The sequence below is a fragment of the Pristis pectinata genome, chromosome 10 (assembly GCF_009764475.1).
Source record: "Pristis pectinata isolate sPriPec2 chromosome 10, sPriPec2.1.pri, whole genome shotgun sequence".
In the NCBI taxonomy this organism is placed as follows: Eukaryota; Metazoa; Chordata; class Chondrichthyes; order Rhinopristiformes; family Pristidae; genus Pristis; species Pristis pectinata.
In genome coordinates, this window is record NC_067414.1 from 39,952,490 (window position 1) to 40,096,668 (window position 144,179).

The 144,179-nt window shown below is 39.6% G+C and overlaps 1 protein-coding gene across 4 annotated transcripts; it reads left to right on the plus strand.

Moving 5' to 3' along the window:
- The first annotated feature begins 13,072 nt into the window (after nucleotides 1-13,072).
- map3k7 (mitogen-activated protein kinase kinase kinase 7) lies at nucleotides 13,073-110,828 on the plus strand. Of its 4 annotated transcripts, none has more exons than XM_052024553.1 (17): nucleotides 13,073-13,437; nucleotides 37,244-37,354; nucleotides 40,012-40,077; nucleotides 42,280-42,325; nucleotides 47,327-47,465; nucleotides 52,867-52,991; nucleotides 54,668-54,796; nucleotides 67,112-67,242; nucleotides 67,723-67,804; nucleotides 69,489-69,640; nucleotides 75,018-75,183; nucleotides 75,832-75,912; nucleotides 92,878-92,945; nucleotides 95,365-95,479; nucleotides 105,485-105,546; nucleotides 106,254-106,369; nucleotides 108,752-110,828. In XM_052024553.1, exons 1-17 carry the CDS (start codon nucleotides 13,360-13,362, stop codon nucleotides 108,930-108,932), a joined length of 1,848 nt encoding a protein of 615 aa, XP_051880513.1. In that variant the 5' UTR covers nucleotides 13,073-13,359; the 3' UTR covers nucleotides 108,933-110,828. The 4 variants fall into 4 exon arrangements, with proteins under 4 accessions (XP_051880513.1, XP_051880514.1, XP_051880515.1 ...); XM_052024554.1 differs by having other exon boundaries at nucleotides 92,881-92,945; XM_052024555.1 differs by lacking the exon at nucleotides 75,832-75,912.
- Nucleotides 110,829-144,179: the final 33,351 nt, after the last annotated feature.

The window sequence follows — 144,179 nt, forward strand, 5'->3', positions numbered from 1 at the left end:
CTCTCCACAGATGCTACCTGACATGCAGAGTATTTCCAGCATTCACTATTTTATATTAGAGGGAAGCAGGAATTAATCTGACGCAGAAATCACTAGGCAAATAATACAAAAACATTTAGATCAAATAAGAGCTGGCAGTCTGACTGATTCTCAAAGCTGCACATGATTTACACTATCAATTACAAACCCCCTGTTGAATTCTGTTTCATAAGTCTGTTGAAATCATGTGCTTGCTGAGCAGCTTCAATTCTCAACAGAAAAACATCTCTGATCCAGGGATCATATTTTACTGACTTGGGGCCAATTCAACAATTCTCTGTTCAGCTCCTGAGCCCAATGAAAATTTCTGGTAGAGATAAAATTGGTTTTGTGACTCATTTGGTCCACGTCAGTGTACTGTGTAAACAACTGGACAATATATTGAATCCATAATGCTTTGCTACCTCTTGGCAAACTACTTGGATCTGTCCTTCTGACCTCTTGTTTCATGTAGACTATGCATAGCATTTCAATCATTGTTTTAATAAGTATAGTAATATCACCTAACTGCCAGCTGCTTCTATAACATTCATAATTGTTACTGCAGTTAACCCATATCAGCATGAACATTCAATTTGCTCAGAACTGATATTGTTACAAGTGACAACATTCTCAACAATCAAAAAGGAGCCAATGTTCATTTTTTAAAGACCTCTCCTATTCTAGCAGAACACCAATGCAACTGTCCTATTTTCAGTTGCATCCTTGCATGGCTACAATCTCTAAGCGCTAGGATATTTTGTTCTGTATTGAAGGCCTTTGATGTTTCCAATTTTTTACATATTTAATATCTCCTTTTCTCTTTTATTTTCCTATCTGATGCCTTTTTCCCCCCAGTCTGCTGCAGAAACCCAATTTGCACCTGCAAATGGGGATTTTGTTAAAGGATATAGTGGAGCAATGGAAGCTCTCACAGAAGAGCTTCCACTGCTCCACTATATTATTGTATGTCTAATATTGCTATATTAGACATACAATATAACCTCAATATTGTATGTCTAATACCTTCAAACGTTTACCAAAATCACAGATACAAATTCATATAGCATCCTTTCACAACATCTGAGGAATCAGGGAAAAAGAGGATAGACCAGTGAGCAAGACATCACTGATCTAGAATAAGTCTGGATCCAGTATTAGTATTTTAAGAAGACGGGAGAGCATTCTTGGCATCCCATCTCACTCTGCCAGATAATCAGATAACAGTCCTGGTACACAGCTATCTGGTATCAGCCTGCACTGGGAAAGCCCGCGAAGGATATCCAAAGCCCTAGGAATAGGCTAAAATAAAAGAGGGAAAAAAAATTTCTGGAGTTGAATAGTAACAAAAAACAAAGATGGATTCCAATATGCAAGTGCTTCTTATCTTATACTTACACAGGAGGCTATTCCACCCATCGGGTCTATTCTGGTTCCCACTAATGAGAGCAATCTCATTAGTCCCACTCTCCTTTCAACTTACTTTCTCTCGCACGTCGATCATCTCCTTCATGATAATTTTTACCATTAACTTTATGCTTAGGCTAATTTACAGCAGCTAATTAACCTATTAATTAAAATTGATATACAGAGTAGCATGATCAACATTATACACATCATTAAATCTCAAACTTTAATGGAAGAGATAATCAGGCAAATTACAAAAGAGGCTGCTAATTTGTTACCCACTTGCCACTGCCAAGACAAATGCCCATCCCAATTTTTCCGTGAAAGAAGCCATAAAAATTTAAAATCATGAGTGTGGAATGCCCTTGCCTTTTCATTTAAATGACAAAATTATCTTTCAACTAAGTAGAGTTCATTAGTTTGCTGCCACAAGTTACCCTTTTTTGAGTGGGTGCAGATACAGCCAAAGTAATCTTACTATTTTATGTGGTGGATACTGCAGATCAATCTATTCCCTGTAAGTTTAGGCCGACAAGCACCCCTGCACCTGCATGAGTGCATGGCCAATACATAGATAATGGATAACGATACAATGGGAAGCTACACTTGGAGGTTATCCAACAGTCGACCCAAATCCTAAACAAACTGGTGAAATCTTTCAAATTTTTTTTTGTTTATGTAAAGCCAGTCATGCATTTTTGGAAAGACAGTCCAGTGTATTAAAAAAGGCTACACCATTCGAGATTCTGTTGTCAAGTGGCAATACCGCTTGTTTCTCAGCACAATTTTCTGCTGGGATGGACAATTAAAAGGCAGATATCTTTTGTTAAGATCATTAGAGGATCACAGAAACATAGGAGAGAATCAGCTTATCTATCAAATCGGTAAACGTTTTCTTTGTGTGATCTGTTTAACTTAATTATTCTATCTTGCTCATTTCCTTTAACATTCCTGCTCAAAATACTACGTTGCTACCTTTTATAAACCATGTTATAGACCATGCACCAACACTGGTTTATGACAGAGAATTCCACATTGTAACAATATTTTAAAATAAAAAAAACTCTTTATTTTTGTGATGTTACTCTTTTGTTCTTTGGCTACAATATTGCTGTATAATGCAAATAATTTATTACTATTTACCTGTAAATATTCCTTCAAGAGTTTGAAGACTTGTATCAGGTCACCCTTAGCCTTCTCAACTCCATAAATAAAAGTGCTTCTCAAATATCTCTTAATAATAATCCCTCATTCCCAATAGAAGACAAGTGAACCTGTGTTACATACTATTTTTGGTTTTGAAATCCTTCCGACAATGGCGTGCTTAGAACCATTGACCTGGGCTTTAACTGAAGTCTTGTGCAAGTCCAACAGTGCTTTTTTGGGTTAATACTCAATTTTTCACAGTACAGAATCAACAATTTAGTTTATCTTTTCTATTGCCTCACATGCTTTTACTTTAATGACCTATGCAACTTTATCAGTATGCTGTTCTGCATAATCCACTCTCAAACAGAAAATACACTCGGGTGGCCTTGATGTTCAAGACTGAAGATGCATTCAAGAGTGTACCATTGATTTTCATGAACCTTCTCATTTCACATCTATTTTGATTTACAAAATGGATATTTTTACTTTGTGGTGTTCAATATAGCACTCTTTTTGGTGGTCAGCATAAGCCTATCAAAGAGCAATTTTGCTCATGTCTGTTCACAAGAACACCCAGTGATGATTCAGGGTTGGCTGATGGGGCAACTCTTAATCAGCAGTAAGTGATGGAAGAATTTATTAATAGTGCTATCATATGCCACGCTCTCACCAATAAGATGCTCACAGGTGTTTAATTTGTATCGTCAAGGCCACTTGAAGCTTAGCGTCTTGCTAAACATAGACAAAAGGGCTGATTTCCACACCTGAACCAATTGTGACCATCCTTAACATCAAGGCAATATTAAGGAACTTTGGTTAAATTAACATTAGGGCAAAACTCTCCACTGCCTTGCATCACACATATCACAAAGGAAATATGGTTGTAGCTGCTCAAGGCCAATCTTCTCAGCCTCGGGATATTGTTGCAAAAGATCTTCAGGACACTGTTGTGGCCCCAATTATTTAAGCTGGTTCATCAATAACCTTCCCTCCACAAGGTCAATTCCATTTACTACTCTTCAGAGAATGAAGTAAGCTGTGCCCATCTGCAGCAAGACCTGGGCAATATTATGACTTGGGCACATGTTGCAAATAACAATTGCATCATACAAATTTTCTGGAATAACCAGCTCCAACAAGGCTGTCTAACCATGTACCTTTGACATTCACTGGCATTATCATAAACCAAGTCTTCAACCATCAACATCCTGAGGATCAACATTAAGAAACTTAACCAGAGCAGCCACCAAATTGTGTGGCAATAAGAGCAGATCAGTTCAGGGACTGCACAACATCCAGCAAATAACCTATCTCCTAATTACACCAAGCCTTTCCAAGTCCAGATGGACTCCAGTGATGCAAGAGCAGTGGGAAGAGGAGTGTCACCATCACATTCTCAAGGGCAATTAGGGAAGAGTGCAAGTGATCATGTTATCTTGTTCTGGGAATAAAATTGTGCTCAAATTTTAGAGTGGGATTTGAACCTACAAACCTTATGACTTAAACATATAGTTGTCATATCCTTGAGTACATTAATACTTATAGTGAGGCCTTTCTACCTTAATGATTCTTCAACTAATATCTTTAAAAATGATCATAGTACCATTTTATTGGGCCTTATGTTGTGCTGAATTCAGTTATGTTAGAGGCACACCACTTAAAACTGGTAAAAGAGATACTTAGCTTTGTTCATACTCTTAATTGCAAAGACAACATATAGGCACCAACATCTTGCACATCAAGATACAATGTGATCAGTCTCAATCAGACTTTGGTTTACCTTTGTTCTGAGTACAAGAGCCAGGGTCTCTGCCTGCAAGTGTTGGTTCCAGGTTCTTTTGGTATTGGTATATTATTGTCTCTTGTACCAAGGTACAGTGAAAAACTTGTCTTGCATACTGATTGTACAGGTCAATTCATTACACAGTGCAGTTACATTGAGTTAGTACAGAGTGTATTGATGTAGTGCAGGTAAAAACAATAACAATACAGAGTAAAGTGTCACAACTACAGAGAAAGTGCAGTGCAATAAGGTGCAAGATCATGACAAGGTAGATCGTGAGGTCATAGTCCATCTCATTGTATAAGGGAATAGTCTCAATAGTCTTATCACAGTGGGGTAGAAGCTGTCCTCAAGTCTGGTGGTACGTGCCCTCAGGCTCCTGTATCTTCTACCCGATGGAAGAGGAGAGAAGAGAGAATGACCCAGGTGGGTGAGGTCTTTGATTATGTTGGCTGCTTCATTAAGACAGCAAGAGGTAAAGACGGGGAGGCTGGTGTCCGTGATGCACTGGGCTGTGTCCACAACTCTCTGCAGTTTCTTGCAGTCCTGGGCAGAGCAGTTGTCGTACCAAGCTGTGATACATCCAGATAGGATGCTTTCTATGGTGCATCGATAAAAGTTGGTGAGAGTCAAAGGGGACAAACTGAATTTCTTTAGCCTCCCGAGGATGTAGAGGAGCTGGTGAGCTTTCTTGGCTGTGGCATCTACGTGATTTGACCTGGAGAGGCTGTTGGTGATGTTCACTCCCAGGAACTTGAAGCTCTCAACCCTCTCGACCTCAGCACCATTGATGTAGACAGGTGCATGTACACCGCCCCCTTTCCTGAAGTCAATGACCAGGTCTTTTGTTCTGTTGATATTGAGGGAAAGGTTGTTGTCATGACACCATTCCACTAAGCTCTGTCTCCTTCCTGTACTCTGACTCATCGCTGTTGTGTTGTTCCAGTTAAAATTGTTCACAAGATCCAACTCCTGCCTGTTCTCCTCCAATTGAGCAGCATCACATTGGTAGTCAAGTCCAGGTCAAACTAATTTTATCCATCTTTGTCCTGTTATATCTGAACTATTAGTTGATAAAGTATCATCTCTATTTTTCATTTCATCAACTGTGTAGCATCCCAGTTTTTTTGTACCTGATTGGCTCTGCACCATGGAATTGATTGCTCATGACCAAGATTCATCATTTAGGTAAATTTCTGTTGTAATCTAGGCCTCTAGTTGTCTCTTGTTACCATAGCAGACAGTTCTTCTGCTTGCACTTGAAGCCCTTCATGCCAATGCTGAAATAGAGTTGCTTTTCTCATTACAACCACCTGACCATTGTCTGGGTTTCAATTTATTAGGCTATTGAGACCGTGGGTCAAAGTAAAGTGAGTTAACTTCCCAGTTTATGGCTGCTGCTTAGTAAAGCCGAGATAATGTTACGTTGGAATATTCAGAGTCAACAGTACAGAAATAGGCTCTTCAACCCACCATATCTATGCTGATCATCAAGTACTCATTTATACTAATCCCATTTACCAGCACTTGATTCATAGCTTCCTATGCCTTATCTCATCAAGTTTAGTTCCAGCCTATAGTTATATTTCACAGAACCTTAATTGTTACCAATGGCTTCTCAAAACAATTCCTGATTCACAGTTCTATGACCAATCAATGCTGGAAAATTACTCTTTCAATCAAGTTTCTATCAATTTCCTCACTTATTCTCAGAGAATTTAACAGATCATTTGTTGTGGCAACTTCCTAATGCCTGTTAAGGCAATACACACCATCCATTCTTCTACTCTGTGATGGCTGTTTTAAGCCCCTGCATGTCACAAAGTCCATACTGGTTGGCACTGTAAGGTTCTGAAAATAATCCGTTACTGAATGTAGTGTTTTGACCAGGTTAAGGGAAATACAAACTGTCAGTTTATCAGGGATGGGTGGAAGGGACAGATGAGGTGGAGGCCACAGCGGAGCTTTGATTCTACCATCACCATTCACCAAGTAAATTGTTAACAAAACGTTTACCAATAGAAAGTTCCATGACTTTGGTGGATGAACAATGAGAAGACCACAAAGCATTATAAAAAAATAAGTAGGCCAGTGTAGCAGCTGAGACTGGAAATAGGCAACTGCTAAGCATTTAATAGCAAATATGTACAAGTTGTTTCTTTGATTATAACCATTCTGGTTTGGAAAAAGGGAGAAACTCTAGTTAATGGTGCACAGTATATAACTTAGAGATGAGAGTTGTAAGGCAGCACAGTCATCTTTCTACTTGTTCCAATTTTGCTGCCTTAGTAGATAGAATCATACAGCATGGAAACAGGCCATGTGGGAACCAGTGGGGACCCTTCTGTATTAATCCCATCGCGCAAGCACTTGGTCTATAGCCTTCTATGCCCAAGCAATTCACGTGCTCGTCTTGACACTTGCATGCTGTCAGTGACCCAGCTTCAACTACTCTTTCAGGCAGTGCATTCCAGGTACTTACCACTTTCTGGGTGAAGGCAGCCCCTCAGAAACCCTCTAAATCTCTTCCATCTTACCCTAAGCCCATGTCCTCAAGTTTTATCTAGCTCCGATATGAATAAAACCTCCAGTCTACCAGTCTACCACCTATACCCCTCAATTTTATGTATCACAATCATGTCCCCTCGACCTCCTCTGCTCCAGGGAGAACAGAACTAACTTCTCCATTCTCTCCTCAGAGCTGAACTGCTCCATCCCAGGCAATATTCTCGTGAATCTCCTCAGCACTAGACAGGCCATTTGGCCCACCATGTTGTGCTGATCTTGATGCCAATTTACATAAAATGTCCTACTCCTGTGTATCATCCATTTCCCTCCATTCCCTTCATATTCATGTGTCTATCTAAAAGCCACTTAAACTCCACCACACTGCTTGCTTCCACTACCACCCCTAGTAACCATTCCAGGCACCTACCACTCCCTGCATAAAAAAAACCTGCCCCTCACGTCACCTTTAAGTTTGCCCCCCTCTTAAAAGCATGTCCTCTGGTGTTTGACATTTCTAGCCTGGGACAAGGATTCTGACTGTCTACCCTATCTATGCCTCTCAATTTTAAAAACCTCTATCAGGTTTCCCTTCAGCCTCCAACGCTCGAGGGAGAACAACCCAAGTTTGTCCAACTTGTCCTTATAGCTCATACCCTCTAATCCAGGCAGTATCCTGGTAGACCTTGTCTGCACCCTCTCCACATCCTTCCTAGAATGGGGCAACCAGAACTGCACACAATATTCCAAGTGCTGTCATAAATGACCTGGATGAGTATGTTGATGGATGGGTTAGTAAGTTTGCAGACAATACCAAGATTGGTGGAGTTGTGAATAGTGTAGAAGACTGGTGATGGACACAGCGTGATATAGATCAGCTGCAGATATGGGCAGAGAAATGGCAGATGGAGTTTAACCCAGATAAATGTGAGGTGTTGCATCTTGGTAGGACTAATGTCAAGGGGCAGTACACTCTTAAAGGCAAGACCCTTAACAATGTTGAAGAGCAGAGAGACCTTGGGGTGCAAGTCCATGACTCATTGGAAGTGGCTACACAGGTAGATAGGGTGGTTAAGGCGGCTTATGGAATGCTTGCATTTATTAATCGGGGTATTGAGTATCGGAGTCTAGAAGTTATGATGCATCTCTCTGGAACTCTGGTTAGGCCACATTTAGAATAATGCGTGCAATTCTGGTCATCTTCAGAGGCTTCAGAGAGGGTGCAGAGGAAATTTACTGGGATGCTGCCTGGATTAGAGGGCATGTGCTATCAGGAGAGGCTGGATAAACTTGGGCTCTTTTCTTTGGAGCAGTGGGGGCTGAGGGGTGATCTGTTGGAAGTGTATGAAATTATGAGGGGCATAGATAGGGTGGATAAGCAATATTTTTTCCTATTATTGAGCAATCCAGTACCAGAGGGCATGCATTTAAGGTGAGAGGGGATAGGTTCAGAACAGATGTGAGGGGTACTTTTTTTTTACTGAGAGTGGTGGATGCCTGGAATGCGTTGCCTGATAGGGTAGTGGAGGCAAATCATTGGGGGCTTTTAAGAGGGACTTGGATGGGCATATGAATGCGAGGAAAATGGGTATTCTGTAGGGAAGAGGGAATAGCTATGTCAGCACATTGTGGGCTGAAGGACCTGCTCTGTGCTGTACGGTTCTATGTTCTCACTGAAGTTTTATATAGCTACAGCATGACTTCCTTACTCTTATACTCAACACCCCTACCAATGAAGGCAAGCATGCCATATGCCTTCTTTACCATCTCATCCACTTGCATAGCCACTTTCACCTGGATCCTAAGATCCCTCTGTACTTCAATGCTACCATTTGCTGTATACTTTCTCCTTTCATTTGACCTCCCATAGTGCAACACCTCACACTTGCCCAGGTTAAACTCCATCTGCCACTTCTCTACCCTTATCTGTAACTGATCTATATCCCACTGTATTCTTTGATAGTCCTTTACACTGTCCACAACTTCACCAATCTCAGTGTCATCCACAAACCTGCTAATCCACCTATCTATATTTTCATCCAAATCATTGATATACATCACAAACAGAGATCCCAGCACCAATCCTTGCAGAAGACCCCTGGTCATAGACCTCCGGCCAGAATAACAGCCTTGCACCCCCACTGTCTTCAACAGGCAAGCCAGTTCCAAATCCAAACTTGCAATTCACCCTGAACCCCATGCATCTTTATCTTCTGAATCAACCTACCATGAGGACCTTATCAAATGCCCTACTAAAGTCCATGTAGATAACGTCTTTAAACTTTATTTATACAACACGGTAACAGGCCCTTCTGGCCCAACGAGCATACGCCACCCAATTACACCCATGTTAACCCACTAACCTGTATGTCTTTGGAAAGTTGGAGGAAACTGGAGCACCCAGAGGAAAGCCACACAGTCGTGGGGAGAATGTACAAACTCCTTACAGACAGTGACAGGAATCGAAACCTGATCACTGGTGCTGTAATAGTGTTACGCTAACTGCTATGCTACTGTCTACTGCCATAACCTCATCAAGCATCTTTGTCAGTTCCTCAGCCCTGCACAAAGCCACTGACTGTCCCCAAGCAGGCCATGCCTTTCCAAATGTGCATAAATCCTATCCCTCAGAATCCTCTCCAATAGCTTCCCTACCACTGACATGAACCTCACTGTCCTATAATTACCTGGATTATCCCTATTTCTCTTCTTGAACAAAGGCACAACATTTGCTACTCTCCAGTCCTCTGGGACCCTCACCTGTTGCTAGTGAGGACACAAAGATCTTTGCCAAAGCCCCATAGATCTCCTCCCTTGCTTCTTTCAATGTTCTGGAATAAATGTCATCAGGCCCAAAGGACTTATCCATCTTACTGCTTTTCAGAAGACCCAGCACTACCTCCTTAACCTCAATGTCCCAGCACATTAGCATCCCCCACTCTGCTTTCACTATCCTTCAAATCTTTCTTCTCTGTAAATACCGGCACAAAGTGCTCATTTAGTACCTCAGCCATTTGCTCTGACTCCAAGTACAAATTCCCTCCTATATCCTCAGGTGGACCTGCCCTCTCCTTAGTTATCTTCTTTTTCTTTAGGTATAAAACCTTGGTGGCCAGAACTGCACACAGTACACCAGCTGCTTCTTTTTAAAAAAATGTTGGAACATAACCTCTCTACTTCTGTATTCAATGCTGTGACTAATGAAGGCCAGTAATCCAGAAGCATTCCAAACCACATTACCTACCCGTGTTGCCACCTTCAAGAATCTATAGACTTGTATTCCAAGGTCCGTCCATTGCTCAATACTTCCCAAGACCTTACCAGCAATGGTGTATGTCTGAGCCTTATTCATACTCCCAAAAAGCATCACCTCACATTTGTCCGGATTAAGCTCCATCTGCTGTTTCCAGCCCATGTCATCAACACATCAATATCTCTAAGATATTGTCTATCTAATACAATACATTTAATCTAAGACTACCACACCAATAACAACTCTGCCAATCTTGATGTTGTGCACAAACTTATTGATTTTGCCATCCATGTCATTAATGTATACTACCAACAGCAGGGGTCCCAGCTCCAGTCCCTGTGGGACACCACTAGTCACAGGCATTCAATTGCAAAAACTACCTTCTAACATTACCATCTCCTATTGCTGAGCCAATTTTGGATCCACTTTGCCAACTTGCCCTGGATCTCATGGTCCCTAACCTTTTGAACCAGTCTCCCACATGGGCCCTTGTCAAAGGTCTTACTAGAATCCACGCAAATCACATCTGCCACTCTGCGCTCATTGATGCACCTTGTTACCTCTTCAAAGAATTCAATCAAATTGGTCAGACAGGCTCTGCCCTTGACAAAGCCACACTGGCTATCTCTGAGTAATCCCTGCCTTTCCAAGTTATCATTAATCCCCTCAAAACCTTTTTTAGCATCTTCCCTATCACTGATGTTAGGCCCACAGATCTATAGTTACCAGGATTTCCCCACTACATTTCCTGAAAAGGGAGATCACATTTGCTGTCGTTCAGTCATCTGGTACCTCACTTGTGTCAAGTAAAGATTTTAAAAATCTCAAAGCCCAAGTAATTCCTACCATTGCATCCCATAGCCTGGGGGAAATCCCATCTGGTCCAGGAGATTTATCCATCTTTAAGCCCGCCAAGGCACTGAGTACCTCCTCTTTATTTATGGAGACCAACACTTGACCTTCACCTACCCCTTCACTGACTTCTCTAATTACAAAGTCTGTTTCCTTTATGAATACTAATGAAAAATATTCATTCAGGACATTACCTATACCTTCTGGCTCCATGCAGAGATTGCCCCTGTTGAGCCCCATGTTATCTCTGGTTATTCTTTTGCCCTTAATATACTTATAGAATGCCTTTGGATTTACCTTAATCCTGTTGGTCAAGGATTTCTCATGACCCGCCCTCAGCCTTCCTAATTTCCTTTTTAAGCACCTCCCTTTTTTTCCTCTTTATCCAACCCTCAATATCCATTAACATTTAGGTCCCCTATAATTGTTACCCCTGGCTTTTACCCTTACAAGCATGTATTTTTCCTTTGAATGCTTCCTAGAGCAGATGTCGACTTATCTGCAAACAGATGTTCCCCATCTACTTTTACCAGGTTCCTTTCCCACCCCCCCCCCCAACTTTATATTAATGAATTTGGCCTTCCCTCAATTTAAGTCCTTTATTACTGGTCCATCCATATCCTTTCCAATAATTGTATGAAAACATAGAGATATAGTCACCATCTCTCAAATGATCCCTCAATGATATTTCCTCCATTTGACCAGCTACATTCCTGGACACACCTAAAAAATTCCACCCCCTCTGAGCCTTTAACACCAAGACAATCCCAGTTAATATAAAGGGAATTCAAACCCCCCAATAACCCTATTTTTATTGAATCTTTCTGATATCTGCCTACCTACCTGCTTCTGTTTTTTTGTTGACAGTTGGACAACACTTGTTTAGTTTCCAGTCTCTACCCAGATGGCCTCATTTGAGGAGCCTTCTAGAATATCCTCCCTCAATAGTGAAGTAATGCAATCTTGACCAATGGTACAATACATACTCCACTTTTAATCCCCCCACCCCATGTTAATTCACAAAACGATAATGTTCCAATTAAACATTAAACAAGGACTCATCTGTTCCATCAGTGCCAGTAATCCATGGCATTAACTTGACAATAAAGGTCCATCCACTCCAATAGCTCTATGAAATATTTAGCTTTCAATCAATATTAAAGACCAAATTGCCATGTTCAGAAATGTTATTACTAGGAGCTTGCAGTACAAAAATTTGCTGTTGCATTTCCTACAAGCATCAGCATATCAAAAGCTGGAAACAGTAGGCACCATGTGTGGGGACAGAATCTAAAGTTTCCTAACTCTAATCAAAGATCACTAACCAGAACCATTAACTATGTGCTTTTTTTTTCTGAATACAAATGCTCTAGACCTGGCCAACAGTTATACTTTACTAGTATTCTGGCTCTTTCTCTGCTCCTCACACCAGAGGTCCCATTCTTTAAAAAAAAACACTCCCCTTGAGTGCAAAGTTTTAAATGGCAGCAAAACCTTTACACCTGACCTATCTGAATATTAATCAGATCCCACCCATTCCCCGGACATTACCTGCCTATTTCCAGCATTCTCCTTTTGGTTTCAAGCCCAACAGCAACTCTACCTTGCATTTCGCAGCTTTATCATTGCATCTACATTCCCTCTAATCACCACCATTGACTTCTCGCCAGACCAGCCCTGACCTCGCACCATCAGAGATCCCCTGTGTCCTGGCGGCCCCTCCGCCTTGCTTTCCCTCTTTGCCATTTCCGATGAAGGGTTTTAAACCTGAACGAAAACAGGCGCTGCCTGACCTGCTAAGTTCTTCCAGCACGGTTTCTTTATTTGAGATGTCCAGCCATAGCTACGGCTTTACCACTCGCTCACCGACCATTGAATGACCCGCAACCTCCGTCGGCTCTCCGCTCAAATTCAAACACCAAGCGCGCCAACCCCGGCGGCCGGCGCAGGCGCACCAATCCCGCCACCCCGGCGGCCGGCGCAGGCGCACCAACCCCGCCACCCCGGCGGCCGGCGCACCAATCCCGCCACCCCGGCGGCCGGCGCAAGCGCAGCAATCCCGTCGCCGCCAAGCATCCGGCGCATGCGCACCGAAGCCGCGACGATTCCCGAACCCTCTCTCTCCCTCCCTGCAACTGGTTCGACCGGAGCCCGAGCGATCGACGTCAGTTCCGGCAGCCGGCGGCGGTCCCCGGATGTTTGCGGGCCGGATTAACCCCGGAAATGCCGGGTGAAGCCGGTGGGAGCGGAGCGCTGCAGCAACCGCCATCCGGCCTCAGCAACCTCCGCCACTCACAGCGGCGCCGGGCCCGAGCAGCTGAGGGCGGCCGCACCGGCAGGGGCAGGGCGGGCGGCCTGCGCCCGGACCCGATCCCCGTCCCCGGCTGCAGTGATGTCGGCCGAGATCATCGATACCCCGCAGGCGTTGCACTTCGAGGAGATCGACTACAATGAGATCGATGTGGAGGAGGTAAGAGGGGGAGAGAGCGGGGGGACAGAGTGAAGGGCCACAGGCAGGCAGCCAGCGGACGAGGGCCGGCCGGGGTAACCCCTGCCGCACCTCCATCCCAGACCCCGGCCTGTCCTTTTTAGGAGAATAAGGAAACGGGTTAAAGTCCAGTGGTGAAGCTTTTAGTCAGGTTGTAAATAGGTGACTGAAAGGTACATCCTGCCCTGTGTTGCGTTGTGCTGTGTTGCTTGTCGGTCATCTCATTCTTATACAGTGCAGTACAAGAGTTGGGGGAGTTTCATTGTCTGGATGTTATTTTAAGCAGTATTCTTAAAGAATGTTTGTTTCACCCCACCCCACCAGCACTATTAAAAATGCATAAATATCCTTAAAATTATAATTGGCCAGGTGGGGTACATCTTATTCTGCTTTATTATTTTGGATGTTTTTGATCACACGGAAACATTCTCAGAAACTTTTCAAGTATCTCCAATGCTATTTTATAACTACTGGTTACCTAAGCTAAAAGTTTATACAGTAGTGATGTCTTTGTGTAAGCTGCCACTAAATTATACAACAGAGTGAAGAAGTGTCATGAAGTGAGGAGCTTTAGTTCTAAAGTTTGATGCATGCTAATAGATGTGGAGATTTCCAGAAGTGTTCTGTATATTACCTTATTAAAAATGTTGCCTTTTTTAAATAATTGAGGAAGTAAGATGGAATTTTGACAGATCTTCAATAGGCAAAGATCTAAGTTGTTTGAAATAAAATAGAGAAGCCTGGAATTACTCAGGTCAGGTAGTATCTATTGAGTGAGAACCAGCAACAATGTTTGGGGTTGACCTTTCATCAGAACAGGTCTGTCAATAGGTCATCATACTGAGGCATTTACTCAGTTTCTCTCTCCTCAGATGCCACCTGATTTGCTGAATATCTCCTCCTCTCTGCTTTTATTTTAGATTTTTAGAAGCTGCAGTTTTTTTATCAATTGCTTTAAAATTAGTTGTCCTTTTCAAATGATGTACTTTGCAATAACTGTATTTAGGATGCATTAAATATGTTGTCATGCCATCTGATTTTTTTTATTGTTATGGTTAAGTTTGGTACTCAAATAACAGGTCAGTTAAAGTTTTTTTTTAATTCCTTGTAGGGTAATGAGAGTGTCAAGTTCAGTTATCCAGTGTAAATTACATATTTATTGTGTGTTTTGAATGTATGAGCCCCAGTCACTGTAAATGTGTTAACTGGGTACATTCTATGAAATAGAATGAAAGGAGACATCTAATTGAGTAATATTACTTCATCATCATTTGCCTGTCTAGATGGATACCAAATTTTCAGCTGTGCTTAAGTTCTTGCAGAGAACTTTTTGCTATGTGACCTATTGAAGGTCCAGAACGATTTCTCCCTAATAAACCTTATCATATTACAAACCTGGGGAAAATCTAAAAGCAAAAAAAAAAAATCTGAAGATTATATATGTTTCAAATAGTGGCTGAAGTGTCTTAATTTAAAATCTGGTACTTTAACAATATGTTACAAAGCCCAATCCAATACTTACCTGATATGGATTTCCAGCAGAGGTCTCTGTGCAGCAATCAGGAGCAGGAGCCCTGGACTGTTTCCCTTCCTGTCCCTAATCCAGTATCCTGATTGACTCTGAAGCCCTGACTTTCAATCAAGTATCTGGTTGATTTATTTAGTATGACTAGAGATTAAGCATTTGCTCTTTTTGTACATGGATGCAATTTTTGAGTCCAGTTTAATTGCTTGATTCCCCAAAATACCATATTTGTTTGAAAAGCCCAGTTAAAATATCAAGCATTACATGTGTTAGTTTCAGGTAGTACATTTCTGCAGTGGTAATACATGTTCCATTGTTTAAAATCTTACTTAATTTTGCAAAATCTCATGCTATCAAAATGCTTCCAGTTCTACACTTATGTTAAAAGCCAAATGTATTTGGCTGAGTTAACATATAATCCTTAAAATTTAACAGGGGATTTTTTAACAGGGTTGCACCACAGGCTTGTAACTGTTTGACAAAGGCACACATTTTGTACAATGTTCCCTCTCCAGCATCATCATAACATTCTGTTCCAATGAAGGCAAAAATGGGGAATTTTACCTTTGGTATTCACTCTTGAAATCAGTTGATGGGCATATATGCAAATTATGCTAAAGCTGCATCTGGTCAGTTGATATGAATTTGAGAATTAAGGGATATCAATTAGCATTTTATTCACTTTTGTGATATCATTTGGGTTTATGAGATACTTAGACCTTTTGTATCTTGCACATATAATGCATACTTGGAAGCACTGCATTTGTGATATTCCAAGTGCCATGATGTTTGATATTACTTCAGAAAATGTAGGAAAAAAAATGTAAACTGAATGTCAAAAGAAAGAAACAATACTTTTAATCTGTTGGTCGTAGCATGTTGAAAAAAGGTTATCAACAAGGCAGAATATTTAAATTGTGTGATTCTAATATTGTTGGTGTTCAGAGAAACCTGGATATCCTCTGACAAGAGACAGAAAGGTAGAACGCAGGTATGGCAAATAATAAGCAAGACAATTAGAATGTTGGCATTTGTGCAAAGAGGATAGAGTACAAAAGTAGGGAAGACTTGCTGCAAATGTGAGGGGCTTTGAGACTGTGTTTGCATACGATTTTGGTGTCATTATTTAAGAAAGGACATACTTCACTAGATTGCCTCCCAGGGTGAAGGTTTGAGGAAAGATGAAAAAGATTGGGATTGTACTTTCTGCAGTTTAGAATTGGTGATTTCATTGAAAAATAAGATGTTGGGGAGAGTGGGTGCTGAGGGGGTGTCCCCTTTGGAGGGGAACATTATCCTGTGAGTATGCCACTCAATTCTAGAGTTGCCTGTTTAATATTGAGATCAGGAGAGAATTCTTCTCTGGGGTCATGAATCTTTGCAATTCTCCACCTAGAGAGCTGTGAATGCCGAGTTATTATGCATATTCAAATTGGGGTAGATTATTAGTTTACATAGGCTCAAAACATTATAGGGATCAGACAAGGAAATGAATTTGAGTCCAAGATCAGATCCGTCTAGATCTTTTGAGTAATGGAGTCAACTACTCGGGCAATAATGGTGTACTCATTTCCTGTGTTCTTATCATATGGTATTTTATTGTACCTGACTGCATAGAATTAAAGGATAGAGCTTTTACATTGTATACTGAGAATACGGTTTGTATAACAACATACATATTAACTAATATTCACACCACTATGTACAAGAAGGAACTATAATGTTTAAGAGTAAAATCTTATTGCTAACTAATTTCAACATAGTCTTGCTGTATCTCTTAAAGTACTACTGCATGGTTCTAATGACATTAACCATCTCTTAAAGATTTGGATCTGTTCAATTACAAATGGTCCTAGAAAGCATTTATTTCATTCATAATTTTGTTTTAATTGCATAGTAGATTTACAGAGAAAATTAGTAAATTTTTAAATATTCAATTTGTTTTGATTAAATGCATACAAAATACAAATAATCCAATGTCAGAAAAACCTGGCATACCACAGCAGATATCACTTGTGTTTGATTCCTATGTACTTGTATCAATCTAAAGGTGAAAAATTGTCCAGTAGACCAAGAGAGAAGCAAAATAACTTGTAGTGATAATTTTTATGATGGAACAATCCAGTAAAATTTCCACTCATGTATATTGCATCTTTTCAAATGATATTAAGGTTGCAGAACACAGGCAGAGTTTGAGTATAGTTTTAGAAAGTATAATGTATATTGGACTAATTGGAATTAGAAAGGATCTTAATGAGATTTAAGAGTTGATTTCTGCCATCTCTGGTTAATGTCATTAGAACCATGCAGTAGTATCTGTTGCTATATTGACATTCTTCTTTTAAAATTGCATAGTTAGAAGTTGGGAGGAGAGGCTTTTTATTAATAATATTGACTATTGATTGCAAAATAAAGTATATAATTTAGGAATCTATTTTGTAATTTTTGACAAATGCCATGAATTTCTGCCTGTGCCAATTTATAATCTTTTTTTCAATGCTCGTATTGTCTTTGAAGCCATTCCAAAATTGTGATCTATTAAAATAAATGCTTGGGTTTTGATGCATTAAGAAAGCAATCCTCTGCTTCAATAGAATACTCTAACTTTTAAAAATTGATAAAATTATCATTTAATCAAAGCAGTATATTAATCGAGAATGTTTTAGACTTCTGTCTCCTTTAAGTAAGTTTTGTGTTATTATCTTTTAGGGAAAAAAAAACTAAACATTTGTAATCCTTAAACTTCTTAGTTATGATGTATGTTACTGGAGTTTGTTTCCAATGCACATTAAGCTAAAAGGTTGTTACAACTGTTCTTGGGTACTATGACACTTCTTCTGTTATTTGTCCAAATATGATTTTATTCTTTCCCAGCTTTATTAATGGTCAATTCCAAGCAGCTTTGTCTTTTTAAAAACATTTTGCTTAAGATTTTAGAACACACTTTTTTTCATTTTCTCTGGCTTTTAATTGAATTGGGTAAAGATTGTCTGGTCTCAAACATACTAAGGAGTGTCACGTCTCAAGAATTTGAACATATATTCTTGGGCAGAAAAAATGGAAATTTATGCTGTGATTGACCTAAGGGTGTATTTCCTCTTTTGATCATCTCCTTTTGTACACCTCCCTGTGGTTCATTGTAGTATGACATTCAAATATGTTCTTGATTGGAAAAGCACCATAGAAAAAGAGAAAAAATTTCTTTTAAAATGCATAACACCATATATGTTCATTTTAACGGTCATTGTACACTGGTCTTAACACTTTGGAATTTTATCAACTGCTTAAAAACTGGCTTTTCTGGATAAAAAAATAGGAAAATGAAATTAGGAAGTTCTGCTTGAAAATTATTAATACCAGCAACACACAGATTAGCTTTTCTCTTTGAGGAGAAGCATTCATGTATTTGGTTTGCAGCAGTATTTTCTTAAGGTTTCCACTTCATTTTGGTGACATCCAAGAATTTGAAAGTGAACTAAAATACTGCAGGTACTGAAAATCTGAAATAAAAGGACATATTGGAGGTACTTGTATTTTGACTTCTATGCATGTAAGATGTAACTTCTTTACCATTATAATATTCCCTGTGATTGAAATTTTTGCAAGTCTTCCTCGGCAAACTCTTGATTCTCATTGATTTCCAATCTTGTGGATTGATTTTACCTAATTTTTAATTAATGAACCCATGAATGCTTCAGGACAACTTTCAATAAGTTGGAAAGCTGTGATAATTGGAAGGAACTAAATTTTGCTGGACTTTATTTTTTTCATGTGTTGTATGTGTCAGTGTTCTGAATGTCCTCCCTAATTATTCTTGCAGTGACTTAGTGTTGGCTTCTTGAAGCACCACAGGCTCATGGTCATAGAGTTGTACAGCACAGAAAAAGGCTCTTCTGCCCATTTACACAAATCCCATTTGCCCGCATTAGGACCATATCCTTTTATGCCTTTCCTATTTAAGTGTCTGTATAAATACCTCTTAAATTTAGTAATTATATCTGATTCTGCCCATAATGGTGGTGGGTAGAGAGTTCCAGGAATTTGATAGAGCAATGATGGAGGAGCAGTACGATATCTCCAAGTGACTTAACCTCAAACTTGCAGTTTCTGGTGTTTCCATGCACTTGTCATTCTTGTCCTTATATTTCATAAATCATGCGTTTAGGAGATGTATAATTTATATTCTGTGTGTTGTCTGTACCGAGGTGCCTGTGATGCTGCTGCAAGTGAGTATTTTCATTGTACCTGTACCTTGCCATACTTGTGCACATGACAATAGACTTGACTTGAAGAAGTCACAACAAGTTGTAGCAGCATGTTTTGTATGTTCTATGGGCATCATCCACACTTGGACTGAAGGGAGTGACTGATTAAGATGTTAGATCGGGTCATTTGAATGGACTGTTTTATCCTCCATGGTATAAAGCTTCAAGTTGTTATCAGAGCTGAACTTTTCCAGGCAAGTAGCAAGTATTCCATTACATTTCTGATGTGCGCACAATGGAAAGGCTTTGTGCAATCAGGTGAGTTACTTGCCGCAGAATACTTGGCCTCCAACTTCCTCTTCTGGGTTTCTAGCCAGTCCTGTTAATATATTGCCAAACTAGGTGTTGGTAAAGCAGTTGAATGTCAAAAGTAGATGGGTACAGTCACATTGGTCATTGCCTAGCATTTACTTAGCAGGACTGTTAATTGGCATATCATCATATGCATGTGTGTTGTCTTTATTAGCTGAAGTGATACAATTCTATATTCTTTCTATATAATGCTATATTCTTTTAGATCTCAGGTTTTAGTTTATTAATATTTAAATATGGAAATAATTTTTTTCCTTCAGTTCGCCACAATAATGTTAAAACAATTTCAATCAGTCATTCAACAACAGCTTGGAGTATTTAATCTTTTTCAACTATAACTAATATTTCTAAGAGAGATTTTAGGAGATGATATATTGTACTTCATTCATTTATCCATCCCTACAGCCCACTTTCAACCAAGTTGATTCTAAGCATTTACATCTGAGATATGTAAGCTTTATTTAAAAATAACTTAGGGGGCATAAAGAAGTAGGAGATTGCGGTGATAGACCGAGACAAAGTAGTGTGTTTGTAGAAGGAATAAACCCTGGCCTGGATAGTATCCCATTTTTATGTTGAAAATGTTGTTTGTAAGGTTGTTTTCTCTTTGCTATCATTGTTGCCAAACTTTCTTTATTGATGTGGCTTCACCACTTGGTTGAAACTGAGTTATTTGAAAAGTATTGAACAAGATGCCTTCATTTGGCAGTTTAACAGAGGCATTAACTTATTTAAAGTAAGTGTACTTGTTTATGTTTGTAAATCAATAGATAAATATAATTCATACAAATACAATATTCAGAAGATCAATTTCAAAACATAATTCAAACAGCTATCATAATCACCTATCACAAAAGATGCTTAACTGTGTATTTGTATAATTCCTGCCCATTATTGCATAGGGAAGTCATGTTTTCAGAGCTGCCTTTTCTAGTAACTGTTGGCCATGTTCCTTTAGAATCGGGTGAATGTTGTTGTCTACCTTGATAGTTGAAGTCTTTTCAGTCTGGATTTATTTTTAAGTACTTCAATTTACTCTAGTCCAGCATTTTTCCAACAGCAGTTGTTAAGCTAACCGGCCAATTGTTCCCTGTTTTTAGAATGATCTATATGTAAGTTAATGGGTTGATCTCTAAGTCATTCAAAAGCTAAAATGCAGTTTGTATGGCTGCTTTGAAAACAAATTGATATGTGTTCTGTTTCACGTTAGGCATTTCTTACCAGTTCATATTACCAACAAAGGAGGAAAATAGGGAACTTTCTGAGATAATTTCATGTTGTTTTGACTAAAACTTGATGAATAAAATATCTTTCTTCATTGCCACAGTATTCTATGGTAATGTTCAACACCCTTGAGAAAAGATAACTAGTCTTTTGACTTGTAACTTAAATTTCAACACTTTGGCAATATGCATTATGGACAATTCTTCCTGCTGCTTTCAAGTAAGCTCCACAAAATGATCCTTTTCTACTTTTTTCAAATCAAGTTTCAACAAGGTTGGCACTGTCCAAACAGTCATCAATAGGCTGGCTGGATTGCTTTCGTACTAAAATAGATCAATAATACAAGACCATTTACTTAGAAGTAAAACAAAGTAAAATATGAAGATTTTGTGCACAATTTCAAGCCTCTGCTGTTATTTTGTATTTATATAGTGTGCTTGAATGGAAAATAATCCTGCAGATTTATTGAAATTTTTTTGAAGGCTTGGGAATAGGAGTGTCTTAGAACAAAATAGTATATGTATTTTTTATGGATTTTCAAAAGGCATTATAGCAAAGTACCATTCAAGGTCCTTGCATCAAAGAAGAGCCCACAAAGATAGGGATGACATATTAGCACGGGTAAAGGACTGGTTAATGATCACACAAACAGCAGGAATAAAAACAACTTTTCAATTTGGATAAACTGCTAATGGTGAGAAGCCAGAGATGAATTCTATGTCCTCAGTTCTTCACAGTTTATATTAGTGACTTAGATGGAATAAAGAAATTAGGAGCAAGAGTAGGCCACCTGGTCCCTCAAGTCATTAAAATAGATAGTAAGTAATTGATGGCCAAGAACTATTCCTTGGGGTACTCTGTTGGTAACATCTTTCCAACCTGATAAAGACCCATTTATTCCCACACTCGGGTTTTTGTGGGATAACTAATCTTCAATCCATGTTAATGTACTAACCCAATGTCATGAGATCTTGTGCACCAGCTTTTTATGTGGCACCTTATCAAATTTTTTCTGGAACAAGAAAGTGGACCTAAATACACTACATTTGCAGGTTCCCCTTTATTGCTTCTACTTTTTATATCCTTAAAAAAAACTAGCAAATTTGTAAATTGTGTTCTTTTTTCCTTTCATAAAACCTTAGTTTAATTGTATTCTTTTCAAAGTAACTAGCTATTCTTCCTTGATTATCTATTCCAGCATTTTTACAACAGTTGTTAAGCTAACTGGCCAATAGTTCCCTGATTTTTTTTTTTGCCTCCTTTTCGAGCAAGAGAGTCATAGTTTTCCAATTGGTTGGTATGATCCTGGAACTTGGTGAGTTTTGAGAAACTTTGACCAATGTCTTTACTACCTTTGTAGCTGCTTCCTTTAAAACCCTTGGACGCAAGCTATTAGGTCCTGGGCAGTTTGGAAGTTTTTGTACTCCTGTTGGCCCATCTAGGTTCTCTTTCCATTAGTTCACCTTTCCCATTACCTTCTACCCATCACCCACGTACCTATCCACCTGGGTTTTTTCTTCCCTGGCCTACACTTCCTATCCCCGCCTCCATTTGGTTCCACCTGCCTATCACCCGGTTCCTTAACAGGTTCCACTTAACACATTCCAGCCTCTGTCTCTACCTTCCCTCTCCCCTCCCCCTGCCACCACTTGTTTCCATTTGCCCTTTTTTTTCCCTTGTTTTTATCTACCTGTCTCTAAACTCTTTACCCCCCCCCAAAAAAAACCTGGATCTGCCCATTATTCCCCACCTCACCTGGTTCCACCTATCACCTACCAGCCCCTGTGTCACCCCTCTCTCTAACCTCTTTATGAGCATTTAAACACTGGTCTCAAAGTACTATTCCTCACAAATAGCTACAACTTGTTGATAAGCATCAACTTTAAGAGAACAGAGAATATAATAAAATGTAAGTCTATTAAGATGGTCATTATGGTTTGCCTTGGCTTCTTCAAAAGGCCTAAGAATTGTTTATTTAATAAATCAGCCATCATTTACATCATCATGTATGTGTGAGATGTCTTGTTGCCATAGAAAGCTTATTGAAGACCACGTTCCTTGTGCACTTGTAGAACAACTTGATTACAGGAAAAAGTACCAAATAAGATTTGGAATATATAATTGGTATGGAAGCACAGAAGAAGGCTTTAGCTTGATTAGTCATGTATTGAAAATGGATAAGAGTTGGGACCAAAGAATTATTTGGTCACATGAAAACAAAGGCATGTTCAGGGACATGCCACAAACAAGAACTGTTCAACTTAAGCATACCTGTTGAGAACTTTACGTGAATTAGTCTGTTTAATGTGCAACTGTTTGCAGGATATGGGACGGCACAAACAGGAAAGGTGGTCTTGTTTGAAAACTCTACTAGCAGATGTAGGCAAATGTAGGTGAGATTTCTATGTGTGCATAATTAGTGGAAAATAAGTAGAAAGCAAATACAGTTAACATTTCAAGTCTGTAAGTTTTTAATCAGCATCTGCACGATTTTGCTTTTTGGATTGTTACCTTTGCAAGGGAGATGGAGTACAAGAGGAAAGAAGTCTTGATACAGCCGTACAGAATTTTGGTGAAACCACATTCCAGTCCTCTGTGCAGTTTTGGTCTTTTTAAAGGAAAAATATATTTCCCTTTGGAGGGAATATAGCTAACGTTTACTAAATTAATTTGTGAGATGAGGGGTTTTCTTAACAGGATAACCTCATGAAGCCTAGAAGAATAATATGAGATCCAGAGTGTTGTGACAAGATGGATGCTAGGTACCCATTCGTGGGAGAATTTCTTCTCCTGATGGTTGTGAACCTTTGAAATTCTCTGCCCCAGCTAACTGTGGATATTGAGCCATTAAGTATAAATAATGCTGAGAGAGTTTTCTTTTGGACCGCAGGGGTATCAAGGGATCAAGCAGGAAAGTGTCAAAGATCACTCTTGTACTCCATTCCCCTTGCACAGGTAAGCTGTCTAACAGTACTTTGAGCATCATGGCAAATGTTCCAGGCATACTATTCATGTGCATACTGGGTGTGTAATTTACCAGCTTTCTCTATTGGTAATTAATTTTCCATTGAAGACCATGTGAGAATTTTTTTGGGGGAGAGTTTTACAGTTAACACTTTTTATAGGAAAAGTGATATGAGAATTTTGTGGACAAAAGAATCTCCTTGCTCCTATAATTTGATTTATGTGGTTGTTGTGAGGTGAGAAGAATGCACTAATCTAGTAATATAGTAATCTAATCAGATCCTATGATCCAGGATCCAAAATAATCCAGTAACTAAATTGATAATGAACACTCTGGAAACTTAACATCAGTTTTATTCTTGATTGACAAAGAACTTAGTCATTTAGATCAGCTTGATGCAGGCAAAAGAAAAACATATTGTTAATATGTACAACAAAGGGTCCCAGCACCGATCCCTGAGGTAGGCCATTGGTCTCTGCTTTCAGTCACAAAAGCAACCCTCCACAATTACCTTCTGTCTCCTATTACGAGGCCAATTTTGATCCAATCGGCAGTGAATCCCTTGGGATCTAATCTTCTGGACCAGATTCCCATGCGAAACCTTGTCAAAGGCCTAACTAAACTCCCTGTAGACTATATCACCGCACTGCATTTGTGATGCATTTTGTTACCTCTTCAAGATTCATTCAAATTGGTCAGACGGGGTCTCCTTATAACAAACCCATGCTGTCCGTATTTAATTATTTCTTATCTTTTCATGTGTCAATTAGTTCTGACCCTCATATTTCTTTTCCAATAACTTTCATACCATTGACATTAGACCCACTGGCCTATAATTACCTGGCTTATCCCTGCTACCTTGAATAAAGATTTCACTTTTCCCGTCCTCCAGTCATCTAGCACCTCACCAGTGTCCAGTGAAGACTTAAAAATCTCTGCAGGAACCCTGGCAATCTCCTCCCTTGCTTCCCATAACAACCTGTTAGGCATAAGAGGAACTGTAGGACATAGAAACATAACTTCTAAAATGTATAACCTTTGCCATTCAGTTTGCTACAATATAGTTAGCATAGTATAGGAAGGAAGCTTTCTCTAAAATTGTACAGAGTCTTTGTCAAACTGTTTTGGTCATGTACTACAGTCACATACACAAGAAAAAAAATTCTAACTATAAGAGTTGAAGCAGAGGAAATCCACAACATTAATCCTACCATATGAAGATATGCAAGAAGAATTTGGTTACACAAGGATGCTGAATAAGACATGACTGTATGCTGACATGCACAGTGTTACATTTAAGAAAAGTTGACTACAGAGCAAAATTTTAATTTTGAAACAGATTTGATGACTAACAGACCTAGGTATAAATTAGGATGACTTCATTTAAAAAAAATAATAAAAATAATCATAGGTGAAATGATCTTGGAGTTGGGGCAAGAATTCTGAAGTCACTAAAGTTGCAGTTGTTTGCTGTGATGCTGATAGAGAAGACTACTTTTTTATTGAAAGAATGAGTTGATTGAATTTCATCTTCCATTTGTCATCGCCTTTAAGAATCAATGGATGTTTTATGCTGCATTTTGCTGTTTATACTTGCACTGTAGTTGCCTAACTCTGGACTAGTCTTAATCTTCATGACCGTAGTTATGATTTTAGCAAGTAATTTAATGAATAAAACAACAGAAAAAGGCCTGTCAACTCTTGTACTGTTCCTTCCCTACCTAAAGGTATTGATACCGCCAGCCTTCATGGTTTTATGGCCTTCTATTAGAACGTGCAAGTTCATGATCATTTTTGATCCATGTATTGAGAAGGATTGAAGTGTTGGATGATTTTGCAACTGAACACCATGCTGTTAACTTGTGCACACTTCTCAGCAAAGTCACTGAACAATAATTGCAAAAAGAACTGTGGTTCTTTCTGTTTCATTACCACAACCATGAAGTAAAATAGAATATTGCCGTAGCCTCCAGCTATGATCAGCTGAATGACTTTCCAAACTGTATTGTCACTAGTTTACAGCATGCATATATTCTGTACAGATCTAGTTTTCTTACTTAAAGAAGGATAAAGGGAGTGCAGTGCTGCAGATCACCAAGTTGATTTGTGAGATGGTAGGTGGGTTGGTTTGGAGGGTGGGGGTGGGGTACATGGGTTATTATATGAGGAGGAGTTAATCATAAGATTAAAACTGGGCCTTTGGTCTCAGTCTTAGAAAGATGAGTGGTAATCTTGTATGAGGATCAGAATCAGATTTATTATCACTGACATATGTGAAATTTGTTTTTTTACGGCAGCAGTACAATGGAAAGACACAAAAATCTACAAATTACAGAAGGAAATAAATAGGGCAAAAAAAAAGGAATAACAAGGTAGTGTTCATGGACTGTTCAGGAATCTGATGGCAGAGGGGAAGAAACTGTTCCTAAATCATTCAGCATGGGTCTTCAGGCTCCTGTACCACCTCCCCTGATGGTAGAAATGAGAAGAAGGCATATCCCGGATGGTGAGGGTCCTTAGTGATGGATGCTGCCTTCTTGAGGCACCACCTCTTGAAGATGCCCTCTACGGTGGGGAGGGTTGTGCTCGTGATGGAGCTGGCTGAGTCTATAATCGGCCTCTTGCGATCCTGTGTACTTAGGCTCCACGCCAGACTGTGATGCAATCAGTCTGGATGCTATCCATCGGACATCTATAGAAATTTATAAGAGCCTTTGGTAACATACCAAATCTCTTCAAACTCCTAAGGAAGTAGAACTGCTGGCATGCCTCCTTCATGATTGCATCAATGTGTTGGGCCTAGGATAGAACCTCTGAGATGTTGACGCCCAGGAACTTGAAACTGTTCACCCTTTCCACCACTGACCCCTCTATGGGGACTGGTGTGTGTTCTCCTGACTTCCCCTTCCTGAAGTCCACAATCAGTTCCTTGGTCTTGCTGATGTTGTGTGCGAGGTTGCTATTGCGACACTGCGCTCAACCAGCCAATCTATCTCACTCCTGTACACCACCTCATCGCCATCTGAGATTCTACCAATAACAGTGGTGTCACTGATGAATTTATAGATGGCGTTTGAGCTGTGGTTAGCCACACAGTCATGAGCGTAGAGAGAGTAGAGCAGTGGGCTAAGCATGCATCCTTGAGGTGTGCCTGTGTTGATAGTCAGCAAAGAGCAGATGTTATTACCTATCTGCACTGACTGTGGCCTCCCAATCAGGAAGTTGAGGATCCAGTTGTAGAGCGAGGTATAGAGGCCCAGGTTTTGAAGCTTGGTTATTAGTACTGAAGGAATGATGGTGTTGAATGCCAAGCTGTAATCAATAAACAGTAGCCTGACGTATGTCTTGCGGTTGTCTAGGTGCTCCAGAGCAGAGTGGAGAGCCAGTGAAATTGCGTCCACTGTAGACCTGTTGCGACTGTAGGCAAATTGCAGTGGCAGGTCCTTGCTCCGGCAGGAGTTAATTGTAGCCCTAACCAACCTCTCGAAGTACAAACTATATGGAGAAATAATGTTTCCTCTGGCCGGTGTGTCTAGAACCAGGGACCACGATCTCAGAATAAGGCATTGGACATTCGGGACTGCAATGGGAAGAAATTTCCTCATGCAAAGTGCAGTGAATTATTTGAATTCTCTTCCCAAGAGAAGTGTGGCGACTCAGCCACCAGGATAGAGATCTATTGATGTTTTGCACATTAAAGGAATCAAGGTTTATTGTGGAAAAGTTGGACTAAGGTAAAAGAACAGCCTGTTTTTCCCAGTTCTAACAGAATCCTGGACCTGAAATGTTAACTGCTTTGTTTTCCGCAGATGCTGCCTGATCTGCAGAGTGTTTCCAGCATTTTCTGTTTTTTATTACAGAAGATCAGCCATTCTCTTATTGAATGGTAGAGTAAGCATGAGGGACTGAATGGCCATCTCCTGCTTCTATTTATGTTCTTGTGTATCATTTCTAGATATTTTAAACCAGCCTCAAAACAAGATAATGAAATTTGTGGCAAAACTGGTTTTACTAGTTCATAAGAATTAAAGTTCTAAAGTGGTTAAGATTTTACCTGCCATCTGTTCTTCCAAATGAGAATAAAATGAATGCTGCAGCAGTTCTCTCTGGAAAGATTTCTCATTATGCAATGCAGACAGAATGCTTGCCAAAGTTATTTAATATATAAATGTATATAAAGCATTTAGCAGCAATACTTTGCTTTATTTGTGGAAAATGGCTTAAGATGTTGCATTTCATTTTTACTTAATCTGGTGAAGTGACTGGGCATCATACTGTCCTTCTTTACTATATACTTAAGACTATGATCATATTTACTTTGCAGGGAATCATAGCCGAGATGCCAGTCCTGCTATTCCATAGTACACAGACTGTCAGATGACCATTATTTAGCCTCTGCTTTCATTATGTTCAAGCTTGTCTAGTAGTTTGTTATTGCTCAGAAATTAACATTTTTATTGCCTCTGGAAATGCAAGTTCTTCCTTGTGTAGAAATCTGCAGAATTCAAGCTGTTGAGGATCAATTGCGTTGTGTTTAAACTCTGCTGTCATGCGATCTGTTATCGTACTTCCATGACTTTTGTTATTGCAAAACTATTAAAACTGACAAAATACTAGACTAAAAAGTTGGCTGTGTACCAACTTTTCAAAAGCTTGGATCAGAAGATTTTGAATTTGAGCCCTACTTCAGGGTTTGAACACCTAGTTTAGGCTGATGTTGACCGCAGCACTGAGCAAAATATTACTTTTTGTTGGAGGAGGGGAGAGACATCTTTTAGATGAGCCACTTAAGTGAAGTGTATATTTGCTCTCTCGTGAACATAAAAGGATTCTACTATTTGAAGAGCTGGGAAATTATCGGGTGCTCTAACCAATGTTTAACCTCTGCAAACATCAGCAACAAAGACTAACGGCTTTTTGGCACTCTTGTTTATCATGGACGATGGTAACTGGGTGACAGCTAATTTGCGGGAATATTGAACTTTCTTGCAGGATGTTGAATCGGGCAATGTAATAGTGAGTGGTGGGGTTCAGATGGTCACAGGTACTGAATAGCATGGCAATAGGCTGGGAGTTAAAATCCCTGCTCCTCTTGACCTACAACTTGTGCAACTAAAGCACTCAGCTCATAGATCCACCCTTCTAATCTTCTTTTACCTGCTGAAATTTCCATAGCCCAGAAATAGAAGGTTTTGTTTGGCTGCAAAATACCTTGTAATACTTAATGCAAGGATTAGGAATGATCAAAGTTATACTGGATTGCCATAAAACCATAAAGGCTGTCCCTTCAGGCAGGGAATCTTTCATTACAAAAGATGTCATTACTTTTTATGATGCTTTATATGTTAAATTATTTGGCAAAAATAATAACTTGAAATGAACCCTAGCCATCCAGATTAAGGCTAGACTAGAAATAGGCAAATAAGGAGGACATTTTGTAACTGGCATGCCTCTGCCAAAAGCAGAAATGTCAGTGTTTAGCGAATTGGAGAATTTTTGAAGAATTGCCTAAGTGGAGTTGTGACATTGCCCCTACCTCAATTTTCAGTCTTTTTTTTGCTTTTGTAAAAACATGGAATGTTTAAATTTAATGTGCACTTCATTATTTGACAATATTAAATATTCAATGTGGTTTAATAGACTTGATAGTTAATTAGGATCTCTCACTTTCCATTTCCTAGAATGGAAACGTGCTGATAAACAAAAGCAGTAAATCACTTAAAGTTGATCTTAGTCACTTCAAAGTTAAATGAATGGAAAAGTGGAGCTTAGGGCAAGTGGAAGAATGAAGAATTATCCCATGAGATGGAAGATAAAGAAAACACATGATTACTGGAAGAAATCGTATACTACTTTGCATTCCAGGGCACTCTCCCAGTGGACAGCATTATGCCACTCATAGAGCTATAGAGTTAGGCAGCACAGAAACAGGGCCTCCAGCCCAACTTCTTCACACCAACCAAGATGCCTTCCTAAGCTTGTCCCACTTGCCTGCATTTGGCCCATATCCCTCCAAACCCTTCCTATCCATGAACCTGTCCAAATGTCCATTAACTGTTGTAATTTTACCCACCGCTACCACTTCCTCTGGCAGCTCATTCCATATACCCACCACCTGTGTGTTTGGGGGGGGGGGGGGGGAAGAAACTTGCCCCTCAGGTCCCCTTTAAATCTTTCCCCCTTCACCTTGTGTATGCCCTGTTGTTTTAGAATCCCCTACCCTGGGGAAAAAGACTGACTCACACCTTGTATATGCACCTCATGATTTTATAAATATCTCCAAGGAAACCTGTCAGCCTCATTTGCTCCAGGGAAAATAGACCCAGAAACTCCATAGTGTACTTTCCATACTGCTAAACTCCTTTTCATTCCATGGTCTTCAATCTTGATGACAAGCCTATTATGTGAGATTTTATCAAATACCTTTTCAAAATCTATTTATATCACTTTCACTGTATTTTTCTCATTGATCTTTGTTATTCCTTCATCAAAGAACTTGTAGGTTCATGAGACATGATTTGCGTTGAGCCAATATATGCTGGCTTTCTCTAATCAATCCACACATGTCCAATTGACCACTAATTTGTCCCCAAATTTCCTACCTCCACTGAAGTTAAACTGACTGGGTTGTACATGATGGGTTTATCCCTTCACTTTTTAAATTTTATTTTGAATAATAGTGTAATATTTGTTATTTTTCTCTTCTCTGGCGGCACCCCTGCAATCTAGAGAATGCGGTCCCTAATTTCTGGATGTTCATCACTTTAAGTTACCTTCCCACTTTGACATCCATTGTTGGCCTGCCAGAATGTTCCTATGAAGCTTTACTTAAGCTAAGAATAGGAGCAGGAATAGGCCACTTGGACCCTCAGGCCTGGCCTACTGTTCAATATGATCATGGCTGATCTGCCCCAGGCCTCCATTATCATCTGTGCTGGTTCTCCATGGCCCTTAATTCCCTGATCTTCCAAATATTTATCTACTTCCTTTTTAAATACCTCCACTGATTCAGCCTCTACATCCTTCTAGGGTGGAGGATTTCAGAAATTCTAACTTAAAGAAATACCTAGAGATTTTGCTTAATTTGACTGCCCCCTTGTAAATATGTCCCCTCATTCAAGTCTGTCCTACTAGTGGAAATATCTCAAAATGTGCCCCTTTGTCTTCCCTGGCATCTTGTACATTTCAATGAAATCACCTCATTAATTTAAACTCCAGTGAATACAGAGCTAACATTTTTAATCATTTTTGATTGGATAAGCCTATTGCCCGAGGAATTAGCCTAGTGAGTATCTTCTGAATTGCTTCCAATGCTAGTATTTCATTTAAGATAGAACATAGAATGTACGGCACAGAAACAAACCCTTCAGCCCACAATGTTGTGCCGTACTAATTAAACTAGTAATTAAATGCCTAACTAAACTAAACCCTTCTGTCTACACTATGTCCATATCCCTCTATTCTCTGTACATTCATGTGCCTATCTAAGAGCCTCTTGAACACCTCTATTGTATTTGCCTGTGCCCCCACCACTGGTAGTGCATTCCAGGCACCCACCATTCTCTGTGTTTTTAAAACAAAACTTGCCCTGCACATCTCCTTTGAACTTGCCCCCCTCACCTTAAACGCATGCTCTCTGGTAGTAGACATTTCAACCCTGAGGGAAAAGATACAGACTGTCTATCTATGCCTCTGATAATCTTATAAACCTCAATCAGATCTCCCCTCAGCCTCTGCTGCTCCAGAGAAAACTCCCCAAGTTTGTCCAGCCTGTCCTTGTAACATATGGCCTCTAATCCAGGCAGCATCCTGGTAAACCTCTTCTGCACCTTCTTCAAAGCCTCCACATCCTTCCTATAATGGGGCAACCAGAAATGAATGTAATACTACAGATGCGACCTAACTAGAGTTTTATAAAGCTGCAACATAACACTGACATTTGAACTCAGTGCCATACACCACCTTTACCACCTTATCAACCTGTGCAGCCACTTTCAGGGAGCCATGGACTTGGACTGCCTCGTCACCTCCGCGAAAAACTCAATCCAGTTAGTAGGACATGACTTGCCCAGCACAAACCCATGCCGACTGTCCCTAATTAGGCCATGAATTTCCAATGCTCATAAATCCTATCCTTAAGAATCCTCTCCAGTAACTTCCCTGATGTGAGACTCACCGATCTATAGTTTTCAGGATTATCCCTATTTCCCTTCTTGAATAATGTAACAACATTAGCTACTTGCCAGTCCTCTGGAACCTCGTAGGTGGCTAGAGAGGACACTAAGATCTTGGTCAAGGCTCCAGAAATCTCATCTCTTGCCTAGCTCAACAACCTGAGGTATATCCCATCCATCCCTGGAGACTTATCCACCTTTAATATTCTTTAAGAGACCCAACACTACCTCCTCCTTTATCTCAAAATACCCTAGCATATTAGCATGCTTCAGTGGTCCTAACCTCTCTCTAGTTATCCTCTTGCTCTTGATGTATGTATAGAATGCCTTGGGATTCTCTTTAATCCTACTTGCCAAGGACTTTTCATGGCCCTTCCTAATTCCCTACTTGAGTTCTCTACTAGCTTCTTTATAATCCTCAAGGGCTCTGTTTAATTTTAGTTTCCCAAACTTTGCATACCCTTCCTTTTTTCTTCTTGACTAAATTCATCACCTATCTTTACATCCAAGGTTCCCTTACCTTGCCATCCTTGTCCTTCCTTCTTACTGGAACATACTTATCCTGTACTCTGTGCAGTTAGTCTTTAAACACCCTCCATGTGCTAGATGTGGACTTGCCCAAAAACAGCTGTTCCCAAATGACTCTTCCTAGTTCCTGCCTAATACTCTTGTAGTTTGCCCTGTTCCAATTTAATACTCTCCCACAGGTCCATGCTTATCCTTATTTATAGCAATCTTAAAACTTTAGTTGTGGTCACTGTTCCCTAACTGTTCTCTCACTGAATGGTCAGTCACTAACCAGGCTCATTTCCCAATACCAGGTCCAGGCTCCTCTTGTTGAACTATCTACATACTGATTTAAGAAACCTTCCTGAATGCACCTGAGAAATTCTGCATCTAAACCTCTTGCATTAAGGAGGTCCCAGTCCATATGAGGGAATTTGAAATCAGCCAGTACAACAACCCTGTGGTTTTTACATCTTTCCCTAATCTGCCTGTATATCTGTTCCTCAGTATCCAGGTGGCTATTGGTCTGTAGTATGGTCTCATCAGAATGATTGCAGCTTTCTTGTTTTTGAGTTCTACCCATAGGGACTCAGTGAATGAGCCCTCCATTATGTCATCTCTGAGTGCAGCTGTGATATTGTCCCTGATTAGTAGTGCAACTCCCCCCACCCCCCCTCCCCCCACCTTTTACCTTCTCTATCTTTTCTAAAACATCAGAACATTAGGCATTCAGTCCTGCCCCTCTCAAAACCAAGTCTCTGAAATGGTCACAACATCATATTTCCATGTACTGATCCATGCTCTAAGTTCATCAGCCTTGCCCCTCAAACACATTTCAACCCATCCAACTCATCGTATCTATTACCTTGCTCCTGCCTGTTCTTTCTTACAGACTTGCTGGTTATGACATCTGTATTGGTATTGGTTTATTATTGTCACTTGTACCAGGGTACAGTGAAAAACAGTTCGTACAGATCAATTCATTACACGGTGCATTGAGGTAGTACAGGGTAAAAACAATAACAGAATACAGAGTAAAGAGTCACAGCTACAGAGGAAATGCAGTGCAGATAGACAATAAGGTGCAAGGTCATAACAAGGTAGATTGTGAGGTCAAGAGTCCATCTCATCATATAAGGGAACCATTCAATAGTCTTATCACAGGGGGATAGAAGCTTTCCTTAGCCTGGTGGTATATGCTCCTGTATCTTCTGCCTGATGGGAGAGGAGAGAAGAGAGAATGACCAGGGTGGGTGGGGTCTTTGATTATGCTGACTGCTTCACCAAGACAGCGTGAGGTATAGTCAGAATCCATGGAGGGGAGGCTGGTTTCCATGATGCACTGGGCTGTGTCCACAACTCTCTGCAGTTTCTTGTGGTCCCGGGCAGAGCAGTTGCCGTACCAAGCCGTGATGCATCCGGACAGAATGCTTTCTATGGTGCATCAGTAAAAGTTGGTGAGTATCAAAGGGGACTTGCCAAATTTCTTTAGCCTCCTGAGGAAGTAGAGGCACTGTGAGTTTTCTACATGGTTGGACCAGGACAGGCGTTCACTCATAGGAACTTGAAGCTCTCAACCCTCTCGACCTCAGCACCATTGATGTGAACAGGTGCATGTACACCACCCCCTTTCCTGAAGTCAATGACCAGCTCTTTTGTTTTGCTGACATTGAGGGACTCTTGGGTCTCCACATCGGGTGCTCCAGTGGGGTCCAGGAGTCGGGTCTCGGTGGTGGGGGCTCCATGGGGTCAGCTCTTCACCCTGCGCAGACTTCCACGTGGACGGGCCCGTCCTAGGCCTTGCTGGTCATTTCCATATGGGTTTGGGAGTCGGGTCAGTTGTTCCTAGAGGTCGGAAGACCGCCAGCCCTGTAAGAAGATTTAAAAGAACATTATTAGTAATACTTAGTGACAGAATTTAAATTTAAAAGAGTAGAATGATTATAGTAGAAGTAATGAGTACATCTGCAGAGAGCAGCTTGCAATGAGTCACCATGCTCTGGCACCATCTTGGAAGCTACCTTCATCTCAATCCCTCCACTTTCTGACCTGGAGCTCTGGTTTCCATCCCCCTTCCAAACTAGTTTAAACCCACCCAAATAGCACTTGCGAACCTCCCAGCCAAGATATTGGCTCCCCTCCAATTGTGTAGCCCATCACTCTTATACAGCTCGCCTCTGTCTCAGAAGAGGTTCCAATGATCCAAGAACCTGAAACGACCCTGCCCCCTGCACCAGTTTCTCAGCCACACATTCACCTGCCCTGACTAGCACATAGCACTGCGAGTAATCCAGAAATTACTACCTTGGTCCTGCTTTTCAGCCCCTTTGCTAACTTCCTATACTCACTGCGCAGGACCTCTTCCCCCTTCCTACCTATGTTGTTGGTGCCAATGTGCACCACGACCTCTGTGGAGGTTAGTGAACTAAAACTGTACATAGGGGCCAAACTATGTAGCACCTTCTCAAATGTCTTCTGAAAATCCAGATATACTCTACAGGTTCCCTTCAATCCACTCTGCTTGTTCCATCCTTTAAGAACTCTAGCGAATTTGTCAAAACATTATTTTTCTTCAATCAAATCAATGTTGTCTTGGTTTGATTGCATTACATTTCTCTAAACGACTAGCTGCTGCTTCCTTGATCACAGACTTCACAACGTGGCTGACAGTAGATGTTGGAGAAGCTAACTGATCTCTGGTTTTCTGCTTTATTTTCTCCCCCTCTTCTCGAACAGAGGAGTCACATTTATAGTTTTCTAATCTGCTGGTAAACTGAAACTCAACCAAACTTCAATGGATCCACTTTCTTTAAAACCCTTGGATCTCTATGACTTAATGCCTTTACTCCCATTATTTTTTTCTAATCTCTTGTAAAAGGGTTTGTTGCAAGTTCTTCCATACTGTTTGAAACCAGCCCGTCTGATACCTTTGGCTAATTTGCAGTGTCCTCCACTGTGAAGATTGATGCCAGGTATTGTTTTGAATTATCTGCCACTTCCTTGTTTCCTGTTGTCAGTTCCCCAATCTCGCCCTCCAGGAGTCCCACTCTTACCTTAGCTATCCTTTTCCTTTTTATATATTCATGGATGTTTTGTGCTGTTTGTTTTGATTGTACATGTCAGTTTTCTCCCAGAATCAATTTTCTCCCTCCTAACCAGCTCTGTAGTCTGTCACTGCTGATTCCTGAGAAACTCCTAGTCTTCTGTTCTACCATTAGCTTTTCTACTTTGTTCTAATTACTAAGTTTTTCTTTTAAATGTTTCTTTACCTTCTTTGTTAGCCATGGATCATTCATCTTTAAATATCCACCACTGATCATGTACTGACCTTTACTTTGGCTTTGGAAATTTGGTGTGGGGCATGCGAATGATGTGACTTGCCAGACACAGCCAACCAGGTATAATTTGGCCCTCAGTACCAGGGAAATGGATGTTGGTCTGGGAGCGGACACTGACTCTGGTTCACTTATCCTGCTCGTGGATTTGGAAGATTTTGCAGAGGCAGCTTTGGTGTCATCACCCTGTGCTTTGCAGTTCTTGCAAAGAGTAATCAAAATCTCTGAAGCATGTGGGATGGAAGGGATCGCTGGTAGACTCAGAGCTTTGAAGATCAATATCACAAACCTGACACAAATACTTCTCCTCAGATGGTCAGAAGTCACACTGGTGCACTGAAGGCAAGGGTGAATTTCATCTGTTAAGTGACTTCTCGGGGTTCCCTGTTTAAAAATGAAGAGCTGTAGTTAATTAGCTTCTGGATCTCTGTTATCTTGATCAAACCAATTGTGGTTCTTTCTGGTAGAGAGGCCAATTATAGTGGATTTCAAGGCAATTCAGATGTTGTGGATATTTTATGGCTGCTATTAGCCATGAGTTGTCAGGTTGTGTCTGTGGTGCTGTCTAAGAAGAGCAATTTTTGTAGGCTCTTTGAGAACATTAACACTGGGGATTTTTTGGCAAACTTTCTGTTATAGCTGGAGACACAAGTCTGCAAATGCTGGAATCTGAAGCAACAAACAATCTGCTGGAGGAATTTGGCAGATCGAGCAGCATCACTTGGGGGGGGGGGGGTGGGAGTGTTGGGGTAGGGGGAGGAATTATCAACGTTTCAGGTCGAAACCTTGCATCGGGATCTGATGTAGGGTTTTGACCCAAAACATCAACAATTCCTTTCCCCCCATTGATGCTGCTTGACCTGCTGAGTTCCTCCAGTAGATTGTTTATTCCTTTCTGTTTTAGCTATTGTTTTGAGCCCAGAATGATTGTGATAAGCACATGTTAAGCAGTCCTCAGTTCAACTGTCATCAATATCTATTATGGTATGGTGATATGGACATCCTTGAGGTCTCTCACTTGGATGATGATATAATCTAATGGGTGGTAGTGTCTGGATTAGATGTATTGCCGTGAGGTCCCTTGCCTGTCTCTCTCTGCCAAAACAGGGTGCTGCTTCTGACAAGATTGTGCTGCTTCTATTCTGTCAGAAAGAGCCCCCCAACCCACTGAAGGCAAAAGTTTGGTTCAAGTTTTGATTTGTTTTATTCAAGTGGTTCCTGATGCTGAAGGTAGCAGGAGGTCGATTTCAACTCCTTCAGACATACTGTAAAAGCACAGTTGAGGATTTTTTTTATTTAGGCAAGCAGTTAAATGTTTTGAATGCACAAGCTGCCTCTTGCCCTGTAATTTATCTTGAATAATCGTTTCCAAGGATAAATAACATGTATGCTTAACAAAGAAGAATAAAATGAAGAACAATTAAAAAGACTTGTGGAAACTTAATTTTAATTACCCCTTTTTTCTTTGTTGTGCCCTGCAGGTTGTTGGGAGAGGAGCCTTTGGAGTTGTCTGCAAAGCAAAGTGGCGTGGAAAAGATGTAGCTATAAAGCAAATTGAAAGTGAATCGGAGAGGAAAGCATTCATTGTGGAGGTATTTTTTTTATCCTTGAATTCACCACAGATTTTCAGAACAATGATTTCTCTGAATACCACATGCAGTTTGATAGATCCATCTCAGATTTCAGACCCAACACTCATGCATCCCTTTCCATACAAGTGCCCCATCCCATATCTGTTTGTGGATTCTGACTGCTAGACTCCATCTCTTCATCCCCTTGTCTTTCCCAATCTATTGCCTAAGCAGCCTATTGTAATGTTGCTGTAAGAGTGAAGGTAGAACCAATGAGAGAAAGAATGGGGGGGGGGGGGTGGGGAATACTCCCTCTCTTGCCCCACTATCACCCTCTCATTTTCTATTGCCAAAGCAATGTCTCCTCCACCAACCTCACCTGTCCCTCCACACCTTTCCATTATCATTTCTCTCTCTAATTGAATAGCATAGAGGGCTCAAGGGGCAGTCGACTACTTTTTTTTACTTATTTTCTATTAGTATGATTTGTAAATTTGTCAAAATGGTGCCAGTTAAGGTTGGTAATCCATTTGAGGTTATCAGCCGGCCACATGGATTTCTTCTGTGATGCCCTACACTTTGCATAGTGCTGGTAAATGGGGTAAATATAGATGGGTATGGATGGTCAGCATAGGCATCGTGGGCCAAATGGCCTGTTTCTGTGGAGTTACAGTGAAAGCATATAACCAGTGATAGTTGCCTCTCTCTGCCAGTAATCACATATGATTGTCTTGTTCTTGTAAACTGTTTTCAATGTAGCAACTCCAGGGCAGCAGAGTGGCATGAGTAATGACATCAGAGGCCTCGGTTCAATCCTGACCTCGGGTGCTGTCTGTAGGAGGTTCGCACATTCTCCATGTGACTGCATGGGTTTCCCCTGGGTGCCACATCCCAAAGATATGTGGGTTAGTAGCTTAATTGGCCACTGTATACTTAACCCTGTAAACCCAAGTATTCTGGTAAACTTGCTGCACCCCACCAAGGCCAGTGTATCCCTTCTGAGGTACTCAATAATTAATGCAAAACTCAATGTAGCATCTGATCAAGATTCTTTTTAACTGGAGGATGACATCGTCCCCTTTCTGTTTCAAATCTTTATCCTAAAAGGCTATTATTTCATCTGTCCTTTTAATTGTTTTCCCGCCTTCTAGCTTTATTTGTTTTGTATATTTGGACTCACAAAAGCCATTTTCTTCTCTACAGTTCCTATTGGCCTCGCTAGTGTGGAAGTGCTTGTATGTGTTTTTTCTTGGGTGCCAAAGTGGATGACCTCACACTTACCACCTTGAATGCCATTTCTCATCATTGTAAACACATTTAATTGGTCTGTATCTCATCAACACAACTTATTTTCCCTCTTAATACTGTGCTTCCAATTGGATTTTTCTATTCCTTCGCTATATTTAATAATCAGATGAACAGTTGAGCCCCAAAACAGATTCCTGGAGGTAACCATGTCATTTGCGGTAAATAAGGGGTAAGTTACCGACAACTGAAATGAGGAGATTTTTTTGTTACTCAAAGGATGGTGAGTCTTTGAAATTTGCTACTCCAGAGGGCTGTGGTGGTTTAGTCATTGATTTTACTCAAAACTGAGATGCATATAGTTTTGGGTATTAGAGGAACTGAGAGATATGGGGATAAGGCAAAACAAAATGGTGCTGAGGTGGAAGATCAGCCCTGATCTTGTTGAATGCAGGCTTGAGGGGTCAAATGCCCTAGTCCTGTTCCTGTTCCTTATGTTTTATGTACCCTTTATGCCCACCCTGTATCAAAATAATTACTTAAAAATGCACTTATTTTTGCTAATGATGTCTGCTGTGGAACCTTATCAAATGCCTTGTAGATTAAAGCAACTTTTAACGCTCTGTTAACTTAGAAGGCGGTGAGCCTGTTTGCTGACAGTTGTAAGTAGGCAGAAAAGATAATCTTTGATTTTGTGCCAGGACTCTGTCTTCTGTTAAACTTGGTATTGGTTCCTTGGAAGAAGCTCAGGAAATGATTACAGAGAGGGATTTGCCGGGGTCAGATGGGATGGAGAAAGTTCCATTTTGTATGTGGCAATTGCTTTTTATCTGTTGGTTGTTAATTACCTTTAATCTCTACTGCAGTCTGAGTGATTTTGTTTTTAATCAAACTCCAAATAATAGTAAATTATGTGAGGGTTTCTGTTAATAACACAATAAATAATTGAATTATAAATGGCTCCATACTGTATAAAATTCTGTCAGGTATAAAATTTTATTCCAGATTAATTTTTTAACAGTGTGCTTTTTCAATATCTACCATATGATAAAGGAGATTCATTGTTTTGCGAATAACACAAAACCAAAGTAGCATTAGAGATCTGCCTTTTTTTTTCAGGCAAAGCCACACTAAGTAATTTCCTTGCTGCATATCCCGTCTACTCCAGTCCCTTAGTGTCTACTATAAATTAATCATAAACAGCAAGAAAGAATAAATTCAGTGCCACTTGTATTATATTAGTGTATTTTAATGTCTTAGATATTTTTTATTCTGTGCATGTGATCCCATGTTTAGGGGCAATTAATTATTTGCTACTTTCTTTTTGGCAGCTTGTGGTAGAGTTTCCTTACTGCAGCCAACTAAGGCTGTTTTACTGTGTAGTTTTATCCAGAACTTTTTAATATTTCATAACTTGTTTTTTTCTGTTGCAGCTTCGACAGTTGTCACGTGTAACGCACCCAAATATTGTGAAACTCTACGGAGCCTGTTTAAATCCAGTATGTAGATCAATTTCTAGCAACGTTTCTGGCTATGTAATCTGATTGCACATTACTATGGTTTGATCAAAATAGTGTGTTTATATTTCAGAGAAATTATATTGTTTCATATCAAGAGGGCTTAACTTTGTAAGTGAATTATGTTCTTCAAAAAGAAAATCAGTCTTTCTGTTTGTCTTGGAACTTCTCACTCCACTTTTCAGAACATTCTGTAACCTGCTTGACTACATTGCTGTTGGATTGTCCTGGCAAGCAACTATAATTTCTGTTTCTTCGACTGCTAGTTACATCAACTACTACTCATTAACACAAAAAAAATTCAAATATTTCAAGTCTCTCCTTACAGAGACTTTGATCTAAACATGGCTTAAAAGAGAAGCAAGAAGGCTTAGAAAGGGAATTCCAGAATATAGCACATGATTGCTGCTGAAGATCACTATTGTCAGATAATAAAGGGCGATGCATAAATTGCTATAGTTGGAGAGGTTGAGGGCTTGGGTTATGTTGTAAATTCAGCTTGGAGACAAATAACATTTGGCATTGATGGTAGAATATAGAGTTCGTCAGTAGTGCCGATGGAGGTGGCTTTAACGAATGACATTTCAGATTATCCATGATTGAACATTGGACAGCAATTTGACAGCATGGAGGCAGAAGAGCAATTGACAAATCTGAGAAGGTTCTCAGTATGCGTGTGGAGAGGACCTCCCAGATCTATTAAATATGCCAAGGTCAAATTTGAATGTTCAAGAGCATTTAGTACAAGTTTGAGGGGCTGCAAGGTGTGCTGCCAGAGATACTGTAACTATTCTTGTATCGTTTAAGTGTAGAATCAGGTGAACATGATTCTAGAAGTTGGACAATGGAACAGCTTGGATGTTGATGTATTTAACTGTTTTAAAACTCTGAGAAGTGGTAACCTTTTGAAGAGAGGAAAGAAGAGAGTTGCAAAAGTTTGCTTCAATGGAGGGGTTAGCGTGAAAGTGAAATTTATTTTGGGAATGTGAAGAATTTTTTCAGTCTCCCATTCATTAACTAGCAGAACTTCTGGCTTAGCAAATACGGCTGTCATATAAACTGTCTGACAGCAATAACAGATTATGAGATTATAATTTAGAGAGAACTACATTTTGTCACTGCTCATGAGGATTAAATTTATTATTGAATTACACATCTTTGAAATCTTCAAGTGAAAGTTTTACTGTAAAGATTCAGAATTGGGACATTCACAAAGTATTGTACAGCATTCTTCTTTTCTGTTGGTAGCTGAATAATTAGAATCAAATGTTAAATTGCAATCAAGGATATAATAGTTAATAGTTTTAAAGTAAATAACTCAAAAGTTAGAATTATTTTGTTTTGTTTATACACTTGTTTGTCATAAGCTGATAAATGGACCTATTTTTGTTTTGAAATAGCTACAGCTCGTAGGCTAAAATTGTAGATACATGTACAAGAAATTGGACCTTGGCCATTTTTGGTCACTAAATCAGTACTGTATATAGCACTAATGCCAAATCCAATGTCACAAAAGAGTTACAAAACCAAGCTATCCTTGCTTTAATAAATCACTGTGGGAGGATGTAACAGTGCTCTATGGCCATTGGTGGCGCTAAGGCCCTGTGATCAGCAGTTGCATTGGGTCCACAAATCAAGGATCTGTGCTCTGCATTCATCAGTTCTTTGAAACATCTACTCTTTACAGAAGGCTGCCAGTACCAATTTTTTTTAAATAAAAATTAAATGGGTTGCTTCTTTACATGTTAATATCTTAGTGGGTTGAAGTTACGTTATTGGTTGTAGTTTAGTTACATTAGTAGTTGAAGTTCATGCATTATTCACTATTTTTAGCATGATGCACTTCTCATTTTATTGAGTTATTTACAAGGACTGCAAGTCACTACTTATTTTATCTAATTTCTTTTGTTAAATAAAACAAGCCGTGCACACTGTTGACTGTTTTGCATACACTAAATATAAAGGGGAAATTACATCCGTGTTGGAGTGAATGCATGACGGGAAGTGCAAGGCCAATTACCTGATGGATGGAACTTCCACACAAAATGGTCAGAAGTACTTCAAATTTTAATTTCAACATTTTTTTTCCTTTGGTTATGTATTCTCCCAAAAAGAAAAATAATCAATATTTTATTAGAAGACAGCAAATATGTTCTGTACCCTCACTGTAATACTTTATTCCAGGTATGCCTTGTAATGGAATATGCAGAGGGAGGCTCCCTTTATAATGGTAAGTTGAAATTGGAGTTACAGTTAGTGACTGTCTCAATAGGATTGTAAAAATGTTATGCTTATTTTTGTGATGCATGTGAATTGTTTGCTATGGCTTTTAAAATTAAGTGTTCACAATCATAAAATCATAAATAAAAACAATTCTTATTATCATTTCTCTGGCATTTAGTGAATAAAACGCACCATATGTTAGCATTGATCTAAGTATTACAGACTGGGAAGATCCATGTTTGATTTTCTACTTCTTTCAATTGAGGCAGAATTGGAAATCTTCTAATTGACCTTAACAATCTTGGAATAAGATGTTTGGAAAATCAGCCAGATTTCCTGCTGTATCTGTGTTCAATGAGCATCAGTTAAATGTGTTATGTAAGTGTTAGACGTGAAGACTGGAACAGATTTGGCTGCAATGCAGATCAGTTATTAATTTGGTGATACTGTTAAAAGTCACATGAGAAAGACAGCCAAATGAGGGAGATGCTAAAGGGCATCCACAGAATCTAGCATAAATATTTAATATATTAAATATTCCACATTGCATATCAATGTGACCATGCAAGGTGGTGAGGACCTACAAAAATACGATCAATGGAGAAGAGGTTCTTTGATATCTTCTACAATATATCCAATCATAGAATCTACCACATGTCTTTGATTTCTGTAGTTAAGTATTAACTTTTCAAGTTCTGTATAAATTCTGTCTTTCTGATTCTAGTAACTTCAGGTTCTTCAATCTTATTATTTGTATTCAGAGTTGAATAACTTCATTCCATCTGTGATGGATTCCTTTTTATTCAACCTACTGTTTTCTTTTGGGATGAAAAGGATAACTAAGTATTAAGTAGTTGGAACATGTTATGTTTGAGCTCATGATTCAGAATGGAACATACTGATTTTATCGATTAATTCTGGTCAGTTGGTGTTTTATGTCAGGCTATGCAAACTGTGCCCCAAGAATGGATGTGATTGAGCCAATTTCAAGTTGGATCTTTTATCTGCACTGTATTGTATTTATTAAACTAGCTAAATCACTTGCATTCTGGTTATGGCCAATGATCTGATGTTTTTCCTGTAGAACAAGAAAAACCCTTTGACTTTCTCTCGTATAGGCAAAAATAATGATCCCTGGTGTTTCCCACACTAACAACCACATGTAAACTGGGAGAGGCAATAGAACAGAATTATTTTATTGCCTCTCCCAATAGATTTAATAAATTATTTATTTGACAGAAACAGATTCTGTTAAATCGGGACAAAATTAGAATGAAAATGATTTTCCACCAATTCCTCAAGATGATTAGAATAAATTTCAGCAGAACCATGAGATGTATTATATAGTAATTAGGTTCACAGGACTCTAATTTCCTTACAATTGAATCATTCTGGTAAAATTCCTGTGCACCCACTCAAAGGTTTCCTAAATTCATGCACTCTAAAGTGCCCAGGATTGAACTCGTGGAGGCATAATTGGGAATTTATGAAGGTTTAACATAGTTTCCTTGCTTTTTCACTTTGTTTCCATGTACTTAGCCATTGTTCTCTTTGTTGCACTGGTTTTCATGATGTTTTAGGGCAATAGGTTAGTTCGCAGCAATTCATGTGACATATTGGTATGGATAATTTGCTGGCTAGCAGGAAACAGTAGACGTATATAGGTTGTCTTCAGGTTGGCAAGATGAAACCAGTATTGGTTTATTATTGTCACTTGTACCGAGGTACAGTGAAAAATTTATCTTGCATATCGTTCGTACAGATCAATTCATTACACAGTGCATGGAGGTAGTACAGGATAGAAACAATAATAGAATATAGACTAAAATGTCACAGCTACAGAGGAAGTGCAGTGCAGGTGGACAATAAGGTGCAAAGTCATAACAAGGTAGATTATGAGGTCAAGAGTCCATCTCATCGTATAAGGAACCGTTAAATAGTCTTATCACAGTGGGATAGAAGCTGTCCTTGAGCCTGGTGGTATGTGCCCTTGGGCTCCTGTATCTTCTGCCTGATGGGAGAGGGGAAAAGAGAGAATGACCCGGGTGGGTGGGGTCTTTGATTCGGCTGGCTGTTTCACCAAGGTAACAAGAGGTATAGACAGGGTCCATGGAGGGGAGGCTGGTTTCTGTGATGTGCTGGGCTGTGTCCACAGCTCTCTGCAGTTTCTTGCATAGTGTGTCACAGGGCAAGAAAATAGTGCTAAGGTACAGTTTCGGCTATGATCTTAATGGGGCAAGCTTGAGTGGATGAATGACCTATTCCCATTCCTATTTCCTTTGTTTATTATGTTCTTATCAATGTTTTTGGAGGTCTTTAACTACCAGCTGCTTTTTGATCAGCAAGCTATTTGGTTGTCTTGCCACCATGTTCTCAAAGGTTTAAAGCCCCATGGATGAAGAGCAGATAAGGCAAAAATACATTGCTTTCCAAGCACTCAATATTATAGAGTGGTGAGTATAGAAAGTACAGGGGTGACAGTATAAAAAGGAAATTAGGAAAGCAGAGATGCCATGGGGAAAAAAAAATTGGCGGATAAAGGAAAATTCAAAGATGTTTTATAAATACATAAAGATCAAATAGGTATTGTTTCCTGTTTCCTCCCACATCCCAAAGATGTACAGATTAGTAGGTTAATTGGCCACTGTAATTTGCTCCTAATGTGTAGATGAGTGGTAGAATCTGGGGTTGAGGGGAAGGTAGGGAGAATAAAATGGATTTAGTGTACATGGGTGCATGATAGTTGTTGCAGACTTGGTGGGCCAACGAGTAAATTTCTATGCTGTATGACTGAATAACAGTTTGGATGGGTAATAAATGCTGACCCTGCCAGTGGTGTCACTATTATTCAGGAAAAATGAATGAATAAATATCACATTTAAAAAGGGAGAACAGCTGCATCACTGTCTCATTTATCAGCACAGTACTAGATATTACCACTAGGTGGACCAAATGAAAGGGAAATGCTTTCACAGAGTGAGATGTTTTCACTTTTCTAAAAAAAAGCCTTGACTGCAATATGTGTATTCGTTCCAAACTTACAACCAAGAAGGAAGAAATTTTAGCTGGCAAGGTGTATTTTAACATTTAATAAAATGCTGTTAAAACAATAATTTTCATTGGTTTACTAATTGTTTTTGGAGCATTACAGATTTGTATTATTTCTGGTTTAGCCAGTAGCCATTTCTAATCAAACCTCAGGCACTGCCTGTGTGGACGCATTCTCCCTGTGACTGCATGGATTTCAGCCACAGTCAGAGAGAGATCCAGCACCAAAACAGGCCTTTTGGCCCACTGAGTGCACTCTGGCCATCAACCACCCGTTTACAGTAATCCTATATTAATTACACTTTTATTCTCCCCAAACTCCTATCAACACCCTACCCAGATTCTAACTATAATGCAACCTGAAGGAAACTGGACCACCTGGAAGAGAACACACTGTCAGAGGGAGAACATCAAACTCTACTCGGACAACACTCAAGGTTGGGATTGAGCCCAGGTCTCTGGTGCTGTAAGGCAACAGCTCTAGTAGCTGTGTCACTGTGCTGCCCAATGCTTGATTTCCTCCATTATCAAAGACATAATGGTTTGTAGGCTAATTGGCTACTGTAAATTGCACCTGTTGAGGCAGGGGAGGTGGAGATAAAGGCATTGGCTTATGAGGAAAGATTTATCAGTCCCAAATACCTTGGTTAGTTTGTTTGTATCCTGGCCAACATTACTTCATTTCTCTCTTCTCCATCCACCCAGACCCCCTAAAGGTTTCCTTGTCATTAACATTGAATCACTTCCTGGTAGATAATTCAATTTTAACTGGATTAGGACGGAATGAGAGCATCTTTAGATGCATTTACAGGATGTGTCTGAGAAGGAAATTCCAAGCCTAAGTACCCTCTGTTGGCTGTCCAATTTGCAAAAGACCAACTACTGCTATGGATATGCCCTTGTGAGATAAAACTTGACAATTATCACTTGAGGAGTCTGAAAACAGGAAGAAACTGCAGCTCGTCTCTAATCTCCAAGTAAATTCCTTCACTCTTTCTATTCAGAAGGATATTGTATAATCCATGAAATCCTATCATTTTACTATCTCACAGGAATCAGTTTTTACGACCTTAACCTGCTCTAAAATGTTAATGCTGCAAGACATGTTAACTTTCTTGTGCTGCTTTTGGGATAGGAGAAACACACCATCATCTTAAACTTGCATCCATTACTTGTGTCCATCAAGCTGCAAATAGAAACTGATTTCATCATGACACCCCACCGCCCCTCCCCCCGCCCCCCCCCGTGCTGAACATTGTATAACTTTGTGGATTTCTGTTGTAACCTATTGGAAGGACGAGGAGACCACAGCACAATTAACATTCATTTTTAGCTTTAAATTTGAATGCATGTTCAGATGCAAAACTACAGTTTTAATATAGAATAAGGAATCTGAATGATCTTATTAACTGAAAAACAGGAAAAGATATTTTGTGGTAATTGGGTTTTAACAGGAATTCTGTGATGTTATCAGATTAGCAAACATTTTTGCTGCAGGGGAACATTCTGACATACACTTTTCAGTAGGAAATTGAAAATTACCTTAAAAATGGAGGAAAGCTGATTTTTTTTTAATTCTCTGCTTTTGTTACAAGATTGCTCCCTTTGCATGATCTTTGTGCTTTTCTTGATGCTTTTGGAGAAAAAGGTCTTCCTGATTGTTTCTTGAAAATCTTTGTAATGTTTGACCTGACTAAATTCCATGGTAAATGATTCTGTATGTTATAAATGTCAGACTGGTTCCTTACAGGTGGAGTGATGGTTTGAGCATTCTGAACAAACAAGACTGTTTTTGAATTCTGGATGCTGTTGTTTGTAGCTGTAGCTGCCAATTTCAATTTGTAGTAATATATTCTTGCTTTATGCTATTTTGATATATTTCAAATAATGAATTAAAGTTAATAAATGGTTGAAAAGAATTTTTTTCAATGATATTTCATGATGAGCCTTTAATTTACAGTGCTACATGGAGCTGAGCCTTTACCATATTACACTGCTGCCCATGCAATGAATTGGTGTTTACAGTGTGCACAAGGAGTGGCATACTTACATGGCATGAAACCCAAGGCTTTAATCCACAGGGACCTCAAACCACCAAAGTAGGTTCTTTCTTAATGAAAAAAAGAACAGCAGCTAATATAGACTGTATTAATGAAAAGCATAATGAATTTTGGCTGAAGATTTAAGATTGGAGCTAATGTAGATTGGAGAGATCTTTGGTCATTATCTACCTTATCGTTTGTGTTACTGAAAATGCTTAATGTTGGTAGTAAATTCTGAAAAATGAGAAATGTTCTATTTGCTGCCATGTGGAAATTAAGTAAAGAATTATTGGTATTGGTTTATTATTGTCACTTGTACCGAGGTACAGTGAAAAGCTTGTCTTACAAACCAATCATACAGGTCAATTCATTACACAGTGCAGTTACATTGAGTTAGTACAGAGCGCATTGATGTAGTACAGGTAAAAACAATAACAGTACAGAGTAAAGTGTCACAGCTACAAAGAAAGTGCAGTGCAATAAGGTGCAAGGTCACAACAAGGTAGATCGTGAGGTCATAGTCCATCTCATTATCTGAGTTGGGGGACAAATCCACTCCAACCAGTGGAGGTTGGTGCACGACATTTACAAAATCACCATGCACATTTTTGACCAAAGTCAGTGCCCTGCCCTGACAAAACACAGAAATTGCCATAATCATTGTCAAATGTAACATCCTCTTAGACTTTGACCATGGGCTTCATCATCCTCTGACCTTGCTGCAGTCATTAAGAAATTAAGATATAGAAGCAGGAGTAGCCTTTTCAACCCCTTGTGCCTGTTCTACTATTCAATAAGATGATGCCTGATCTTTTATCTCAGCCCACTTTCTTGCACCAACCAATATCCCTTGACTCCCTTCTTATCTAAAAATGTATTAATATATTTCTGGATTAAACTCAGGAACTAAGCCTCCACAGTCCTCTTGGGTAGAGAATTCCAACGAGTCTCTACCTTCTGAGTGGAGAAATGTTCTCCCACCTCTGTCCTGAATGGCTGACATTTTATTTGGTGACTGTGACCCCAAGCTAAAGCCACCCCAGTTAGGGCAACATCATTCCTGTACCTACCCTCCTAGGCCTATTTAAAACAAAATGTTCGATATTTCAGTAAGAAATGTTCTGTCTATTGAACCTACATTGCTCTCCCTCTATCTTAAATGTAGCCTTGCTTCAATGCGAAGACCAGGCCTGTACACAATACTCCACATGTGGTCTCACTGGATCCCTAAAGAACTGAAGCAAGACAGGGTAGCAGAGTGGTGCAGTTAGTAGATCCATTGCCTCACAGCGCCAGAGAGCCAGGTTCGGTACTGACCTGATGTCATCCAAAATTGAAGACTGGTTCAATCCTAGTTTCTTGGCCAACATCACTATCAAAAGGAAAGCAGCTGATCACCTACCCCACTTTTGTTTGTGGGATTCTGCACCTATAGAAGTTGTACTGTTTACCTACGTAATTGTAACTGGACTTTTACGTGACATCATATAGAGAGTAGTTTTGTTTTTATTTTGAACAGTGTGAAATTCACAAGATCACAAGACAAGGGAGCAGAAACAGGCCATTCGGCCCATCGAGTCTGCTCCAAGGAAAAGGGAAAAAGAAATGGGGTGGGAAAAAAAAGAAGAAAAGAAAAGAAAAAGAAAAAAAGAAAAAAAAACTATTCTAATCCCATTTTCCAGCCTTATCCCCATATCCCTTGATACCCTGACTATTTAGATATCTGTCTATCTCCTCCTTGAATACCCCCACTGATCTGGCCTCCACTGCTGTGCGTGGCAAGGAGTTCCACAATTTCACCACCCTCTGGGTAAAGAAATTTCTCCTCATCTCTGTCTTGAAACTGTACCCTCTAATTCTAAGATTGTGCCCTCTGGTCCTGGACACGCCCACCAAGGGAAACAGCCTAGCCACATCTATTCTATCCTTACCTGTCAACATTTTAAATGTCGCTACGAGGTCCCCTCTCATCCTTCTGTACTCCAGCGAGTACAGTCCAAGAGCCGATAAACGCTCATCATACTTAAGCCCTTTTATTCCCGGAATCATTCTCGTAAATCTCCTCTGAACCCTCTCCAACGTCAGCACATCCTTCCTAAGATGTGCGGCCCAAAACTGCGCACAGTATTCCAAATGAGGCCTCACTAGCGCCCCGTAGAGCCTCATCAACACTTCCTTACTTTTATACACTATACCTCTCGAGATGAATGCCAACATAGCATTCGCTTTCTTAACCACCGATCCAACCTGGTGGTTAACTTTTAAGGTATCTTGTACGAGTACCCCCAAGTCCCTTTGTACTACCGCACTATCAATCTTCTCTCCTTCTAGATAATAATCTACCCGCTTATTTCTGCTTCCAAAGTGTACAACTGCACATTTCTCAACATAAAATCTCATCTGCCATTTCCTTGCCCATTCTCCTAAACTGTCTAGGTCCCTCTGCATTCTTTCTATTTCCTCTATGCTCCCTACTCCTCCACTTATCTTGGTGTCATCCGCAAACTTAGCCACACAACCATTTATTCCATCATCCAAATCATTGATGTACAAGGTAAAAAGGAGTGGCCCCAACACTGACCCCTGCGGCACACCACTAGTAACCTGTAACCAACCAGAACGAGATCCTTTTATTTCCACCCTTTGCTTCCTGCCAACCAGCCAATGCTCCACCCATTTTGCTACCCTGCCCATAATTCCATGACCTCTCATCTTATTAATCAGTCTCTTGTGAGGCACCTTATCGAAGGCCTTTTGAAAGTCTAAATACACAACGTCTACCGCCTCTCCCTTATCCACCCTACCTGTGATTTCTTCAAAAAACTCCAATAGGTTGGTCAGACAGGACCTCCCCTTCACAAAACCATGTTGACTAGGTCCAATCTTGCCTTGCGCCTCTAGGTATTCGGTAACCTCCTCCTTGAGGATAGATTCCAATAATTTTCCCACCACTGACGTCAGACTAATAGGTCTGTAATTGCCTTTGTGCTGCCTCCCACCTTTCTTATACAACGGAACTACATTCGCTACCCTCCAGTCCTCCAGAACCATGCCAGAATCTATCGATTCCTGAAAAATAATCGCCAATGCCTCCGCTATCTCTACAGCCACCTCCTTCAGAACCCAGGGATGCACCTCATCCGGTCCGGGAGACTTATCAGCCTTAAGCCCCTTTAGTTTTCCTAGCACCTTCTCCCTATTAATCTCAACTGAACTCAGTTCCAATTCGTGAGACTCCTGACTAACGGGCACATTGCTTATGTCCTCCACGGTGAAGACCGATGCAAAATATTCATTCAATTCCCTTGCCATCTCACTATCATCCATTATAATACCTCCTGCACCGTTATCAATTGGTCCTATGTCAACCCGTGTCTCTCTTTTATTCCTTATGTATTTAAAAAAACTCTTAGAATCCTTCCGAATGTTGTCCGCCAGCTTCCTTTCGCAACTCATCTTTGCTTTCCTAATGACCTTCTTAGTTTCTCTCTGCAGATTTTTAAAATCGTCCCAATCTTCTGTTTTCCCACTAATTTTTGCTACTTTGTACGCCGCCCCTTTTGCTTTTATTTTATCCTTCACCTCCCTCGTTATCCACATCTGTGCCTTTTTTCCATTCAAAACCTTTTTTCTTGGAATATATCTGTCCTGCATTTTCCTTATTTCCTGTAGAAATTTCTTCCATTTTTCCTCTGCCGTCCCTCCAGCTAACTTACTCCTCCAATCAATTTGGGCCAACTCATCTCTCATACCTTTGTAATTTCCCTTATTTCACTGAAATATCGATACACCAGTTATCAGCTTCTCCTTCTCAAACTTGAAACTAAACTCAATCATATTGTGATCACTTGTTCCCAGTGGTTCCTTTACCTTTAGTTCCCTAATCACCTCGGGTTCACTACACAGCACCCAATCCAAAACAGCCGATCCCCTGGTGGGCTCCTCAATAAGTTGCTCCAGAAAAACATCCCTTAGACATTCCACAAACTCACTCTCCTGAGTACTACCGCCTTGCTGCATTTCCCAGTCCACCTTCATGTTAAAATCCCCCATAATTATCTTCACATTGTCACTCTGGCACGCTTTTTCTATCTCAATCTGCAACTTATGGTCTACTTCCTGACTGCTGTTCGGGGGCCTATATATGACTGCTATTATTGTTCTTTTACCCTTGCTATTTCTTAGCTCCACCCATAAGGATTCCACCTCCTCTGACCCAATGTCCTTCCTTTCTATTGATTTTATATCGCTACTAACCATCATAGCCACACCTCCCCCTCTGCCTACCCGCCTATCCTTCCTATATACTGTATACCCCTTGACATTCAGTTCCCAATCACATCCATCATGAAGCCACGACTCAGTGATTGCAACGATGTCATATTTATTAACCTGTAGTTGTGCCACTAGGTCATCTACTTTATTCCTGATGCTACGTGCATTTAAATATAGTACGTTTAGACTGGTATCTGCTATTGATTTTATTGTACTTCTCTTGTTCAGCAGATTATCCTGACTTTCTACCTGTCCATCCTTCTTACTATCTTCGCTACCTACTATCTTAGACATGTTCGTGTAGACCTCATCCCCTATCCTAACATTCGGTATCCGAACATCCTCATCTCCGATCCTAACATTCTGTATCCTAACATCCTGATTTGTTGTACTTCTATTATTCAGTAAATTATCCTGACTTATCACCTGCCTGTCATTCTTGCCATCCTCAATGGATTCGTTTCTATACACTTTCTCCCTCACCTTAGCATCTTGTAACCTAGCATCCTGGTTACCATCCCCCTGCCAGATCAGTTTAAACCCTCCCCTACAACTAAATTAAACATTCCCGCCAGGATATTGGACCCTTTGGAGTTTAGATGCAACCCATCCTTAGCAAATACGTCTTGCCTCCCCCAAAAAAGGTCCCAGGTATCCAAGAATCTGAAGCCCTGCCCCTTGCACCAGTCACTCAGCCACACATTTAACTGCCAGAGCTTTCTATTCTTCCTGTCATTGATACGCGGCACGGGTAGTAGTCCTGAGATTACTACCCTTGAGGTCCTACTTTTCAACCTTCTCCCTAATGCCTTGTATTCCTCCTTCAGGACCTCTTCTCTTTTTCTACCTACATCATTGGTACCTACATGTACCAAGATTTCTGGCTGCTCACCCTCCCCTCTCAGAATATTCTCGACACGGTCTGTGATATCCCGTACCCTGGCACCAGGGAGGCAACACACCATCCGAGACTCATTATCACTATCGCAGAATCTCCTATCCGTACCCCTTACTATTGAATCCCCAATAACCACTGCATGTCTCTTCCTCTGCTGGACCACAGTATCAGACACGGTGCCAAGGTCCTTGATATGGTGCAATTTTTATATACTGACTACTGAAAGAAGTTAAGAATCCCTAAAAATAGTGTGCTGACATTGCAGTTGTGTTTTTCACTATGAAGCTTGCTGCTGGTTGCTGGTGGGACAGTTCTGAAGATCTGTGACTTCGGCACGGCCTGTGATATTCAAACTCACATGACCAACAACAAGGGAAGTGCTGCTTGGATGGCTCCAGAAGTTTTTGAAGGTAAACAATTAAGACTGAGATTTGCTGAGATGTCACTCTAGTTTTTCCTCTTAACCAAAAAAGTAAAAGCATGACAAGTAGTAAAATGTAATGGGAATCAATGGTTAATCTTGGTTGAGTTAATTAATTGCAATGATTTCAGTGCAAAAAAAATCCTCACCTCCAAATAGAGAATGAATAATTAGTTTATCCACAACTGGTTAGGTCCAGTGACTCCTGGAAAGTTGTATGTATGGATAGATCATTGGCTGCTTTTCATGTATAATTATAATTAATCAGACATGGAGTAGTCCCATGAAGAGAATAAAATCAAAACCAAGCAACACTAATTTAGTAGTAGGCTGTGATGATGGATTCGCCCTAAATAGCTCTAGTCAGCCAAAAATGAATTCTACAAATATGGTGAAGCAATATGTCTTAGATAGGGGCACAATAATATGCTTCATAATCATTTTGTTTTCAAGAATTTAATTGCTCTGATTAGTGATTTTTTTTAAAGTTAAAGATTTTATTAGAAAATGTTAGAGATTTTTATAAACAAAAACTAAATTAAGATTTAAGTCAAGTCTTGATTCTGGATTTGCACCACCACTTTAGTCAAAGCAAAATGTTTAAATAGATTCTAATTCTGCTGTTTATGCATTGTTACGGACTCAGTGAAAGTCCCTTTAAGATAGAGAGTATGTGTGTGTGGGGCGTACTTACGTCAATAGAAGATAAAGGACGTAATGACGTTGTTGAAGAAGTTAGAAGAGGAAGAAGAAGGAGGGAGAGAGAGAGAGAGAGAGAAGGGAGAGAGACACCAGCCTGCTAGTTTTCTCTATCAATGGATGAGAAACTATAACTGTGTCTACCACTGAAATCCATGTATGGAAGTTGGAAGTAATCCGGTGGAGTTCACTTTGTTGCTGACCTGTAGAAGGAAACAGGTATTTGTGTGTGGACGACCACGATTCGGATGCTTTTCGGGGTGAGGAAGTCACTACCGAGTAAACACTGGAGTGTCGCTTGGGTTCCATCGTGGAACATTTGGATTTCGTATTTACTCTCTCTATGTTTCTCTACGTCTATGTCTTATCTTCAGACAATGGTGGTTGTTGAAGAAGCCCTTGCTCATGTTTCACCTTATGGCTTGCGGAACTGAACTTTAAGAACCATTCCAGAACTTGGAGTTTGGGACTTTGTCACACACACACACACGAAGAGTTTAGTTTTGGGGTTAATGTTCAAGGTTTAACATTTTTTGAATTCTAACATACTAACATTTTTACTTTTATTTTACGTATGGTCATAAGTAGTGATTAATAAAATAATTTTTAACACTGAATCATGCTCGGTGTGTTTCTTTTGTTGCTGGTTCGTGACAGCATAAATCCATATTTAACAAGATAAATCAGACCTTGGAACTCTATTGGACTGCTTGAGTGAGTATTTGGATTGGTACATTTTTAAATACTTTTTTTTGTCAATAGTAACATGCCTCACTTGAGAGAGAGAATATTTTTGGAAAAGTTTACTCAAATTGAACAGAAAATTGGGCTAAATATGTAGTGTAGCATGCTGTAAATATTTTAGTAGTACAAAGGTTTTCCTTGGATTACTAAGTGTTTCAAGCTTTAAAGTGTCTGCTTTTACTGGATTCAAATTTATTGTGACTTGATGAATTTGTGTTACAGGAAGTAATTATAGCGAAAAGTGTGATGTCTTCAGCTGGGGCATTATTCTGTGGGAAGTAATAACTCGCCGAAAACCTTTTGATGAAATTGGTGGTCCTGCATTTCGTATCATGTGGGCTGTCCATAATGGTAAGTTAATGCTTGGAAAATAATCTTTTTGCAATAATTTGGTAACTTTGCAATTTAAATTCTGAGCATTGTTGAGTACCACGTGCATTGCCCACTGAGTACAGTGTCTACAGGTTTTGTACTTTGAATTAAATAAAATATTTAAAGAGAAATCAGGATTTACTCAGTTTTACCATGAAATTTTCTTAACCCTGCAGTTTCATTTGGTGTGGTAAGCAAGTAGTTTGCAGGATTCCCATTTAATTGAGCAACCTGGTAGAACTGGTTTCCTGAGGTTACTATAGGCTGGTCCAGAATTGATGGTACCTGTGAATATAACCCAATGGATTAGGCCAGAACATAGTTTCAGCATAGTGTGCACTAGTGGATTGCCAACTCCCATGAGGCAAGAGCAAAGTTGCAGTTTAATGGTTAAGACAGACACAATAGGATTAAAAATCTTTATTTTTAGATTCACCATCATCTTAACTGATCGATCTGTCTTAATCTCTGGTGAGATTGAAGTGTTTTTTCTCCCCCGTTTTTAGAGGCTTCCCTCTAAACTGTTACATTTGTTTAACTAAAACTGGTATCTTGAAATTAGATTGTTGATTAGATAAAATTGTAATTAACAGGTATAAATAGTTAAATTAATCAGTCAATAAGAAGACAAGCATGGCATGACAGGTGAAGTGATGCAGCTATAATATGTAGGTACTAGTGGAAACCACTGAGATCCATGGCAATCACAATTGTAGTGGGTGTCAACGGCTCGAGGAACTTCAAGGTGATGAGCTAGAGTCTGAATTTAGAACGCAGATGTATTGGGGTTGGGAACATTATCTGGCCACTTGTTCCAAAAGCCAGTATTGGATTAAGTACTACAGAGTTGGTCGGTCAAGAGGTATGGAAGGATGAACTATTGGTGAGACAGTTATGGGGATCCAGAAAGTAGTGTTACTGAAGGCTCAACCTTTGTGGTTATTCAACCAATTTAAGATTCTTACATAGAACATTACAGCACAGCACAGTACAGGCCCTTTGGCCCACAATGTTGTGCTGACATTTTATCCTGCTCCAAGATCTATGTAACCCTTCCCTCCCACATAGCCCCCTATTCTTCTATCATTCATGTGTCTTATATCTAAGAGTCTCTTAAATGTCCCTAATGTATCTGTCCCCACAACCTCTGCAGGCAGTGCATTCCATGCGCCCACCACTCTTTAAAAAACTTACCCCTGACATCCCCTTTATACCTTCCTCCAATCACCTTAAACATGTCCCCTTGTGTTAACCATCGTCACCCTGGGGAAAAAGTCCGACTGTCCACTTGATCTATGCCTCTTATCTTGTACACCTCTATCAAGTCACCTCTCATCCTCCATGAGAAATCTCCTCTGCACCCTCTCTAATGCTTCCACATCCTTTCTATAATGGAGGCGACCAGAACGGAACACAATACTCCAAGTGTGGTCTGACCAGAGTTCTACAGAGCTGCAACATCACCTAGTGGCTCTTGAACCCAGTACCCCGACTAACGAAGGCCAACACTCCATATGCCTTCCTAACAACCCTATCAACCTGCATGGCAACCTTGAGGGATCTGTGGATGTGGACCCCTAGATCGCTCTGTTCCTCCACACTGCTAAGAGTCCTGCCATTAACCTTGTATTCAGCCTTCAAATTCGATTCCCCCGAAGTGTATCACTTCACACTTATCTGGGTTGAATTCCATCTGCCACTTCTCAGCCCAGCTCTGCATTCTATCAATATCCTGTTGTAATCTACAGCAACCTTCTACACTAGCCACAACAACTTTTGTATCATCAGCAAACTTACTAACCCACCCTTCCACATCCTCATCCAAGTCCCCCTCCAGTTTAGGTGTAACCAATCCCTTTTGTACAGGCCATACCTTCCCCAGAAGAGATCCCAATGATCAATAAATCTGAAACCCTGCCCCCTGCACCAATTTCTCAGCTACACATTTATCTGCCAAATCATCCTATTCTTACCCTCACTGGCACATGGCACAGGCAGTAATCCAGAGATTACTATCCTTGAGGTCCTGCTTTTCAGCTTCCTACCTTACTCCCTATATTCCCACTTCCGGATCTCATCTCTTTTCCTACCTTTGTCATTGGTACCAATATGTACCATGACCTCTGGCTGTTCACCCTCCCCCTTCAGAATACTGTGGGGGGAATCTGAGATGTCCCTGACCCTGGCACCAGGGAGGCAACATACCATCCAGGAGTCTTTCATGTCCACAGAATCTCCTGTTTGCCCCCCTTACTATGGAATTCCCCTATCACTACCACTCTCCTCTTCTCTCCCCCCACCTTTCCTTCTGCACCACATGACCAGGCTCAGTGCCAGAGACCTGGTCACTGCAGCTTTCCTCTGGTAGGTCACCCCCCAAACAGTATCCAAAGCAGTATACCTGTTATTGAAGGGAACAGCCACAAGGGTACTCTGCACTGTCTGCCTATTCTCTGTCCTTCTCCTGATAGTCACCCAGCTACCTGCCTCCTGCAGCCTCAGAGTGACTGCCTCCCTGTAGCTCTTGTTTATGTACTCCTTGGTATCCCATAGGAGCCAAAGATCATCCAGCTGCAGCTCCAGTTCCCTAACAGGGTCTGTAAGGAGCTGCAGCTAGATGCACCTCATGCAGATGTAGTTATCAGGGAGACTGGATGAACTCCCACATCTCACAAGCTGAGTACATCACTGACCCTGGAGCCATTCTCACTACTCTGTACTACAGGGAACACCAAATCAAAGAAAGAAAGCAAGCTTACCAGAGACTTACCTTCACCTCACCAAAGCCTCAGTTCCCCCACTCTAACACTGGCCCACTCACACAATGGCCACTCCACTTATACTTGCCTTTATTTGCTGCTTTTGATAAGCCAATCAGCAGGTAACAATTTGCAAATATGCCTCGTTTAGACTCTTGCAAGGTGAAACTCACCAGCTCAGGCACAGAGACTCACCTCTTTCAAGTGTCCCGCTCAAAATCTCGCTCCAGCTCCTGACTCTGCAAGTGAAACTTGCACTCTTGAAACTTACTATTGTAGACTGGAGAAGGGTGGAGAATATAGGGAAGATGAGCATGCTTGGTGGGGAAATGAAAAGGAATGTGGTAGTGATAGGTAACAGTATAGCTTAAGGGATATTTGATGTTCTCTGCAGCTGTGAGTGTGAGTCTTGAAGGATGTGCTACCTGCCTTAGTGCCATACTTTGGGGCACCTCCTCCAGGCTTGAAAAGAACTTGGTGTCAGGAGAAGGACCAGTTGTTGTCGTCCGTGTGGATACCAATGCCATGGATAGGACTGAGGAGAAGATTCTGCTGAAAGAGTGTGAACAGCTATGATCCAAATTAAATGGCAGACTCACAAAGATGATTATCTCTAGATTACTACCCAAGTCATGTGGAAGTTAATATTGGGTTGATAAGATCTCAGAGTGAATGCTTATTTTAAGGATTGGTGTGGGAGAAGTTGGTTTCAATTTACGAGTCACTGACACCAGTAATGGGGGATAAATGGGAGCAGTTCTTATTAGGTGAGCTTCACTCGAATCAAGCATTGACCAATGTCCTATTAATCAAATAACTAGGCTATAGCTTCAAACTAAACAGTGAGAGAAGGGGTTCTGGTGCATTGAAATTTAAAATGTTAAAGAGAGAGAGTAAATCAGTGGTACAGAGCAGTGAAATGAGCAATGCAAGGAGTATTGCAGGCAAGGCAGATTAACTTGGAGCATGGATCCGTACATGGAATTATGATGTTGGAGCCATTAGTGAGACTTGGTTGCAGGAGGGGCAGGACAGGCAACTCAATGTTCCAGGGTTCTGTTCTTTTAAACGTGATAAAGGGGGAGGGGTGGCATTACTCATCAGGGAAAATGTCACGGCATTGCTCAGAGAGGCCATACTGGGGCTCAACTACTGAGGCAATTTGGGTGGAAATGAGGAATTAAAAAGGGATGATCACGTTAATGGGACTATATTATAGACCTCCCAATAGTCAGCGGGATTTTGAGGAGCAAATTTGTAGAGAGATAGCAGGCAGTTGTAGGAAATATGAAGTTGTAATAGTAGGTGTTTTTTAACTTTCCACATATTCACTGGGACTCCCATACTGTGAAAAGACAGGATGGAATAGAGTTCGTCAGATGTGTTCAGGGAAGTTTCCTTAATCAATATGTAGAGGTCCCAACTAGAGAGAGTGCGATACTGGATCTCCTCTTAGGGAATGAGACAGGGCAGGTGACAGAAGTGAGTGTAGGGGAACACTTTGGATCTAATGATCATGAATAATTCCATTAGTTTCAAGATAATTAAGGAGAACGATAGGACTGGTCCTAGAGTTAAGCTTCTAAACTGAAGGAAGGCCAATTTTGAGGCCATCAGAAGGGATCTGGCAGGTATGCATTGGAATAGGTTGTTTTCCAGCAAAGAGATGCTTAGTAATTGGGAGGCCTTCAAAAGTGAAATATTGAGAGTACAGAATCAGTATGGTCCTGTTAGAATAAAAGGCAAGGGAACCTTGGTTATCAAGGGATATTGAAGCCCTAGTAAAGAAAAAGGAGGCGCATACTGTATTAGGTATAGGCAGTTAGGATCAAATGAGGTGCTTGAGGAATATAGGAAATGCAAGAGGATACCTAAGAGAGAAATCGGGAGGGCAAAAAGAGGACATGAGGTTTTTCTGGCAGACAAGGTGAAAGAGAATCCCAAGGGTTTCTATAGCTATCTGAAGACCAAAAGGATAGAAAGGGACAAAATTGGTCCTCTTGAAGATCAGCATGGTCATCTATACGTGGAGCTGAAAGAGATGGGGGAGGTCCTAAATGAATTGTTTGCATCTGTATTTACTTGAGAGACAGACACAGAGTCTATAGAACTGAGGAAAAAGAGTAATGAGGTCATGGACCATATTATGGAAGGGGAAGGGCTTGCTGTCATGAAGCGAATTAAGGTGGATAAATCTCCAGTGCCTGATGAGAGGTGTCCCCGTGGACCTTGTGGGAGGCTAGTGCAGAAATTGCAGGGGCCTTGGCAGAGATATTTAAAACGTCCTTAGCCATGGGTGAGGTGTCGGAGGACTGGAGTATAGCTAATGTTGTTCTGTTATTTAAGAAAGGCTCCAAGAATAAGCCAGTGAGCCTGACGTCAGTCGTGGGTAAATTATTGGAAGGTATCCTGAGGGACAGGATATATAGTATTTAGATAGACGGGGCCTGTTTAGGGATAGTCGACATGGCTTTGTGCATTGCAGGTCATGTCTAACCAATCTTAGAGTTTTTCGAAGAGGTTACCAGGAAGGTTGATCAAGGGAAGGCGGTGAACATTGTCTACGTGGAATTTAGCAAGGCCTTTGACGAAGTCCCGCATGGGAGGCTGGTCCAGAAGGTTAAGTTGCTTGGCATTCAGGATGAAGTAGTCAATTGGATTCAACGTTGGCTTAGCGGGAGAAGCCAGAGAGTGGTAGTAGATGGTTGTCTCTCTGATTGGAAGCCTGTGACTAGTGGTGTTCCGAAAGGATGGGTGCTGGGCCCATTGTTGTTTATCATCTATATTAATGATTTAGATGATAGTGTGGTAAACTGGATCAGCAAATTTGTGGATGACACCAAGATTGGGGGCGTAGTGGACAGCGAGGAAGACTGTCAAAGCTTATAAAGTGATCTTGACCAGCTAGGAAAATGGGCTGAAAAATGGCAGATGGAATTTAATGCAGACAAGTGTGACGTGATGCACTTTGGGAGGACAAAACAGGGTAAGACTTACCCAGTGAATAGTAGGGCTCTGAAGTGTGCAGTAGAACTAAGTGACCTGGGAATACAGATCCATAGTTCCTTGAAAGTGGGGTCACAGGTAGATAGGGTCATAAAGAGAGCTTTTGGCACTTTGGCTTCATAAATCAGGGCATTGAGTACAGGAGTTGGGATGTTATTTTGAAGTTGTATCAGACATTGGTGAGGCCAAATTTAGTGTATTGTGTGCAGTTCTAGTCACCTATCTACAAGAAAGATATCAATAAGCTTGAAAGAGTGAAGAGAAAATTTACGCGGATGTGGCCGGGACTTTAGGACCTGAATGATAAGGAAAGGTTGAATAGGTTGGGACTTTATTCCCTGGAGCGCAGGAGAATGAGGGGAGATCTTATAGAGGTATACAAAATTATGAGGGGTATAGAAAGGGTGAATGCATGCAGGCGTTTTCCCCTCTGGTTGATTGAGACTAGAATTGGAGGTCATAGGTTTAGGGTGAAAGGTGAAATATTTAAGGGGAATTTGAGGGGAAACTACTTCACTCAGAGGGTGGTGCTAGTGTGGAATGAACTGTCAGTGGAAGTGGTGGATGCGGGTTCAATTGTGACATTTAAGAGAAGTTTGGATAGGTACATGGATGAGAGAGATTTTGAGGGCTATGGTCCAGATGCCGGCAGATGCGACTAGGCAGAAAACCAGGCTGGCATGGACTAGGTGGGCCGAAGTACCTGTTTCTGTGTTGTAGTACTGTATGACTTTATCAAGGCTCTATCTGAATGCACAAAGTATTTGTAACCAGATTCATGAATTAATTACACCAATAGAAATAAAGGGGGATGAAAATATGGTTGCAAATGACCATGGTTAGGAATTAAATATTCCAGGATACTTTTTTAATGGAGGTGGACAGAATGGAATAAGAAGGGGGTAGCCTTGATATTAAAAGTGAATAAAGGCAGTGGAGAAAAAGGATCTTAGCTCAGAAAATAAAGAATTGGAATCAATTTGGGAGGAGCTGAGAAATGGCAAGGTCCAGGAAACATTATTAAAATTTGTCCACATATCTCCAAACAGTAATAGTAATATAGAACATAATATAAATGAGGAAATTAGAGTATTATGTAACAATTGTAATGCAGTAATCATAGGGGATTTTAATTTGCATATACACTGGATAAATTAATTAGCAGTAATGTTCAGTTAGCGTCGTCATTATTGCTAAATTAATACTTGCATCTATTATAAAGAAAGTGGTAACAGGACACTTGGAAAATATTGATCAGATTGAGTCATAGTCATACAGCATGCAAAATGGCCCTTTGGCCCAACTAGTCCATGCCAACTGCATTGCTCAGCGAGCTAGTCCTATCTGCCCACATTTGGCCCACAGCCCTCTAAATAACTCCTGTCCATGTCTTTATCTAGATGGCTTTTAAATATTGCTAATATGCCTGCCTCAACCACTATTTCTGGCAGCGTATTCTAAATAAGCAGCACCCTTTGTGTGAAGAAGCTGCCCCTGATGTCCCTTTTAAATCTCTCGCCTCCTATATTAAGCATATGCCCTCTTGTTTTTAGCACCCTCTCGCTGAGAAAAAAACTATGTACTTTCACCCTGTCTATGACCCTTGTGATCTTATACACCTCTATCAGGTCACCTCCTCAATCTCCTACATTCCAGGGAATAAAGTCCTAGTCTACGCAACCTCTCCTTGTAACTCAGGCCCCCAAGTCCAGGCAACATCCTGGTAAATCTTTTCTGCACTCTTTCTAGTTTAATAACATCTTTCTTATAATAGCGTAACCAAAACTGTACACAATACTCCAAGTGTGGCCTCACCAACGTCTTTTTGTAAATGCAACATAGCTTCCCAACTCCTATTCTCAATGCCCTGACTGATGAAGGCCAGCATGCCAAATGCTTTCTTTACCACTATCTACCTGTGAAGCTGCTTTCAGCGAACTATGTACTTGCATTCCTAGGTCCCCCTGTTCCATAAACACTCCCCAGAGCCCTACCATTCACTGTATAAGTCCTACCCTGATTTGATTTCTCAAAATGCAATACCTCACATTTATCTGGATTGAAAGCCATTTGCCATTCCTCAGCCCACATGCCTAGCTGATCAAGATCCCCCATAATTTTTCATAACCTTCTACACTATCTACAATACCACCTATTTTAGTATCATCTGCAAAGTTACTAAACATGACCAGTTAGTACATTCACATCCAAATCGTTTATGTGAATTACCAACAACAAAGGTCCCAGCTCTGACCCCTGTGGCATACCACTAGACACAGGCCTCCAGTCTGAGAAACAACCCTCAACCATCACCCTCTGCTTCCTACCAGTAAGCCGATCATGAATCCAATCCGCTATCTCCCACTGGATCTCATGCGATCTAACCTTCCAGACTAGCCTGCCATGAGGGACCTTGTTAAAAGCATTGCTAAAGTCCATATAGACAACATCCACTGCCCTACCCTCATCTACCCTTTTGGTTACCTCCTTGAAGGATTCCAAGAGATTTGTCAGACACTATCTCCCATGCACAAAGCTATGCTGACTGTCCTGAATCAGACCCTGTCTCTCCAAATGAGTAGGATAAGTGAATGGCTGAGTACAGATGCAAAATGTTGAAAAGTATGAGGTTATCCATTTTTGGTAGCACAAAATAAAAGAGTATGTTTTTTTTAATGAATGGTGAGAATTTGAAAGGCATGCAGAGCTCTTCCCTGTATATGGAAGGAAATACTTGTACAAGGGAGCACAAATAAGATTCACCATACAGATTCCCAAGATAGTGGGAATTACCCAGTGGGGAGAGATTAAGTAGACTGGTCCTCTGCTCAAGACTTTAAAAGAATGAAAGATGATCTAATTAAATCATTCAAAGTTATAAGAGTGTTAATGTTTTCCATGGCAGGGATATAGTATCTAGAAGCAGAGTCTCAAAGTAAGAGGTCGGCCAATCAGGGCAGAGGTGAGAAGAAATTTCTTCACACAGAGGGTAGTACAGTAAATCTTTGGAATTCTTTATCTAACATTGCCTTGGAGGCTCAGTCACTGAGTACATTCAAGGCAGAGATCAATTGACATTAAGGGAATTAAGGAATATGAGGTTGGTACATGAAAGCAGGGCTGAGGTGAAAGATCAGCCATATTTTTACTGTGCGACCTTCTTCTATTTCTTATGTTCTTCCTTGTTCTGACAGTATCTGATAGACTTGCATTTGTGTCTTTGGGGAAAACTACAAAATCTAGTTTTATTGAAAGCACATTAATGCATTTTTTTTAGTGAATCATTTATTCACTAAAAACCATGGTTTTTGAGGTGATACAAGCCAGGTTGCTACTTGGTGAGTGTCCCTTTAAGGCACCTGAACAGTAGTGTGTGTGGTTTTGTCTGACTGCTGCGAGTGGGAACGAAAAGCTCCTGTAACTGGAATGATGCAAGTGTCTGAAGGCAGATCCACTGAACTGCTGGCAACTGCAGACACAGAGAGAGAGAGAGAGAGAGACGTGAGAGTTGATAGCACTGACTGCCAGCCTCTGTATCTATGAGTGAAGCACAATTGTTGCGACTCACTTTACAATCCATACATGGATTTTTGGAGCAATCTGTGGAGTCCACTTTGTCGTTAACCTGCACCAGGAATCAGGTATATCTGTGGGTAGCCATGTATCAAGTGCACTCAGAGTGAAAGATATTTCTGATGAAAAGCAACAGAGGTCGTCGGCAATTGGGGCGTCATAGTGGTTCCATTGTGGAACTTGTGGAATTCATAAACGCCTTCTCTCTACATTCTCTCTATATTCTCATGTGGGTTTCAGAAGCTTTTGCTCATCATCTTGCTTTGTGACTGATGGAACTGAACTTTGAGAACTGTTCCTAGACTGGATGGTTTGGGAGTTTGCCACACACACACTTTAGTTTATTTTGGTCAATGTCTGATGTATTACGTACCAGCAACAAAAGAAACACACCGAGTCATATATAAGTGTTAGAAACTATTTTATGAATAACTACTTATGAGAATAAGAAAGAAAAAAAAATAAAAATGTTAGATATTAAACACTAACCCCAAAACTAAACTCGAAATGTGTGTGTGGCAAATTCCCAAACTCCAAGTCCAGGAATAGTTCTCAAAGTTCAGTTCAGCAAGCCATAAGGTGAAATGTGAGCAAAGGCTTTTGCAAAACCACCATTGACTGAAGAGAAAATGTAGAGGGAAAATAGAGAGAAATTACAAAATCCAAATGTTCCACGATGGAACCCATAGGTCACCTCAATCACTGATGATCTCCACTGCTTTGTTCCGAAGTATCTGCCACTCTGAAAGGCATTCGAGATGTGGCTGTCCACAGAAATACCTGTTTCCTTCTACAGGTTAATGACAAAGTGGACTCCGCTGGATTATTCCAAAAATCCATACGTGGATTGTAGCAACAGACACAGTTATTATTTTTCACCCATCGATACAGAGACCACCAGGCAGTGTCTCTCTCTTCCTCTCTCTCTTTTCTGACTGAACCAAAACGTCAGCACGTCGTTATCTCCTGTTGTTGTAATGACACCCCACACACACACACACACACACACACACACACTACTGTACTATATCTTAAAGGGACATTCACCAAATAGTAACCTAATCCGTAACAGATGTCTAACATTTTTTCTTCTTTATTATTACGAGTAGTTATTAATAAATAGATTCTAACATTTAAACATGGCTCATTGTGTTTCTGTTGTTGCTGGTACGTAACAGAGGAAACATTCTTATACCTTCTGCTGTTTCAAAGGTTTTCCACAGTGAGTAAACTGGTTATGAAGCATTCTTGCTGTAATAGCAGAAATTAGGCAGCCAAATTGTGCATAGCAAAGTCCCACAAGCTAAGGACTTTATTTTTATGGGTAGTGGTTAAGAGAAGGTGAGTATCCACAGCTCTCGTTTGGGATGGGAGGTACTGATGTGGGCATTAGGGTTGATGGTGGTTCCAGGGTGGTGAAGCCCCTCTTCTTTGAATGTGATCTTCCACTTTCACCTGAAAGGGCAGACAGGATCTCAGTTTAAAGCCTAATCCAAAATTAACACTTCAGTCAGTGTAACATTTCCTCAATAAGGTACTAGAGTGTAATCCTAAATTATGTACACTTGTTACTGGATTTACTTCTGATTCCAAACTAACCAAGCAACCATTAAGCCAAAATTTATGCCCGTCTTTTCTGTATAATATAATGGGTACAGTGGTTTTGAAAGATGGGGAATAAAATATGGCAGCCTCCAACTTGCATGAAACCTGAAGTGCTAATGTATCACAATATATCCCCTTTATACAAGGACAGTGGTAACTTGAATTTCAGAATTATTTTAGGATTTTTTTTAGTCTGTTATATCTGCACTATAGCAGCTACTTGTTGTTCAGTATTTATTTAAAATTCAAAATCATCTTTTCCCTGGTAGTGTCTAAGATCTTGTACTATATTGCCCTCTGACATTGGATATCCAAGCAGACCTCTTTTGGTATTCTTGTTCTGACTGATAAAGATACGAATGTTTTAAGAGTAAACATTTTTCCTCGGTGAAAATAAATGATTGTCTTAACTTGCTTCCCAGATTCAAGAATTACTTATTTTCTTAAGGAAGGAAAGAGTAAGCATCAAAGCTGTTGATATAGCTGTTGATATAGAAGATAACACGACTATAATGTCAGGCTCAGCTTTGTTCTCTCTCTTCTCAGAAGATAACAATTCAGATTAGTAGGAAAGAGAGAATTGAAAGTCTGCTTGGTCTTGCCACTCTTGCACCTTCTAGTGGTAATTTTTAATATAGCACAGACACTGATTTGAGAACAGGATTCTGTCCTCAAAAGTAAGGAGCTGTTTGTGATAGAGGGTTGGCAGAGTCGCAAAACAAAAGAAAACTTGTCTTGACATGTTTTCAAAGTAATGCTTTATCTACAAAGTTTACACAGTTAAAAGCAAGCATTGGACCAAGTTTAGTAGATGAAACTTTCTATTAGCCATCCTTGAAAAGATTTTCAATGCTTGAGTACAAGTTCACCACTTTAGTGATGTATTTACATCTGTTATTTTAGAGGTTGGAAACCTGCTCTGCCCTGGAGTCGGTCCAACCCTATTTTGTACAACAATTGTATATCAACATTGTTAAGCTAACCTACTTTGAACCAAAGTTACAGTTGACATTTAAGATATGATTAGGTTATGCTCTTAATCCATTTTTCCCCAAGTTCATGGCTATTCCTTTTCCAATCACATTAAGTATAGGTTTACTGAGATTCATAGAGGAACAAAAGAAAGCATTATACATGATACATTTCATACCCTTCAACCAAACTTCAAAATAATGTTGAATTTCTCATTTGAAAAGTTAGCAAAAGGGACACATCTAATCTTTGTTAGAAGATGGTAATATTTTGATGTTGATTAATTATTGTGGTGTTTGAATTGATGAAACGACAATGTATTTGAAGTCTTAAGACATCATAATGTTTATTCTATTCTTATTTATTGAATATATTTTAGGTACTCGACCACCTCTAATCAAAAATCTACCTAAGCCAATTGAAAGTTTAATGACCCGTTGTTGGTCAAAAGACCCTGCACAGCGCCCATCAATGGAGGAGATAGTGAGGATAATGACTCATTTAATGAAGGTAGGTTACTACATTTAACACGTTGAGTAGAGGAGTTTCCAGTAACAAAAGTTCAAATCCAGCCGATGTTTTGTTTTTACTTTAATGCAGTCATGCTACAATGACTGTTACATATATCACATAGGAACAGGATTAGCTTACATTTTATGCTCGCCTGAGAGTGAAGTATGAATCCACAATCCTTGTGACTAATTCTAAAGATGCTACAAACTAAACTAAATTGTCCCTTAGTGTTATTTGAAAAGGATTTCTCAAAAGAACAGTTGAACAGTTAGATGATTCAGTATCAAAATTCCTTAGCTTTGTTTACATCCTCAATCCTGAACTTGCAGACAGGATTAAGGCATCAAGGAGCACATCGGCCCCACAGTTCTAAAATTTACTAAAACTCTGCTTTTGCCAAAGTACAATGTACAGATTATGGTGGAGTTATGAGCACATCAATCAAAGTACCAGTGTTTTTGCTTTACTTTTGTTTAGTATTTCCCAGGAGCTGATGAACCTCTTCAGTACCCATGCCACTATTCAGACGTGAGCCAGAGCAACTCTGCTACAAGCACAGGTATGAAGTGGTGGCTAAATGTTGTGAAAGGGGAAACAAGAATTTCTTTAACTGCTAGAAGTAACTAAAGATTAAGGACAATGTTGCATTGACGAAGTGTTGTCTTTGACAGAAATACACTACTATGCAATTATACACTATAAGAGCTCAATTTTTGAAGATGGAGCATCAGCAGTAATGTGAGCTGATGGAATTGTCTTTTAAATATGTAAATCCACAGAATAGGCTACTCTGATTTAGGCATGGAACTTGTAACTCTAATATCAAAACATTTCAGTATGGTTTTATAAAAGGAAAATCGTGTTCAACAAATTTCCTAGAGTTCTTTGAGTATATAAACAAGCAGAATCAATAGAGAGGAACTTGTAGAATTTGTGTATTTGGATTTCCAGAAAGCATTCGATAAGACACTACATAAAAAGCTAGTGCACAAGATAAGAGCTGACAGCAGTGGGGGCAATTGTTAACATTGAACACTGGTTATCACAACCTATAGAGAGCTGGAGGAGGAATCAAAAAGAAGACTGTTATCTAAATGGAGAGAAATTACAAATTGCCCGTTAAACCAGTGTTTGTTGATTTCTGATGGTTCCCAGTTAAGCACTGACTTGATTTTGAAATCCCCATTCTTGTTTTTAAAGGTTCTGGAAATCCCCACTGGTGCCTCTCTGCTTCTCTTCATTTCTTCTTTAAAATGCTCCTTAAAATCTGCCCAAGTAAATCTAAGGGTGGATCAATGTTAATTTTTCTTTATTTGGTATTGCTCCTGTGAACTGCCTCAGGTTGTTTGTCACGTTAAAGGTTCAACATTAATAATTTTTGAGGGGAATAAGGTGAATCAATTTGAACCTGTTTAAATGTTTAAAACAAACATAGAACATACGATTTTTCTTTTTCCGGTTTCCTTTTTAAAATATTTCCTTCATGAAAGCAGTAACTGGCACCCCTGTTATTGGCAGACTTCCCCAACTCTTAAATGGCCACTCATTATCCATAAGCAATACAGTGAGATCAAATGTGCTGATTGTCAGTTAGGGGTCAACCTGGTTAAGCCCAGTCTTTTTCTGACTTTCACTCATGAATTATTGGAAAGAGTTTCAGGATACTCATCATCACTATGAACCATGACGCATCTCCTCTTCCATCTTTCTCAAGCTTTGTTTCTTCCACATTGTAGAATAGTCAGTTAACACAAACCAGAAAACTTATGGTTATCACAAACTGTCATCTTGCAATGGATTTATCCACCAGGTCACTCAAAGCTGGAACGAAATGCATTAAAATAAAGTGTTGTACAAATTAGCTAAAGATTTTTAACATTGCAGCACTGTAAAAGTTGACAAAGTTGTACCCTTTAAAAATAGTATTACTTTGGTAGGATGCTACTAATTAGATTATAGTTGTCTATTACTTTAGCCTAGAAGTGAGATTTATGTTTGTACACTTAACCTAACAGAATTAATTTATAGCTTCAGCTTGGATAAATTGAAAGCATCATTGCACTTCAGGTAATTGGCTATTTTGGAAACTCCACTTATGCATGTCATAAGTAAGTTCTTTGGGTTTATTTTAAAGTCTAAATCCTCTTGATAAGCATGATAATAAATGCTTTTAATTATCACTTTGTGGTCACTAGAAAGGCTTCCTTAGAAACCACAGATAAATTGTGCTATCTATTTGTTAGGATCTTTCTTGGAAATTACCTCCACAAATACCAGTAACAAGAGTGATGCCAATGCAGAACCTAGTGACTTGCATGCAAATACTACCAACGACACAATCAAGCGTTTAGAATCAAAGATGGCCCAGTCGCTTAAACTCACATCCAAGCAATCGGTGAGTAACTTATCCTATGCATGACTTTATTTCATCTAAATTGAATGGTCCTTGTTTGTTTTAATATAATTTTCTTTAACTTTAAATTGTGTATGGACATTGGCTCTAAAGCATAAGTTTGTTTTCCTTTAATTAAACCTCTACTGTTGTTACACTATCTATTTTCACTGGTTCTGAGGAGGGCAAATTAGACTCTTGACACAGAACAGTACAGCACAGGAACAGGCCCTTTGGCGCACAATGTTGTGCTGAGCCAATTACATTAGTAATAAAATGCCCAACTGAACTAATCCCTCCTGTCTACACAATGTCCATATCCTACCATTTCCCTCACATTCATGTGCCTATCAAAGAGCTTATTGAACGCCCCATCGTATTTACCTCCACCACCACCCCAGGCAGCGCATTCCAGGCACCCACCACACCGTTTTAAAAAAAATTGTCCTGCACATCTCCTTTGAACTTACCCCTATCACCTTAAATGCATGCCCTCTGGTGTTAGACATTTCAACCCTGGGGACAAGATACTGGCTGTCTACTCTATCAGTGCTTTTCATAATCTTATAAACCTCAATCAGATCTACCCTCAGCCTCCGCCACTCCAGAGAAAACAACCCAAGTTTGTCCAACCTATCTTCATAGCACATGCCCTCTAATCCAGGCAGCATCTTGGTAAACCTGTTCTGCACCCTCTCCAAAGCCTCGACATTCTTCCCATAATGGGGCGACCAGAACGGAATGTTATACTCCAGATGCGGCCTAACTAAGGCTTTATAAAGCTGCAGCATAATTTCCCTGACTCTTGAACTCAGTGCCTCGACTAATGGGGGCATGCATGCCATATGCCTTCTTTACCACCCTATGTAACCACTTTCAGGGAGCTATGAACTTGGATCCCAAGATTCCTTTGCTCATAAACACTGTTAAGGGTCTTGCCATTAACAGTGTTTTGTCTCTTTACATTTGATCTCCCAAAGTGCAACACTTCACATCTGGCTGGGTTGAACACCATCTGCCATTTCTCCACCCATATCTGCAACTGATCTATATCCTGATGTATCCTTTGTCTTCTATGCTATCCACAACACCACCAGTCTTCGGTTCATCTGCAAATTACTAACCCACCCATGTACATTTTCATCCAGGTCAGTTACATACATCACAAACAGCAGAGGTCCCACTAAGGATCCCTGAGGAACACCGCTAGTCACAAACCTCCAGTTAGAATAAGTCTTATCAACCACTACCCTCTGTCTTCTACAGGCAAGCCAGTTCTGAATCCAAACAGTCAATTCACCATGGATTCCATGCATCTTAATCTTCTGGGTGAGCCTCCCATGAGGGACCTTGTCCATGTAGGCAACATCCACAGTTCTACCTTCATCAATCACCCTCATCACCTTGTCAAAAAACTCAATCGTTAGTAAGGCGCGACTTGCCCTGCACAAAGTGATGCTGACTGCCCCTAATTAGGCTATGGTTTTCCAAATGCTCATAAATCCTATCCCCAAGAATCCTCTCCAGTGAGTAGACGTGAGACTCACCAGTCTATAGTTACCAGGATTATCCCTGTTTCCCTTCTTGAATAATGGAACAACATTAGCTACTCGCCAGTCCTCTGGGACCTCGCCTGTGGCTAGGGAGGATACGAAGATATTGGTCAAGGCCCCAGCAATTTCATCTCTTGCCTCTCTCAATAACCTGGGGTATATCCCATCAGGCCCTGGGGGCTTATCTGCCTTAATGGTCTTTAAGAGACCCAGCCGTGCTTCCTCCTTTATCTCGAAATGCCCTAGCATATTTGCATGCTCCGCATGGATCTCCCTATCCTCCATGTCCTTCTCCTTGGTAAATATTGATGCAAAGTACTCATTAAGGACCTCACCCACATCCTCCACTTCCAAGCACATGTTCCCTCCTTTATCTTTCAGTGGTCATACTCTCTCCCTAGTTATCCTCTTGCTCTTGATGCATGTATAGAATGCCTTGGGATTCTCTTAAATCCTGCTTACCAGAGACTTTTCATGGCTGCTCCTAGCTTTCCTAATTCCCTTCTTGAGTTCCTTTCTGGCTTCTTTATAATCCTCAAGTGCTCTGTTGATCCTAGTTCCCTAAGCTTTACATACTTTTCTTTTTTCTTCTTGACTAAACTCACTACCGCTCTTGACATCCAAGGTTCTCTTGCCTTTCTTATCCTTCCTTCTTACTGGAACATACTGGTCCTGTACTCTGTGCAGTTGGTCTTTAAACACCCTCAACATGTCAGATGTGGACTTGCCCAAAAACAGCTGTTCCCAATTAATTCTTCCTAGTTCCTGCCTAATACTCCTGTAATTTGCCCTGCTCCAATTTAACATTCTCCCGCAAGGTCCATACTGATCCTTATAGCTATCTTAAAACTTAAGGAGTTGTGGTCACTGTTCCCTAACTGTCCTCCCACTGAAAGGTCAGTCACCTGGCCAGGCTCATTACCACCACCAGGTCCAGTGTGGCCCCTCCTCTTGTTGGACTATCTACATATTAATTTAAGAAATCCTCCTGGATGCACCTAACAAATTCTGCCCTGTCTAAACCTCTTACATGAAGGAGGTCCCAGTCTATATTAGCGAAGTTGAAGTCTCCCATAACAACAACCCTATTAGTTTTACACCTTTCCCTAATCTGCCTGCATATCTGTTCCTCAGTGCACTAGTGGCTAATGGTGGGGGGGGGGGGGCGCGGTTCTGTAGTATAATCGCATCAGAGTAGTGATTGCACCTTTCTTATTTTTGAGTTCTACCCATATAGACTCAATAGACGAGCCCTCCATTATGTCTCCTCTGATTGTAGCTGTGATATTGTCCCTGATTAGAAGTGCAACTCCCCTCTCACCCCCCCCCCCATCCCTTTGAAAGGGAGGCAATGGGGCAAGTATTTTTTAGTAAAATGTGTCAAAATATAAAATTGTCTTGAAGCAGACTTATTGATCCGTTTTGAAATATGATCATCCTGCTTTTTATATGTACATAAGTAGTTAAAACAGCCAGGCAAAAAAAATCATTAAATAAAGTGATATCAATCCATGAGAACTTGCTAACTTAGAGTCATACATTTATACAGCTAAGAATGTCTTTTTAACAGTTCAATTAAAAATAAAATGTAAGATTACATTGGGTATATAGCACAGAAACTGGCCTTTCATCCCAATTAATCCATACTGGTGCTTGAACTCAACTTCTGTCTCATTGCACTTTTCCTCATTACAATAAATCATTGCAAGCCCTCTAAACTCCTCTCCCTTACGTGCTTGTCCAGTCTCCTCTTAATTAGATCAGTTTGAATCTGTCTGATTTGTGAGTTCCTCATTCTTTCCACTCATCAGATTTTTTAAAAAATCTTCTGAAATCCCTGTTGAATTTCTCCATCGTATGCGTAACCATCGTATATTGACAGTCTTTAGTCATTTTCTTCCCCACAGGTGGAAATGTGCCCTCAATATCCAATCTATCAAAACTTTCATCATGTTAAAGACCTCTGTTAGGTGAATCCTCAGCCTTATCTCAAGAAAAAAAGAATCTTTGTTGTCTTTTTCCTTATTTCTGGTATTATCCTCATAAATCTTACCTGCACCCTTTCTATGGCCCCTCTATTCTTTCTGTAATTTGGGGGCCAGATCTGTACATAGTACTCTAAATGTGGTCAAAACCACTTCCAATGCAGCCATACCATAACTTCCTCACTATTCATTTCTATCCCTCTAGCAAGAAATACTAAGGGTATGGCAAAAACAATTAAGTATATGGAGCAGTGAATGGGAATCAACACAATAATATGAGTGTGTGTGAAAGGGAGACTGAGTGAGGGGGTGAGAGTGAGGCACTATCCTTGCAAAAGGAAATGAGATTTAAGCAGCATCAGGATCCTAGAAATAGTGTTAAGGAAAATAAATGCAAACTAGGGCTTGTGCAGCAGAAACACATCTATTGTTAGTGATGGCTTCAGAATTTAATCAGGTTCAAAACAATTATCTGACTTCCAAGAGCCAACCACCAGTTGTCATGGACCAGTGATGGATGAAAACATAAAATTACACTTCCCAAAATGTTCATATTTCCTTATGACATAGAAGGAGGTCATTTGACCCATCAAGTCATTGTCAGGTCTCATATCAATCCCATGCCCCAACTTATTGGTCAGTAACTTGTTCTCTCACATATGCTTGTCAATACCCTCTGATTCCCATACCAGCCACCTACACTGGGGTTAATTACAGCAGCCAATTAACCTAACAGCCAGCATGACTTGGGGATGTGGGAGGAAACTAGAAGTTCCTGGGAGAAACCCACACGGTCACAGAGAGGACTTGCAAACTCCACACAGACAGTACCAAAGATCATAATTGAACTCTTGCAGCTGGAGCTGTGAGGGAGCTGCACCACCCACAGCTTCACTGTGCCATCCCCTATCAAAAACAGTAATTCACAATTAACATGGAAGCAGTAATGTGCTTACCGTAAAATTGTTTACAATTGTTTTGCTCACTGTTGCCTGGTTGAAAAACAAAACTGTTAAGAGCATGCAGAATATTCAATACTCTTTTTAATTAGGAATTCAAATAACAGCCTGTGAACTAAGGGCATGATTCTTTCTGAGGGGAATTTGGTTTCAACTTTACAAAATTAGCAAATGTTTTGAATGAACATAGTTAGATTTGAAAGATAGCATTGATGGTTGCATTATTGCAGCAGGGTGTCAAACTAAGGAGAGGATTTTCCTCGGAGCTGGGAAAAATCCATTGGAGAATAATTACCAGGCCATTTTAGCTTTGCCATAGCCATGGGGATGAATTGCTAATGTGACCTGTCAAGCACAAGTGGTACATTGAATGAAGTGGAGAAAATAATGCTGCAATCTCTCCAAGAAAAAAACATTTTCACCGTCTCTGATGAAAAAGAAAACTAAAGTTTTGTTGCATTTTTTTTGGTTACATTGTGCAAAATGTCCAAGCTGTGAGTGAAATTTGTTTAAAATTGTTTCCTCATATCAAACATTTCTGCAAATGCTTTCCTTTAAATTTGATATTTGTCATCCTCCAAACTGGGGAAATTCTTGTGGCCAAGCACTAACCTACAAGAAAATGAGATTATGTATTATACAGTTTAAATGGAAAGAACTACACTGATAAGAGAGTAGCATGCAGAATGAAAGACAGTCTGCTTAGTTTCTGAAGTTTGTCTTTTTAATATGGAGACTTGTGATATTAGTATTGCAATGGATGTCATTTGTAGTATGTTTGCAAAATTGCTTACTCACTATGTGCAAATGATTTGTCACTCCTGAAAAATCTGCAAATAGCAGAAACACATACTGTATTTTTGCACCCCTGTTGTTCTAATAGGGTGACTCTACAAGATTAAATCTGCCGCTGTCTCGAGGGAGCAGTGTGGAGAGCCTTTCCGGAGGACGAACACAATCAGCTGCTGCTACTCTGGAGGGAAAGAGATTGAGTGCTGACCTCAGCAATTATTCTGAATTGGAGGCCAGAATCATGAATGCTACTACAGGTAAAAATCTACCAATTAAGGGTTGGACCTATATAACGTAAAAATAACCTTGTAGGTAAATTTGAGAACTTCCAGTTGATTAGTGAAAAAAATATTTAATTTTTGGTTTATAAAGCTAACTGTTTTCATGTCAAACTGTCAGGCTAAAACCAATTAATTCTGTGTGTGCTAGTTTTTGGTTGGCAATCCTTTGTAGCTTTCTACGTAACCCCCCACAGCTGTGAGAAACACTTTCTGAGAAATCTTTCATCAAAATTGTTTAATTCCCTAGCCATATCAATCACATCGATAGTTAAATGTTGCACTGCACTGCACTATATTGTTTAAACTTCGCTATTTGAATTCAGTATTTTAGAGGTGTGTGTATGGTATGAAGCTCTGCCTTGTGACTTTCAAAAGCTTATTCAGTAAGATATTTTGTAAACCACAAAGTTGGCTACTCTGTGCTTTAAATGTGCTTTTCTTGTGCAACAAGTCTGGATAAAGTGTAACATTTTTGCTTTTGCATGGTGCCTTTTGTTGTGCATGAACTGGACCCATGTAAAGTTTTTGTTTTGTGAGGAGAATGGCATTGTTCTAAGTTGTAACATGCTTCGTAACTGTTTTAGCTATTTGTTGCATGCGTACCTGTATGTGTGTATTTTGCAGCCCGTCCAAAACCAAAACGAGGCCACCGTAAAACTGCTTCATTTGGTAACATACTGGATGTTCCGCAGATCGTCATATCAGGTACCAGTTCTAACTACTGGTCTGGCTAGCTAGCTGGCTAACTGCTGATAAATATGATGCTTAACTACTACTACTTGCTCCAAGTTACAGAGACTATTGCAGAATCCACATAAAGCTTTAAAATTTTCTAATGTTAAACAATGAAAAATGGGTAGTAGTGATTTTATTCAGACTCAGTGATTTAGACTGATCTATTACCAATGTCAGATGATACTAAAATCATCTGACATTGGTATAGTTCAGTCTAAATCAGGTAGTCATAGACAGTGAAGAAGATTATCAGAAGTTACAGGGGGATCTTGATCAGTGAGGTAAGTGGATCTAGGATTGGCAAGTGACTTTCAGTTCAGATAAATGCGAAGTGTTGCATTTTAGGAAGTCAAACCGGGGTAAGAGTTGTACAGTGAATGGTTGGACCCTGACGAGTGTTGTGGAACAGTTTGCTGAAAGTGGCGTCACAGGTAGATAGGGTAGTGGAGAAGATGTTTGGCACGCTGGCCTACATTAATTAGGACATTGAATATTGGTGTTGGGACGTTATGTTGCAATTGGTGAGACTGCACTTGAGTATTGTGTACAGTTTTGGTTGCTCTGTTATAGGAAAGACATCATTAAACTGGAAAGAGGTGCAGAGAAGATTTACAAGGATGTTGCCTTGAGGACTCGAGGGCCTGTGTTATTGGGAGAGGTTGGGCAGACTAGGACTTAATTCCTTGGAACATCGGAGATTGAGGGGTGATCTTATAGAGGTGTATGAAATCATGAGGGGTATAGATAGGGTGAATGCACATAGTTTTTTCTCCCAGAGAAGAGGAACTAAAAACTAGAGATTTAAATTGAGACGGTTCTGTCCCAAACATGAGCAAATAGGATTAGCCTGGTGGGCACCATTGTCAGCATGGATGAGTTTGGCCAAAGGGCCTATTTCCATACAGTATTACTCTATGCTTCTCTGGTACTAACATTTCAACAGCTTGGTGATGTAACTTGTGTGGCCTGTATTTTCAAGACTGAATTAGAACATTTTTGTCATGTGGGGAGAAGAATTATTAGAATTTAGGACAGTAGGTTTGCATAAATGACACAACAGAAACTACTTGTTTTAAAATTTGGGATTAAATCCTCCAGACAGCATAATTGTTGCTTTGAAAATTTTGAGTCTCCAGAATGTGGCATGATTGGAAATAGGCGATGTGTTCTATAGCTCAGCCAAAAGCATTGGGAACTCCATCTAGATGATACAGGACTATCTAAAAGGGGAAGCAACTTCTGTTGGGAGGTTATAATGACTGCTAAGTTCTCATCCATCCAATTTTTCATATTCTCCATAGCCTTCCAAAAGCACCATATCCATGTCTATTCTTTTGATGTCTTATTCACTGCTATTTTCTCACAACAACCTGAGGCGTACAAACTTTCCGACTGCTTAACCTCATTGCTTCCATATGCACTGTACACCACCTGAAACTTTCTAATTGCCGTTATCCTTATCATCTTTCATTAATCCAAATTTTCTATTCTCCCCATGTGCGTTTTGAAACTGATGGAAAAGTAACATCACATATGATTACAAGTTTGATGGACACTAATGTAAGGAATCAGTTATTAATGGGAAATCGAAACAGAAAATAATGGAGAAACAAAAGTTCAGATAGAATCTAATGAAAGAGAAATGGAAATAACGGGTTAAGTCATGTTGGCTGTTGTTAACAGTTCCAAAGGGAGCCATAAATGTTCAGCCAGTTGCACTGAAATAAGTTCCCGGTTTGCATATACCCACTTTTAGTACAAGACTTGCTGAATGCTTACTCATCGGGAATAACTACTTGGATTTGACACTAGGACAGAGCTCGTATGGGATCTGAGACCTCAAAGATTTGAACAATGACTCTTGGCCTGTGAAATGGGGAATCTAATTTTTTTTAAATTATTTTACTTAAGTTTAAAGCCTTTAATGTGATTTTAATTTTTCTAACTTTTTTTATATCTTAAATACTTAATGTATAGTCTTGATCATTTTCGGATGTCAGACATTTAAAAGCTGTTCAATTCCTTGATAGTTGAGGAGCTAAGCCTCTGTCTGCCAGTACCACACTCTTCCCCCATTTCCAGCCCCCACCCTCCCCGCCCACAACCAGCTATGATTTCTGTTAGAACTTGTTTGTTCCCTGGTCACCACTCAAGCATTGTTGACCTCGATTCCACCTCTGCATCCATATCAAGTAGATGTGGACATATGGTGACTCTCGATTCTCCATGATGTGGCCCAGTTTCCCAGATTAAAGAACTTTTATTAATAACAGAAATATTTAGCTGTATTCACATTTTTTTTAAAAAAGCTAATTTTCAAAAGCTAAAATTAGCTAATTTTCAATGTATGCAATGAGAATGAAATAAATAATAATTTATGGGTCATTTCTAACTTCAGTACACAAATCGAAATTCTGCTTATTTCCCTTAAATCTAAAGTAAATACTGAATTTGCGCTTCTTGTAGCAAAACACAAATAGGTGGACTAACACAAATGATTTTCTGCCCATGTCCAAATCATGCCTGAGGTAGGCATGGAAGTAGCAACAAAAGGAGGTTGCATCTTTATGTTTAGGCAAAAAATGTTAACATTAAATGTGTGTGGGGGGGGGGGGGAAGAAAACCTCTTAGTTGAAATTTCAGCTAAGTAATATGGTGGGAAAATCCTTTGAAGCTTGTAATATAATTTTGACCTCTTTTTAAATGAAGTTAAAATTGAATTAAGGAAACTGCAAACGGGAAATTGAGGGGATCCTTTGGTTTTAAAGTGGCCTTTGTGACCAAGCATCCTGGGAAACATTTAAATTGGGTTCTAAGTTCCTATAAGGAGCAATTTAAGGGGTTGGGGTGGGAAGGGGAGAAATGCTGTGCATAGAATTAGTTGTGAATTAACTTATATGAGATCATACTGTTCCTGAAGATTTTTTTTTTAATTGTTATTGTTCTTCATTATAGTTTTTATAACTTTGTAACTCAAGTCATTACAAGATAATCTACAAGGCCCAAGTCAGGCATGTGATGAAATACTCTTCACTTGCCTGCACAAGTATAGTTCTGATACTCTGACACCATCTATCTTTCTTGATTGACACCACATCTATCATCTAAAACATTTGCTCTCTCTATCACTGGCACTTGCTTACAGTATGAACTTTATTCAAAATTTACTTGCACATGACAGCACCTCCCAAACCTATTGTCTCTACTACTAAAGAGGCTGACTTAGCAGGCCCATGGGAGAACCTTCACGTGGAAATGCCCCCACAAGTTACACATCATCCTGACTTGGAAATATATCACTGTTCGTTCATCATTGCTGGATCCAAATCTAAGAACTCGTTAAGTAGTTCAAGAAGGCAACTCGCCACTGCCTTCTCAGGGTCAGTTAGGAATGGGCACTAAATCTTAGTCTTCCCAGTGACACTCAAGTCTCATAAAAATAAATAAACATGAAATTCAAAGGAATTAATATGCCAGTTCCGGTTGTTTTATGTATAGATGACATGAATTATTTAATCTATGATTCTGTTGCTATACTGTTCTGGAGCAAGAAGTATTTTCCTTCACCTTAATTATGCTCTTTGAGGTTGATAATTGAGCTTCTGACTGCTGTGCTTGCTTATGTAATAACCTAATGATTTGTGTGTGTGTCTTTTCTGCACTTGCATGACTTTTGTGTTTATCATGTGTGCTTTTCATTGTCATACTGTGAATTATGTTGAGGTTTCATGCATAGAAGCCAAGATATGCATTCATCCTTGATAAATTGTTCAGCTGTCTTGAATACTGTAATAGCATTCTACATTTATCAAAAGACAAGTGTTGTTTTCGCTTTTTAAAAAATTTTGCAAGGTATGCACTGCAAGCAGGTGAATGCTTTCGGTGCCTGCATTTAAAGTTTTTTTTTTAATGACAATTCGCTGCCTTTCAGAAGAAACATTGAAGAACCTAGTTGTTTGATGCACCTAACTGGTTACTCTGAGACAATTGCACAATGTCAACTTTAAGGCCATAGAATTATTTTGGATGTGAAAGTTTGATCTCTGTCCAGGCAGATTACTCAGAATGCAAATTCTTTATTTCTGTGTTGTAAAACTCTGATTAGCTATTACTTTTGAGTTGATCATGGATTTTTTCAATTTATTTTCTATAGAACACAATTGTAATTGCATTTTCTTAATGTAGTCTCTTTGAGAAAGTTATTAATATGTGCACCATATCTACAGTTTTAAATTTTCCTTTCCAATCTACCTAAAAAGAATAATCACTATTTGTGTTGAAAGTAATTCATTCAAATCTGCCTTAGATTATGCTTTCAAAATATGTTGCTTTTCTGACTCCCACACAGTGTATGCAATCTATAATTGAGGGGCTTGGAGTTGTAAAAGGTGGAGCTGGATTTCATGATGTGATAGGTAGTGAAAAGTGGTGTCCTTGCAGAATATTTGAGAGATGAGCCCTGCATTTGAAAACTGATTTTAATCCAGTTCGATTAATCATGCAAGTAGGTATAATGAACTGTGAATCATAGAGTTGTAGCTCAAAAATGGGCCCCTTTGGCCCACCTCTTCCACGATGCTTATCTACACAAGTCCCATTCGGCCGTATCCCTCTGTACCTTTCCTATCCAAGTACTTGTCCAAACACCTTTTAAACATTCTAATTGTATTTGCCTCCACCACTTCCTCCAGCAGCTCGTTCCAGATATCCACCATCCTCAGTGTGGAAAAACGTAGCCTTCAGATATCCTCTAAATTTCTGCCCTCCCACCTTGAACCAGTTTCCTCTCAGTTCCAGGCTCCCCTGCCCTGGGAAAAAGATTCTGGCTGTTTATCCTATCTATACCCCTCATAATTTGATAAACCCCTGTAAAGTCACCCTTCAACCTTCTATGTTTAAGTGAGAGTAAACCCAGCCTATCCAATCTCTCCTTATAACTAAAGCCCTCCATTCCAGCCAACATCCTGGTGAATCTCTTCTGCACTCTCTTCATTACTACCACACTTTTCGTATGGTGTGGCATCCAGAACTGTACGCAGTACTCCAGATGTGGTCTAAGTGATATTTTGTACAGCTGCAAAATGAAGAAATCAGAAAATTTTAAACCACATAAGAGGATAGCTAAAACAACAATAGGTGCAGTATCACAAGTACACACAGTAAGTGCACACTCTACAAAAGCAAGAATGACGAATGAAAGTATAAAGGTAATTGTGATACTTTACTCAGGTCAGAGCATATAAGGAGCACCCATGGAGCTCTTGATGCTTGGCTTATAGTTTCTGAAGGTTTGCTCTGTGCCACCTCTGTATTTTTTAATTACAGCTCATAATCAAAATTGAAAAGATTTGAAGTATTTAGACAAAAACATTCAGGAGTTTGTCTACGTAGTCACCAGTTATGTCATTTTATTTCAGCAGAATTAGAGTAATGGCCTTCATCACAAGAGGGTTAGAAAACCAGTGGCATTGAAGTCACAGGATGCATGATGCATTGAAGTGCCTGACTTTTGATGAGATGTTGGGCATACTCAAGTTCTATTGAGTATGCCCAATATCTCATCACAAGTCTCTTAAAAACCAGGTGGGCTCCATCCCTTGGTTTTAAAAGAATTAGGTGAGAACGTTGTAGCTGAGCTAATTATAATCTTCCACGATACTCTTGATTCAGAACCGATCCCTTAGATCAGAAAATTCACCATGTTGCTTGCTAACCAAGGGAAAGTGATGAATTATAGTCTAGTTTCCTTTGCATTTGTTGTCAGGAATATTAGTTACTAGCAACTGAAATTAAGAAAAGTGCAATGGAATATGTTTAAAATTTTCAGCAGATCAGACACAAAGTTGGCATGAGTCTTTAATGGAACTGAAGATGAATTATTAATTTTGTTAATAAAGGGTTGAAATGCAAGAAGCAGTGTATGAATGATAATCAAGCATCCAAATTTGGAGGATGTAACTACTGTTCTTTAGGAATCTGCAGCCCACAACTGATGATGGTATTTATAAGTTGTTTGGACAATGGGGTAGATGACCATATACCCAGATTGTTGTTCACTCAAAACCATGTGATATTGTAAGCAATATGGGTAGAAATATTAAATATTACTAGAGTAAGCAAATGAACAGAACTGTGGCAAATGGATTTCTTCATAGAAAAACAGTTCATCCACATTGGACCAAAAGTGACTAGATCCAAAGTACTTTCAAAATGGTGAAAAGATGGAAGCAACAGAAATCTAAGGAGACGTGGTAGGTCAGTGTTCATCAAACATCAAAATGTTATGGACAATTATGGGAAAAAGTATTTAGAAAGGCTACTGAAACACATGATTTTAACTGGAATGTAAGCAAGTGAAAATTATGCTACAACACTATAAAACCCTGGTTAGACTATATCTGTTACACTCTGTATAGTCTTGGGCTCTGTGCCTTAGGAAGAGCATGTATTGAGCAAGTGTAATGTAAATTTACCAAATTTATTATACCTGGATTCCAATGGTTCAATCATAAGGAGAATTTACACAGACCAGGGTTGCATTACTTGGAAGTTAAGTTGTAAGTAGTTTGATTGAAGTTTCAGGACCTTACAGGGAACCAGTGGAGTGGATGAAGAGAATACAGAGTCGGGGACATGAGCTCATCTGAATGTAGAAGCAAGCCTTTCATGAGTGAAGTTAACCACCACTTCTATTCAGAGAGCAGTAGAAGTTTGGAATTCAGTTTATGCCAGGCCAGTGTTAATTATAAATTTGGGATTGATGGATTGTTATTGAGGGGAATGGGACAAAAGTTGTTATATGGAGTGAAGCTGCAGATCAGTTGTTTGTGCCCTTTAAGTCAATGAATAGACTCAAGGCCTACATGACCAAATCCTACTCCTGCCTCCCTAGGGATTGGCTGACCTGCATCTAAACACACCCTTATTCCACATTCCTGATGCCCTTGCCTAACAAAACTTGAGCTATTTTCAGTCTTGGATTATTAATACATTAGCAACCATTTTTAGAGCAAGAAATTGATGTATACTAGTACTTAAACAGTAATTGCTTTCACACTGAAATGATGCCATTCTAATTTTAAGGTGGTGTTTTTTTCCTTTCTGGATTACCCCATTGCAGGAAATAGTTTTTTTTTTATCTTCTACCCCATTAAATCCCTTTATAATTTAAATATCTCAGTTAAATCCTCTCTCAACTTTCTGAAGGTAAAGGAATGCAACCTACAATTGTACAATATTTCCTCATAATTTAAACTTTAAACCCCGAATTCTCTTCTGCTTATGCTGGAATTCACCAAGGATCTCTCCTTTGTCTTCACCAGTTTCTCATATGTGCTGCAACTTGATTATTCAGATTCCACAAGTAGGCTGAATTCTGTTTTCTCTACACCTTCATGTCCCACAAACAATGGCTTTGATCTTCCCAATTTTTAGTTGGAAGCAAGTTTTGCTCTTCTGGGATTAAATGACTAACAAGCAGCATCAATCAAGCACAGTAGAAATAAACTATTTATTTCCTCAGCCACCAAGGGCATTCAGGGGTGACTAATAAATGCTGGCCTTGCCAGTGATGTCCAGATCCTGAAAAACAAATATATTTTAAAAGAAAAACACATTCAACGCTCCTTGAATCCATAATTCATTTGTGACCTAATTCCATAACCATTTGTTCCATATCCATTATGGAACAACAAAAATCATTCAATTTTGGATGAAAAGTTAATAGTTGGCTTATCATTGTTTGTAATAATAAATGCAAATACTAAACCTGTGTCATACTTTCTATAAGGAATATTTCCTGCCTTCTGTCTTGAAAGGTGTAATTCTAATTTCTAGACAATAGACTCAGCATTAACTGTGTGCCAGAATATAGCCATATTTATAAATATCTCTGCAGGGACTGACCTGAAGTATTTACAATTTTGTTACAAACTTCTCTACAATTTTTAAAATAATTGCTGTATCTGCAGACTTAATGCCATGAAACATGTGATTAGCAAACCCTATCTGTGTTGTTAGTTTCTTTACCCCTCAGACCTTGCTAGTTTGCTGCAGCAAGAACAAAATTATGTATAGAATTTTTAAATTTCGTTCTGTACTCCTATTTCCAAACTTTTATATTTGACTTGATATTGAATGCCTGATGCATACAGTGCAGGACGCAGGTATGGGATTGCTGCTGCAGATATACAACCGATCACTTCAATACAATTCACGACAAAATGTTCTCCTAATTAAGACATGTTTCCGTTCTATCAACATTTAATCCAGCTAATTGTAGATTTTCAATGGTAATTCTAACCAAGTAATGTGTTATTTTTATTTCACATTCTATCTGTTAAGTGTAATGTCATGAATTATATAAATCTGTGAACTAAACACTCTGTACATAAATTGTATGTGGGAATTGAATGTGGATGACTTTTAATCACTGGTCATGTCATCTTACTGTATTTAGAAGCGACTTGTAAATTATGGCCAATCGAACCAGCATCTTGGGTAACCATAGTAGACTAGCTCAGCTGTCTGTTTAGTTTGACACTCTGAGCTTATTACTTATCAATACTTTGATAAAACATTTTACAGTATATGCTGTTTTCATATTGCTGGTATTACAATATCCATTCGATAACCATTGAAGTATCATTTGCAGATATGTTAATGGAATTGTGGATTTTTTTTGATAATTTTACTTTTCCAGCCATTACCATTTCTATACCCTAACTTTTTTCTGAAATTTTATATAAAAAATATAATAAATTAACAAATACAAACTATTACAGATTATTTGGTTTTGCCAGGGTAAGTATGGAAGATTTAGTGCAGTTATATATATGTGGATGCCATGTTGCATCATTGATGGGCTTGGCTTCTAGGACACACAAGTTACGGTAGTGTAGCAGTTAGCTTAACGCTATTACAGCGCCAGCGACCCGGGTTCAATTCCAGCTGCTGTCTGTAAGGAGTTTGTACGTTCTCCCCATGTCTATGTGGGTTTCTTCTGGGTGCTCCAGTTTCCTCCCACATTCCAAAGATGTACGGGTTAGGAAGACAAACTCCAAGGCAGAATACAAGGTAAATGGCAGGATTCTGGGCAGTGTAGAGGAGCAGAGGGATCTGGGGGTTCATATCCACAGATCACTGAAAGTTGCCACACAGGTGGATAGGGTAGTTAAGAAAGTTTATGGGATGTTAGCTTTCATAAATCGTGGGATTGAGTTTAAGAACCACAAAGTAATGATGCAGCTTTACAAAACTCTGGTTAGACCACACTTAGAGTACTGTGTCCAATTCTGGTCGCCTCATTATAGGAAGGATGTGGAGGCGTTGGAGAGGGTGCAGAGGAGATTTACCAGGATGCTGCCTGGATTAGAGGTATGGATTATGAGGAGAGTCTAAAGGAGCTAGGGCTTTACTCATTGGAGAGGAGGAGAATGAGGGAGACATGATAGAGGTATACAAAATATTAAGAGGAATAGATAGAGTGGACAGCCAGTGCCTCTTTCCCAGGGCACCAATGCTCAATACAAGAGAGCATGGCTTTAAGGTAATGGGTGGGAAGTTCAAGGGAGACGTCAGAGGGAGGTTTTTCACCCAGAGAGTAGTTGGTGCATGGAATGTGCTGCCTGGGGTGGTGGTGGAGGCTGTTGGTCAAGTTCAAGAGATTGTTAGATAAGCATATGGAGGAATTTAAGATAGAGGACTATGTGGGAGGAAGGGGTTAGATAGTGTTAGGAGTGGTTTGAAGGTCGGCACAACATGGTGGGCCGAAGGGCCTGTATTGTGCTGTATTGTTCTATGGTAAGTTGTGGGCGTGCTATTTTGGCGCTGGAAGTGTGGTGACACTTGCGGGCTGCCCCCAGAACACTATGCAAAAGATGCATTTCACTCTGAGTTTTGATGTACATGTGACTAATAAAGATATCTTATCTTAACCTGGCACTTTGAGCACCAAGAAACTTCCATTGCCATTTGCTTGTTCAAGTGAAATTAAAAGATCTTCAGAAAAAAATCTGTGGGCGTCTGGTGTCTGTGGGGGTGTTTCTATCTCTTGACTACTATGTCTTTTAACCAGCTCTACATGATAAGAATTAATCATTTATCTCATTGCCATTTACAGGATCTTGCTACATATGTTTACCTACATAAGAATAGTGACAATACTTAAAAATATCATTGATTGTGAAGCGCTATCTATGATACCTATAGATAAAGTGCTCTATAGCATGAAAGTCTTAGGCTAGAGATTTAAGTCATAAAGCACAGAAACAGGCCATTTGGCCCACCATGTCGATGCTAACTACCAAGTACCTATCTATTCTGTTCCCATTTACCAACACTTAGTTGATAGCCTTCCAAACTCAATGATTCAAGTGGTTGTCCAGATACCTTTATACTTTTTAAATGTTGCAAGAGTACCTACATCCACCACCCTCTGGGCCTATATTGGTAGAGCCTATTTGTTTCGCTAGGGGTGCTGTTTAGGAGGGAGTAGGGATAGTGTGGCCTTTTAAATCTGGGACAAATATATGTAATATAACAATGTTATCTAAAAGGTAATGCTATTAGTTTGAAGTCACTTTGAATGTGAAAGATGCAATTTATTATTGAAAAATCCACAAGATTCAAAAGATTGGAGAGTGAAACATATTATATCTCCATTTCATGTAGAGGTGTTGCATATTCTTTCAGTTTTCCCCATAACCAACTTAGCCTTGTCTAAATCTGATGAGCTTTTTAACTGCCAGTGGATATATTTGTAGTGAGAACCAAAATAACATTGCCACCTCATCACAAACAATCATTTTAGTTTTTAACTACCAAAATAGCTATTCACTAGTGCAATCCTGAAAGTATAGCAAAGTATTAAATGCATGTCTATTATTATTAATTTTCAGATAATTTTTAAATAATTCTTAAAAAATTAGTTCCAATTCATGTAATTGGCTTTGGCATTAGGGTAAATACTTTCGCGTTTGGAAATTCTGCATTTATTATTTTTAATTCTGATTCAGTGGAGAAAATAGATTTAATTTCTGCTTTTGGAAAATTACCATATGTCAAGACTATCTGTCATAATCTATGCCCTTTTCTCAAATCATGGCAACAGTTGGAGGGTGATATGCATGATGTCAAAGGAATATCATTTCCAAGAAACTCACAAATGATAGGAAAAATTTTATTGAATAATTCATTGTGTAGCATATGACTTAATCTCCTAAAACCATGTCAATAATTTGCAAAAATATTTAGAGTGGTGCAAAAGAAAATCAAAGTCTTAGATAGCCAACCAACAGAATAAGACAACGGGTAACTCTTGCACAGTCCTGCTGCGCTGCTTTGTGGACAGGGCAGCTTTTGAGGTAATATTCATCATCACTTTTAATGCCACCACTAACCTTCCCTGCTCCAACCCCAATTCCTCTACCTCCATTTCGTGTTGAATTTTGACTCAATACCAGGTTTTTGCATTACTTCCGAGTTTTTTTTATTCCTGCACTTCCAGTGGCCACATTTCACCTTCAATTGCACGTGACTTGCTTTCAGAGATTTTTAACGCCATAAATCTCAGCATGTTGAACGGTGGCCTGGATTTTGCAGCATTCAGGCCACAATTTCCAGTGTTTACATGTGTGCAACTAAACATGGAAAGCCAGAAGATACTCTTTGAAGTGCCCTGCTTCCACAGATCTAACAATATCTAACTATACCATGCAGCATTTGTGAACTTGCAGTACTAGGGTGATAGATCCCTGCCAAGCATGCTGGAGAAGGTTAGCATTTGTCCAATCCAGTCAACATAACTTTTTAAATATAGTATATCTTAATTACTGCCAAACAGCCTCTTTAGATAGAAAATTACATTTTGCACAGATTATTTTCAACTCTCTTAATCTTTAACCTGGAGTAGCTCACAATAGCAATAATTTCCTATCCATCACAAAGGTGCACTGGACAGTTCAATGCACTATTTACATTAGTGCCAGCATAAGGCATGCACTTAAAGACATGGCTGTTTGTGCAAAGTGCTATTCTACTCTTCCCAATGTAAATGAGATCTGTCACAGAATGGCCTTGGCACAACTAGGGCCATACTTCTTTGCTTTTGTTGTTATTTAAAGGCACATTCTGCTGCCATTGGGACACCTGACTAGGCAGCTTCGCAGATCACCACAGACACATTCCAGAGTTCAAAGTGTGCTAAAATTAACACGGGGTACTTTCTCCATTAATTAGTTGCTGGCATATTTAGTGGATATCTGAATGATAACAATACTGACAACACTTCATTAGTAACCTTTCCAATTGTGCCATGCCAGCAACTGCCACACCAGTGTCACTTATCTCTGCACAATAATAGGTCTGATTTGCCCCAAGTGAGAAGAGGGCTATTTGTTCAGAGACATTTATAACAAGAAAAATAAAACATGAAACTCTCAACATTTGGGTTTCAACTTTAACACCTTGACCTTTCCTATCTCACTGCCATGTATATTGGGATGGATGTCCAAATGCTGCATCACTGTGACCCTTCACTGGCTGCAGTATGTCTGCTGAAAGGCTGTTAAATTTCCCTTTCAATTTACGTAGATAAGGTGAATGGTCAGAGTCTTTTCCCCAGGGTAGGGGAGTCTAAAACCAGAGGGCATAGGTTTAAAGTGAGAGGGGAAAGATTTTAAGGGGATCTGAATGGCACCTTTTTCAAACAGAGGGTAGTGGGTATGTGGAACGAGCTCGCAGAGGAAGTAGTAGAGGCGGGTACAATTACGTTTAAAAGATATTTGGACAGGCACATGGATAGGAAAGGTTTAGAGGGATATGGCCAAATGCAGGCAAATAAAACTAGCTCAGGTAGGCAGCTTGGTTGGCATAGACGAGTTGAGCCAAAGGACCTATTTCTGTATAATTCGTATTGTTTAATGCCAGATAAGATATCTTTATTGGTCACATGTACATCAAAACACAGTGAAATACATCATTTTGCATAGTGTGTTCTGGGGGCAGACTGCAAGTGTTGCCACTCCTCCGGTGCCGACATAGCATGCCCACAACTTCCTAACCCATACGTCTTTGGAATGTGCGAGGAACCCAGAGGAAACCCACGCAGACACAGGAAGAATGTACAAGCTCCTTACAGACAGCGGCGGGAATTGAACCCGGGTCGTTGGCACTGTAATAGCATTACGCTAATGAATTGAACACAAAAGTAGGGAGGCTCTGCTTCTGTTTTGCAGGGTAATGAAGAGACATTTTCTGGAATAATGGTGTACAGTATTGGTCGTTTTATTTAAGGAAGAATGTAAATACACTGGAAGCAGTTCAGAGATGCCTGGAATAGTTCACTTGTCTTATGAAGAAAGGTTGGACAGGCTCAGCCTGTATGAGTAGAAATTTAGAACAGCAAGAGGGTTCTTAATGGAAACGTAAAAGGTCCTGAGAGGTCTTAGCAGAGTAGATACGAGAATGTTTCCACTTGTGGGGAAATTCAGAATTAGAGGTTGCTGTTTAAGGGTCACCCATTTAAGACAGAGATGGAGCAACATTTTTCCTACAAGGGTAATTATCCTTTGGAACACACTTCATCAAAGGACAGTGGAAATCTTTTAGTATTTGTAAAGCAGAGGCAGATAGTTATTTGGTATTGGTTTACTATTGTCACATGTTCAGAGTTACGGTGGAAAAACTTCTGTTTGCGTGCCATCCAGGCAGATCGTGTCATTAAGGTAGTAAAAAGAAAACAAAATGCAGAATATAATGTAGCAGTTACAAAGGAAATGCAGTGCAAGTAAACAAATAATGTGCAAGGGCCACGGTGAGGTAGATTGGGAGATCAAGAATTCACCTTTAGTGTACGAGAGGTCACTTCAAGAGTTTGATAACAGCAGACAGAAGCCGTCCTTCAGTCTGGTAGTAAGAAACGGGAGTGAAAGGTTACCAGGGGTAAGAGGGAATGAAGATTTGTGTTTCAGGTCAGATCCGCTGTAATTTTATTGAGTGCCAGAGCAGGGTTGAGGACAGTGTGGCCTTCAGCTGCTAATGCATTTATTCCTATGAATATATACCAGATGTCCTCTGAGGACTGGGTACACAAAAGTGTAATGATCTTCTTCACTCAGACTGCTCCAATGCTGCTTCAGTCAGCAGATCTAGTGCTGAGCTGGCTGACAGACCCCAAATCACAAATGTCAAGACCAAATCTCTAACTGGATCTGCATGTGACTACATAAAAGTCTGCATCAGTGCCTTCACAGCAGCTGTCATCTGAATCAGAATATAGTTCTGCATGTAAGCTGTGGTCAGAACATTTTTCTGGTGATGCAGCAAGACAGTTGGTAGTAAGGGTGTCTTGGTGATCAAATCAAAAGAGATGAAGTACTCACAATTGTTGGTGTGTGCACCTGACAGGTTGCAAATTGCACTTGCTCTGAAGGTGGTTTGGGGCTGTGATTTCTCTGCTTGCTGGTTGCAAGACGAGCTCCCCAGTGGAGACAGGCTTCACAAGGGCCTTCTTTTTGTGCAGTGGAGTCCCTCCTATTCTTTGCTATCTTTACCTAAATTGAGGTGGTGATGGACATTGAAATAACCTTTTCATTATCATCTTTCTGGAAGCTTGACCTCTGTGTGGAGCTGGAGAGAGTTGAGTGTCAATGGTTGGGTGGGTTTGTAGGAGAGGAGAGGGCAGTGGAATAACTGCGTCAAGTTGAATGTGTCAACATGAATGAGCAGTGTTGCCTGGATCTCACTTTGATGTATCTAATAAGGTCATGAAATTTCTTCCACTGTTAAGGGAGTTCTCGCCCCTGGCTGACTCCATCCCTGCCACCTTATGCTAGGCTCTTCTGATGGCTACACTGGCAGATCTGCTGCCAAACCTTCTCCATCACCCCCTCATCCAGTGCACCTGACATCCCTCTCTGGTCTCTGTCTCCTGTAGTGAGTAGTAGCTCTAACATTTGCACAATGCGATATTATCTCCCTCTTCCTCTGCATTTTTCTACTCTACATAAGTCTTTGTGTGTGTTGCTGCTGTCTGGCTGCTTGTCTTTAAGGGCTGATGCCCTTCTGTCATTGTCTTGCAGCAAAGTGTTGGCAGCTGCACTGAATTTACTGTGGTCCCACTGGGAACCATGTCAGTTCTGTTCTGGCATATTTTTCTGTATGTTAACCACCCTAGTGACCTGTCAAACTTTTTTTGGCTAATTTCATTATATTTTTGGAGGGGTCCCGATTTAGCATTTGTGCAAAATGCAGCAGTGGATTAGTGGATCAAAATGGAGTGAAATTCAATTACAGGACCTGTGTCTCTCTAAGAATTCACTAACCTGGTTTAAAAAACCTACTGTTGTTTGCTCTGTTTTCAGACCCCAAACCTCCTGGATTTTTGTTTGAAAGGCCCATTGAAAATCTGGGGCATTTGCAAGAGATTTGCACTTCTTGTTTACCACTGACCACAGCCTGTGTTAACTTTAATTAATCTCGTTGCATTGCGCAAAACAATTTAATACTATTCAAGATACAGAAGTGAGTACAGTGTATTTTGTGTGATGTTACATCCTAAACCTAGTTGTCCCTGAGTGGCTGAGTATTTATTATACAGGAGCAGCTTACTTTATGGTATCAGTTTTATTAGCTTAGTTGTAAGTTGGCTATCATTGGTGGTCATAAGAAACATCTGTATTGCTGTACTGCATAGTGCCTTTTTAAATCACTATGAAAAAGAGTAGCAGTAATGAGTGGAATTTCAAAAAAGGCACCTCACAAACAAAAACAGGATCCATTTTTCCTTACCCTTGTTATTTTTGTACAAGATTAATTTAAGTGCACATCTTTGCTCAAAACCTCCAGCTCAGTAATTTAAGAGTTGACTGAGATTCCTCTTGGTTTTGCGCAACTTTAAGTCTTTGACTGTAATGTCTCAACTTTACTCAGACAATTCCCAAAAAAAGTCTCCTGGTGATCCAAATTGACAGCCATTTGGCACTGTCTGTCAATTTATGTTTACCAATTAAAACCTTGGAGCCTTGAGAAGCCTTCTGATATTCAGATACCACTACAGAATCTGGAGTATTTGTGGTTTGTTTGGCATTAAACTGAACTGTTTTGCCTGCTCATTGTTCAAAGCTATTGTGATCTGACCGGGCAGGGTAAAAATAAAGCTGCAGCTTTTGTTTTAGTTGTGGATTGTAGTAAATGCTCAAGTATGCAAGATTTAGTTTCAGTGAGAACTATCGGGTTGTTTATCATTTCTTTCCAAATACAGTCTTTACACGAGGTTAACATTTGAAGATTGCAGCTACTTAATTTACAAAAAAAACTATGCTTTTTCTTTCATTCAATTAATTGATGTTGAGATAAGACTTTAAATTTTTGGGAGGAAGTAGCTGTAAAGGAGGTATTCTGTTCAAAGGCTGGGATTTTATTTTTATAGTTAGTCGCTGTTTTCTAGTCATTTTGCAGAAGAATCACATTTGCTTCCCCTTTGCACATTGTGAAAATATAACAAGGACAGAAGGCTATGAGAGGTCTCAGAGTAAAGGAGCAAAGCTTAGCACGACAAGGGACTAATATCAGCAGTCCTGTTCTTGCAAACCATCACGTAAGAGCCCTTAAATAGTTGCCGTCATCAGCTCTGGTCTCCTGCATATGGTCTCTTAGAACATGTGACAAAAAATGGCGAGGAGACTGAAGTAGCTATTCATGTGGTAGGAGTGGTCACTGGATTAAGTTTTAGTTATGTTGACAAGACTGTGTGTTCCTAGTTTCAACACTGCAGCCACTGCTTCTCTCTCTCTCTCTCTCTCCCCCTCTCTCTCCCTCTCTCCCCCCCACCCCCCTCTCTCTCTCTCTCTCTCTCTTTTTTTTCTAAAATCCACCTGCAGCAGTTGTGCTTGTACTATTTTGCTGCTGGACAATTATTGCCTGTTTTTTGCTCAGCAGGCAGTGAACAACAAAGGCGCAGGTCAATTCAGGACTTAACAATTATTGGAACTGAATCTAATCAGGTAAGACATTTATTTTTTTTAAAGTCTCACAGCATCTCTTAGGCCAACGTGATCCTAAAATTAATTATATTAAGCTATCAAGAATTTTTTTAAATGTCAGATAATGTACTAGAAAGAAGTTTTTCATATATTTAAAAGTAACATGGTAGATAAACTTTGACTTGTTATTATCAAAATTTTCACCAGATGTTTGATCGGCAGCAAATTAGTTATGAGCTACAGATTTCATTCTCCCATTCCAGTAAAGCCATAAGCTAGAGACCATGCATCATTTGGAGAAATAGTGAACATTTTTAAGCAGAGGAGGATGTATGACAATGGACCAATGGAAGTTCATCAATTCATCAATCTAGTTCCTTATTTCCCCCATTGGAACTTTAAGTGGAGCTATTGATTACCCAAATGTTTTATTTATATTTTTCCATCTCATGTCTATCTTTCCTAGTTTAGGAGTTTTTCCTTGCACTTATTTTAGCATTTAGCTCTCACTTATTTAAATTCATGACTGCTAGTTTCACTTGTCATATTATTGTTTTACCTTATCTGCACCATTCTGTATTTTTCACATGCTTGTGATTCTTCTTCACAGACAGCAACTGCACTTTTAGAGTTTTAGGAAACAGTATAAACAAATGTATGGGACAATGATTAAAAGATAATGGCTGAATCAAATGATGCGACATCTGTGCCCCATGATAAAATTGCTTTTAAAATAGTCTATATATACTTATTGGCACAATGTATACTTCTGATTTTGGGGAGCAGTCTTATAATATTTTCCTTTTTTTTGATGTTGAACATTGCAAGTCTGATGTGCCACTTGTGATCAATGGTTGCTTGCTAAATTGCATCAAATAAATTAATTCTAAGCTTCCTTTATTTTTTCCTGCACACCACTTCAAAGATTTTTTTATTCTCAGCCCTTCTCTAGCTCCGGCCCAAAATTTGAATACTGAATAGAAACTATTTGCTTTTATAATTACAGCTGATAATTCCCCTCTTTATGCTTCCACTCAATTTTACCTCTGCACCTGGCTACCAAGTCCCTGTTTGAAAACCAAGATCTTGAATACTAATCAACTGGCAAAATAACAAGTTAAGCATGCATCATAGTATAACAAACTTTTAGTAATTTGGATATAAACTTGCTGATTTCTGCAGTACCTTGTAGTCTTTTTTAGATGTAATAGACACACTGGATAAACTGCGATACTGGGTAATTTAAATTTGTGTTAAGCTGGAAAATTGGAGATTTTGTGTTTGGGAAAGTGAGAAGTTTATTTTTCTTGTCCCACTCTTAAAAGCACTAACTTCACAAGCACGAAGTTGTTCCTATCTAAATGATAAATTATTGAAATTACTGGCTCATCATGTTTGATTATGTTAGATTTAACTAAGATTAGAAGGGATGCCAAGACTTCAAAACATTTTGAATATCACATTCCACGATTCTGTACATTTTCCTATGAAATTGTACAGCCACCTTGGGCACTGTTCATGTGTTCCAAGGAATTATTAGACAGTTACGCTGGTTAAAAAAAAATGTAACCAAGCCAAATTTTGCTTTCATCTGCTGCTGACACATCTGCATCTGGCAGGGGTCACTAGATAACCATCAAGAACAAAAGACCTGGCTAAACTTCTTTAACAAAATGATACTGAGGCTATTTGTTGCACATTTCCTTTCTCTATTCCATTGTCTGTCTGCAGGAGAACAATGAATTTAACAGGAAGGTCAAGTTAGGACCTTCCTAGCTTATGTGGCTCAGTCATTGGTTATACTAAGTGATCCACAGAAAGAGTATAAAGCATGTTTTTTTTTAATTTATTCTGTTATCAGCAGATAATTGTTGTAATCTCTCATCATGTTTTCCAACTTCAGGTTCTTGCTATTTTCTGATGACCACCCCATCACTATTTGATTTTGTATCCAATGCTATAGATCATAGTGATATATACTGGATACATTTAGCAAGATTAACTTTCCTCAAACAAATATAAAGAAAATCACATAGAACAAATCACAAAAAGGTTGTAAAATTAAAGTAGTTAGTTTTATCCTTTTTCCCAATTTGTTATCTTCTTCTGTGATGGGAAGTTACTTTTATGGATTTTTATCATGTGGCAGAGTGAATTTTAAGTATTTGAATTCAAAACTAATTGTAGTTTTTGATAAAGTGGTAAAATCAGTTCAGAATTTATTTTGGCAGCACCTTTCAGAATAGCTAAAGCATACTTGTAAAGCAATTCAAACTCAGCTCTATAAAGAGCTCCGATATATCAAGGTACCTATTTGATTATCTGAACACAGTGATTGCTTTTCCACTTTTTACTGTTGAAATGTTATAGCAAATATGATTTGTTCAAGCAATATTATCATAAGGAATTTTATTCTGACTTCTATTGTTCACATATCCAGGGCAGCAGAAATAGCAGCCGCTCATCTAGTCCGAGTGTGAGGATGATCACTGCCACGGGAACTCCTTCTGAGAAAACTACTCGCAACTATGCATGGACACCAGATGAATTAACAGGTTTGTTATGGCTTTTATTTAAAACAGTCCAATTGATGGGATGGAATTCTAGAGAAATGGCATAGGGTTAATAAAAACAACTGTCTCGGTTTAATTTCCTGTAATGAGTATGCATTATATAGGGAGGTATGAAGTATACAGAAAATGTGATGACCACCTTTTTCTTGTGTCTCTGTCTCAAATATGTATCTATATTTTATATCGTCGTAGAGTCTTACAGCATGGAAACAGGCCCTTCGGTCCAAACTTGTCCATGCTGACTGAGTTGTCCAGCAAGCTAGTCCCATCTGCCCACATTTGGCCCATAACCCACTAAACCTCTCCTATCCATGTACTTAACTAGATGGCTTTTAAATGTGGCTAATGCGCCTGCCTCAACCACAATTTCTGGCAGCTCATTCCAAATACACACCACCCTTTGTGTCAAGAAGCTGCCCCTGATGTCCTTTTTATATCTCTTGCCTGACCTTAAACCTATGCCCTCTTGTTTTTAGCATCTCCTCCCTGGGAAAAAGACTATGTGCTTTCACGCTATCTATGCCCCTCATGATCTCATATAGCTCTATCAGGTATTTGTAGCATAAGTTTTGCATGCACTTTCTGTTTGGTCCTTGGTATCATGCTATTATGACACATGCATTGGGCTTTTAATTAGGTGTGTACTTTGGTGCAGGACTCTCCTTTTCTTGTTTTCACTCACGTATGTCTGACTGCCTCATACTTTGGACCCGCCCTGTTTCACCAGCAATTTGATTGAATGCCCTTTCCACACACTTAAACTAGTAATAGCAAAGTAGTCTGGGTGACGTTGATGAAACCAATGCAAATATTGGCCATTTTAAATACGAGTGATGCCCATAACCATTCATGTTCATCCTTTACACCTCTTCAAGATTCCATTTGCCCAGATCAGGCTCCATCTACAGAAATGACATGCTGCCATGTTGGAATTCTGCTAATTGCTCTGGTTCAGAAAAAACCGTTAAATTGTATTTTTTTAAAGCACGGCCATAATCTGGGAGGTTTGAAAAGTATTTTCCTATCAAAAATAATTAATTTGCTAAGAAATTATACACTGTGTGTATGTATAGTGTGTGTCGATAATATATATTGTTTCATTGATTTTAAATTATATTATTCCTTTCAGGAGGAATGGTATTCTCAATAAATATTCTTATTTTTGCTGTTTAAATCCATTAGCAGCTGTATTAATAAAATAGCACCAGGTAGCCACACAAGTACATCAAAGGATTCCTTTTAATTGAAGAAAAATAAATTGCATTAAATTGTTGTGTTTGTTTTTGTTGATTCTTCAGAAATCTTACATTTGACTTTACACAAATTTCAGCAATAATTTGAACTGGAAATTAAACACTGCAACTTTAAACAATTTGGGCATGGTTTCCCAAGTGTATTGAAAGCAGAAACTCAAAACCCAAACTGTATGCAAATAGTGTGACAGGAGGAAGTAATTAAGTACAACCTTACCAATGGTGCAGACATAAACTTTATGTTCTTTATAATGAGAATATAATTCTATCGACAAAATTGAAATGCATGGAGCTTTGAGTTATATGCTTCAGACTGGATAAGTGATAACATTGTGGTTCTGCAATGGGATGTAGATAGAAAACAGAACATTACAGCACAGTACAGGCCCTTCAGCCCACCATGTTGCGCCAACCTATATAAACACCTATTACATGATCAATATAACCCTTCCCTCCTACACAGCCCAAAACCCTCCATTTTCCTTACATCCATGTGCCTATCTAAGGGTCTTTATATTTCCCTATTGTATCAGCCTCTACCACCAAAACTACCTCTGACGTCACCCCTAAACTTTCCTCCTCTGACCTTAAACTGATGTCCTCTGGATAGATTGAGTAATTGGGCGAACACCTGGCCAATGAATTTTAACGTGGGGAAGTATGAGGTCATGTGCTTTTATAAGAGGAATTAAAAGGTGAGTTATTATCTAAATGGAGAGAGACTGCAAATGTTCAGAGGGATTTAGATGCTGTAGTGCATGAATCATAAAAAGTTAGCATACTGGTCCAAAGAAGGAAAACAGCATTGTGGCCTTTATTGCAAAGTTTAGGAATAGGGAGGTGTTGTTACAGTTGTACAGGATGTTGATGAGACCACATGGATGTGCTGGGAAGATACATGAATATGCTGGGAATGGAGGGATATGGATCATGTGCAGAAAGAAAAGATTTGGCATTGGGTTCAGCACAGACATCATGGGCTGAAGGGCTGTACTGTTCTATGTAATGTTCTCTGTAAATCTGCAGGGTAACCATTATAATCACTTTTAGAAACCCATTAAATCCTCTGGTCACTTACTTCTACTTTTCTAGAGGGGGTTATAGGAAAATATTGCACCGTACCTAAAGAAGGATAAATTGGCCTTTACAGAAGTGCTCCACAGATTTACCAAATGTTTCCACCTTTGCTGATGCGAAACTAAGTGGGAATATAAGGAGTTATTGGAGTGCAAGGAGGTTTCAAGGCAGTATAAACAACTAAGTGAATGGGCAAGAACATGGCAAATGGAGTATAGTGTGGAAAAATGTGTGCTTATCCACTTCAGAAGAAAAAAATCAAATGCTGAGTACTTATTAGATGGTCAGGGATTGGAAAATGTTGATGTTCAAAGGAACCTGAAGGTTCTTTTATATAAATCAAATGAAAGCTAACGTGTTGGTGCAGTAAACAATTAGGAAGGGAAATTTTAGCCTTTATATTGAAGTGTACTAGCTATAAGAAGAGGCTGGACAAACTTAGATTGTTTTCGCTGGAGCATCTGAGGCCAAGGGGCGACCTTATAAACTTAGGACAGGCACAGAGAAGATAGGGAGTCAGAGTCTTTTTCCCAGGGTGGAAAGATCAAATACTAGAGGACATGGTTTAAGAGGAGAGCGGGAAAGTTTAAAGGAGATGTGCTAGGCAAGTTTTTTTTTACACGGAGAGTATTAAGTGCCTTGAATGCTTTGCCATACAAGATGGTAGAAGCAGATATGATAGGAAAGATTAAGAGGCATTTCAACAGACTCATGAACCGGCAAGGCAAGACTCCATCACAGGCACAACCCTCTCCACCATCAAGGACATCTTTAAGAAGCAGTGCCTCAAGAAGGTGGCATCCATCACTAAGGACCCTCACCATCCGGGACATGCCCTTTTCTCGTTATTACCATCAGGGAGGAGGTAGATGAGCCTGAAGATTCACACTCAACAATTCAGGAACAGCTGCTTCCCCTCTGCCATCAGATTTCTGAATGGCCCATGAACCTATGAACACTACCTTGTGATTCCTTTTTTTGTGCATTATTTATTTTTGTAATTTATAGCAATTTTATGTCTTTGCACTGTACTGCTTCTGCAAAACAACAAATCTCACGTCACATAAGTCAGTGATAATAAATCTGATTCTGATTCAGAATAGAGGGATACTGACCAGGTGCAGGCAGATGGGATTAGTTTAGATTGGCATCATGGTTGGCGCAGACACAGTGGACTGAAGGGCCTGTTCCTACACTGGACTGTTTGTTCTATGTTCTTTGTACAAATGGATTTGAGTACAAAAAAACCATTTCTTACGACAATTATATGGAGTCTTTTTGAGACCACTCCTAGAGTATTGTGTACAGTTTTGGCTTCCTTATCTAAATAAAATGTATATGTTACTACAGAGGGATTGCCACAAAAGTCGACTTAAACTGAAATGGTGGGTCTGTCAGATGAGAAGAACTTGAATTGGGTAGGTCTCTATTATCCAGAGCTTAGAAGAATGTGTGGTGGCATCATTGAAGCATACAAAACGTTTAAGAGAGCTCAACATATTAGATAAGAAAAGAATGTTTCCCTTGGCTAGAGAGTCTCGATGTAGAAGTCACATTCTCAAAATAAGGAGCAGGGCACGTGGGACTGAAATGAGGAGAAATTTCTTCATTCGAGTGGTGGTGAATCTTTGGAATTCTCTTTTCTGAAGCACTGTGGAGGCTGAATCATGGATTACATTCAAAAAAGAGACTGAAGGATATTGGAGGAATTGAGGGATAAGTGAATGAGGCAGGAAAATTGTGTTCAAATAGAATTTCAGCCTTGGTTTTGTTGAGTGACAGAGCAGGATCCAGGAGCCAAATAACCTACTCCTGTGCCTACTTACTATAGGTGAACTCCAGCAGTTGAATTTTGAGTGTTTACAAAACCTAGTATTGTTTTCCCTGAATGATTTGGTTGAAAGTTTCTAATTGTAAGGGAAAATGAAAAGGTAGATATGGAAAAAGTATTACTGTTGGTTGGGAGTTCAGGAATAGGAAGCAAGATCTAAAAGTTAGAGCCAGGCTTTTCGGGACACGTAGAGGGCAGTAAAGATTTGGAACTCTGCCGACAACTGTTGATGTCTCTTGTTAATTTTAAATCTTAGGATCCAGGGTCTTTTTTAAACAAATGTGTTGAGGCATGTAGTCAAACATTTTTTTTGGAGTTATGTCACAGATCTACAATGATTTCATTGAATTATGGGACAGGCTCAAGCTGAATGGCCTCCTCTGCCTATTTCTGCAAGCCACCTGTGTGCTTAATCACCTGTAATTTCAATGCCTGTCTTTATTAATCTATCACTTTCCTTGGCCTGTTCATCATCTCCGGTGTGGTTCTCATTCTTGCCACTTAGTCCAAGGAACATATGGTGGACAACTGACTTACTTAACTATTCATCATTAGTTGTCATCCATCAGAACTGATTATTTGCATGATCTTCTAGAACACATTAAAAATTGTCGTCTTAACCCCTTTACTTTTCTTTCTCTGTACAGACTTTCAACAAAAGGAGCAAAGTGCTCGTGAGCTATTTTGTCACTAAGGAGAATACCTTTTCAGTTGTTTCTCTCTGGTTAGCCCACCAAGACAAAATTCTTCTCGGGATTTTCTTGGTCTACCCTAGATATTGTATCTAATTTCTGTTCTTTCTCCCTGTATACCCTACCACTGCTTTTCCCCAATCTCCAACCTCCCTTCCTTTTATTGCTTCCCAAATCCAAGCTAATCTTTCCTCCAACTCTAATCAAGTTGTTGCCTTAAAAGGGCACTGGTTGAAGTTGAAAATTGCATTCCAAGTGACTCTGAACGTTAAAGGTATTCTTCCTCATCCCCCACTGCCCATATGTGGCCTTTGATTGAACGCCGCCTTCCAGTTGGATGGGATTGCCCTCACTTAATTAATTACATGTTTATTTTTCTCGTCATGGCAGAGAATCACCAAAAATAGTTTCTCTTCCAAAGTTGTCTCTGGAGTTCTACAAGAATCAGTCCATGTAACCCTCTCATTTCCCATTGATACACTAGTAATGGTAATTCAAGTGCAGAAGGCTCGTATTAGTGCCATGAAATTACAAGGTTATTGTAAGATCCATCTGGTTGCTGATCTTCAGAAAACTAAATCTGCCGTTCTTGCTTGGTTGCTGATGCAAATGAAATTGGCACATAACTGCCAAACGTCATCTAAATTTTCACTCAGCAAGCTAGAGGAGGGAAAAAAATTTGGGTAAAGGCATTCCTGTCTGCCTGTCTCAAACTGTCCATCATTCATGTGGCAGTTGAAATCCCTGTCGTAGCATCTAAGTGAGTGCTAAAATGGAACTTCCAGAGGGCAGACTGCATTGGTTTTACTACTGAGGTGGAGGAAACTATCCATTGCATTGCTCCAACACCAAAACAGAGAAATCTTCTTGTAGACACATTCTACAGATGCTGGAATCTGGAGCAACACACACAAAAAGTGCTTGAGGAACTCAGCAGGTCAGGCAGCATCTATGGAGGGAAATAAACAGTCGATGTTTTGGGTCGAGACCCTTCATCAGGACTGGAAAGCAAGAGGACAGAAGCCAGAATAAAAAGATCGGGGGAGGGGGAGAAGCACATGCAGGCAGGCGAGAGGGGGGAGAGAGGGGGGGAGATGTAAGAAGTTGAGAGGTGATAGGTAGAAGAGGCAAAGGGCTGTAGAAGAAGGGATCCAGTAAGAGAGGGCAGTGGATCGTGGAATAAAGGGAAGGAGGTGGGGAATAGATGGGTAGGTCATGAGGGTGGGGGAAGGGAAAAGAGGAGGGGATAGGGAGCCACAGGAATGATGGAAGACACAGGAGGGAAGGGGGAAGGAGGGAGAAAAAAGGAGAAGAGGGGAGGGGTTACCAGAAGTCAGAGAAATTGAGGTTGTGGCCGTCAGGTTGGAGACTACCAGGGCAGAATATGAGATGTTGTTTCTCCAACCTATGTCGGGCCTCAACGTGGCAGTAGAGGAGGCCATGTCGGTATGGGAGTGGGATATGGAATTGAAGTGGCTGGCCACTGGGAGGTCCTTGCTTTTACAGCGGATGGAGTAAAGATGCTCGACGAAGTGGTCACCCAGTCTGCGTCGGGTCTCACCGATGTAGAGGAGGCCACACCAGGAGCACCAGATGCAATAAATGACACCTTTGGATTCACAGGTGAAGCGCTGCCTCACCTGGAAGGACTGTTTAGGGCCCTGAATGGTGATGAGGGAGGAAGTGTAGGGGCAGGTGTAGCACTTAGTGCGGTTTCAGAGATAAGGGCCAGGAGGGTCATCAGTGGGGAGGGATGAGTGGACAAGGGAATTGCAGAGAGCGCGATCCCTGTGGAGAGCGGTGGGGTGGGGGGGGAGAGGGGAAGATGTGCCTGGTGACGGGATCCCGTTGGAGGTGGCGGAAGTTGCAGAGATTGATGTGTTGGATGCGGAGGCTCGTGTGTGGTAGGTGAGGACAAGGGGACCCCTGTCCCTGTTATGTCAGGGGGGAATGGGCCAAGTGTTGACATACGGGAAATGGAGGAGATGCGGGTGAGGGCAGCATTGATGGTGGTGGAAGGGCCTTTTGCGGCCCTCCTTATGGCTACAATAAAGGAGAACGTCCCCCAAGGTTTCAGCGAGCAGTTTGAGCCCGAAGTGTGAAACCTTCTCAAATGAAATCAACATCCCACCTTTTCTCTGCAACCCCTACTGCCCCTCAACTTTTCAAGATATCTGCTCTCTGCATACCACCCTTCTGTATTTCACCAGTTTTCGTTGTTACACCATTCGCAATCCAGATGTTGGTTGTTTTGCACCTAAACTATGGAAATTCTTTCCTCGCCCTCTCGTTCTGCTTTACTTTCTGCACCCATAAAACCCACTTTTTTACTCAAGTTTTTCAGTGTTTGTATTTTAATGCATCTAATTGTGTTTGAAGGCACTACTGTGAAGTGCCTTGGAATAGCTTATTACATTAAAGATGCTATATAAATGCTGGCGGTTGTTGCATTCATTGATGTGTACATGTATTTATTGACAGGTCAAAGGCCAAGAGGTTATTGCAGTAAACCAATTTGAACTTAAATTTTGTTCAAATAACTACTGTAAATGAAGGCAATCAGACGTTGAGTGGTTTCAATTGACTGTTGGGCATAGGTCTGGCATACATGTGGCAGATTAATTGACTGAATTTGAACTCTTTTAAACTGAACTTTAAGTGTAGCATCAATATGCAAAAGAGAGCTGAGTGAAGTTTGGCCTCTAATCAATGCAGCTTCAGATCATTAACAATGGGTCAATGTACCTGCGTTTGAAAATCTGGGTGCAGTGTGATAAAGCTGTCAAATGGGTGCAATCAGTAGCAATCCACCATGCCACTGGTGCTTGGCTTGTTTTGTGCACAACTGAGATGAGGTGAAATTTCTTCATATGGAGGGTAGTGAAACTACAGCATTCACTAACAAAGAGGGCTACAAAGGCTCGGCCACTTGGTATACAAAAGACCAGAGTATTAGGGAAATAAAGGTATCGGGTTTGCACAGGGAAGTGATGCTGAGGTAAAAGGTCAACCATGATCTTACTGAAAGAACAGGCATGATTTGCTAAATGGCTTCTTCCTGTTCCTGTCTCAAGTTGTTATTACTGCTCTGATCGAAATTACATTTGTAGTAGTTTAAAAGCTCATATTTAAATGATATAATATTTTGTGCTGATTCAGTCAGGTCTTGCCAAAATACACTAGTGTCTGATGGAAAAGGAAAGCACTCACAAGCCCACATTCAACTCTAGCACAGCTCAAAAATTGAGCTAATAAAATAAATCCGCTCTTTTGGAAACCTAAAGTTTATTTGTTAAGCTTTATTCACCATTTAAATACACCTCAATATTTTTCATAGGTTCTTCCAGTTATTGGATATATTTTTGTGAAATTGGATCAGAAATTCAAATCTTTAATATTTTACTTTTTGAGAATGAAGGAATTTAAAGAATATTGATGTGATTGAGCTACAGGGTTGTCAGGTGTGGACGGATGAGATACTTGACAAGGACTTTACTGGTCACTTGATTAAACTAACTACCACAACAAGACCTGATACAATGTGTTTGTACTGGAATTTTTTTTCAATAGACACCACCACGTAACTTGCTGCGTTTGGGGCTGCTGTTTTTTAAAAAAATGTTCCTCTCTCCATTTCAATCTTACAATTAGTTTTAGTTTATGAAACATGACAAAAAAAGGGAAAAACTTTGATGTGTAATAGGTATGCTATTAAATAATTATGGACCAGTTTGTCTTTCTGTTTAATTAGGCCCCCTTCCCTATGGTATACATTGGTGCAGCAGTTAAGACCAATAATCCAGAGACCCAAGTTCAAATGTCACCATGGAATCTATGAAATTATAATTTAATTAATAATCTAGCATTTTAAAGAAAATCACCATGATTGCATGAATACATGAAGAGGATCAGGAGTAGGCCATTTGGCTCCAGAGCTTGGTCTGCCATTTAATAAAATCATGATGACCACAGAACCACTGAGTAGTTCTAACTGTCATTCACTGACGAACTTCAGGGAGGAAAATCTACCTTCCTTAGCCTGTCTGGTCTTTACATGACTCCAGACTCTCAAATGTGGTTGATTCTTAAATGGCCAAGCAAACATCTCAGGCTGAAGAGCGTTTAGGGTTGGGCAATAAATGCTGATCTTTCAAGCGACAAGCAAATCCTGAAAAATAAATGAAAAAGATCAATGGCCAATATCTAAGTGATTTACCATCAGTCCAAAAGCTAAAAGTAATATTCTTGTTACTATAGTTCAGATGCTGGTTATATCATTTGTCCTTGCATGATCTTGGTTGACTTTGGAAAACATTTAAGAAAATGAATAGAATATTGAATTACACAGCCAAAATAATCGTGTGTGAGTCAACTCAAATAGTTCCTTAATTGTATAGTCGCATAACTTTAACTTGCATACTGTGGCCAGTGTGGCTAATAATTCCAAAGAGATGGCATTGAAATGGGGCAGTTCAGAAAAGAACTGCTTCAAACATTATGTGGGAATAATGAAATAACTTAAGAAGTAATTGAAGATTATTAACAGCTATTTTTACATACTTTAATTGTTGTCAATTGTTTTCTTTTAAAGCCCACTTACGTCACGAACTGATTGAAAAGGGACTAAAAACAATGTCGCCAATGTTGATCAAAGACTAGTTAGTGTACATGCAGAGTATAGGCCAATATTTTGATCATCTTCACTTGTATTCTCATTCTCCACCCTCCCGAATTGCTATCTAAGATCAGGATCTTGCCCCTTGAAGCAGTGACAGTAAAAGTCCATCCCCTACTACCATGCAAAAGTTGTGAATCAAGACCTCCCATTGCACCACTGTAGTGTGTGCATCTCTTCTGAAATACAACATTCTAAGGCAAAGTTTAAATAATGAAGAAAGAATATGAGGAAAAATACTCTCTCACTTGCTGGAGCTATAGATAGCCTAAATCCACTTGAACAAACAGCTGGTCTGTGAAACTTGTTTTATAAATGATGTTCTTTACCAGACTAAGCAAGCAGCTGCCCTCAGACAGCTGGACTTTGACAAGATTTGAAGTCAGTTCCCATAAATAAACATAACGAAATGTATGTAACCTAATAATTTGAGTTAATGCTCTAACAATTATTTTCCAGATACAAATGGTTCTGATAACTCTATCCCAATGGCATATCTTACGCTGGATCACCAGTTACAGGTAAGAATGTCACTATGCGCCTAAAACTATTTTGATTGATTATTTTAAATACTAAGCATTAACTCACTGTGAAGCTTAATATTTGGGTTCTCTGTGCTTGTGTTCTGAATCATTCTCTCAAGGAAATAATTTATACTAATTTATGAAGTGAACATGCAGTTGAATAAGTGTTCTTGTGACATAAAATACAAAGTTTTACACTCCGTAAGTGGTCTGTTCCTCACTGAATTTTAGGTGACTGAAGACAAGGGGAATTCCTTGAGCACTTGTTTCAGCTGTTATCTTGGCAATAAGAACAGAAAATGCTGGAAGTGCTCAGCCGGACAGGGCATTATCTGTGGTAAAAGTAATCAAGTTAATGTTTCAGTTCCATGGAAATGCCCGATACCAGGAGCAGGATGACACTTTTATAGATTGAGTGGGAACAACGTGAGGTTATCCTTGCCCTTCCGTACCATTGGCTAGTGTCTTTTCCACATCAATGCCTGTGTACTGATGTAGTTAAGGATTTAGTAAATCTGGCCCTGTTCTTATCTATTCTTCCACCATGTGCATTGAATATAACCCCTCTATAAACTTGAAGATCCATTGTTTCCTGATAATTCTGATAAACCTATGTATTTAATTTTCCATCTGTGGTTTTTAGATTAGCTTTTAAAGGCATGCTTAAAGGCAATTTTCATTTGTGATTTTACATTTCTCTGCAGCCACTAGCCCCATGTCCAAACTCCAAAGAATCCATGTCTGTATTTGAGCAGCATTGCAAAATGGCTCAGGAATACCTGAAAGTTCAAACTGAAATAGCATTGTTACTACAGAGAAAGTAAGTGAGAGTTATTTGTATTTTCCTTGTTGTACAAGGGATAAGTTAATGTCAAACCTGCAAGTTTTTGTTGTTGCAAGTTCTGATAATATTGCATTACTACACAGCATCTCTGAGACAGAGTGACGATGAAAAAATAACTTGTTACGTGTGTCTGCCAGTTTTTTTTTGTTCTTGGGATGGTGGAATCAAAGTTAATTTGGGTGCCCTGAGAAGGAGATGGCAGACAGACCACAACATTCAAGCAACAAGAGCAAGGGAGATATTGAATACTCTGATCAGGGGCTAGTCTTTTGACCCCTGAAAACCTCACTATCATCTAGAAGATTCAAATAGGTGTCAAATTGCAATGGTCACATAACTATAGGCTTGACAAGACTGAAAAATCTTGATGTTGTTCAGGTCTGTGCAGATAACTTGGGTGCAATTCTAAACACCAGATTCATCATCTGTCCCAGCATTATTTTGTAAACTGTGATTGCACTATGCATTATCCACAGGTTGTATTTCCAGAGCTCATCAAAGTTACTTCAACAGCAACCCTCTAGCACATGACTTCTCACCAGGGACAAAAATAGCAATTGTGAAAGAAAACCTTCATCCTCTCCATGAGCCTCCACCTCCCTTCTAATGATGGTGTTCCCACTGTTATATTGACCCAGGGATGTTGAAAAGGAAGAGCAGGGAAATTTCTCCCCAATGTCCTGATAAAGATATCTCTCAACCAACTTCATAAATGGGGGAGAAACTAGAGAAAGATACAAGTTCTGGTCTCAGCCAAGTGGGAAGCTTCGAAGAAATTTAACCTGGTGGGTGAGGGCAAGTGGGAGAAACAATAGTGGCAAATAAATGGATCAGAATTAGAATCAGATTTATTATCACCAGACTTAGATGAAGTGAACTTTGTTGTTTTGTGGCAGTAGTACAGTGCAAGGACATAAAATTACTATAAATGACAAAAATCTTAAGAATTTGACATTCATGAACTCGCAAGCTGTTGGCAGGGTTGATAAGGCGCAAGGTATTTAAGAAAAAAAAGCTTGCAGCAGAAATTAACTGGGAGTTATTTTTGCAGTCAATGCCAACATGATCCCAGAATTATTAGCAGTTTAGGCAGAGAAAAGCAAGACATAATAGAATTTTGTGGCCTAACCAGATTTGGTAATGAATGCATAAACTGTTTGTCTGCTATACATGTTCAAATGTGCATTCCTTGGAAATTGGGTAGTGGTAGTTAGAAACGTACCTGTGGAATAACCAGTTGAGAGAGATTGATGGTCTTAATAGGAACCCTGTCATAAACAGTGTTGAGGATGTGACTGAGCTTATTGGTAACAGTAGAAATGTCCTGGTGAATGAAGGCTAAATGGCTGCATACCCTTTGAATGTAGGAAAAGTAGAAATATAGTTATTGGGGAGTGCAGTTTTGCTTCTCCTTCCAGGCTCACTGCAGGAGAAAGCTGGGTTGTGATTGTTTGGAGGGTGGGGTGGGGTAAGTGAATGAAGTCTGGGAATAATATGTGGAAACCTTCAGAAATGGCTTCTTCTGTGTTATAATAGAATTAGTGAGGCCAAAGGGGATGGTGTGGTTGAGGGGGTTGCTGTGAATTATGAGATGGGTGTATTGTAGGTGGCAAAGTAGCTGCTATCTCACAGCTCCAGCGACTAAGGTGCGATCCTGACCTCAGCAGATATCTGTGGAGTTTGTGTGCTCTCTCTGTCTGACTGCCTAGATTTCGTCCCACATCCTAAAAACACGCATTTTGGCAGGGTAATTGCATATTGTAAATTGCCCTTAGTGTACGGTGATTTGGAATAGTTGATAGGCATGTGGGATGAATGAAATAGGATTATTGTAGGACTAGTGGTATGGATGGTTGATGGTTGGCATGGGCTCAGTAGGCTGGAAGGCATGTTTCCTTGCTATATCTCCCCATGACTCTATGTGAGGGGAGAGATGAAGGGAGGACAGTGAAATTTCAGGTGAGAGAATGGTAAGCTGAAAATGAAATCATCTTGTTTCCACCCGTATGCAAACTCCCTGCAAGTTCTGTTTGTTTTTCACTCTGAGCTAGCTGACCTGGTTAAGCAAACCCTTGATTTTAAAATTCTTGTCTTGACTTTTGAATATTTCCAGAGCTTTGCCTCCCTCCTCTGTGGATCTGCAGACTAGTATGTTTGTGCTAAATAGACCTCTTCCATACTTTCAATTCTGATTGCTCTACCTGATGCTGAGGTTCAAAACTCTACAACTTGCTCCCTGATATTATTCTAGTAAATATCACTTGCATCCTCTCTCATTGATTCAAAAACATATTTTGTAGTATGGTATTAACACATACAAAGTTCAGTAACTTTTTAAAATTTGATTCTAAATTATAGGCAAGAATTAATAGCAGAACTGGACCAGGATGAAAAAGATCAACAGAATACCTCCCGACTGGTTCAAGAACATAAGAAGCTTTTGGAAGAAAACAAAAGTTTATCTACATACTATCAAGAATGTAAGAAGCGGCTAGAATACATAAGAGCCCAGCAGCAAAAGCGGCAGGGCACATCCTGAGGCAATGGAATGCATGGGCCCTTGTATCTATGCTACATGCCCGAGACTATTGCTTAGTCACACAAAGACTGATTTTATTGGGAGATGACCTGTTATGGATAACTTAATTCAGTGTTCGGGCCTTTCTGTTGTGTTCTGGAAGTGGATTTCTGTGCATCTCCATTGCAGCCTTGTACATCTGACAAACATTGTCTTTAGTTGATTTTTTTTTAAATAGGTTAGTATTTAATTTCATTCCATGCATATTTTAGTTCGATCACCAATTAGATTTGAGAGATGTTTTAGATAAAATTGTGGCAATAAATTATTTGTAAGAAACTGCAATTCAGTTAAGATGTTACAAGAAGGGAAGGGAATATCTAAACCAAAACAAACTGATTGTTATGCCCCACTGATCATTCTTACCTGTTATGGACTTAATTGCTCATAATGCTGGATGCTAATGTGCCTTGGAGGCTAGCAGTATTTTCCTTTGGTCACCATATGTTAACTATAATATTCTTTAATTGGGACAGATCTGCAGTAATGGTAGCTGTCCAGTGCTCTATGCTAATTAAAAAAAAAGATCCTATTGCTGGATATTTTGGAACGTTCTGAAAGTATCCAGTAGTATTAATCTCTGAGGTATTTGTAATGTGAAATTAAATAGAGTGCATTGAGCATAGCTATTCCAAACTCATATTGCACAGTTTGTCCTACAGAAGGAGAAACACTTTTTTAAAAAAGAATTCCAGAAGCTTTTATAAACTGAAAACAGCAGTATCTTGATAGCTGTCTTCGGTGCTGATGCCACTACACTAACTTTGTTTTTTCACTGATGTGGACGGTATGTGTCATACAGCCTTAAGTTTTAAATGTTAAATAAATATATATATGTAGAAAATTATCTTGGACATAACAGTTATGTTAGAAAGCTAAATCTGAAGTAAGTAAAAGTCATTCATGAAGCATATGGGGTGATCCAGTGTGCAGGGAACAGTACTCACAATGCACTCAGCCCAATAACCTTTTATATTCTGTGATGTGTTTCCTGGGAATACTGGATCAATGAACCATCCTTGTATGCTTTATTTTATGCCGTCCTAAAGTTAGGCTCTAAAATTTATCTGTAGGGAAATTGAAGATTTGTCCAAGAGATGATTACAGATTTGTTGAAGCGGCACGGTAGCGTAGCGGTTAGCGCGACGCTATTACAGCGCCAGCGATCGGGGTTCGATTCCCGTCGCTGTCTGTAAGGAGTTTGTACATTCTCCCGTGTCTGCGTGGGTTTCCTCCGGGTGCTCCGGTTTCCTCCCACATTGCAAAGACGTACGGGTAGGTTAATTTGGGTTTAAAATGGGCGGCGTGGACTCGTTGGGCCGGAAGGGCCTATTACCACACTGTAAATAAAAAAAAATTAAAGTTTTCTTTTATTGTATAATTGGCCACCACAAAATAATACCCCTATGGATTTTAGCAGAGTGGTATTTTTTTCAATAATCAGGTTTGAAAGTATGTTCACATAACAAAATGGAACTTGGTTGAAGACAACAAGTTGGACAAATTGCACTTTATTTTTTTCTTAGCATGGAGCATGGATGGGCTTGTGAGACATGCAGCTGGGCCAGGTGGAGTTAGCAGTACTGTAATTGTTTACATTCTCTAAATTAGCATTGGCAGAGGATCCACAAAGGATTTATTAATGTGACATAAGTGAAATGTTGGTTGCTTTGGTAGATCCAGCCTGAGCAGAACCTTACGGTTAGTTGCTCAGCCAGACACTTGCTCATTCTTATGGGAGATAGGTCATTATAATTCTGGAAGTTACAACCACAATTTCAAAGCAAGTATTTTTGTTAGAGATGGTATCCTTTTTGAAGGATGTATATAAGCTGGATTAAAACAATCGGATAAGAACTCCTTTGAGCAGCTTGTTTTACTTGTTTGAGTCAAAAGAAAGCTCATGTCTTTTCATTTAAATGTATTCACTCCAGTAAAAGGATAGTCATTCAGTTATAGTCAGCTGTCTTGTTCAACAGTTGAATAAAACTTTAAGCCATTGGACCCTCTTGAGGACTGCAGAAGCATATCTGCATCAAAATATTAGGATTAGTTTTCTTGTTCAGTTTATTCCAATATGCTGTGAACAAACAAAATTCTGTGGTTCTCTCTATTTCTATATTTCACTTTATTTTCACTAATGCAAGAAATTAGTGTTTGCAGATTTTATACAAAAAAAACTTCAACAGATTCTGTAAAACAACAACTGTATATACATATATATTTATTTGAAAGAGTGGCTTATTTTGAATGGTATTTTGTAGGTCAAACTTTTTTTTCCAGGGAGGGTTGGGTTAAATTGTAATGTTCATTGGTCAACTGATTGAGGGATACTGGCTGTCAATAGAAAGTTGAAATACCTCAACAAAATTAATGGAGTCTGCTTATTAGGCTAATTCTGCAGCCATCTGTTAGAATTCAAAACAATAACCAATCTTGTGTTAATTTATGTACATTTTAGCATGCTTTTTAATTGCTCAATAAGGTCCTTTCCCAGAGTCTTCAGAAATTATGAATTTTTTATTTGGTATATCCTTCTACCTGCTTGTTTATTTCTACACATTCTTGTCAGCTTTTTAACTTGAAAACACTTCATTTATGAATAAATTCACCAGGATGGCATGGTACCATGCTGAATAGACCAAAAACTTTGGTCTAGTTTCCCTGACGGTCAGGGTTGCACTGGGGATGATATAATTGGCTGCCTTGAACTTTGGCAAGAGAGATAAATCTCACTCCTGCAGCCTGTGTAGGAAAGAAATAACGTGTGCAGGCATTGAGTGAGAGTAGTAGTCTGCTCAACTGTGATGCTCTCCCACATTTGGATTGCTAACTCGCAGCCTAAGCTCCCGCATGAAGAATGCCAATGTATGCAAGTTACTAGTGTGCTGTTGGCATTTGTAGAACTGTGTACCAGCATGAAATAGTATTACCAGAAAATAAGATCGGTACATGGGAGGGGAAGGGAGAGGTACCTCTTTAGAAAATGGCTTTGTTTGAAAAGTGGGTTGTGTATGCATTTAGGGATGAGGGCTGTGTTTTCAGACATGTTTGCTGTTATTGAATCTAAAAGGTGAGTCCTTGGAGGACTGCAATAGCATTTACAAAGAAAAATAAAGTTTAGAAGTTTTTCATTTACTTCAATGTCAGTTAAGAAATCTGATGTTGTGCCTTAGATGTAATTAAGGATAAACTATTTTTACAGCTAAGCTCCAATTTCAGCTTTGAGTATTGGACTGCATCTTTGTTAAAGAAGGGTCCAAATAGTGCTTCAAGTAATTTTGTCTGAAAGTTTCATGAGGAAACAAGCGTGTTAACTGACATAAAAGAGAATATGAATCATGTCCTAGGTTACTTAACTAACTCACAATGGCCCTGCTTTATGCAAAATTCTGAGGTCTTGCATATCAGATTAATAAAGGCCCTCCTGCCAAAAAATCTCTAAACAACAAAGTAAGTCTCCCATGTTTACTTGAATAGGTTTATAGAATTCCAAATAAAAATGCATATTTGCTATGTCTTTTGCATAGCTTGCAGTGTTAAGTATAATTCCAAACTACATAATTCAGCTTTATATGCTATTTGAAAGCACGTGAGGTAAGAATTTCAAGATTCTACCAAAATAGTTGTATATATTTAAGTGGTATTTATATTTCAATGCATATAATAATTTGAACATTGATTTCCTGAATAATTTCTGAATGATTTTTGGTGATTTTCATTTGGACAGAAAAGACAGCAAAACTTTCTGCCATTACTTGCATACCTATTGGATAAAACTTCTAGTCTAAATGGCTCTTTCTGTGCCAAATGCCCACAACACTTTTCACCACTAATCTACCCACATGAGGATTCCTATTCTTTACTGTGGAATTTGAGCAGTATTAATTAGCTTTCTTTAGCAGTTTCTGCAGCCAGATGAAGAGGCCTGATTCACTCCTGAAATTGGGCCTTGGGTTAATTTCAATTGAGCTGGCAAACTGAAGATCAAAAAGCAACTTGCTGATGAAGTAAAGTGGGAGTTTTGGCAGCTGCTTGTATCATAGCAAAGCTTGAGTCAGTGAGGAACAAGAGCACTTGAATCAGGTAGTAGTCCTGGTTTAATTGAATGCAGCCAGCTACCTTATCAAACCTATCTTCCAGAGAAAACCTCAAACAGGAGGTAGACCCTTTGCTAATGCAAGTAAGTGGCCTGTCTCCTTCAAATGTGGCACTGCATGGTGGATTTTTATCAATATGTAAATGACACATTTCTAGTTTGTATTAATCATTCACTTTCTGCTGCTATACTGGAGGCTTAGTGCCCAAAACAAAGCACTGCATTGTCAAATTTCTGGGCTGGCTTTAATAATTGAATAAATACTCATGGGTAGATTTATTCAAATTAATAAAATCCAGTGTTTGTAAAATTCAAGGTGAATTGTTTAGTTTGCTATGTCAACAGATTTTTTGTTCAGATAATTGTATTTTCAAAAAACCCTCTAATCAATGCAGTTTGATTACTTGAAACAGGGCATGTGTCAATTTTGAATGTTACCTTTCCTAAACAATTTCTAAGCTAGCAACTATTACAAGTATTACTGTTTAATAATTATTATTTTTCCCTGTAATCGCAAATCTGTTCAAGAAACTTCTGTGTCGAAGGAGTCTGCATGTTTTTTTTCTAAATTGAAGTCAGAATAAGCTTATGACTCCATGACAGAGAAGTAATGATTAAAAAACAACAAAAGATGTAGATTTTTTTTTAGTTTAAATTAAGTTGAACAAAACAAACACAATGGGCATTGAATCTGAACCACAATAATAATTCCACCAATCAATCAACTAATTATCTCCAAATTCAGATTTCATTCTGAATTATCGAAGTATTGCTGAGAATTGCTTTGAAATGTTTATAAAATAATATTTTATGACTGCAAGAAATTTGTGAACTTTTCACTGTGAGTGAAATCAATCACTTGGTTACAATGCTATGTAGACTTTTGCAATGCTAAGTATGGTCGCCCAACCTCGGGTAGTGTGCTGCATCTGAGCTATTTTGGGTAAATCCTCTGAAGGAAGTAGTCTGATGAATGAACTATTAGAAAAAAGGAATTGAAAGCATATCGGATGGCTTTTTGGAAAACTGCTATGATTTCTATGATTTGCAATGGAGTAAATGGGAAACTAATGAAAAAGTTAATAATTTCTATGCCTTTCAGAACGAAAGCTCTGAGTAAATTTCAGCCAGGACTGTATCTTTTACCTTCCATGCTACAGCTGACAGCATTACTATAGTACAGTGGATCTTCAAGACATATGCACATACCTTTCTCCAGCTCCAGGCATGTGCTACATTTTTCATCCTCCCCCAGCCTTGTGTTTCTCTGTGTATATATGGGTGTATGTGCACTAATTCTCCTCCTCTTGTGGCAGAAGAGCTCCACACATTGTTTCCTACATTTTCATTTGTTCTTAATCTTTAGTAGTCCTTCAGTTTTGGCCATGGTCTTGAGGTCTAATTCTTAGAGTTTCGGTGGAGAAAATATTCAAATGAACTATTTTCAGTGTGAAAAGAAATTGGATATCCAGTGATTCATACTCCAACTATAAAATGTCAACCGGCTATTTCAAATATTCTCAACCTTATTTTTTTACATAAATCATTTTAATCATTCATAGTTCATTTTCAACTTGTGAAGCAGACCCATTATGCAGAGCATTAAAAGCTTGTTGGTGGTGCAGCTTTTATACTACCTGAAAAGATTCTGCTGTATAAGATGTGTTTTTAAAATTCTGACTTTTTTGTTTTGTTAGGATTGAAATTTATCATGCAAAAATACGTGATAAATGTCAATCCTGCTCAAGAGGATGCACAAAGAAGACCTGTACCTTAAACAGTGAAAACTGATGTTGTATCAGAGTGTGCAACTGTTCAAGTTTTTGGAGATGTCAACAGGTTGAGCTACTACAGTCTTTCAATAGAAAACAATTGGGTGAATTGAGGAGAGAGGAAATAAATTCATGTTTGCCAAAGGACTCCAATAATCATACATAAACTTGGCAAGGAAAACCTGGAACCAATTGGCCTACTATGTCCCTATTTATTTAAATGCTATTTTACTACTTTTATGAAGGAAAATAGATTTCAACTTGGAAAAGATTAAATGCAAAGTTCCAGGTAAGATACATCAGCATTTTCTGTATTGTTCATTCAGAGCCCTTTGCTGACCCATTCTGTGATGCTTGAGAGATACCTCAAATAAATTCTTTGAGACTGTAACTGAGGTTTGCAATCCTGTCATGGAGATGCTCATTACCATAAAATGTTAATCCAGCATGTTTAGGACTTTGGAAAATCTGCCATCTGGCACCAGACTATTGGATGTTATTTTCATTCACTTTTTAAGATACACAGTAACATTTCAGTCAACCAGGTAAATTTTTAAACTGAGAGCATCCAAGAGAACCAGGTGAGTGGGTCGGGAATATCACAAACATTACCTTTGAACCAGATGCCAAACCATCAGGATTTCTAAACAGGTTAATGAAGTTTTACTGTAGTAAGTTCTGTCAACAATTTGCACTCATTTTTGTGATGGAAGACCAGGTTTCAGAAGCAGTGGAGTCAGGTTAAACTTGCTTTGATCTGTGGTTATGTCCCAGTTACAGACATAAAATGAGCTTGATTGGCCTGCTGCCTTGGTAAAAACTGATGGCACCATTTAAAGAGACCTACCACTACAGTGTCCACCTCTCAACCACAAGCTCTTTTAATATGCAAATCCTGCAGCTAAAATGTATATTGGTTCCCAATCATTCTTTAAGGAGAGAATTGATCAAAGTGTGCATCGCGCAGTTAATGATCAGTTTCATAAAGCTACTGCTGAAGAGAATCTAAAAAGTTGTTCTTTGTAATTATTTTTGCAGGAAAAGGAATTACCAGGAACTATATTCTAGGAACTGTGTTACCTGGAACTATCTTTATTCCTTGGAATGCAGGGGAATGAAGGGTGATATTTACCAATCTTATAGAAGTGTTTAAAATTATGAGAGGCATAGATAAGATGGATGGTAACAGTCTTTTCCCCAGGGTAAGGGAAACTAGGGAGCATAGGTTTAGGGTGAGAGGGGAAAGATTTAAAAGGAACCTGAGGGACAACTTTTTCATGCAGAGGGTGGTGAGTGTATGGAATGAGCTGCCAGAGGAAGTGGTCGGGGCAGGTACAATAGTATCACTTAAGAAGCACTTGGATAGATGCATGGAGGGGCAGGGCTTAGAGGGATATGGGCCAAATGCAGGAAATACGGACTAGTTGGGCGGGCACTGTGGTCGGTGTCGACTTGTAGGGCCAAAGGACCTGGATCCGTGCTGTATTACTCTATGACTATCTTTCAAGCCCCACAATTGTAACCTGCACAGCTGCCAATTTGTATCCATATGGCATCTCTAAAGCAGTGAAACATCCCCAGGTGCTTCTTAAGAATATTTGCAAGCAAAATTTGTCACTGAGCTCCATAGGGGAATATTGGGTCGGATCTTCTTAGACTTGAGCCACCCTCTGATGTCCTGACCCAAAGTCCCAGCCTTCCACCAGGGCCAGATGCAAACGGTCAATCTCACTCCGCACCAATGAGCTCCATAGCAATATCCAGTGAGTAACCCTCAAGCAGTGTTCTGTTCAGTTGTTAAAAGACATTTAAGAACAATTAAAAATGATATAAATAATTAACAGCAGAATTTATTTTTAAAGAAATCATAAAACACTTTAAAAATCTTTAAAACCATTAAATAGGTAAAATAATTCCTTTCCATATTCCTCGGGCCAAGAATCGTCCTTGAAGTAAATGAGGTCTTGGGTCCTACATCGAGGTGACTCCGCAATAGAACTATTACCTCAGACGTAAGCAGACTGAGTGGTAAGATCAACTTTATTTTCTCACTACTTAGTTCAAGCCAATCTGGTAGCCATGTCTTTCAAAGCTCGTACTTTGGCCATTAGTACCCCCAATCCACTAAGCATTGAAGTCCTCCACTCTGACCATAATCTGTTTCTTTCTAGTTAATGGTAAGTAGCAAGAGGTTCTATTAATCTGCATCCATGAAACATTGCGAGGCTTGCAGGACCACTTTGCTCCAACATCCAATTGGTTGTTCTGATGGAACAAGGCAAGACAGGGGTAATGATGGATTGTGGAATGTTGATCCCAGGCAGCTATGTTTCATCCCCAGGTATTGGAGGATTTTGCATTGTCTCAAATTGACTTGTCTTAAATTGATACTTGTTCATTGCGCATAGGTCTGTCCATTTTTTTAAAAATCATCATTACACCAGAACGCATTAGGAATCTGGCTTGGTGCAGGACTGGCACACACTTTGGCCAGATTGGACAGGAATGCCAATCTGCCTGTAGGAGATTAAAGAGCCACTTCAACTTTTACTTCTAAACTGGACTTTTGCATGTTTACTTTTATGGTGCTCGGTCAGAAATCCAGTTTCACAATATGCAATGATAGAATTCAGCTCACAACCTTTGGTTGCTAATTCACTAAGCTACTGTATTATATGTTCTGAGAACTTGAGCTCGTGGTTAATTGATGCTGGTCACATTGAAAGGTTAGTAATTGTGGCAGCAGTTCATTTCATCAAAAAGTACTCTGCGGTTTGTTAGTGGGAAGTTCTAAATCTTCACAAAAATGCAGTTTTTCAGTGACCATAGTGAAAGTAATTGCACCAGAATAACCAAGGAAAAACCTTCTTAGTGGTTTATCAATACCATAATCCCTGAACAGTAAAAGAAAATGCTAATTATCTGATAAAGATCCACCAATGTGATTTTTTTTCACAATAAAGAGAAAGCCACATAATACTAACCTAAGTTTCGATTTTACGTTATTGCTCCACATTGCTTGACTCTGAAAGACTCATTTAAAAGGAAAAACCCTCTGAATTTTGGTCACATTTTTCTTTGCTTGACTCATAATGAAAATCTAATTTGTTAACTCCGGAATTAACCTGTGGGTAAAGTACACGCAACACCAGAGGCTGTGGCTCAGTTTCATTTCAGTTTTGTTTGTTCCTATGTTAGATAAATATATGTATACAGCACAAGTATAGCTATTTGGCCCGACTAGTCCACACTGGCATTTATGTTCTGAAGCAAAATGGAAGGACTCTGAACAATAATTAATTGAAAATGTTTTCCTGAGCACTTCTACTGATGTTATATTTCAGAAACCTGGTAATTATAAAGCTAGAACTTCAGTCCTGCAACAAAAGACTTGATGTCAAATGCCACACTGAACGTTACATTTCTATTATTCCCAAAGGGAAAAGTTGGGGAAGAAATGTCTGAAAGGTCTTGGTGGAGTGTCAAGGAATGATTGAGTATTTCCCTATGTTAGTTGGCCACTCTTCAGTATTGTTCAGTTGCTCCTTCTATTGATGTGTAGCTCCCTCTGATCTGTTGGAATCCAGCAGGTTGCAGGATAGCATGGTGTAACTATATCCTTTGTTTATTGTGTTTCCCAACATGTTTAAGGTTCATCATTCTTATCATAATATGTGTATATTTCAAAAAAAGAGTGGTTCCTAATTTCTTTGATTTTGCTATCTTTGTCTCCTTATGTATCTGGCACACTAATGGAAACAATTTCTCCACATCCATCCAACAGAATGCAGTCGGGTTTCTTCCAATCTTGTCTTTCCCTGAGGATAGAAGTCCCAAACTGGTTCCTGATGGGTTTCTTCCTCTTAATTTTGATATCATCCTTTGAAACTTGTCTGTATTTTATCCAAAAGTCCTTTATAGAGCAGCTGACAGTGCTCCTTATCTGTCTAACCAGTATGTATCTAATTTTAGTATTGCATTCCCATTTTTGTATAGCCTTTATCACTATGTGAAGTTATAGCATTCACAGATTTTGATTTCTCCATTCCACCTTGTATCTTACTATTCCAAGGAATCAATTCCCCACCAATTACATCTACACATTTCCTTATATTGAATTAATTTGCAATCATCCTTTCCCGTATTTTTTTTTTTGGTGCAGCTTTTCATGTTATTACCTTTTAGACTTGCATTTGGTTTGTGCAATTTTTGACACCATTCCTTGAATTTTTGAGGCCTAATCATTTATGAGTAAGGTGAACAACAGTGGCCCCTAGAGAGACATCTATGGGGCACCACTTCCTATCAATCCAAGAAACTTTACTCAACCACTACTTGTTGCTTTCTTTTTTATAATGACCTCCAGGACCATTCTGTGATCTGATCTAACAAGCCTCTTATGCAGAACCTATCAAGGATCATCTGAGTGCCCATTTCTACCACATAAACAACATTGACTTTGACTTCCCTTTCTGTTGCTATTTCTAAACTTTTGCTTGTTGGCAGGATGTTCACTTTTCAGATAAGGCCAGTACATCTCTAATTGCTTCCTGACATGAATGACTTGCTAAGCTACTTTACTATCAAGTGGTGGATCTGGAGTCTGTGCAGGTGCAGCAGATTTCAACTCCTAAAGGATATAGAACTATGCAGCACAATACAGGCCCTTCGGCCCACAATGTTGTGCTGACCTTTAAACCACGCCTAAGACTATCTAACCCCTTCCACATATCCCCCTATTTTAAATTCCTCCATATGCTTATCTAACAATCTCTTGAACTTGACCAACGTATCAGCCTCCACCACCACCCCAGGCAGCGCATTCCATGCACCAACCACTCTCTGGGTGAAAAACCTCCCTCCCTTGAACTTCCCACCCATTACTTTAAAGCCATGCCCTCTTGTATTGAGCATTGGTGGCCTGGGAAAGAGACGCTGGCTGTCTACTCTATCTATTCCTCTTAATATTTTGTACACCTCTATCATGTCTCCCCTCATCATCCTTCTCTCCAAAGAGTAAAGCACTAGCTCCCTTAGTCTCTCCTCATAATCCATACTCTCCAATCCAGGCAGCATCCTGGTAAATCTCCTCTGCACCCTTTCCAACGCTTCCACATCCTTCCTCGCATTACCTCACAGCTCTTAAACTCGATCCCATGACTTATGAAAGCTAACATCCCATAAGCTTTCTTACCTACCCTATCCACCTGTGAGGCAACTCTCAGTGGTCTATGGATATGAACCCCCAGATCCCTCTGCTTCTCCACACTACCCAGAATCCTATCATTAACCTTGTACTCTGCCTTGGAGCTTGTCCTTCCAAAGTGTACCACCTCACACTTCTCCGGATTGAACTTCATCTGCCACTTCTCAGCCCAGCTCTGCATCCTATCAATATCCCTCTGTAAGCTTCGACAATCCTCCACAATATCCACAACACCACTGACCTTTGTGTCGTCTGCAAACATTCTAACCCACCCTTCTACCCCCTCATCCAAGTCATTAATAAATATCACGAAAAGTAGAGGTCCCAGAACTGAGCCTTGTGGGACACCACTAGTCACAGCCCTCCAATCCAAGTGCACTCCCACCACCATAACCCTCTGCTTTCTATGGGCAAGCCAATTCTGAATCCACACAGCCAAGCCTCCCTGGATCCCAAGCCCTCTGACCTTCTGAAGAAGCCTACCATGTGGAACCTTGTCAAACGCCTTACTAAAATCCATGTAGACCACATCTACTACACTACCCTCATCAACCTTCCTGGTCACCTCCTCAAAGAACTCTATCAGGCTTGTGAGACATGATCTTCCCTTCACAAAGCCATGCTGGCTGTCCCTAATCAGTCCATGCTTCTCTAAATGCTCATAGATCCTATCCCTTAGAATCCTTTCCAACAGCTTACCCACCACAGATGTAAGGCTCACTGGTCTGTAATTCCCTGGACTATCCCTACTACCTTTCTGAATAAGGGGACAACATTTGCCACCCTCCAGTCCTCCGGTACCATTCCCGTGGCCAACGAGGACTCTAAGATCCTAGCCAACGGTTCAGCAATCTCCTTCCTCGCCTCGCGGAGCAGCCTGGGGAGTATTCCATCAGGCCCCGGGGACTTATCTGTCCTAATATGTTCTAATATCAGTTACCTAGATGTCTTTTTTCATGCAATCTACTAGCTACATAGCCATCATTACTGACTAACCACATAGCCATCATAGCCATCATTACTGACTAGCTTTTCAATCTTGAATTTGAACTCAAGACTTTTATGAGATTGGAACTTGTGACTCTTAATCATTTATCACACATATAACAACTACATACTCTTGTACCCACCTGTTGAAAGAATTTAATAATGTTGATTTAAAAGTCACCAAACTTCTTAAAAAAAATCAAGGTTTTTTCTTTTTTGCATCATTGGCAAAGTTGTCTGATCTTTCATAACGATTTTAATATTTCCTACCACTAATATCTACAATTTTCTGCATTTCTGCTCTTTATTAATAATCACTCTACTGATCAGCATGTTTTCCTCCTATAAGAGAAACTATATACATTGTCATTTGCTAAAAACATTGTTAAAATACTGCCCTCAATATATACAATCTGGTAAAAGGTATTTGTCTTAATACCTTAATGTGACCAAGGGGGAATGCACTTCAAAAACCTTGGTAATTGAACCATATAATTACAAATAGACCATTATTGCATGATATGTTTCTCAGTAATGTATAAAAGGATTCATATTCACAGCCTGTTCTATTTCATTTTAATTGAATTGCCAACTGACGGCTCTATTCTTGCTTCCATATCAACTGAAAAAACATTCTCTGATGTCAGTGCCCTTATTTAATATTGTTTACATTGCAGTACCAACCATCTGCCATGTAGAGCCAATGCTGAGCCATCAATGTCTCAAAGTAGGGTCTGACGTGACTTTTCAGGTTATTTATAAGGTGTACCTTTTATTTATAATATCCTTTTAAAACCAAGCAATATCTAAACAACACCACTTTAAAAAGGTCTCAATTAGATTTTCTCAAAAAAAAACATACAGCTAGGAAATTGAAATGTTACCATCATTATAATGGTCCAAAGGAGGCATGTAGTGGAGAGTGTTACATAGTTAATCTGGAGTTCTGCTTGATAGATGAGGGATAAATAGATATGCAAACAGTGCAGGTACCTGGGATTAGAAAGATCGACAACAACAAAACTCATTTGATTTAAGTGATTTGTTTCGCTCTAGCAATTTATATGCAAATCTCCAAAAAAAAGTTTCAATCTTTCACAACAACTGAAAATGTCACGTTCTATTACGTAAACCATACGTTCCCCTTGTAAACAAAAAACATTGCATATTGTTTTGTATCCACTGATGGAGAAAAGGGTATGTGACAAGACGCAGAGTATCCTAAATGTAAAATGAAAATGGGTGAATTGGCTGATATTTAATTGAGTGTAAACGTTTGAAGCAAAAGTGAGTCAATTGCAACTAATACTATGACAAAAGGTCACAATTACAACCTCTTTGAGGTTTGGTATATCCTCGATGACGAGAGACGATTTCAGTAAGATTGTTATCTTTTACTTGGGATATAACCTTTCGACTTCCCAGGATGAAAATGGCTAATAGGAGGGGACATAATTTTAAGGTGATTGGAGGAAGGTATAAGGGGGATGTCAGAGGTAAATTTTTCTTTAAACAGAGTGGTGCGTGCGTGGTTGTGCCAGCAGAGGTTGTGGGGGCAGATACATTCGGGACATTTAAGAGACTCTTAGATAGTCACATGAATGATAGAGAAATGGAAGGGAAGGGTTAACGTTTGGGAGGGAAGGGTTAGATAGATATTAGGGCAGGATAAAATGTCGGCACAACATTGTGGGCTGAAGGGCCTGTACTATGCTGTAGTGTCCTATGTTCTTGTCTCAGTCAGAAGTGACAGCAAGACTGGAAAGACTAGGTTGCTGTGGGATGAAGCACCAAAGAGAGAACCATAATTAAGTTTTTGAAGTGTTCCTTCTGGTAAGCATTGATTGCCACTTTATCTCTGATGAATTCACCTCTGTTCTTGACTCTCAGTGGGCTGGGGATTTGGGGTTTGGGCCATGGATGGCCTTGGCAGTGCTAAAGAATCTCCACATGTCATGGATGCCAGCAAGTTGCTGAGCCTCCTGTGCTCTCTCTGACCACCATCCATTCCTTAGGTTATAGTATTTTCTGATGGAGCTATGCCTTAAGATGCCTGTAGAACTGTTTCTTTTCTCTTAAGGAATGGTGGAGTTTCCAATTCAGGAACATTTTGCACTTGTGGCTAATTAATTTGTTTTCCTGATCAGTCTTATCAATCCAGTCCTCTACTTGGTAGAGAAGAAGGTATGCCAGACTTCAGGGCAGTTGATAGGCTATGGATGCTTTGCAGCTTCTGTAGGCTGGTCTGAAAAATCTTCTAAATTCACGTGAAGGATAAGCAAATAAATGGCAATATTCTCTCCCAGATCAAAATCACCAGCATTGAGGACCTAGTTACACTCAGCTATGTTGGGCAAACCATGTCACTCATATGGTAACACCAGACTCCTGAAACAGACATTCTATTCTGAGCTCTGTCATGGGAAGAGATCACCAGGTGGACAGAAGAAAAAAATTTAAGCATGTACTCAAAGTGTTCTTGCAAAAATAAAAGCAACATCCCCACTGAACTCTTGGGAATCTCTGCTTCATACCACTCAAGGTGAAGAAGGTCTACTTGGTGGTATTGAAAACCTCTGCTCAATGCATCAGGAGCACACACAAGTCCTGCATAAGCAGCAGAAGAAGCACACCACTTCAGAAATTATCCACCATCCACCCCATTTGGCATCTTCTGCCTCATCTGCAGTTCCTACCTTGCTCAAGAGTAACCTCAGAACCCACAAAACCACAGAGGAAGCTAGTCATCCTTGATCCCAAAGGCCTGCCTAAGAAGGTGATAATATTACAAATACATGGGTTTAAGAAAAAGTTAAAATAATTTTAAATATCTAAAACAGTTTTGAGGGATTATAAAGCAAAGCATGACTTCAAACACAGGCCTACTTTATTTAAAATATTGAAATATTTGCCATTACCCTTTTGGGATTCTCTTTCACAGACCTTGCCCCTTTATAATCAAGGTGCCAAACTTGTGTAATTTGGTTTTACATGATTGGATGGTGAATAGTATACCAATTAGTCTACATACAGGAGCCTGGATTGAATTAACCATATGTTGATATTAACAGTCTCTTCAGATGAGCAGAATGCCAAATACTTATGAATGTTTGTAATGTTACTGTGTTAATATGTATATGATTTCTTCAGTAATGTTGACCTTTCCGATTCTATGTATGTTTTTCTCTTATCTTTATAGGAGAGAAGTGTCCACATTCTTTTAAGTCTCAATCTCAGCCTAAAATTAATCTAGTAATGAAGCTATTCTGATCGAAATAGCATGATCCTGTATTACGTGCTGTGTGTTTTCATTGGAATATGTACTTAACACTGAAGGCTGAAAAATCAAGCAGTAATTTCAACATGCCATGCGAATTTTAACCACAGAAGCAGAAGGGGAAATGTTTCATAATGGCAGTTTAATATTACTTGGGCAAGTGGATAAAATGTAGTTCAGATTCTACAATTAATTGTTAAAATTCAATACAATTTAAGTATTTCTTTCACTACATGTACAGTATGTAGGGCTGGACTTAAAAAGGATAGTATAAAGACAAAACTGCATGAAAAAGATATTTTCAGAAAAAAATTGAGGAAAACCCCAAAATATTTTTGAAAAGTACATTAAGGGAAAGAGTGGGTCATGTTAGAGACCAAAATGTAGCCTAAGTGTGAAGATTATACTTTGCATCCATGTCTTCGTAAGAGGAGATTGATGCACATATGGCATAAAGGAGGGATTGTGTGAAGTATTTTAAATAATAATTAAGAGGTCTAACATCTTTAAAAGTGGATAAATTGGTAGGGTAATTACAATGTATCCCAGCTTTTCAAAGAAGAAATGCTGAAAATGGTGTTGGCTCTGACCACCATTTCCAATTCTCTTGGGCTACAAATGTGGTGCTGAAGGAATGGAAGACAGCTCAAGTGGAATTGACTCTCTTTGAAAAAAAGAGAATAAATCAACTAACCACAGGCCAGTCAGCCTTGCAATGCAAGCAGACAAACAATTGCGAAAACTTCTGAGAACAGCATAAACCAGCATTTGGAAAGGGACAGTTTAATCATGGACAGTTAGCATTGATTTGTTAAGGGAAGTTTGCGGTTGACAATTGAATTTTTTGAGGTGTTAACTGAAAGGCTCAATGTGGGTAGTACATTTGAAATGGTCTGTGTGACTTTTAGCAATGTCTTTGAGTTCCGTGTGATGGATTAATTAGGTAAGTAAAAGCTTGTGGAATACAAGAGAAGTTGGCAGAGTTAGATTAAAAATTGGGTAAGTAGTTGAGCTCTTGAAGGAGTCCTGAAGAAGGGTCCTGACCCGAAATGTTGACCATCTGCTTTTCTCCACAGATACTGCCTGGACTGCTGAGTTCCTCCAGCATCATCGTGTTTTTCATGTGATTTTTGCACTTCACTAAAACAAACCTACTCTTGCATTTATAAGCTGCCTTTTATGATCTTAGAATGTCACTGGATGCTCTTTATTAAATTCTTTGCTATTAAATGTTTGTGCAGATGACATTCCATGAAATGGAATTAATTATTCTCGCTTCATTGTTTTGATCCACTGTTATCAGCACGGGCTTGCAGGATGGAATCTGCTTTGAAGTTATTTCGTTGGGTACATCGAGGATTCGTAATCTTCTTGATTTTTTTTTAGGGAAAATTGTCCTGCAGTTTACTTGCATGAGTCTCTGATCGAGACAACTGCTTTTGAGAGAAGCAGATGCATAGAGGAAAGAACCAAAATGTTAATTTACCAAAAGAGTCAGAAATTAAAAATAACTCAGTAAATTGATGCCAGTTGGGTTTAGTTCCATTTCAGTTTTAGAACACCATTAGTTATTATGAGGAAACATTATTCCAATGATGCACTGTCATACTCAAATGATTATGTAGATAGAGCATTCATTGCAAGTTTGTCTACATTTTCAGGATATTGAACTTGGCTTCTTATCCACTAATCCAAGAATGAGTAGAGATAGAGGAACTTGAATGTGGGTTCTTTCTGGCTGTCTAGCATCCAATAAAAGTTAAACCTGCTTCAGGAGAGAAGTGTAAATCAGACTTAATGATGTAAAGTCAAAAATCTGTAATGAGGATTCTGAACTAGTCTAAATGCAAATGAACATAGAGTATGAATAAAATTAAACCACACAAGTCCAGTCTGTTCTTGATAAGAATAAAGATGGCTGGCAAAAACAATTCTTTTTTTATTGCAACTCAAGTATTCTCTATTTTTTTTACATTATGTGAACCTTATTTTCTATTAAAACTTCTTTCCAAGATTTATTAAGTGCAGCTTTTCAAAAAGTTGCAATACAGCCCCGGACACTAGTTAGCTCAATAAACTCATTTCAACCATGTTGTTAGTTTGTGCTCCATCATAAGTTTGAATGCTGTCACCAAAGCAGTAATCCCAAAGGTATCATAAGTAAATATTATTGATTAAAAATTATCAAGACCATACAGATCTCGCTAATTTAGAGATTTGCTTTACAGACAGACATAATGCTTCCATTGTGAGATTAGTTGACACTGGGTCTTTATTCAGTTCTATATTCTGTTCCCCTTGTGTACCTCAATGTTCTACAGATGTCATATGCCTTTTCGTAGGTCACCTGGGTGGCCTTATCTTCTCATTTTATAAAGGGCACATTGCCAAGCCTACTTATTCTGATGGAAGGGATACAATAGGCAAGCAGCTGTTGTCTTCCCTCAACATATACAGACCAGCTTTTTTTTGTATGAGGGATAGTAATCAAGGAGGAAATCTCTAACTTGTTCTTTCATTTAGCTGGAGGAAGCAGAGTTAAATATTGTGCTCCAATATTGTACGAGATAAAGTCAGGCCTGCTCAGAGCTAAGCAGCTCAAATAAAGGACCTTTCTGGTTTATATAGTTGAGTCTTCCACTTTACAGCACATTTACACACTGAGCTCAGAGAAGAATTGTTTATTTGCAGATTAATTTAAGCAAGAACAGTTGAAGAGAAAGCTTGTTCTGAAAGCTCAGTTTTCAGACTGGCAAGGATATTTGCATTGCAGCTCCAGTCTTTTGTGTCTCTTTAAATGACAAATTCCACCAACCCCAATGATCCTAGCAGTGGGCATAATCACGCCACATATAGGAAAGAGGTAATACCTTTAGAAAGAAACTGAACAGATAGCTGGTTACATACAAAACAGCTTATTGATAAATGCTGTTGCCACATAAACGATTCTCCAAACTACCCTGCTACTGCATTCAATGCTATGGTCTGCCACTGGCACTTGGCATGTGATCTTTGTCAAGTCAGTAAAAATCCCAAAGTGTGATTGTAATTCTTTCAAGCCCAGCAGCTGGAAGGCCAGGCTCAAAAAGAAGTTGCTCAGTGGGGGCATTAGTACATCCAGCAAGTTGACTCTGGAGCTGCTGTGATCTCAGAAGGTACAAGGTCACTTTGGGAGTGTGCAGACCAAGGAGGAGTCCACAGAAATTGCACTGTAGTCCTAAGGTTTCAGGTTGATTAAATTTTCCTCATGATTAATCTATTATTCTAGAGCTGGTCAATATTACTACGGAAAGCAACTGGATGTGAATTTGGAGTTACAGTGGTGTTTTATCATCTTCTATGTAGGGTTAATCATAGAGTCATATAGCAGAGAAACAGGCATTTTGGCCCACCATGTCCATGCTGACCATTATGTACCTATCTACACTAATCCCCTTTATCTGCACTTGGTCCATAGCCTTTAACCATGCAATTTCAAGGACTTGTCCAGATACCTTTTTCAATGTTGTGGGAGTACCTGCCTCTATTGCCCCCTGGGCAGTGCATTCCAGTTCAGAGGGATATTTCCCTGAGATGAAGTGGGTTTGGTCAGGTTCTTGATAGAATGGCTTGCACGTGGCCTGTGGAAGGAACAAGTTTATTGGTCTGGCTAACTTCTTGTGGAGCAGTGTCAGCATACCCTACTCTGAATCAGAAGCTGTAGGTTCAAGTCTCTTGTGTATGCAAACTAGACTAATACCCCAGCACAGGGAGTGCCGCTTTGATTTTTGGATGAGATGTTAAATATTTTCCCCCTTAAACAGATACACTCTGCAGAATAAAAACAGGAGAGTTAATCAGTAAACTGGTTAACATCAGATTACCTCACCACTCTTTGTGTGAGCTTGCTGTGTGGAGTTTGGCTATTGTGTTTCCTGCATTATCACAGTGACTTCACTTTAAGTTAATTGGCTATAAAATACATCCTGATGTTGTTTCAGGTGAGATTCATATTATAGATGATTCCTATATACAAGACAAAGGCCAAATATATATTGAGAAAACACATCAGTGCATGAATAACTGCTGCTTCTTTTCAAGATCCTCATGTCAGTCAGTAATGAAATATGGAGTGATCCATCCATTGCAGCCTAACTCCAGGTTCTAGTTTGGGAATGAAGTATCTCATTGATTACCACAGCTGGAGGGGTAAATCACCATGCTCGGTGTTGCTTGTCCATCTGCTTTTGTAAGGTTATCCCTGGAATAGCTTCAAATAATTTGCATCTAAAGCCAAGAACTTGCTTGAGACCTTGATCCATGATAAACCATGCAAAATGAAGTGTGAGTGATTTTTTGCCATTTGTAGGTTGTTTCCTCAGAAAAACTTTAAAGGTGGGGAAAAGCCTCATCAGAGCCATATCTTGAAATAGTGCTTGACCTGGACAGCTAGGTGGAAGCCAACAAGTGCCTAAGAAAGCAATTGGTTAAGGAAAAATAGAGCTGGAAGAAAGATACTGCACCCTTGTTCAATGAATATACTAATCACAAGTTGAAAAGTAGCACTGGCAAATATCCACACCAGTAGAATGTGTGTTGCCAATGGATTGAAGGGGAATAAAGATAAACGTTAAGGAATAAAAAATGTAACTGGAATAGGGTAACAATGCAGTACGTTAAAGGCCCAACAGATGGTATGTTGGTACAGCAGAACGTAGCTTTAACATATGGTACAAAACAACTAAAAATGCATTAAACTGAGTTCTGAAGAAAGGTTTTCGATATGAGATATTAACTGTTTCTCTTCCCACAGATGCGGCCTGAACACTGTATTTCCAACATATTCTATTTTTACTTTAGATTTCCAGAATCTGCAGAGTTTTTTTATTTTCAACTGAAAATGCAGGTTTTTGTGGTTCCCATAGAACCTGGAATGATCAGACATCATTGCACCAGGTTTTAGTTTTAGTACAGTTGCAGACTTACAAATTTATCCTCATCTGAACAATTGTCATCCTTTTGAAATGTACAATAATGTTATTTTGCTCAGCTTAATTCAGACAAGATAATGAAGTGTTTGTATTGGCAAAAGTTTCTGAGTGCCAGTCCCACTTCTCAATCAACAGAAGTATGGACTCACTTTATGTCTTTGGTACTTGGCTGAACTTTCACCCTCCTTAAATCCACATATTTGGAAAGAAATCCTTTTTAGGTGAGATCAGGGAACAATGCTTTACTGAAATAACAAAGGCGAAAAAGCAAATATGTTGGCAATCTTGGTAATCTAAAAAAAGCAAACTTAATTAAGCAGATGATAAATCCTACTTTTACAGTCATCCAATGAGTTTATAAAATCAGCTGAATTGAAGAGGATAAATTAAGTTACAGGCCATTCAAAACTTTTAAACTATAGTCCTAACTTTCCATTATTGGGCCATGGTCATGATTCATTCAACTATCAGCCAGTAGATGGCAATGTCTTATGCTGACATTTGGTGGGACCTATTTCTATATTCACCAGGAAGCCTTAATCTTCGGAAAGAATAAGGACTTAAGGTCATAAGAAATTTGAAGTTCCTCAAGCTTGCTGTCATTCAATAATATCATGCCTGATCCAACTTCCCTTAAGTCCATTTTCCAACTCTCTCCCACTAACCCTTGATTCTCCTACTTATTTTTAAAAAAATCAATCTAACTAAGCTTTGGATATATTCAAGGATTCAGCTTCCCAGGGCAATGAATTCCAAAGTCTCACACACTTTGAGACAAAATTCTTCCTCATCTCAGTCTTACATGGGCATCCTCTTATTCCGAGACTATGTATGCCCTCTGGTCCTTGACTCTTCCATGATCAAAACAGTCTCCCAGGATTTACCTTGTTCAGACTCCTTGACTCCACTCGTGTGGTAGTAATTCTCTGGATATGGTGGTGGCATTTAATTCCTCCTCCATATATTTTTAGTATTAATGGGATGTTCATAGTATCTTATACTGTAAAGACTTTAGGAAGGGGAAGTTGGGCGAACACGCACAAGTCCTCATTGGAGGGTCTGTGGTGGAAAGGGTAAGCGACTTCAAGTTCCTGGGTGTCAACAATGCCTCAAGGTTCAAGGGTCACTTCTTCTGCACTGCCATCAGTTCTTGAACAAACACTAACACTACCTCGGACTATATTTTTTTCTCTCTCTCAACTTGCACAAAATAAAGTTATGTACAATGTATGTTAACTTAAGTTTGCCATGTCTGTAATGTACTGTGCTGCTGCTGCAAAAAACTAATTTTCATGGCATTTATACCCTGGGTATAAATAAATGAACTTGAACATGTAAAATATCTGTTTAATTCCTCTGCCATTTCCTCATTCCCCATAACTATTTCCCCACCCACATTCTCTAAGGGGCTGATGTTCACTTTGACCTTTTTGATGTACTTAAAGAAAACCTTGTCAGTTTTTATGTTTCTCACTAGCTTGCCTTCATTGTTTCTTTTCTTTTTTTTTTGATTCCTTTGCTCCTCATTTGCTGGATTCTGAATTTTTCCCAGTTTTTAGACATGCCACCTTATATGTTTTCTCCTTCAATGTAATACCCTCTGCAATTTCCTTGGTTGGCCACAGGTGTTTCTTTATCCTCCCCATCCCAGAATCTTTTCTCCTCATGGGAATAATTTTTACCAAGTCATGAATTATTTCCTTGACTGTCTTCCACTGTGTATTGTCTTGCCTGTTAATCTATTTGCTCAGTCCACTTTAGCCAAATCTCTACTCATTCCTTTGTAACGCCCTTCATTTAAGATTAACACCGACCCAAGTTTCTTACTTCCATACTGAATGCTAAATGCAATCATGCTGTGGGGATCCTTAGGGATCTTTTATTCTGAGATCATTTATTAAATCTGTCTCATTACACATTACCAGACTCAAAATAGCCTGTTCCCTGATTGCTCCGTAACATAACGTTCTAGGAAACTAACCCAAATATTCATGAATTCATTTGCATAGCCACCATTTCCAATTGATTAACATAATCTATTTGAAGATTAAAGGCATCCATGTTGATAATCTTAGCACCTGATTTTTATTTTTGTTTCTTAATTTTCCTACTGCCTTTCACATTTCTGTTTGTCCTATAGGTGAGATGGCTAATTAAGAGAATCTGAATATTCTTTTTAAAGTTTGCTTCAGTACAGCTGCGTATCCTTCAGTTTTTATTAGTGTTCAGCAAAATCGGTCAGTCTCGATTATTAAGCAATTTCAGTTAATAACTTCCATCAAGCTTCTGTTTCTATACCACTGTTGTGGTTCTCTTCTGACTCACCACTCCACTTCCCCTCTTTATACTCGCCTCTCCATTCTCGGTCCTGATGCACAGTTTTGACCCGAAACGTCGACAATTCCTTTCCTCCCACAGATGCTGCTCAACCTGCTGAGTTCCTTTCTTTTCTTTTTCAATCTTTTTATTAGTTTCCAAATTAATACAGTTTAATATATAACATTGATGTTTGTACATGTAATACAAGGAGATCAAGAGAACAATCATGACATAGATAATCATAAAGAATAATAAAATATAAAAAAAATCTGTAGATCTCACGATCTCTTAGTAAATGAATATAATATAAAAGAAAGAAAAAGATTTTTGCTGAGTTTCTTCAGCAGATTGTTTGTTGCGCCTGTTTCTACGAGTGTGACTAAAATCAAAATAGCAACAGTTGTACCTTTAAGTCACTTGCAGCTGAATCAAGAGACCTCTAGACCTCCATCAAGGCTAATGCTATATTTCTTATTACTCACCATGCTTGTAATGTGTCACAAGTCATTTACAAACACCTTTGGAAAATGCTTGCCTAAACATTGGTGTGCTTGTGGTCAAGTTCGCACTGCAGGGGCTCTTTTGTGAAACAGCTCATAAAGGAGTTCATCTGCTTGATTCAACATGGTCTGGATTCCACCACAGACCAAACAAATTCATGATGATATCTTGCTCTTCCCCATTGATTCTTTTCCTTACATTTAGAGATTTGGTTAATAACATTGATATGGTTACAGAAGTTAGATTGGATTTTTTAATATTATGTGCAATGCATTGCGTAGGTGCTCTGAAATCCGATGGCGGTTTTGCCAGTAACCACAGAAATAACAACTCTGCAGCATTTATTTCAGACTTTACCTTAATTATTTCTTCAATAAATTCTTCATTCCCCTTAGACAATTATAGAAATCTTTGGCTTTCTGCTCATTTTCCACCTATATTGATACTCTTTTTTGTTTTACCCACTCTCTCCTATCTCACCCCTGTCCAGTGAGTCATCTTGAAACCAAACAGTAAATTCTGCATGGTTGTCGCTTATTGCCAATATGGAATTTTAAATGTGGAAAAAAAAACTATTTTTCTAAGTAGGCCTTTGGGGGAAATTGGTGGAGGCGGGGGTGATTATTTTTTATCAGTTCAAACTGAAAAGATTTCAATAAACAAGCAATTTGCTGCCATACCCGTGATGACCTTAAGTAGGACTTGTCAGTGATAAATGTTCCTTCCTCAATGGCCTCCAACCTTTGCAAACACTGTATTGGTTCACTATGCACTCTTTTTGTTTTACTGAAATGTACCAGATGGAAAAGTAGTGACCTTATCCAGCCAAATAGGCTCAAAAGGCAGTTTGGTACTGCCTCAGGTAGTGCAGTTGCTTCACACCGCCAACAACCCAGATTTGATTCAACTGCTGGTACCGTCTGTTTGGAGTTTGCACATTCTCCCCGCAACAGAGTGGATTTCTGCTGAGCAGTCCAGAAGAAGGGTCTCATTCTGAAATGTCAACTGTCCATTTCCCTCCATAGATGCTGCCTGATCCACTGAGTTGCTCCAGCTTCTTGTGTGTTGCTCCGGATTTCCGCTGAGTGCTCTGGTTTCCTCCCACATCCGAAAGTCCTGCTGGTTGTTAGGCTAATTAGCAACTGTAAATTATCCCTGGTGTTGGTGGGTGCTAGGAGTGGGTATGTGAAAGAGAATAGATTATGGAGATGTAAGGGGGGGGGGGGGGGAACTGGGATTGATGAGATTACTCATGGGATTTGCATAGCCTTGATAGGCCGAATGGCTTCCTATGTTGTTTTGAAATATGAGTAAGTACTCTGATTTAATCTGAACAGTTATATACAAACAATTTGTCTTTACAGCCGGTATTTCTTCCAAAGAGAACCATCATTCATAGTCCATCCAAGTCAACAGAATGCTTGTCATAGTTATTTAGAACAATTTCTAATTAAGGTTTCTCAAGCAAAATAGCACCTAGTTGAGAAGGAAAGTGGTGACCTTATCTCACCAAAAGGGGCTCTTGCAATGCATAAAGAGTCTTGTGTTCAAAAAGCAGTTGGAAGAGCCGCTGGGAAAAGTTTTCTGTGTGGTACCTGGTAAACCCAATGGAAAGACAATATAGTTTAACATAGGATGGAATATATATATTGAAAATTGGAAAGACAACTTTTTCTTTCATGTCGAAAACATATTCAGGGTGACTCTATCAGTGAACCACGGAGGATATACCCAACAATAGCATACTTCCTTGATTTCTTAATCTGAACAAGTTGTCTGGGAAAGATTTCCTACAGGGGTAAGGCAGAAGTAGAGCAGGGGGAGTTATCACTTTTCATCCTTGCCTCCACAGCTATTTGAAGAACAGCACTGGCAAAAACTAGGGCCATGGTTGCCCAGTATTCTGGAAAAGCTGCATGGAATTTCTGGGCAGTGATTTGGAATGTGAGAGCGATGAGAGGCCCACAAAGACAGAAGTGGAAGTTAAAACCAAACAAAAGTATTCAATAGGTGTGCTTCCCCTCCCCCAATGAGAAGTTAGTAATGAATATCGCAAATGAACCAATTCTATAGACGTTGGTTATACAGACTTCAGAAGAAAGTGGTTAAATGTACCAAACAAGATGATTGGACAAACTTTCCTTTCTCCAGTCAGATGCATTCAGATCCACAATAAGACCATCATACATAAAAATAAATTTTACCCATTTCTGGTGCACTGAAACACGGAAATGTTTAATGCTAACCTCCAGTCAAGATTCACACAAACATAATTTGGATAAACACCCTGTGAACTTTGGTAGGAGGTTGAGCAGTCACTCATGAAGAACCTCTGTCTGTTTTTCTGATGTCTGCTCAGCATAAATTTGAATAGAGCAAGATCAAAAAACCACCAGTATAAGCTTCTAATTCTACTGAGTATGGAGTTTTCTACTGCAGTTTATTTTGGTGTGGATGGAAATAGGTTCTATATGAATAGTGATGGTTCTGGTGTGCTATTATTGCTGGGAAAACATCAGGGATATCAACATTAGTGCATGGAAGTGCTCAGTCCAATTTTCCATCTGTGCAATTCCACCTGGGAATGACTTCCAGCACAATGTACCCAAGATAAAGTCAAAACTGTACTGCAGAGCATCCAAAAAGTAGGTACTACACAATCCATTTTCTAGGGTTCAGTGATAAACCAATTTGGAAGACTAAAACATTTAGTAGTCTTAACTCTGCTAAAACCTTGACACTGGAAGTGCAGGGATGGTGAAACATTGAAATTATATTTGATTTACATTTAAAAGAAAAACAGACAAAATAGCTATATAAATTTTACAATGATCTCTTTCATTTGGGTTTGAGACAGTGTTAACCACAAAGTTCTAATTAGCACATTGATGGAGATTATTCCCATAAATTTAAATACTTCAACATCACTCAGTTAACCAGACTCTCTTCAGTTCATTATTAGGTTTTTGTCTACCTCAGCCAATTTTAAATTTTATTTTCTTTGAAAACATTGTAAACTTCTGATTCCTATTTGGGCTTCTGCCTGTCAGCCACGTCAAGGGTGCACGGGTGTGTGTGTGTGAGAGAGAGAGAGATAGAAAGCAAATGATTGAGGTTTAAAAATGTAAATTATAAAGAGAATTTAAGAAGAGTTAATCTTAGAGTTAATTTAAGAAGAATTTAATCTCGCACTTAAATTGTTGTCACTGTTAAGCTTTACAGAAAAATCTTGTCAAATAAGTAAACCAAAAGTCAACGGTTAAAGCTTGTTAACTGTTCTGGATTTAATTACGTAATTCTGACCCCAAAAGGTGGGCTAATATCTAGATAAGTACCACCCACCTTGGATTTCATTATCACCACCAGCATATTGATATTTAAAGAAAGACTCGTTTTTTCCATTACAAGTCAGCAACTGAATCAAACTACTTGTTTATCGTGAGTTTTTAATCCAAGTCTAAGCCAATCAAACTCCCGTTAATGTCATTGTGCTGTTAATTGTTTCCATACACCAGTTTGTGCATCATTTTTGCCACAATTTCTCTGAAATGCCAACCAGTCAATCCACCATATTTTATATAATTTGTCAAATAAGCAACTCTGTCAAGTCATAAGACATAATTTTAACATCATCTATCTGGCAGCAAACAAGCTTTATGCTCTGCCAAACAATGCACCTTTAAAAACATTAATTCACTACTGTTCTGTACAAAGCATAAACTGCTCAAAAAAAAATGAACAGGTGTTATCTGATGGCCAACCTTAGTCATTGTGGTTGATAATAGTCTCCAAGAAGACACCTCAAGTGACTTAGTTCAGTCACTACTTGATCATTCTGTTGAAAACAACGTTCAACTCTTTGTTGGTTAAGTAAAGATAAATGGCTTGTGGTCAGCTAACATCGCATGGTCTGGCCCTTTGGAAACCTCCTGCTGTTTACTTCTGGCTATTGTTTATATATGTTGTTGAATAATATTGTAAACACATGCACATATAGATAAGTCAGTGTATGAAGTATATATAAATGTAAGTGCGCCTTTAAAAACTGAGTTAGCATGTGATTGTAACCAATGAGTTTACATTGTTATACAAAGCACTCTCAATTGAGAGTTGTTGCCTTCAATAAAGACCATTCTATTGAAAGCATGATTTACTTAGATAATCAGCAACACAAGAGAACCCACAAATATACAGTAGCATTCAATTTGGGATGTTGCTGCTTGAGGGAGTAGTAGGAAAGTGACTCATTACCAAGAAAATAGACAGCAGATTTCTCTAAGTAGAGCAGTAGTAATGGAAGGTAGTGATTGTTTTGGTTACATTGATGAGCTTGAAAGACATGAGCAAACTATTAGTAATGTTCCTGAGAACAACTGATATTTTTGGGGAGAACAAAAATTTTGGGGGAGATTTTTGTCTTATGAGGATAGGTTGAGCGAACAGGGCTTTTCTCTTTGGAGAGAAGGAGGATGAGAGGTGACTTGATAGAGGTGTACAAGATGATAAGAGGCATAGATTGAGTGGACAGTCAGAGACTTTTTCCCAGTGCAACAATGGCTAACATGAGGGGACATAATTTTAAGGTGACTGGAGGAAGGTATAAGGGCGATGTCAGGGGTAAATTTTTTACACAGAGAGTGGCGGGTGCGTGGAACGCACTGATTGCAGAGGTTGTGGGGGCAGATACATTAGGGGCATTTAAGAGACTCTTAGATAGACACGTGAATGGTAGGAAAATAGGGGACTATGTGGGAGGTAAGGGTTAGATAGATCTCAGAGCAGAATAAAATGTCGGCACAACATTGTGGACCAAAGAGCCTGTACTGTGCTTAGTGTTGTATGTTCTAACATAACAGAGAAATGCGCTGCACACGAGATGAGGATGATTTTGTTGTTAATAACAGGACTGAAGATGCAGGAAACATTAGTGAACCTATGAGTGCCATGAACTACAGACAAGGTCCCATACACAGATGTAGCAAAAACCTTGAAGGGGAATTTTAATCCAATGTCATCAGGGTGTGGGCTGCAATGCACCAGCACTATTGCAGATGGAATTTGATGACATCTGATGACAACGTGAAGCTTACGCTGAAATGAGAACCAAAGGTAAGACCTCCCTGGGAGGAGGTGGGGCTGCAGCTTGACCAAAGTATGTATAAGGAAATCAAAGGAAAGACTTGTAAGGTAGAGCCAAGGGCTGCAGTGAAGGGCTGTTGTGAAGTAGAAGGGCAGTGAATGGAGATGTCATAAATCCAGAAGAGGCTTTATACTGAGAGTGGATAATAATAACAAAGGAGACACAAGAGACTGCAGATGCTGGAATCTGGAGCAACAAACAACCTGCTGGAAGAACTCAACAGGTCAAGTAGCATCTGTAGGAGGAAAGGAATTGTTGACGTTTTGGGTCGAAACCCCACATCAGGACTGAGAGTGGAGAGACAAGATGGCCAGTATAAAGAGCAGAAGGGGAGCGGCAAAAAAGGATTCTGAGGCAATTGGTGGACCGAGGAAGGGTGTAAGATGACAGGCAGGTAGTGCCAGGTAGGGGAGGTGAGTGGGGGTGGAATTGGAAGTCAGTGGAAGGTGAATGATAGATGGAGGCAGATAAAGAGAGAGAGGAAAAATGGGGAAAAATCAGATGGAGGGGAGGGGGGTGTGAAGATAGGAGAGCTGCTGGAGGGAGATAAGCAGGAACAGTGCTGGATCTGATGTAAAGGAGGTGAGAATGGGAACTGTTAGGGGAGAGGTGAATGGCAGTTGGAACCAGATGAGGGGTGAGGGGAACCTGAGTGTGAAGTGGGTGGATGGAAACAGCTGGGGAAAAGGGACAAAAATGGAAGGACCAGAGGATCAAAGTCAAAGTCGAGGTTATTGCCATATGTACAAGTACATGTATACACAGGTGCAATGAAACACTTATTTGCAGCAGCATCACAGGCACATAGCATCATATAAGCAGCATTCACAGGAAAAGCATAAATTAAACATAAACTAAACAGTTTTTACAAGAAAGAACGCAATTAGAACAAAGTCCATTTTAGTGTAAAGTGATTAAGGTGGCCATAGTGTTGCTAAACTGTAGTGATTGGGGTTGTTCCAGTTGGTTCAAGAACCAAATGGTTGAAAGGGAGTAGCTGTTCCTGAACCTGGTGCTGTGGGACTTCAGGCTTCTGTACCTCCTGCCCAATGGTAGCATCGAGAAGATGGCATGGCCTGGAGAGTGGGGATCTTTGATGATAGATGTTGCCTTCTTGAGGCAGCGCTTCCTGTAGATACTACCGATGGTGGGGTATGCCCATGTGTCATAGGCCCATGGGCAGAGTCCATTACTCTCTGCAGCTTCTTACATTCCTGCACGTTTGAATTGCTGTACCAGACCATATGCAACCAGTCAAGATACTTTCAAAAGTACATCTGTAGAAGTTTGTTAGCGTGTTCGGTGACAAACTGAAACTCCTTAATCTCCTAAGAATGTAATGATGCTGGCACGCTTTCCTTGAGATTGGATCTATGTGCTGGGCCCAGGACAGGTCATCCGATATGTTAACACCCGGGAATTTAAACCTGCTGACTGTCTACACTGCCAATCCCCCAATGTAGACTGGTGCATGTTCGTCCTCCTTCCCCTTCCTGAAGTCAACAATCAGCTCTTTAGTTTTACTGACGTTAAGTGAGAGGTTGTTGTTGCAGCACCACTCAACCAGGTGTCCTATCTCACTACCTGTGATACGTCCAACAACAGTGGTGTTGTCGGCGAATCTGTATATGATCGGGGGGGTAGGGGGGGAGTGGGGAAGAACAGGGGAAGAAAAAGGGGTTACCTAAAATTGGAAAACTCAATACTCATGCCATTGGCTTATAGACCACCAGGCAAAATATAAGGTGTTGTTCTTTCAGTTTGTGTTGGGCTTCATCTTGGCTGTAGAGAAGGCCAAGGATGGACAGGTCAGTGTGGAAATGGGAAGAGGAGTTAAAATGCTCTGCAATTGAGAGCTTGGGATGGCCATTGCAACTGAGCATAGGTTCTCTGTGAAATGGTTGCCCAGTCTGCACTTGATCTCGCCGATGTAGAGAATATTAACAATTATTATATTTGATATTAACAAAGGATATACTGTCAGAGATATAGAGAGGGTAACAAGTCAAGCAATATCTGCGGAGGGAAAAACAGAGTTAATGCTTCATCAGACAGCTTTTATTATTGACTTCCCTAAAGTAACTCCTGTCATCTATGGATTTAACTTCTTCTGAGAGATGGACACACCATGATTCGCAGAGATCAGCCGGCATTAAACCAAATGATAAAATTCACCTTTTCGTACATTAATAACCCACTTTTACATCTATATCCAGCTCTGTGCACACCATGCAGAGTTCAGAGAAATTGAAGGTCAAAATTTGCTCTCGTCAGATACAGACAGCAGAAATGGCTTTTTTATTTGTGATTTATCTTGCTTTTAAAATCCCTGGAGGAAAAAGGATAGAACAGTTTTTATAATAAGCAAATTACCACAGGTCAAGAGAAGGCACTTGTCAGGTAATATTGAAATCTATCACATTAAAAGCATTACTATTGTTCACATCCTGACAAAAATACCTTTTCTATCCACGCATCCCCAAGGATAATGAATTTCCAGGCACAATTTCACAAAGGTGGTAATAGTACTATCTTGGGTCAGTGAGGGTTGGAGGAAACATTTCAAGAGCTTACTCACATTCCAGATACCCTGATCAAACAGAATGGAACTGGTGTATTTAAAATACAAACTGGCATGGAGCTTTTCACAGGTTCCTGTGCTCTGGAACATGGTCCCAAAGATCCAGAGCTCAAAGGCTTGTATTGAAGGATGTACTATATATGCTTCAGATCCATCCCTCTTCACCTCTCCAGTTAATACTGCCCCGGGCTGCTGTTTACAATCCTCTCTTGTTTCCCATTTGGAGAGTACACTACAGAAGAGGCAGTGGCTTACTGGGCAATTTATTGTGTTGTTTTTTTTAGTATATAGCACTTCTGCAAGAAGTTTGTTTTGCAAGATTAAATGAGGAAAATGCAGGAGATGTGAAACAGATTGAAAGCTAGCATAAAAAGCACAGTGGAAAAAGTGAGCAGCCAAATCAGATAATGAGAGTGGATAAGGCCTTTCAACCTGTGGTCTCTCCCACACCGCCCCCACCACCTTCAACACCCCCAACATCCACCACTGATACTGCAGCAGATGTGGCAACAGTGAGCGGACTGTGATCCAGCCTTCAATGAGACATTTCCAACATGGGACGTTGCACCCATTCATACATGGGCAAACTGGTGTTAATGAAAGGGGAAGAAGGAAACATAGCGGCCTGGAAAAGCTAAGATACCTGGAAATACACACTAAGGTTGCACTGCGCAAGGGGTCCTGTACTAGTCTCTTGGGGGCTGTAAGGGAGGAATTTCCTTTTGCCATGCTTGTGTACTTAAAACCTCGTGCTTTTAGCATGGTTACACACACTAACAATGCATTACTTACAAGATCACAAAACAAGTGTGAATATTAAAACTGACCTCCCATCTTGGCAGAAGCTCCAAAATCGACAGTTCTTAACGGGAACCCTGATTTCAAGTGATGAATTAGATCAGGGTCAGTTTAAACACTGAATAGTGAGTCAGATAATCAAGTGGGCATCACACTTTCCCAAGAGTCAATGAGAGGTGCACATCAGGGGAAGTATCTAGGCAGCCACTCACCTCCCTCCACCCACCAATTAAAACAGAAAGCTTTACTTCAAATGTCAATGGCATTGGAGAAGATTTCATGATAACCATAATGGCAGATTCCCTGACAGCAGCTCAGCTAAGGACGGGACCACTAACATACCCTCGAGAAAGACTCCATGATCTTGTCAAAGCCACCTCTTCCACTCAGGGCCCGCATTTTAATTGACATCACTATTGTGCTTAGTCATAGTCATAGAGTCATACAGCACAACTCCTAATGACTTCCACACATTGCCATGTCTCACTTGTGCAATGGACCACAACAAGGAACTGACAAGTCCATTTTAAAATTGCTTCAAGTACAACTAGCACATATAAATGTGAACTACATTGTAGGATTTCCAGCCTTTTTTTGTATCCCTTAAGTTTATGGATTGGAATCAGCAATTGCCTGCTGGGCCCAAATAGCATTCTGAGGTCAACGGGGGCAGGAAATGGAGCTGATCTAAACATAAGGCCTGTGCAAGCCGTCACAAGCATGAACGCAACATGAGTTTCAGTCCATAATGTTTCAAAATTATTGATGAAGAGTACACTGGCCACTTCCTTTTGCTGCCTCTTGGCTGGCATAGCTCCCTGAGTACAATGTAGTCATGATTCTTGTTCTGGAAAACCCATCAGGGCCAGAGGGACGTCAGGGACAGGCAAGTGTACCCATTCATCTCAATTCTGTTAGTCTAATACTCTGATGCAAAATCTCAGGCCAGATTCATGCTCAGCAGACACTCAGTGCGATGCCCTACTTCAAACTACAGAGAGCAGTGCTACACTAGAACTACTGGCACTTCTTGAAAACTTAAATATCTTCATTTTGCTGATCAAATTGGGACAAATTTTATTACACTTAGATGTTATTGGGACAATAAAATTGCGACATAAGATTGGGACAAATAAGATTGAGACAAATTTTATTACATTTAGTCTAACAGCGTGCTTGTGGTTTGTATGCAAACAGTACATCAGTTTGAAAGTCATTTTGGATTAACTTGGGTACAGGAAGAACAAGTAACAAAGCCATATGAACACATTCCTTTCCAGTTAACTAGAGCAGATAAATAAGCAACTAAAACACATCGCAAAACATTTAAGTTTTGCACGTGCATGTCTATATTTATTATACAGTAAGCCTATATGAAAAGACTCTCCCTTATTTTTTTCTGATTTTATCAATTAATTAAGTCATTGTATTATAAGATCATATGTACCCCGATGATAAGTTGTTTAGACATCGTAAGTGTTGATACATTTGTGGTTTTACATGACAATTTCAGTCCAGGAGGGACTGAGTCATGTGGGTAAAATGCAGAGTTTTCACAGGATTTGCAGTGTAGCATCTTCAGCCAAAAGCATTCTGGCATCAGAGTAAACATGTGAGTTTGGTTCTTCTGATCTTTATTCTTGTGCATGATGCTGGGAATTGCAGGGATTAGTATGAAGGTTGTTGCTGACTTGAAAATTGGAGAACAACATTTCAGTTCTGAAATTAGTCATCATATTACAAGGTGTGAAGACTGCCAACTTGGTATAACTATAGAATGGTCAAGGAATCAGGTTGCTGAGACTGTGATTCAGAATGAAACTATTTAGTAATTGCGGTCAAAAGAAATCTCAGCCAAAGAGCTGATGAGCCAATACTGGCAGAGATTTTAAACAAATGTGTCTATGCTTCGCCAGGAATGCATTAAAATGTCTACCAGAAACAAAACTGACTTCTACATTTGGAGTCTGTGAGTGATTTGAAAAGCAAAAGGAATAAGTGTCTGATCCAAAATGCCATTCATATCCAGCTGGAATTGTATGGCTGTTTGGCTTGGGCAGGAAGTTAGAATATGAAATTTTGGTCCAAGTATTAACTCCGAAACACAGAAGGTGTAGGGGGACATGGTGTCGGGGGTATACTTGAGGGGGAGTGTTGGAGTCCAACATTGTGTCATAAACCCAGATGTAAGTTCAGTGCTGCAGCATTTTAATGCAAGTACATCACTATTTGATACTCGAATACTCGGGACTCGATAGAGGGGCGGACAGGAGATTCTGTGGCTGCAAAAGGGACTCTGGAATGGTGTGCTGCCTCCCTGGTGTCAAGGTCCAGGATGTCACAGAGTGGGTAGAAAACATTCTCAAGGGGGAGGGTGAGCAGCCAGAAGTCATTGTGTACGTTGGCACAAATGACATAGGTAGAGACAGGGATAAGGTCCTGCAGAGTGAATGTAGGGAGCTCGGGAAGAAGTTAAAAAACAGGACCTTGAGGGTAGTAATCTCTGGATTACTTCCAGTGCCAGGTGCCAGTGAGGGTAAGAATAGAAGGATATGGCAAATGAATGCGTGGCTGAAAAATTGGCGTAGGGGGCAGGGATTCAGATTTTTGGACCACTGGGATCTCTTCTGGGGCAGAGGTGACCTGTACAAGAGGGATGGGTTACACCTGAACTGGAGGGGGACAGATTTGCTGGTGCTGTTAGGGTGGGTTTAAACTAGATTGGTAGGAAGGGGGTGGTGGGATCCCAAGCATCAGGGAAGCAAATGAGATGCTGGAAAATGGTGGAAAAGTCAGTGACAGCAAGTTGAACAGGCATGACAGGCAGGAGAATGGCTAGGAGCGAGGAAAGACTGTTGGATTAAATTGCATTTATTTCAAAGCAAGAGGCCTGACTGGTAAGGTGGATGAACTTAGGGCATGGATAGCTACGTGGGACTGGGATGTCATAGCCATTACAGGAACGTAGCTAAGGGAGAGACAGAACTGGCAGCTTAATGTTCCGGGGTACAGGTGCTTTGGGTGGGATAGAGGTGGAGGAAAGAGAGGAGGGGGAGCTGCACTTTTGATTAAGGGGAATGTCACAGCAGAAGTCAGAGCTGAAATTACTGAAGGATCATCCAGTGAGGCTTTATGGATGGAGCTGAGAAATAAGAAGGGGATGATCACATTGTTGGGATTGAAATATAGGCCCCCAAATTGTCAATGGGAATTAGAAGAACAAATATGCAGGGGGATTGTGCAGAGTTGTAAGAATAATGGGGTTGTCATAGTAGGGGATTTCCTAACATAGACAGGGACTGCCATACTGTTAAGGGCTTAGGGTGGAATTTGTTGATTGCATTCAGGAAAGTTTCCTTGGGCAATATATAGAGGAACCTACTAGGCAAGGGGCAAAGCTCAACCTACTCTTGGGTAATAGGGCAGGGCAAGTGACTGAGGTGACAGTGGGGGAGAACTTAGGGACCAGTGACCATAGTTCTATTAGTTTTAAACTAGTTATGGAAAGGGATAGAACTGGTCCACAGGTTCAAGTTCTAAACTGGGGCAAGGTGAATT

What these genes read in the sequence shown, in the direction of transcription:
- map3k7 (XM_052024553.1), top strand. Translation starts at nt 13,360, where the DNA reads ATGTCGGCCGAGATCATCGATACCCCGCAGGCGTTGCACTTCGAGGAG. An exon ending in CAACTCTGCTACAAGCACAG is followed by an intron (nt 67,805 to 69,488) that starts GTATGAAGTGGT and finishes TCTATTTGTTAG; the next exon opens with GATCTTTCTTGGAAATTACC. An exon ending in GACACCAGATGAATTAACAG is followed by an intron (nt 95,480 to 105,484) that starts GTTTGTTATGGC and finishes ATTATTTTCCAG; the next exon opens with ATACAAATGGTTCTGATAAC.